General features: G+C 41.0%; 1 protein-coding gene and 1 long non-coding RNA gene across 3 annotated transcripts; one reads left to right on the top strand and one right to left on the bottom strand.

The window, feature by feature from the left end:
- Positions 1-56036: 56036 nt before the first annotated feature.
- Positions 56037-99531, bottom strand: tshz3b (teashirt zinc finger homeobox 3b). 2 transcript variants are annotated; one of them, XM_074666379.1, is made up of 3 exons: positions 98150-99531; positions 97250-97726; positions 56037-61315 (listed from the first exon to the last, which is right to left on the bottom strand). In XM_074666379.1, the coding sequence occupies exons 2-3, from the start codon at positions 97287-97289 to the stop codon at positions 57669-57671; spliced, it is 3687 nt and encodes a 1228-aa protein (XP_074522480.1). In that variant the 5' UTR covers positions 97290-97726; positions 98150-99531; the 3' UTR covers positions 56037-57668. The 2 variants fall into 2 exon arrangements, with proteins under 2 accessions (XP_074522480.1, XP_074522481.1); XM_074666380.1 differs by lacking the exon at positions 98150-99531 and having other exon boundaries at positions 97250-97829.
- Positions 98675-121550, top strand: LOC141787733 (uncharacterized). Its single transcript, XR_012598093.1, has 3 exons — positions 98675-98930; positions 99091-99177; positions 116963-121550. It is a non-coding gene; the product is annotated as an uncharacterized LOC141787733 (long non-coding RNA).
- Positions 121551-144179: the final 22629 nt, after the last annotated feature.

Genomic DNA, 144179 nt, shown 5'->3' with positions numbered 1-144179 from the left:
AGAGGGAGTGTAAGGACTGGGGAGTGCGGATGGAGGGGTAGGAGGTGGTGTCTGCGGTGGAGGGGGTTTACGTTTCCTTTCACTAGCTGCCAATCCATCAAGGCTCAGTCTAGCACTGTGGGGGCCGACAGGCAGCACAGAAAAGAACAAGGCCCGGCAACAGAGCCCCCTCTCCACGGCCATCAGTCATCCCCAGCAGGCTCTGAACTCTGTGTGACCTTTTCCAGAGCCTCCTCACCAACTTCCAGTCCTTAGCACCTAGTTAGCCTTAAAGACGCAGACACACGCCTGCAGCTTTCACTGCCAGCCGCCAGCCACCGGCATGGTTTTCTTTTTTAATAAGTTCCAATGAGGAGTTTTGTTAACCTTATTCCATAAAGCAGAGATTTAACTTGTATCACCACTTGTTTTTTTCTGTGTGTGTGTGTATCTGCGTGGGTGTTCAAGGGGGGTTACGTATCATCCCTACAGCAGTGCAGCCTCTCCCTGACAACCAGAGTGTCAGACAGCAATAAGGAAACACACAAAACGCTGAAATCGACAAGCTTTACACACTCACACAGACTTGTACTGCAGAGGGGCGGTGTGAATACTATTGACATCATTAGGCCGGACACATTTTTGTCACGCTTCCAGATTCAACGCGTCTGCATTTTGCTGAATGCCGACTCGGGCTCACTATTTCTTTTCCCTCCGCCCTGCCTCATTCTCTCTGTCTCTTTGTCCTGCTTACATGTTTAATACCAGAGACGCCCCAGCTCATCAGAGCTGTCCAGACAACACTTTGTACCGGTGTGGGAGGAAATAAAGACCCAAACAAAAAAGAGGAGAAAGACGACAGAGGGAGAGGGGATGTAAAAATAAATAGCGCCCCAGAGATCCTGTCTGTCCTGTAGCCAAGGATCAGAGGATTTTCCTCAAGCTAAACATTCAAGTATCTCTGAAGACAGCAGTAATCACAGGCTTATTTTACCTGTTTATTCAACATTTATCCTTCTCTTTCATTAACTGAGAAATACTCATCCACTCAGACTTCATGTGGAAGTCGCAGACTGGCCACATGTGGGTTTTTCCTTCTCACCTAGTGAGGCAGCACTTCGTGGAAACATGGGACCATGTGATCCTGAATTTTTCTTTTCTTTATATCGTCTTTTGTTCAGTCGTGATTTAATTCATATTTGTCTATTGTGTAAAGCAGTGATGTTTTCTTAGTGGGTGAAAGGAGTAAAGCTCACAGAGGATCTGTGACAGTCATTCGACTGCCATTCTTCCAATGATGTAGAGAGGACAAAATATTCTCCTTAGTTACAAGCACAGTTACTATCATCATATTTTACTTTAACAGAGGTAAAAGTCTGCAAAGTTCCAGTGAAAAACTTTCAGTTTGTGTTGATTGTGGTTCAACCCTTTGTACCAAGCAGGAAACACAGCATGACTCTCTTTGCTGAGCCAGTTGTGTACTTGTGTAAGGAGTATTTCTCCACTAAAAACTCTCATCCACTTCTCCATCAACACTCACTTATATCATTCTATAAATCTTTGCCATCAGTCAAGTCCATAAGGGCTTTGTAGTGTGCTGAAATCCACTTTGTGTTTTACTTGGTTTAGGAGTTTGAACTCTAAATTAAAGAGGGGGTATTGATGAAATAAATTTTGCTTATGTATGATTTTCTCATGTTGAAGGTATTTTTCACTGATAGTACTTAAACATGTTTTTTTCTCATACACATTACACCAACATAGTGTTTTATGTCACTTCATGTATTCATTGCATGCTACTCACATCTATCATAGGTTAGATTAGAATAGGTCCAACAGTAGTTTTTCTGCAGAAGTCTAAGAAATCTGTGTCCGTAAAGGCCTCTGGAATTCTTTGTGCCTTCAGTGGGGTACGGCCTTGAACCACCTGCAGCAGAGTCATAAGTGAGGCCTACTCTTACAGCAGTGACGTGTGCCTCTATAGCAGTGAGACCCACACTTAGAGATTTATTTCTCTTGACCAGGACTGCCCTTTGTGTGTGCATCTTACGTGTACTGGAAACAGACAAATGTAGGGGGAAGACATTTAATTACAAAATACAAAAAAAGATACAAAAAATCCCTATAAAACCTGTTGCACTCGCTGTAAATCTCCACTTTTTTAAATTATTTTTTTTAAATTTCTGCAGAAATAAATGCTCAAGCTCGTGGACTTACTTTGCTTTGCTTTTGATTCTTCATTTTTGCTTCAACGCTTGGCGCATTTTTTGAAGATTGGATTGAGTCTTTGATTTGACACTTAGTATATCCCTGAAGATTGAACTCAAACTTGGACAAATTTTTAAGTTTAGAAGTCAGATAAGGCGAAACTTCAGCTTTGAAGATCTGCTTTAATTTTAGCCACAAGACACAACAGTATGATATCTTTTTATTTTTTATTTTTTATTTTTGTTGGCCTTTTCTGTCCTTCAGGTGCCTCAATACTAGCTGTACGTGATTCACAGCTTTTCATTTTCTCTCACTGGTGTTTTAGAAATCCCCTTTTTCAGCCTCTGACTGAAACATTTCAGTTTAGCTGCTCTCACTTTAAGGCTCCCACTCCACAGACCCCCTTCACTCTAATTGGCCAGCCCTCTGGAGGGATGTCAGGGGCAGAGCTGTGGGCAGACCTTGGTGATTGAGGCCCACTCCTCCAACATGATTTTTGCATGATGACCTCACCATTTCAGCAAGTCCCATGAAGATTTCGTTCTAATTTTAAAGTGGACCATTTAAAGCAGTTTACAGACAGATTCAGGGATTTATACGACATATGATTATGTTGCTGTTTGTAAGTCAACATATTTGGAATGAACATCAAGCATATTACCTTATCACATGTTAAAAATATGGAGAGATAACTATATCTTTGAAGGAAGCTATTGCTTGAATTACTGTTCCTATTGTGTTTCTGTCACTGTGTTAAAGTTGTTTGGTCCACTTGTGGAGCAGTGTGATGCTTCTTTTACGTCATTAAATACACTGAACACAAAAGGCCTTTTCAGTTTCTGATTCTGCACATCATGCCGCGTTGCTGTCATCAGATGGTTTTGGCTTTCATATTGATCCAGTGACAGCGAAGAATATTGGTGTTCCCTGTAAGTGATTTCAGATTGTGTCAAGGCGATGCTCACACTTGAACAGAAACACACAGCACTATTCTTTCTTCCCTGCTTTGTCAGTTCACAGTGAGTGTGAGCTCCCATCTGGCCTCTATAAAACCTGTGTTACTACCCCTGATTCAGAAACCGTGGTGGGAAGATTTGGTCCCACAATAACGCCTCTGTGACACTCATATTGAAGGCGAGAAGTTACAGGGGCATAAATATTGCTCCTTGAATCGGTATGCTGAAGACGGCCAGACTTAGAGAGAGTTAAACAACAGTCAGCTTTCATCTGTACAGTCCTGAGCACAGAAAATGATGAGCACTGTTTTGTTTTTGATTGAAATAACAAAGGTAGCTTATCAGATTAAGCCAAAGCTTTGGCACAAAGCAACACGGTTTGAGAGTGAATGTGTGCATCAGAGGAAACAAGCCCGACATAAAACATCTTTTTGTGTTTATTCCAGCCTGGAGATGTTGCTCCAGCTCTAGGCTGATGGGAGAGATGAATAAGTCACTAATGTCTGCTCAAGCGACAGTAAAGAGGGATTTAGTGTTAGCCCCTGAAAGGCAGGAAGAAGCTGTGTGTCCATTAAACGCTTTATTACAGAGCCAGCAGCCCCATGCTAACTCACTTAGCCCTCTGCTCGGTAGCTTGCCTGCCTGTCACACTGCCTGCTACTCAGCTCACACCAGGCTGGAGGCAGCGGCCCTTTTACAACCTCTGGTTAGTCTGGACCCACTGATAGCTTGTCTATTTGTCAATCAAGGACACAGTCGTCTGCATCTGCAGCATACAGAGAAAGTCAGGGCACGACGGCAGATCAGGTTTATAATCATGGTTGTGTTGATCTTTTATTCATCAGATTTGTTTTAAAATACAACAGTACATATGGAGGAAGACATCATTCTTCTAGAGCTGGATGAACACTGAGAATTTCTGATAGACCGAATTCAAAAAGTGACAGTGGCCTTTGAGGACAAGAGGCTCCTGAGGGTATATTTAACATGATCTTTTATTTTTCCTTTTTTTTAATCATTAAAAATTGTGGAGCAAGCAGAGCAAGAAGCCGGCTGGCAGAAAATGTAACAAACACAACAGTCATTCCCCTTGTAGCACAGGGTTGTAGGTTTTTTTTTTTTTGAACTGATGCGATCAAAACCATGAATTAGCCGGCAAAGCAGGTCTGGCTTTGCCACTGCCAGCTGATCAGAGCAGAGCCGACTGTGGGCGAGGCTTTACCTTTCTCTGTCTGTCTTCACCAGCTCAGTTTACAATGCTAAAGATGTGTGGCTAACTTGTGCTAAAATATATTGACAGAGCCGACCCGTTCTGACCAGCAACTTTCAGTCATTAGCCAGTACAGGCCCAGACTAACCAGAGTTATTCAGCTGACATCTCCCACTGTGGTAAATTAAGTAATGACCTGTTCAATAGAAATTTGGCAGTCTCAGCGTCAGTCTTCAGTCCCAAATCCCTCTGCAGCTTTTCTCCTCCTATATCCCTCATAATTCTTTCTTGCTTCAGCCTTTTCTTTAAAACATTTTTGTTTTCTTTCCTGCCCTATGGAGGGTAACAGTAACAGCTTCCTGGTTCCGGTCTTCTCTGGCTCCATGACGCTCCAGTAGCTGAGCAGCTAGCTGATGGGGAAGGATGAGGCGGGACCATGGGCGGGACCATGGGTGGGACGGTGCGAGGAGACAGGGGATTGGATGGACTCATGCACAAACCTGAAATGAGGGGAACGGCTGTTCGGATTGGTCAATTATTATGCTGTTTTGCAGCTGGTGTACTGAATTGATTTTTTTTTTGTTTTGTTTTGTTTTTAATATTGCGTAGATCAGACGATCAGACCATAGTAGCCTCATAAACGGTGTTATTGATAATTCACAAGCTTCCAAATCATAGACCTTAGCTCAAATCCAAAGGTAGTCTTAATTTGTTCAAAGGGTCGTAAGCAGGAGGTGATAGAAAAAAGCAGAGGCAGAGAAAAGACAGGTGAGAGCCAACTGCTGCGAGTGGTGGTGGACACACTGGGAGTATAAAGGATCAGAAAAACAAGACACAGGTGAAACACATAAGGGAGGGATCAGGTGATCACACAGGAAGGAGACAAGTGTTAGCAAATTAAAACAAAAACAAGAAAACAAAATGACACAGTGAGGAGTAGACTGACAAACATAATACGCAAAAAAAAAAAAAAACCATACATGATCTTGTTTCCTCTTTAAATAATTTGAACTATTTGTTTTATCTCTATTATATTTTTTCTGTCATTAGAACTTAGACATACTAATCGCTTCATTGTTCAAATGGCTTTGCAAGTGGTTGGACTATTTCTTTGGTGAAGTTTTATTTCTTCATTTTGGTAACGGTGACTGTCTGACTCCCATTGTGTCTCCAGTCCCTCTGATAGCCATCCAAGGCCAGATTATTGGATCAGTGCTGCAGTATGATGCTGTTGGATCAGATAGATTAGCTGTAAATCATTTAAACTTACTACTATGTAGGCACCACATGGACAGTATAAAGGCTAAAAAAGGCCCAATCTCTCCTCTTTAGGAAACAGTAGAAGAAGCCTCAAACACAACTGTAAGATGTTTTAAAGCTTCTATCAGTCATTTTGAATTCCAATCATAAAACCTTAATTTACACTCTAACCGTGTCTTTGCAGAGGATCTGTTTGATGTGTCTGTCACTTTAACCCTTAGTCAGCTGCCGAGACCACGATTCAACTCCACTTCCTTTTTAGCGGACGACATTTTGAAAAGTGACAGATCTGTGTGCTAAGGGCCTGTTAGGGCCTTGATTCATATTACACTTGAAACAGGCCAGATAGGAGACTGGTAACAGATCGTCACACCCTGACACAATGTGAAGGACTGTCTCATTATGTGTCCCCACACTCCATTTAAAACCACAAGCTCCTGTTCGGTTCTTGTGTGCATGAGTGAGTGTGTTGTCTGTGTGTTTGCCCCTTTAAATTTGCATCTTGCATGTGTGCACATGTATCAGAGTGCCTGCATGAATGTGTATACCTGTGCACATGTGTGTGTGTGCACATGTGTGTGTGTGTGTGTGTGTGTGTGTGTGTGTGTGTGTGTGTGTGTGTGTGTGTGTGTGTGTGTGTGTGTGTGTACTAGAGGAGCTCCTGCAGAAGGAAGAATGAGTTGATGCCCCGTGTTTGGCTAATTAAGACAGCAGTCGACAGGGAGACAGAGCCGAGAGATGGCAGAGAGGTGCTAATTCATAATTGACATAATGGATGAAATCTGTCTCTGAGCTTTTGAAGACACACACACACACACACACACACACACACACACACACACACACACACACACTGGGTGATTCCAGTCTGATTAGTAGCCGCACACCTTTGTGTGAGTAATGAAAATACAGACATGAACCAGAATCCTTAATGAATAGCAAATCGGCTAAAACACAACAAACACACACATAGAAATCTAAACACCTACACACATACACTCACACAAACTAAAAGCACAGAGAGGAAGAATAAGTACACACATACACTGTCACATGTATGCCATCAGTTAAATTGAGCTGTTTGGACACTGGGGTGTTATTTAGTTAAATGCTAACATTTTTGTATAAGTTGAGTGGCAGCAGAGATGTGCAGAGGACGTCAGGACAGGGGCCCAAACTCACAAAAGGTTTTTCTTACAAATGAAATAGTTATACTTTGCACAGCATGGTTAAAGGACACTAAAATGACTGTATCTGAAACAGCAACGCAACTTGGGGCAGCTCACAAAGTAATACTATACAGTGAATTCAGAATGTAGCTAGGAGTTAAAATTTCAAAGCCTTGTCTGGAGTTAAGAGTAAAATAATCTCCATGTGTTTTTTTATTTCTCAGAATTTTACTCATTTTTTTTTTTCTCACATTAATACATATGAAATACACAATTTATTTTTTCCTCACAATTTTCTATCCAGTATAAGAACATGTGAACTAATACAAGTAAATGGATAAAGGAAATGTGCATTTTTAGATACAGAGAAATCAGCTGACAGCTCCGGCTGCTCTTTCATATGCGGTGTGTTTTGCAGATTGGTAGAAGAAGGGTGAAATGTTAGATACATTAAGTAAGGATTAAACAACGAGGAAGCGTGCATTAGACCGTTCTAAGGCACGACGCGGAGTGGGAACACCACGACGCGCAGCGGAGTGGTGTTACTCCGCGGAGTGGCACTACCCAAGTAGCTGCCTGTTGCAGCAGCTCTCTCGTCTTTGTCCGTTTCTTGTAATTTTTTCGTCTCTTTTTTGTCATCTTTGTATTTGGAGTGGATCATCACTTTGTATGGTTCATTGTTGGTCACGGACACCAAACTTTTTGTGGCTTCGGCGGTATTTTTTACTACTTTTCTCCTGTGTTTGTCTGGAGATCCTACATGTAACCATGGCTGCATTGTTTACATGCGAAATTAGCTGTTAGCAGCCTGTAGCATGTCAATGCTAACTAGTGTAGGGCTTGATGATTTCCCTCGAGCTGAGGAGGAGGTGGTGAGGACGACGTGCTGGTTCTCGGATGTGAGCTGGGAGGTGACGACGTGGACCTGTCCTTCCATCCATCGTTGTTGGGAACGTGGGATCTCGCTCCGGGGATGGATGAGCTAGCTGTGCTAACCCAGCGGCATCGTGCTGTTCACGGACGTGGCTGACGGAGCTGACATCGGACGCCGCGACACATCGGAGGAGCTTCGCCTGCTGTAAGCAGACAGGATCCAGGAGACAGAGACTGAACAGACTGCTGGGGAGGCTCAGTCCTGGACCCTGTGGAGGTGGAGACTGGCTGGACTGGAGAGTGGTGGACGAGTGGTGGACGGGATGTCGTCATCTAACTTCTTATGGACATTTTTGCACTTTCTATACCCTTTCTTACTTTTGTTTTCTTAAATGCTGCGGTGACTCCTGAATTTCCCCTCGGGGATAAATAAAGTATTTTCTATTCTATTCTATTCTATTCTATTCTATTCTATTCTATTCTATTCTATTCTATTCTATCAAATGCTCTGCGCACACATCACAGATTGATATTTCCTTGCTGCACCCATGGCGCAAGAGCCGGTAAAAAAAAAAAAAAAAGAAGTCTATGTGGGAGTGCTCAAAGCCACAGTTCACCAAGTGGCTTAGTTTTGCTTAGTCTAAAATTCTGAAGTCCACTTGCAGTACATGACGAAGCGATGGAAGTCTATAAAGACCTAACACCAACAGTTCTGCGCAATATTTGCAATTTCAACGAAATACATATTGGAAGTGACAGAGCAGCTTAGTGGTTTAAAGTCTGTCAAAGAACAGTGAGACTGAACAAATTGGTGAAGAAGGCTAGCTCAGTCCTGGGCTGCCCTCTAGACCTTTGGAGGTGTTGACACTTTGTTTGCTGCTGTCACTGTAAATTTCTCACTGTCAGATGAATAAAGGATTATCTTATTTTATCATATCATCTTATATCAATTTACCCTTCACACTGCTGTTGAATTATTACAATAACATTGTAAATTCAGTATACTGAGTATGGAATAAAATCAAAAATAAAGTTCATTGAACCAGCAGATGAGACTTCTGGCTCTCTTCTTATAACATGTTTTAAGCAGGTATACATTATATCTTACATTGCAGAGTTATTAGTTAAAATGGTAATGATATTAATTTTTGTATGGAAAATACAATGCTTAGAGTCTGTGGACCTCATCACACACATAACATAAAACCTACAAATATGAATCTGTCAGATTCCTGCTCACCCTGCTTTAATTCTAAAATGAATATACACCTGCTCATTTATTCTAGAGCCCGACCGATATGGGATTTTTGGGGCCGATGCCGATACCGATACTGGGGGCAAAAAAAAGCTGATATCCAATATATCGGCCGATATCCGATATATCGACCGATATCCGATATATCGGATGATATATGTAATAAATTCATTGATATACACAAGATATATACTGTATATGACCTCAAATTATTATTATACCAATATGATTCAAGACAGAGACAGAACACAAATTAAAACAAGGATCTTTAATTATAAAACTGTCAACAGAAGAACTGCAGTGTTAACCAATGATTAATAAGAACAAGCTGTAAGCACAATAATAAATAAAGAAGTCAAACTGTAAACACATTAAGTAGAAAAAAAAAAGTCAAACTGTAAACACACAATGAGCAACTTACACAATGCTAAAACGCTGTATTATAGTCCTACTATTACTAGTCTTACATTATCTAATGATAATGGTGGACATGTGAAATAAAAGTAGCATTTATCTTTTTACCGTTTATCTCTCAAAAAAGCAACTAACACGATGTTAAAACGCCGTTCTATAGTCTTACATTAGATAATGATGGACGGGGGGGGGGGGGGGGGGGGGGCTCTAGCAGTGTGCAGCCCAACACACAGACACACAGGAACAGAAGTGACGAATCTCCGCGGAGCAAAATTTTTTATAACATATTTTGGTCGATGTTGATTAATCGGTGACAGGCATAAACGGCCCGATTAATCGGTCGGGCCTTAATTTATTCCTTACATAAATTTTCCCTACATGGAAGCTCCAGGTGCAAACATCAGGATTTAAATCGTTGTCCATGTGACCTTTTGTCAGCCATGTTTGGATATGACTGCACTGAAAAAAAAAAAAATCTCATCTGTAGCATCAGGTTAAAACTGATGCTGAAATAACAAGTGTAACCACGGCCGATGGCTATCCTCCTTTTTTATTTGTATTTTTCCTGTGGTATTGATGGATCCTGTCCTTCAGTGCATATTGTGTGATTGTAAGCCATCACATACTGTCATTGCGGGCTGACGTGTCATACAGTGAATACAGAATCGGCTTGTCTGCAGTGTGCTGAGGCTGTCTTTGACAGTGTAGCGCTGTCTGTGTCACACTCTAACAGACAGCCAAATAACCCCTTGGCAGTGTAAACAAAGAGAGATTACACCCTGGTGAGTGGAGGGAGTCTGCCTGTGTGCTCCCAGCATCGAGGGAAGAAACTGACGATGGGTGGTTACAGCAGGAAGAAACAGACAGTGAGAGGAAGACGGGGAGGGGGTGAGGAGGTAAATCGACAAACACTTACTGAGATGCCATTTATAGGGCAAAATGGTTAAAAATATCCACTATAAACACCTTTTCTGGAGGGTGATGTTAACAGTAGATAGGGATTAAAAACAGGAACAAGGTTAATTCACAATGGAACAAACTAAAATAAAGGCAAAGAGAAGAAACCATTCTCAAAGCCAAGATTTTAAATGCTATAACTAATGATGTGACACACCTTAACGTGCTCAGCATGTAGCTAGTCTACATTACTCTGTTACCAGCTACCATACTGACCAGAGTATGACCCTGGTTATGAGAAAGCCCCCCTCCTTTTCAGACCAAATTTCAGACAAAGGCTCTGATAACCAAAATGTGCTTTTTTTAAATGAACATTTTTGTTGAAAATCTGAGAAAGCTTTTATTTTTCTCTTAGATGTACCAGCCCCCTTCACTTGCAGCCAGAGCAGGCAACTGCATGCAGATGAGTCGCTTACGTGCTTGTCTCTTTTTGGATAAATTTTGCCAGTCCCAAGCCAGGGCAAAGGAGTAGGGTTGATATTTTGATACTGACATAAAAACAGGACTACACAGAAGAAAGTCCAGTCATAGTTACTGACATATCTACAGTGGGGTATTTTTACACACTTACTGTCTTCTGCAGCACCCATGACAATTACATGCAAATGACTTGTTACACAAATTAGGTGATGATGTCTTTTAGTGACAGCCAATAGTAACTTTCCTTACAGAGAAGTTGGCAACACTGGTGTCAAGAGCTATTGACACTGAAAGACTAGTTTAATGTGATGTATGAAATTTCTGTTACATAAAAAAATGCTCATTTAGAGACTTGAGAGTGCAAAATTTAAAAAATGCTGAAAAGGATGGACTGAGTTTATAAACCCATATAGCATAAACTCCATGTAAAGATCTTTTATTGTAACTCCCCTGGTTCTCTGCAGAATGACTGTTTTATTGTAAATACCTTAATTGTGGTGTTAAGGGGAAAAATAAGTAAAATTACACAATAAAATACTTTAAACATGTTAACTTTTAAAGGGGACATATCATGCTGATCCCTGATTTAATACTTACATATAATAAAATAAATTTGAAAACCTTTCACCCCCTGAATTTTCAAAAAATGAGATATTGTATTTTTTCTGATATCCTAGAACCAGATTTGATGCCTCTGAAAATAGGTCATTGACATTTGTCCGCGAGATTCGACCTTCGTGACGACACGAGGATCCTTTCTTTTTATTGGAGTAATCTGATAAAGCGGCTCCTCCTCTGTGATGTCAGTTAGTCACACAACCGCCACCGAGGGATACACCCACCAAGAGCAGAGTATTAATACAGCTCCCTGCTAGCTCTGGCTAACTTGACTGAGTGCTGGATGCAGGGACTCTGCTCTGCTGAGCAGCTCGGCTTTACATGGTGAATTAGCAGTTAAAACACTGTAGTTTTAGCAGAAGTCATAATACTTGTGAGACTGTGATATTTGCATGCTTGTTCTGACACTGTGAACCTGGACCACAATAATGCTGCAGTAATAACATATTGACGAACTGACGGTAGAGGCGATCTTTAGACTACACTTTCAGCATGATGGATAAAACAGACAGAGAAAAGTGAAGGAGCAGGATGGAGCCCTGTTATAGAAATAGTTTATTGGTGAAGTCTGCCTATATTTTCACGTATAAACTCTACATGTTACAGTACCGCTTTGACTCACCACACTGAAGCGTCCTGAGATGATCTGTGTCCAGGTGGATTTTCTTCCTCCTGAGCTGCAGAACTGTCCGGGTCTGACTTGGGGTCCAATACAAAAGGACGTATCCTACCCTCTGCCATTTTATTAGTTCTATCAATGCCATACGGTGAAGTTTTGGCAAACAGCAAACTCGCTCGGTCTGCCCCATTCGATGTGGCGATTTTGTAAATACTGCCATGCTGCAAAAACCGCCCCCTGGCTCTACCCCCTCTGCCCCTCTGATAGAACTGACCAATCAGAGCACAAAGGGCTGTGACGTTGCGAGGTTACTGGAGGTCATTCTGGAAACGGAGCATTTCAACGAGATCTTCAGAATGGCCTAAAATTAGGATATTGAGAACGCTATTGTGGGGCAATGAAGGAACTAAATGACTTGTACTGAGGGCAGAAATGCTTTACAGGCATCCTAGTCTGGCATAGTGAAAAAGAGAAACAAGCATGATATGTCCCCTTTAATAAAAAAAAAAAAAAATCCACCAAAAAAAGTTGCTTTGAGTCCCATCAGTGGTGCTACTGTATATGGATTCTTAGCTCTTGAAAGGTGAATAAAGATATGTATGGTTCTCATTTAACTGAGCATTTCCATTAAAGGTAACAGGACCTATTCATGACTATTTATGCTGACTTCTCATTCAGTTCCCCATCTTCCTCCAGCTCTCTTCTCAGAACTTTGCAGCTGACAAACCTAAAATGTCACAAATGTAGACATTGTTGCTGTTTTCTCAAGCACATATAGATAAAGTGACTCTGTAGTGAACAGAAGTTCAGAGATACTGGATTGCAGGCCAGACTTTAGAGTTAAGATTACTCTTTTTTACTTAGCCTACTGGTTTGGAAACGTGTGTTTTTGCCTCAGCGTTACTGGGCAGAGGATTGATTTGATGTGACGTGTGTGGGCTGGCTGTCTCTTGTGTTGCTTTTGCTCTTCACTTTGAATTATGGCTGTAACTGGGTTATGACCAATCAGAATCAATCACATTGCTGGGTGATGGAAAGGAAGGAAGGTACTAAACATATATATTTGGTTAAGATTGACTATGATAAATGGAAGATGTGATTAATTTAGGAAAGAAAGTCTCTCAGAAGTTGCAGGTGTTGGTTATAGAGCAATGCAGTCAGACTGCTGTACCTTGGTTTGAGGCATTACAAGGCTGAGAGTTTGCATGGTCTGCAGAGTTTAGATACTCTGTCACCTCTATCTCTAATGTGTCTCTAACTTCACCCTTGGCTTTTTAAAAATCACCTCAACGGGTGTTGGTAGTTGGCTCAATATTTGTAAATTTAAATAACCAATCTAATACAAAAATCTTGTGTGTCATTCAGATGTTTCCCTCATTAATCCTGGTTATTTTCCATCATCGCCATTACCTGCCACTGAAAGACAAGGAGGAGGCTGAGTGTAGGCATCATCTCACTGCCTCTGTGTGTGGATGTTTGTGCTCTAACCTTGCTGTTTTTCTGGGCCAGCTGGGAAACATCAGTGTTTGTGTCGGTGGAGCATGATTGAGATAGTGTCATCCTGCCCAGCCTGCAGCTCTGAGTGCATTATCCTAGACATTTGGCGTTGCTATCTGAAAAGAAACACAGCCTTTATTTCAATTTCACTCCCTCACACTCTTTCTTGGACTGAGCAGTTTATCACTTGAGAGCATACTGTTTCAGCATACCTGACTCTGCCTTTTATTACCAGTCTCTAGATTATGGTTGCAAGTCTGGGTCATTAGCGCCCCTGGACACATTTTTATTAAAAAAAAGTCCAACATTGATAATTGTTGCCATCAGTCTGGTGCTCCTGTGTTGTTGATCTTTACAACTTTGTCAGCTGCTGAAGTGTTGGTTCTGAGCTGTGCTGGTAACAGTGCTGTTAAAAAATAAGAAATACTCAACTCTTTGGTGCTGAGGAGTTCATTTTTGTTGTTGCATTACTCGATTTTTGTTAGATATATGCAAAATACCAGGGTAAAATGTTAAGCAAAATGTGGGATAGAGCTCTACACACCACCACTTGGGCCCTTGCAGCTCATTAGGCTCTAAACTCTAAACACAACTGTTTGTTCTTCCACTTTCCTCAACAACCCCAAAGACATCCAGCCTCCTGTTGCACATAGCTGCTGGACCTGCCAAGAGTAGGAGTTAATAATATATAATCAGTTATTTAACATGCAACTCTTTTCTGGTCTACAAATGTACTCATCATATGCCTTGGGTTTAACAAAAAATATATATCAAGCTATGTTTACTTAATGTTCCTCTTCAAGTAGGACGTTTCTTATTTCATTAGTGAAATCCCCCCTGCCTTTAATCCTTACATGGTTCCTTCCGCTTAATACACCTTTGTATTAGCCAATCACAGGCTGCAGCCCTGTTTGACGCTTTCTGGTTTTGGAGGTAAAAACAGCACATGGCATCAAAGGACAGGCGACTAACAGAGTACTCCTTTAAAAGCAATGTTGCCACAGTTACTTTGAAAAAGTAATCTGATTACTGATTACTCATTTGAAAAGTAACTTAGTAACTAAACTGAATACTTGATTTTATAAGTAACCAAGTTAGATTACAAGTTACTTTATTAGTTACTTTTAGCAGCTGTCGACAAACACCTGCAGCTGCATAATTTGGCAAAATTGCATGATGCAATTAAAATGAATAACGATATGAGTCTACATGTTTTGTTTTAGAGTAACATGCAGACATTGGTAGTTATAAAACATGTACTTCACAATTAAAAACAAAAATATTTTTTGATTGAAAAAAATATTTTGAAGTACAGCTTAAGAAAGCTTTTACAGTACTGTTTTTGGTGCACTGCAGCGCTGTTCATTTAAATTTTATACGTAAAAAAAATTGTATAAGTCAAACAACTTCTTAAGCTTTTATGGCAGCAGTGCGCTGATCTCTCTCTGATAGATTCCTAAATGTTTTAGTCAAATATCTTCAGCTAACTGCCAGCACAGAGTGAACAATGAACTGTAATATTGTCATCTGTAGCTGACAAACTCAAAACAATGTCTGTGTTTCCAGCTAGAAATGCATTAGATTACTTGTTAGTAGCGCATTACCGGCATCACTGTTTAAAAGTAAGTAAATGGATCAGTGTTTCTTCACTTCATGGTATCCCCTTTGTTGTCTCTCTATGTTCTGCATTTGAGTTACGCGAACAGCTTTCACACACACTGTGCTAGCATGCTAAGCTAATTTTAACACATGCTTCTCTGTGGGATTTTTAACAATAGGTAGAAAGGAAAAACAAAAAAAACAAAAATGTTTATTTAAACTTTATTCTCTATTTGATTCTGACACAGAGTTTTGAAGCCTAGCGTCTACAGAGGCCATAATGACAAAAAAAAGCTTGACCCAATACAGAGAACCGAGCTCATTTAAGCTCACACTGCACTAGTGAGCAACAACTGCACTTCCTTGTTACCTGATCATATGACACAGCTGACCAATCAGTGGCAGAAACCTAGCTTAAAGTAAAAGCAATGAAAACACATTCAAAAGATGTTGGTTTCAGATGTGAGATGCAGTAGGAAAAACTTTTAAACCTCCTGATACACAAATACTTACTTATCCAACTTAAATAGTTCTCCCTGGAAATGCTGTGATCATACCAAATCTTTTAAAAAATTATGCAACTTGTAGCCCAGTGTGACTTTAACATGTTTTTCTTCATGACACTTTCTTTGAATGATGCAACTCATACTCTAGAGTGATGGAAAATAGATAAGTAAGGAGGAGGTCACACTGGCAAACTGCCGTGCTTAAGCACGCTTCACTTCTCTGCTTTGGCAAGCTTCAGAGAGGTGGGCTTCGGTACAGTTTACTTTATGCATGAGCACAACCACACTGACAGGGTGTGTGATCCGTGACGTATGATCAAGCACATTTCTCGACAAGTATTTTAACAAAGGGGGTGTTAGAGGGCCATAACGACTTACCATAAGCTAAAAAGTCCCGGAAGTTGTAGCATTGCTCTCTGTGTCTCATTGTGCTTCACTGTGATGTAGGCTGGCCATGTGCATGTGTGATACCTGCTAAAGTCTGGTTCATATTGGGGTAGTATGACCACTGGCCGTACTCTACAGAGGGGGAACGGCTGTGCAGGGGGGCAATCGAGCTAAAGCACGGCATGGTCAGACGCCCTAAGAAGTGTCATCAAATGGGCTCCAAAAAACCTGATTCTGGGGCAGTAAGATGGTGTGAGCTTGGCCTTCAAACAGCACTGGATAATCTCACTTTGTGCATTAAGTCCCTTTTCATCATTCAACAGACTGTGTTACAGTTGTCATTTATCATGTTTGCATATTCCATTGTTTTTGACAAGAGCTGTCAAGAAACATAGATAAGGAAACATTTGCAAATCAACATTCAGACCTTGCAAGTGCACTGGAAGATAAACACAAAGATAATGGTTAACAGACAGTTTACTTCCAAACCCACTTACAGTATGCTGTTTTCCCACATTTAAGCTCCCTCCTACCGTTCTGTTCCTATCACAGCCTATCTTTGTCTCCTACATCTCCCTCAGTCAGAGGCTATCTCTGTCAAGCCCCCCTCTCACCCCATCTACCACAGCTAATAGGCCTGTCAGAGCTGTGACATCGCTGGATCGGACCACGTGACAGCACTGGACGTCAGAGCTGTTGCCCATTAGCGAGCGTGACTTGTCTGTAATGTCAGCACCGTGACACGCCTGATTCACTCGCTTACACACTGACCATGATATCATATTAGCCCAGAGGTCAGGGAGGAGGGATCCTGATGAATACCAATAGGATAGGAGAGCTTGAGTGGCACATGGTTTTGTGTGAAATGCTGAGTTTTGAAATCACTGGTGAAGATTTTACCCCTCTGTAGGAAAGAGGGAGACAGCGAGGTCAGGAAATGAGAGGAGAGTCAGCAACAGGATGATTAATTAGTTAACAATTTATATTAATGTTCATTGAGAGACCTCCACTTAGAACGCAATTAATTCTAATTAAAGAGCGACTACAGTTATGTCAGCATGTAAAAAAACCTAACAATATAATCAGGCTAATTAAAGGGGGGTGGTCTGAAACCCTGCAGTTATCAGGAACCGATGATGCCTGAAAATCAAGTGAAGTTGATCCATGTGTTTGTGCACATAAACATAAAACAGCTTGTTTTACAAACAAGTCACAACATTATCTCAATCCATTACAAGTGCAGGTGATTACACTGTGTTGAGAGGAAAAAACGCAACACTCAGGAACTGGAATCAAGCTTTTTTTCCACTGAGATGACAGTGAGGGAAAACTTAACAGTGCTGAAGGTTCATATCAGTTCAAGACATTTTTTACATCCCTTCATTTCCTCATTTCTATCCCTGCCCCCTCCCCTCTTTTTTCAAGTTAGAAATCCCCCAAAGACAGCAGGAGATTGACGTTTGTTCAGCAGAGTTCACAGTGGAGGAGCTGGTGTGATGCACCGAGCCCGCCCAAAACTGTCAAGGCCCACAAACAGCTCGTCTCCTCGCCGATGCGGGCTGAGATATCACTGCGTGTGTCAGTGCAAATGGACCACGTCCTGTGTGTGTGTGTGTGTGTGCGAGTAGATGAGTGTGTATCTGTAAGTTTGTGTATGTGTATGTGCATGTGTGTATGATAAGGCCACTCACCTCCACATGACCTGATCTCTCTTTCTCCTGTCTTTCTCTCTTATCCTACAACCCGAGTTTTGTAATTCAATATTCCCTCTTCCTTTTCACCACACACTCCTGCTCCTCTGACACGCACACACACACACACTCGTATGCAAGGGAATGTTAACACTTCCAAACCTCTAAGATAAGACTCAATGTGCCAATCATCATTTTCTACTTTTACTCACTGTGACAACTCTCTGCACGTCAAACGCCACAATAGTTGCGTTGCTGTCGCCTTATGTCTGATGGTGTTCTGTGTCACACACCAGTTTTAGCCCGTCACACTCCATCTGTCTGTCAGCCTGTCACTCCTCCGTGGCCTCGCTGTCAATCACGCCTGTCAGTCAGCGTGTCCCCGAGCTGAGTTTTGCTCTCCCTGTCCGTCAAGTGCCAATTTAATTTGTTCATCAGTTTGCGAGTCCTTTCGCCGGTTTCCTCTCAGTATCATGGGACCGACTTGAAAACGACCATACGCTGACACTTACATAACAGCACGCCCGGCTCCTGACTGACATCCCATGATCCTTTTCAGCGGTGACACATCGCAGGCTACCTTGATCTCAATACTGGTTTGGGAAATAATGGAAGTGAGCAGGAGGGAAACTCAACTTCATTCTCTCTATCGCTCCCCCTCTTCTATTCTCTCCTTCTCACCCTCTTTTTTAATCTAACTTTGCGTGTCAAAACGTCAATTTTACACCAAGGGGATGTGACAAGCTGCAGGGCCCGGGGGGATGGCTCCAAATAGAGGGCCCTGGTGCAAATTGATTTTGATTTTCCTCCAAATCAGTCAAAGTGTTTGGCTTTAATGCGAGCTGATCAGAGAGCCACTTGGAGCACGACAGGACGAGGAGAGCGGGACAGTAACTGGAGAGATTAGCCCTGTCACTCTGGAGATCAGCGCCCGTCACTGCTGCTCACACACCACACAGACACGAAACCTTTCTGATTTGGTGCACACCCAGCAGCACAGATGATCAGGTCTCAAGCTGCACTTATGGTTTGAGCTTAACATTGTCATGAGGATGCTGATACTGGCATTTCAAGTTTGCACAACCACACTGCAACCCTCTTCACACACCTTCTCCTCGTATCACTGTATCTGTCAGCTGTGTTGTGCAAACAACAAGGTACAGCACAGTTTCAAAAACCCTGCTGGATCTTTTACATAACTCCACAGCAAACTGCCGAGCAGTCCTGTTCACAAACGCACCCTCAAACACATCTTCCTTTTCCTGTAGCTTGTGTGCATGGTTTAAGGAAGAATACGTGAGTCAAGAGGAGCTCTGAAAAATTGTCATGCATATCCAGGAAACACTTGTGAAGATAGTAGCTCATTGCACAAGTCAACATGACCACATTTACACTTTATTTTACTCTGAAAGCAGTTTTATAAAGTCTCTGCACAAGTAACTTAGGAAAGCGATATTCAGCTCCTGATCATTTCACCAAAACTAAACACAGATGAAACTTTACAGCATTATCCACACGAAAAAAAGACTTTAAAAAATTTTCACACAAAACACAACACAAAAACTTTGAAAACCCATTTTGCAGCTTCTGTCTGATATTTTGGTTTAAGCAGCTCTCTTTCAGGCTCCTTTCCCTCTGATTGGCCAGCCTTTTGGAGGCCTGTCAGAGGGGAAGGAGCTACGGGCTTACCTCGGTGTCTGAGGCCCCAAGACAGTCCAGCTGCAGACTTCCACTCTCAGCCAACTCTCTTGGAGGCTCCACTCCTCCACTGTCAGAAGAAAGTGACGTCAGTATATGAATTAAAAATTTAAAAATAAAAGTTACCTTTAAAGTTCAACGGGTAGACACATCCAATTTTTCTGCGTTATGATTACCCTGGTTAATCTGATTCCCCGATAAATACGTTAAGAAAGAAGTCTTCTTTAACACAACATGTATTAGTGAGCACCCTTATTGTTGTAATGATCTCATTTTATATTTCCTTATTCATTTCACATCCCAGCTATCTTAGCTTAGCAGATGAATAACATTTTCTCCCTAAAAAAAATGTTTTTTTGCTCTAAGTTTTACTTAAGAACTGAACACACAAAGAAATGTACCTTACTCTCTCACACCAGATTCCTATTCAATACATTCAACATGTTATACATCTCCTAATATAACGCAAAATGGAAAAAAAAAAAACACCACTGGCTTGATGCAAATGTATATTTTGCAACGTAATTGCATTTATAAGGTAGCGGTTAGCATATGATGATATAATTTCAGTTTTAAACCAGAATTTTAACTTTCATAACAGAAAGATATCACAGTTAGTCTCAAAACTCTAAATGTCAAAATACTAATAGACATTTTTTTTTTTTTTTTTATCCAACAGGAAAATGAAATTAAGCTTCATGCAGGCTATGGCTCAAATTATTGCTGTTACCTCTTCAAGACACTAGATGGTCAACACTATTCAATAGCATATAACAAAACAATAAAATCAACGTCAGGTGACGGGCAATTTTTTTTACTTATCTTTAATTATATACCGAGATATCCAGATCCATCGACCAATTTCAAGACAGAATTTTATTGTTAGCTCAATAAAATGCTATTTGGGTTTTTCTTTTTGTTGAACTTCAAATCCTTATGTCACTTCCCTCTTAGAGTGGAGTCTCTAAGAGAGTCATCTGAGAGTGGAGGTTTGCAGCTGGACCCCTCTGGTCTCAGGCTTGTTCCTCCAACATGTCATGAACCAGTTAGGAGATGCTTATGCAATGAAGTCATCATTTCAGCAAGTCTTGTGCAGATCTCGTGCTTTATTTTATTCTATTTTTTATTTTTTTAACAGACCGTTATGATGAGTACACAGACAGGGATTTCTACACCATGGAAATAAGTACCTGCTTGAAAAGCTGGAAACAGGTAGGTATTGTAGCATTACAATACTTAATTTTATATCCATTTTTTTAAATATGGGGCATCATAATACCCTCTCTTTAACCCTTTAACTTGAAAGGTGTATTGTCAAGCATTTGGTGGCATTTAGCAGCAGGGTATTTCCAGAAATGGATTAAAATATTCACAATAATGCCAATATTAGTGAATTTTACCCTTAATATAATCATTTTGACAAACTAGTGAATGCATATTTTCTTTTGAACATGTGGCCTCTACAATGTAACCATTGGAAGATGGTGAGATGTGACGCATCTTTAAAGATAAAATAGTACAAGGGACACAACTGAGCTGATGAACAAGTGGTCACATTGTAGCTGTTAGCATCCATGCCATTTTTAAGGTTGACTGAAAGTTCAGCTGTGTTACCTTTCCCACCGTAGTGCCATACAACAGCAGATTATACCCATGTTTGACACAGTGAGACTGTGACCGCTCTGTCACACTGTCAGTGTAAATGTCTCAGAAAAGATGGGATAAATTTGTGATGCTGCTGAGTCAGAGTTGGAAGTATTCACGGTAGTAAGGTAAATTTTAGGAACAGAACAGCATGTATGCTTGTGGGGTTGTTATTGTTGAGCAGCATGTGAGGCTTGAACTGCTTGGTCAATTGTACCATAATTCTGTGTGTATACATTCACAAAGACAATAGTGCACTGTTGTGGGGATGAGTGTAAAAATGTAGTGACAGCAAACCTTTGGCGCTGAGGCATAATCTCACTGGGAAAAAGAGCTCATGACTTATCCTTGTAAACCTTTAACAAATTGTCTTGTGGCCAAACAAACTTTAAATATACCTCCAAAAAACAATACATTCTGGTCCCAGTGAATAGAGGTGCTCTGAAGTCTTAGCCAGTGTCAATCTAAGTGTATTGACCACACTGACCAGGACCAGTGCAGAGCTCCCAGTGATGAAGTGCTTTGTAGGGTCAGAGTAATAGTTTTTACCACAGTACTGAGTGCTTCCTGATGAATAATACAATGGTGTTTCACAGCCTCTCCTCCACACTCCTAAACTTTATGCACACCAGGGATCAATTGCAACAGTGCACTCTTTCACAAATCTCTTTTACTGTGTCATAGGGTCTCTGACATTCTGAAAAACTGTAGTGATGCAACCTACATGCTGGGAACGACTGTTTCCTGGGCAGATCATCTTAACACGTGAACTATACTGGGGGAAAAAAAAAGAAAAATGGCCCATGGGAAACTTTATTTAGGGTTTTATCTCTTCAACTTTATGTGTAGATGAACTGAGGTTGTGAGAATAGACCTTGAAAGTCCAAGCTCACAGGGGTACTCCAGGCTCTCTAAAGAAGTGTTTTCATGGTGTTCTTTTTGTGATAAGTTGCATAATTGTGCGATTGGTCGATAGTGGTTGAAGTAGAGTTTGAGGGTATTGTGCATGTGCCTTCAGTACGTATGCTTTACAGTTATCTAACATTTGGTATCATTGCAAAAACTTAAATTTTACCATGTGTCCTTTTTTTAGTTTCTAGGTTAAGTATCATATTTTGAGAATGTTTACTCTAATTTGCTGCACTGGCAGCTGTTTTTAACCATTGAAGTGCTTTTTGAACAGGGCCTGTGCTCACCCAGTCATTAATGTAACATAATGGGCTGACCCATTTGGCCAAAGCCTTGGCTGCATGCAGGACTGCATAAAAATATTGGCCAATTAACTAATTATTCCATTTAAAAGCGAGGTAGCTGGAAAATGTAATACGTCCACGTATCCAACAAATCCAGATTGCACATGGGTACACCGCATAAAGCGTGATAAAAATATAATGTCTCCAAAAACTAAATTTGCTGTATATGTAAACATTTTCATACTTAACTGTCATTAAATGAAATGCTTTGATGGTGTGTTAACCTGGCTCATGCATACCTCCAATCAAGTGTTTTTGTTTGTTTATTTGCTTACACCTGGGGATGGGCACCTTTCACATTTGATACAATACCAGGTACCAGGAATCAATACTGGTACTCAATGGTACCAGTTTTTGGTACTGTTTTGTGTTTGTGTGGTAAAAAATATCAATTTGTTGAAAAATAAAATATATTAAAAAAAATCAATTTAACATATTTATTCTTCGATATATAACCTTACAGAGATGTGTTCATGTCCAGCATGGAAACTCGCCTACTCTTACACTCACTCACAGGCACAAGGATGCATTTAGGTAGTTAAACCTACCTGGTACCTATGTTTTACGCGAATTGGTACCCAGTGCTTTTGACAGAATACGGTCGGTACCTATAAAAGTACCTAATTCGGTACCCATTCTTTTTTACGCCCTTAGTACAAACAGTCCATTTTCGTTACTAATGACTGGGTGTGCATACAAGCCCAGAAGTGAAACTACTCTTACAGTGACTGGTTCCTTACAGCAGAAAGGTTCCTGTGGTCTGTTGTTTTCTGCAAATCCACAAAGGGGCCTGAAGTTGCATGAAGATTAGACAAATCAAGTCTGTGACATAAAAAAAAAAAAAGGAATTGCACTACACGGCAAGACCAGAAGAGAGCAGCAAGACAAGGAAGGCCATTCAGAAAAGATAACACCTGGAATCCTGGAAGGCAACTGACAGGCCAGAGTCGTCATGTGCAGCACTGCAGTTAGCCTGTTAGCATGAAGGATATTCAGTCTGTTCTGTCTTTAATTATGATTCATGTTCTGTGCTGCAGATGAATACGATCAAAGCCATTTCAAAACTCTCAAATTCCTTGACTCAAAGCAACCAAACAGCTTAACATAAACATTAAATGCATATGATGAAGACTTTCTGACATTTAAATAAAACTAAAGTGTTTTCCTGAGAGCTTCTTCTGTGTTTTAACAGCTGTTGTAAATTGGATATCCACTGACATGTTCAGCTGAAGGTCTCTAGTTTACAGGGTCACTCTTCAAACTGTAACATCAAGGACTCACAGTGACGCATTCCCACCATCAGGCTCACTAAAGACCATTGTTGAGGAGTTGTTAGACCTAGCCAATCACAGCTGGGTGCAGGTTGACCAAGCAGTCCACTTCACCAGGATAACCCCAGATCACAGTTCCTGCAGACAACATGTAAAAAGTACCTCAAAAGGTCCAGAGATCATTGGGGAAGTTCTTTCTATGTATCTGGGCCTGTCAAGCTAATGTGGCTTTAACTGGTCTTAATGAGAAACGATGTGTTAAACACATATTACACAATTGTTCTTGATGAGTTTTTGTCATGTAGTCTCTCGTATGTTGCAAAAAGTTTTAATCCTTCCAGGTGATTATAATGTGTTGCCCCACTTGTTGTAGCATGATATGAAACTGACTCCAGAGAGGAGTTACATTTTGTACACTTGTTTGTTACGTAAAGAGCCTCCTACCGAATGCTTCTACTTTGTGGAAAGCTCATGACTGGTCATGACTGGCACACCATCACCCTGTAGCTGAGGGAGTGTAGCATTGGGCTCGGGGACGGACGGAAGATGCCCCTGGCCTCAACACTCGGTACATCTCTGTGAGCCGGTGTCTGCTCATTTGCAAGAGTTTGATGGCCTTGAACTCTCTGAGTGGATGGAAAGTGACAGCATCAAAGCCTGAGCTGAGCCAGTCAAACTTCACAGCCCCTCCTGTCAGCTAGAAGATCCCACGGGGCGGGAGGGAGGGAGAGGGAGTGAGACAAAGGAGTAGTTTTCAGGGAAGCATCTCAGCTCAGTTCATCATCGTGGTGCATCAAACAGCTCCTTCCCATTACCACAGACCGTGCCAGCTTAGTGGTCTTCAAACACTAAGAGGTTAAAAGCTTCCTGCGTGACAGTAACACTGCTCTTTGAATATATGCATAAATACTCATGCATATAGAGTCACATATTTCTTACTCCCCACCTGATCTCACTTCCATGCCAGTTTAAGTCAGGTTATGTGTTTTATAGACTTTAAAAGGCCTCAGAGAGGATCTCAGGCCTGTTTCCCATGGGGTCAGCACTTTCCTGCAGCACCAGGGATGGGCTTTGAGGTGCCTTGTAATGTACAAGGAGACAGGACCTAATAGATTGATACACAGGTTTTGACATGCTATTTGAGCGTGCAGGCCCGCTGTAATTGGCCACGTCATCATGCATTAAATTAACGATATATAGAGGAGTGCCCTGAGACGAGTGTCTTGGCCCGATCCGTCAGACATCTGAGCAAAGTGCATGTGACAAGCCTCTCTGAGAGGAGCAAGAGAGGAGGAGGAGGGAGGTGCTGATTTAAAGTACCACTCTGATGGACATCTGAGCTTAAACTCTGTCTCTTTCTCTGCTCAATGGCTCACAGTCCAGCCACCAGGGACTCATTCACACCTGGAAAACAGGAACAATGCAGTTAACTAGCTCACTATACAGAAAACTTGAGATGCACTCTGCTGATAAACCTCTGCAGTGGCTGCTGAGTCAGACTCAAATGTCAGAACTTTTAAAAGTTCATTCAGCTTCACTGGTACCAGAAACTGACATTAAGTTAGCATGTTAGTATGTTCGTAAACATTTGAATCAAGCACAAAAGGACATTTGATAAAACTGACCAAAAAAACTACAATCAGTAATGCTTTTTGGGAAGAAAACGCAATAAATTCAACATCTAAGACAAAAAGTACAGATTTTGTAGTTCTTTGAGGCAAGCCCAAAAGTCAGTCAAACTTTTTAGACACCATGTTAAAAAATCCGAATCAAAACAAAATGTCTAAGTTTCATGTGTTATGCATAAAAGGTGAAAAGTGCACATATTCCTGAAATCAAAGGCACCTCCAAAAGTTAACAAAAACTCTTGTCCCTTTGCATTACAAGAACAAAATTCCTCGACTTCCAGCTTTGTATTGATGATTTTTTTTTTCACCTGTTTGTTTCTATTTATGGCAGTACTTCATATACCCTGGTTTGTTAAAGATAGGTTATTTTGCATTCCCACATTTTAAATATGGATTTCATGTTTTGCAGATTTTCTAACAGCTACATATTCACATGTTGAAGAACTTCCCTGAATCTGTCTGTAAATCTGATCAAAACACTAAAAACAGCATCTTCACTGGATCTTCACATTGGGACTTCCAAACTGATTCATGACAGCACTGATTGAAGGGTGGGCCTCGAGCACCAAGGTCTGCCCACAGCCATGCCCCTAACAGGCCTCTAGAGGGCTAGCCAATCAGAGAGAAGAGGGTTTGTGGAGCGGTGGGCCTTAAAGAGACAGTAGCTGATACAAAGTCTGCAGACAGATGCTTCTTAAACATATGGGAAAAATACTTCTGTAGGGTACCTGAAAAAGACATACACAGAGACAAAAAAAAAAAAAACAAGAACAAAAACAAACAAACAAACAAACAAACAAAAAACTAAATAAATAAATAACGAAAAAAACAATAGAATCTGTTTAAGGGGAGACACAAGTAGTTAATAGAATAGGAAAAAAATAAATGAAAGGAACAGCACAACCAGAGTATATGACATTTGTAAACAATATTTTGGTTAGTGTGACATTTTAACCACGTCATTGTTCATATGAGGAAAAAGTATTGTAAGTAGTTTATATATTTTGTTCTGTTATTTATTTACTTATTCTTTTTATTTTTTTTACTTTTCTTTGTAACACTTTGTAACACTTTGTAATGGTGAGTACACACTACAGGATAATCTGGCTGATTTTTGTACCCATCTTCCCCTTACGTTCAAAGCCAGCAAAGGCCCGGTTGTCTGATGACATCATGTGTCATTTTCCTGTGGTGTGTGGTGTGTTAGGAGTGATTTCTTCCTCTGATTCAGAGATTGTAGATAATGAACATGTAAAATATTAGCGACTAAAAATCCTGTAGTGCGTGGGGCGCTCCAAGAGGGGCCTAGCAGGTACAGCATGTGATGTCACGTACCGGAGCAAAGCCAATCAAGACACAAGCTGACTCAGCTGACTGACCGAAGAGGAAGTTAGAAATTTATGTGTAATACTTGAAACAACTTTATTCACCTCCAACTCTCATTGTTATTCATACAGCCCATATCCCCGCTGTCTCCACAACTTTTTCCATAAGCTCTTTTCTTTTGTGTGTCTGTGTTTTTTTTTTTTTTTTGAAATTCTCGAGTCTGAAAACAGACATCTTTGCTTTTTCCTGTACGTCCGTCATGTTTGTTTACACCGAAGTCACGTTTTACTACGTGAAATTTGGAATATTGAGCGTGAAGATGCTGAAGCTCTGCTGAAGAATCTGTTGGTGTGTGGTGTCCTTGTAGTGCACACGACACACCGTAAGATCAGGAGAGAGAAATCTTGTGCAATCTGTCTTTTGTTATTATCAAGTGTGTGCTCTCTAAATCTGTGAAGTTTCGGAGAATCCTGTAATGTGTACCAGCCTTAACACACTCATGCAGTGGTGCCAGACTGCCAACTTTTGCCTATTATAGCCATCCAGGCCAAAACTATTTGACCAGTGGTGCAGAATGATACTTTTGGATCAGCTTTTGATACTTTCAGATATCATTTTCTCTTCCTTGCTGAGCCTTGGCAACTATGTGGTTATGATTTTGGTGATTTATTGACCTTTGTGATTTGATGCACACGGCAGATTTCTTCTTGTATTTCAAATGTGTCTGGTGTGCATTCATTTGTAAACTGTACACAAATTACAACTCTTGGAATTTTTTGTTGATCCTCATGTGAAATGATGTGAGCTTACCTCTAAAGAGGGATTCACTCCTGTTGGATCGCTTGAAGTTAGCTTCGGATGCTATCGACAGCTTAAGTTTCAGTAGGTTCAGTGGGTTTGTACGACAATCACAGAAAGAATCTGAAGCTTCACAGCATGGAAGGCTTTTAATGATGTTCTCATCTGTCATACATGACCTGGACTCATAGAAGAGAAAAGAAAATACACATATTAGCCGTATGGCTGGAGTTGCTCAGCTATGTGCAAATGGCACCAAGATTCGTTTGCAAGGGTGAAAAAATGATTATTAAAGTCTCACCTGCAGCCCCTTCCCACATGGGGCCGAGTTGTACATGTGCATGTGCATACATGTACGTGCACATATGCCCACCCAGGATAAGTGCATGCGTGTGCGTGCGAGTGCTTGCATGTGTGTGTGTGAGCGTGATGGAAACACTGACTCCTCTAATCTTTAAATTACCTCTGAAAAAGAGAGCGCTGACCTTTACACAGAAGTTATATAAAGTTCAATTTAACAAGCCTCTCCTCCATGATTTATTAACCTGAAATCTGAAGTGGAGCCCATTTCTTTAATGCTGTGCCACTTGGTTTGTGAGAGAAATCATGGGCAGAGAGAGAGAAGTATCACCTGTGGAAACTTCCAGAAGTTGGCAACTATTCTGAAGTTTTGAGCGGTGTTAGTTACATGCTCGGGTTTGGTTTTGTCTCCGATATTCCCCTGCCGAACATTAACGCTTGTATATTAGCTTGAATGGCAGCTCAGAAGTGACTCAGGCATTGAAAAGCAATCATGAACAGTGAGTCATGCCTGTGTGCCGTATGTGTCAGTTCATTTCCCCCTCTTTGGTCTTCTTTGGCTGCCGGTGTCGTTTCATCCCCTCACCTCTTTACCCACTCCTCCACTGTTATAAAACCCTCCCATCCTCCCTCCTCCCTCCTCCTCTCACTGTACAGCCGGGGCTCGAAAGAACAGGTTTATTTTCTTAAGACGGGAAGAAAGGAGGGACAGTTTTTAGAGTCAGAGTGAGAGAGGCAGGCTGAAACGACGGAGGAAAACAACTAAGATGAGGGAGTGAATGACAGAGGAAAAAAAGAGAGGGAGTGATGGAGAAAAAAAAAGGGAGGATGGGAGGAGGGAGATCTCCACAGAGCAGCCATGCGGTGTTTGAAGCAGGAAGCTGGCTAGACAACAGAGGCAGCTTTATTCCACAGACACAATGAGCGAAAACGCCACAATGGGAGTCATGCCGAGAGCAGGCCTGCGCTACACCGAGCCGCACACACGGGATTAAAGCAAACACACACTTCAAGATCCACCCCGTGAAAGGAAAAAGGAGGGGATATATCTTACACACAGACACCAACAGAGAAAAATAGAACACAAAAAGCTATCTGGGGAGCTTCTTTTGATGAAGACGTTTTGTGAATAGTGTAATGTTTGCTCACCCTTTTATAATAGCTGTAGGTGCATTGTGTCCGTCGAGCCCCTTCTGCTATTTGGAGAGATGATCCCAGCATTAGGGTGAATGAAAGCAGGAAAACGATACAAGTGTGGGAGCAAACATCCCAAACGTCCAAATCTGTTTGTGAGTCTGCATGGATTTTTGTTTCTGTTCACTTTTTTGATCCCTGAGTACACCTGGGCTGTAAAGCCACTCTTCTGCTGTGTCTAAAGCTGTCGAGACACATTTGCATAGAAAAGCCTTTTGCATATCAAACAGCTGGGACGCAGAGCTCGCATCATCTCTCATTGATTTACAGGGAGATGCATGTTGTGCTGACACGCTGGAGTGCATGTCCCCTTTACCTCCATCTGCCCTTTGTGGGTGCATCTTTAACCATCACTGCTGGCTGAGGGAGCGCGTGCTGCGGTGCATGTGTGTGTCTACTTTGGTATAGTTAAACAACGCACTTGTGTGATAGGGAGGGTGTATGTGTGTGTATAAATGCACCGCACTACGTCCATCACTACCTCTAACACACACATACACACACACTCCCGGTCAGCCCTCTTCTTGACAGGGTGCACTGTGGCTGCTAATAAGGGTATTCGTCACGCCAGCAGCTCGCCATGACAGCGCTCTCCGACCGGCCGCCTCACAATTGTCCCTCAAATATGAACTTATCATTTAATTACACTTGGGGAGGGACTTGATTGCCTTGTCAAGATGCAGGTTAGTTAAGAGGAGAAAGATCTCGGCTGGCAACGACCTCGCCGTCCTGACAAGCGCTCAGCTCATCACAGGATCATCTCAGCTTTATGTTTGCCCCTCAATGAATCCTGTTTCCCTCTTATTTCATTCCCAGCACCATAGGCCCCACGTGACTTTCAAAGGCACCAAAACCTGGAAACCCAAACACAACAGATTTTACACTTCATAACTAAGGTCACATGTACACAATTAGTATTTTTTTTAGAATAGAAGAAACTAGCTTCAGCCCCAACAAAAAAATATAACCTTAGTCTCTATAAACGTTCTTGGTTTGAAATCATGTGTGACTATGGGGGTACATTTTTTCACATTTGGTTGATCCTATCATGAGATTACATAGCAGCCTTTCATGCTAGCACTCAGCATTATCATATTTCAGAAGTGATTATTGCCGGTCACACAGGCTAATGCTACGGGGCTATGATAAAGCAATACGATCACGTGCTGTGTTTCAAATATTATGTAAGTGCACTTATACATGAAATGCACTTTGTACACTCTGTCCTTACAAGAGCTAAGCACAAAATTTTACTGGCTAGTGTTTTCTCAAATCAAACACTGCTGCTTCGTACTTAATGGAAGTGACGATCACATTTCACAGTCATTCACAGGTGTGCTTCTGCTGTTCATTAAAGGTCCCACATTATGCTCCTTTTCTGCAGTTTAATATGGATCATTGATGTCTTCATGAAATGGTAGTAACATGTTTTGGTCCAAAAAGTCAATAAATCAAGCACAGCAGCATTGTTTCCAGGCTCTCATAGCCCCTCTGTTCAGAACGCTCTGATTTAGTGGGCGTGACCTTCATATGTAAATGAGCCACCGGTGATACCGCCCCGCTCTTCCGTGTCACTGAGAGCGGCGCCTCGAGCTCAGAGTGCACAATGTTTAGAAAAGAGCAAAGCTCGTTTACAGTAACATTACAGGCTAAAACAACAGGCTAACCGCAGCTAAAGTTAGCATCCTGAAGTCAACACAGACACAGGGGGGACACTGAGGAAAAGCTCTTACATCTGCTCCACAGCTGACAGCATTTAACTTAGTCTTGTCTTCTTGCGAGATGGGAAGCTTGTGCATGAAACTATGTGGCTGTTTACAGCCAAAAACAAAGCAGTGATGGCAGTGATGGCTGCTGGAGCAGCAGCTGGGAGGGGAGTGGGCAGAGAGGGGTTCGGGGTATCTGCTCTGGTGGATCAATCAGGTCAGACTTGCTTCTGATTGGTCAAACAAGGGAATCACTAACGTCGGCAAATCCCCAAAATACAAACAGCTCGATTTAGGTCAGCATTTTACATTTACAAGCACTACTAAATAAAGGTTTTGTCATTAAATATCACATTTTGTGGGCTGGGAGGAAAGCCAAAGACCCACAAATTTCACTAAAAGATTTAATAAAGTGATTTTTGAATAATACGGGACCTTTAATTTTAGCCATCAACCATGGTTCTGCCCCTTCCTCTGCATAGCCATTGTCAACCATTGAGAGTGAGAGGTGTCTATTGTTCCACACTCAACTTTTTGACTGCTTAAATCAAAGTGCTCTGCATTTTTCCATACTGTCTGTATGAACTCACTTATCCACTCAGAATAGTAAGTGTAAATGCAGAAGTATAAAGGAATTATTTGTTTTTCAACACCTTGGGTGCAGAAGCTCAACAGAGTATGATGGTTTGTCAACTGACGTGGGGGAGTTAACCACCAAAAAATGCATTTTGACAGATGGTTAGCGGCTCCCAGGTTTGTGAAACAGCAGTGTGTGGATAGAAGAGATCAGCAAGTGGACAGATATTGGGTGGACAGACCGTTTTAACTGAGAAATCTAGCATGTACCCAAAGAGGAATTTAAACACACAACTGTCACTCAATGCTCATGACTGCATTATCCATGGACACTTACCAGACTGTGACAGACCAGGATGTAAACGTGTCAATTAATTTAGAAACCCCCCCAAACCAAAAATAGACACAGACAACTGAGTCTGAGACCTGGTTCATAATAAAGGAACCAGAAAACTACGTCCAGAGAACAGCACCAAAACAGAACATTAATAGTAGTGTATTTCAGGGTTAATGGACAGGTTCATCATCTCATAATATTAAGTAATTTTACTTTGGTCATAAAATCTGTTTCTGTTTATCATAATTTATAGGTTCAATCATAATTTACTGTCTATATTTAGTTCATGTTTGGTCATAACCTCAGCCCCAAACCAACGTTTTCATTAACTAAACAGACAGTCTGTATTTTGAGTACCAGCAGTTAATATTGCCTGGTTAACCAAGGTTGGATAAAGAAGATACATTTCCTTAAACACCCGTAGACATTGCTGGTGTATCAGTGTAAAGTATGACCTTGTCTACCGGTGACTGGTTAATCACTGATACCGCTGAAAGTCACCAGTTAGCATGGTTGCTATCAACTCCGAAATACCGGTTATGCTGTCGGTCAAAACTTGACAGAAGTTGCCTCTATTGTGTAGTATTGTTTCTGACAACTGATTAGAGAACAACTGTACATTTTTATGCTAACTCGTCTGAATGAATGGAGCTAAATATATGGAGCTAAATATGCGGCTTCTGCGGTCAAGATGCGTGCGTATCTTTATGATGACGTAGACTGAAAATCCCATTATAGAATTCCAGACACAGCCATGGTCTTAGTTTTGAGAATGAATGGGGTTATCTTAGTGTTTGTTAGAAGTTTATACTAACAGCTATCTATAAAGTTTCGTTTATACAGAAAAACCTTTTGTAACTCACTATTCAGTGGCCAGCTAGAATGAATCATTGACTGATTTTGACAAGTGGCAACCTGTAGTCTCTACACAGAGGTGCTAAAAACTTCAGGTCTTGAAGAGCCAAAAAAAGAGGCAATTTTTACAGCAAAAATGGAAACTGTCACAGTCTGGTTCAAAAAATATTTTAGGTCTAATTGCTGCCAAGGTAAGGCCATGGCCGAGTTGACTGACAGGCAGGAGCACGGTCACCTCTTTACCTCATCTTAACTGAAAAAAGCTAAGTTAAGTTTAGCATTCTCAATATGGCGTCTACAGAGGATAGGCTTCAGAACTCTGTATCACAAACAAATGAGTGACATCAAAGAGACTATGCACAAACAGTCCATGATTCTGACACAAAGGATTCACTTACATCCAATGTAAATAGGTAATTTGCATATGTGAATAACACGTAAACCCGAGTTAATTCCAGTTCTTATCAGTTGCAAAAATAACCTGAATAAGGCCATTTGATTTTTCTTGATTCATATGAATAAAGCAAATTTTATCTGTTAATTATTTAATCTGTGTTTGGCTTCCCTGATTTCTGTGACAATACTTGTTATTTATTTATTCATTCAGTCAGTCATTTTTGGGAAAAGGAATAAAGAGGAGCTTGCTTTGACAAAAGTGAGTGAGGAAGTTGTGAAAACCTTTATCTGTCTCCTGAGTCTATTGGTTGAGCTAACAAGTTTGCCTTTCCCAAATTAGCATACTGACTTCACCTCACAGTGTGAACAGGCTCCTCCACCACGCAATTCACATATTTGAATAAATGGGGTAGTCTTACTTGTGAAGCAAGCAAATTTAAAACATCCATGAGTTTTGTACACGTGAATTACGTATTCACATTTGGTGTGAATGCCCATTAAATGTAGTTAAGGCTACACAATTAATCATATAAAACTTGATTACACATTTCGATCAAAGTGTGATCTCCACAGTCCTGTGAAATGATGGAAACAATAAAAAGAACAGTGTCAAGTTTTACTGTTTTAATGAGTCAAGCTGAAGAGACAAAGAGACTACAGAGAGAAAATTGGATGATATTTATCAAACCCAGGCCACTGCTGTAAAGACTTGACCACTACATGAGGCACACACACTCTACCAGCAAGCTACCTAGGTGCCCCCTTTCCGAAAAGCGATGGTTTTTCACTTGTCACCCTCTCAGAAGACTGTTCCCAACAGAGAAGTAGGCCTCGGGGCATGAGGCAGTTGAGAGTATTTTCCTCTCTGCAGTTTTACATCCCCATTTGTTTTCATTTATGAAAGCAGTTTTGTATGAATTCAGAGCTCTGCGGCTTGCTGGTGGGTAAGTGTCTGCTGTTTTGCATGTTGAAATCCCATTCCATCGCTTGCCCTAAATTAGTCCAGTGTCTGAGGTAATGAAATCACTCACGACATTAGGAAGTAACTTGGCATTGCTTTTTATTTCCTGTGCACTGCTTAACAGTTCTCCTGGGGGAAACCGGCTCCTTCCAATGAAAGTTCCACCCTGGCACAAGCTAAGCCTTCACAAATGAAGACATATGTCACTAAGAGAGGGAGAGAGTGGAACAAAAAGGCCTGGAGAACTTTTTAATCCGGCACATACCTCTGTTAACAAAAAGGCCTCATAAATTCAACCTTTCCAATGAGACACAAATGAAATTTGGAGCCTGAAGTTTGGGCCATTTCTCTCCTGGATGATTGGAATGAATATGGGGTAGTTAAAGTTTAATATCCTATTATGTGTGTCTGTTTAACTTGCCTGGTTGCCTGGACTGTCAGGGACCTCTCTCTGTCTCCTTTTATTCTTTGTCTTTTGCTCTCTGGGATTTTTCTGTGTTTTCCATTGCTTATGATCATTACTAATAGGTGGAATATGCTTTTTCATTCAACGTATTGTGCCTCCAGAGAGATACGTGTGACAATTGGGGGAGCTGAGCTAATGATGTGACACCGTAATGTAGTACAATAATATAACAAAGAGCGATTGATGACAGATATCTCACCTTCCGATGTACCTTTTGGGCAAGGACATGAGCTTCACTATGACAATGACAGACTGTAAATGGACAGACCTTAGGTTCACACAAAACTTAAAAGAAATAGACGGAATTCACCAATTCAACTCTTAAAAATCGACCTAGGATGGCTGCGCCACAGATTTAAGGACAGCACATGCACTTCAAAATTACCTGACTTGACAGAACACAAAAAGACTTCTGTCAGAGTTTAAGTAGACAGATTGCTTCCTTCCAATAAAAGTCACTCATCTATCCATTATTTTTGTTGTGTATCCTGATTTTGGGTCACGAGGAGGGTGGAGCCACAGAGAAGGACTGGTTGTGATGGAGTTGATGATTGGCAGGGTAAAGTGAATCTTTTTCCCACAATTCAACATGTGACTTTCACGTATGTAAGGCCTGCATCTATTAACAAAACTGTCACGCATGCTCCCCCAACAACCTCAGCTTTGGAGTGCTTTTCACAGCTGTATTCCTTTACTTTAGATTTAGCTCTCCCCTCAGGTTTGAGTTTGAAGACTGTTTTAAAATTCTCTGTATTTTTAAATGCACTTTTATTCATTGGCAATTTTACTAGTATGAAAAACAAACAAACAAACAAAAAAAAAAAACACAACACTACTGGTAGCTAACACATAAGCAGCAGCCCTAGGTCTAGATATTGTACTGCAAAAAACAAGTCAGGTAAAGTTTAACTCCGCCATTGTTAATGACAAACCTGGTCAAGCCCTGGTCCCTCTTTTTTTTCAGGTCTAGAAAAAACATACTCAAATCGAAAAGAGTGTACTTTTGCATCTACAAGGTTTGTTTGAATCGTTCTGGTTTCATAATAAAGCTAATGCTTGTGAAATTTGCTCAGAGGTGTCAGTGTTGGTATTCATGTCACTGGCTCAGAGTACTGACTCAAGTATTACTCAAATGAACAGAAAGTTTGACTGAAGCATGAATTGGTGATTGTAGCAGAGTTTCTCCTATGGAATCTGATGTGCAGTATAATTAGATTTATACGTGATAAGTGATTCGTTTTAGTGCTTTTGTTGCAGAAAAGCCTCAAAGTCCTCCAATTGGGATTAATATTGAAAGTCCAACCTTTTCCTGATTCTGATTGGTCAGTGTTTCCAAAGTTAACCACATTTAGACCAAGAGCACAGAGACAGAAAAAGCTGCTCGAATTGTTGGGCAGGTTTTTTGTTTTTTTTTTTACTTTACTTTTTTTGGCGCACAGGATACAGATGCTAAATTCTTAGCTTTTTTGGTTCCGATCAGAAAACATTATCCACAAGAGTGAAAATTAACGAAATGAAATAAAATTTCCCCTTCGTGATCAATAAAGGTATTCTATTCTTATTCTGGTTCTAATGCTAGTGGACACAGGCCTTTAAGAAATGTTCTTGTAAAATCTCATATTAAAAAGTCTATGTTTCAAATTAAGATCAGCATTAAGCGGCAACCTCTGGTCTAAGAATATGAGACAATGCAGAAGTGCTAAAATCTGCTGTTCCTTGAGTGTTCACTTGAGACTGGCTCCGGAAGTCACATACACACCAAGCAAAAAAAAACAAGCTGTTTTCAAAGCAGATATTAACTTATTTACAGCCTGGTTCAAAGAACGTCTCCTGTCTGAGTCGCTAATTTTACTATCCGCACACACTGTACAGGGGGTGAACTTTTTCCTAACACAGCCATTCAGAGGATATTAAGATCGCAAGCTCGCCCAATCAGAGGCACAGCTCAGGGTCACGTGGCGAACAGGTGCCCTATAACTGTACACTAAGTCCTTGCCACTACCAATATGGCCACTACAGCCGATGTGCTTCATTTACCATTTCAGAAATAGATGGAGGACATCAGCAAGACTACGTCCATGTTTTAAACAGTTTATGATCAGCATTCCTCGAGCTAACTGATTACCAACTCAATGCATGTCTGGACGGATTTCACAGTTTTTAGATTATGGTGGATGTAGCACAATGTTCACTTACATGCTTGAGCTAATTGTTACCAGTTATCTGGTTTCTCTCGTTCCTCAAAATGCTGGGAAGACCTACTAAAACCATTTCAGTCCTACAACCTTCTTATTGTAAAGAATCATCATCCTTTACTTCTAATGCACAATAATTAAAGATGAAGTAAATAATCTCTAACAATGGGACAGTAAGTCAGAGTTTTGTTGAGAAAGGTAACACCACTGTCCTCAGCTAAGTAGCCTCACTCTAATCTCCTTAAATCATTAATTCTTCATTTAGATCCTATTTTCCTCCAAAACTGGACAGGTTGCTGTTTCCTCACCATGACTGTGATAAACCTGGTAATGCGCTGAATGCAGCGTACACACATTCCACATCTGCATCACATTCTGATGTGACAAGCGTGCAGGAGTAATTGATTACATTAATAGCTAATTGCTGGCTCATAATTGGATCTGACTCAATTAAAAAACCTCTGGGTGATAGTAATGAAACAGGGCGCTGCGGCTGAGCGGGCGGTGTCGTGGCCACGCTCACTGGTGTGCCACAGGCAGAGGAGGAGGGAGGGAGCCGGGAGGGGGGAAAAGGGGGGAGTTCTTGATACACCTGCAATGCTAAATCATAAGCGGCTCACTAGATAGAGGCTGGCCTGGGAATGCTTTGTGCTGTTTTTGCAATTCCTCAATGCGAATTTATATCTTTTGCTTTGGGAAAGGTTGTAATATTTCACGGGGTGTGCAGCAGTGGGAGTGCACATGCAAGGATTTGGAGTGGGGGTGGGGGTAGGGATGTGGTTGCTGAAATACGGTATCAGCATATATTGTAATTTCATTTTGATAAGGCCATGCTTATAGCCTGGTATGGCTCATCTTGAGCAGAGTGAAGCGGGTGTTATTTTACATATTCCTCCCGCTCAGGGACACTGAGGTGCCATCATTAGCACTGCTACACTAAAAAGGAACAGGATCTGCGAATTAGGACAGGTGCTCAGTTAGCATCTGTAGCACAACACACTGGGACGCTGTGATAACACAAACCCCGCTTCAAGTCACTGACATCCAGATTTGACGTGAGCTGATACCTGTCTTCATACATGTGTTTAGTTTCTATGCAAAGAGGCAGACATTAATATTCCTGCAGGAGTTTGTATCTTGTGTCTTAATCTTCATAAGTGTTTGCGTCTGTGTACTTCTGCATCTTTGTAGCTTCCATCCTGCCTGAGTGTATGCTTGTGTGTGAATGTGTGACTGTGTGTGTGTGTGTGTGTGTGTTACGTTCCGTACCTCCGCTGCCTTGTCAGAATTTCCTTTCAAAGCCGTCTGATCGGGTCGGGCCTCGTCAGCCTGTCACCGGGGCCGGCGTTTCATTAGGGCTGCCGCTCTCCGTCCGTCCGCCCCGCCGAGCACAAGAGCTCAAACACATGCGCAAATTAAATCGACATCCAAACTCACTCCCATACACAAAGCAATTTAAATGATATTCATTAGAGCGATGACAAGTCCTGATGAGCCTTTCAGTACTGCAGAGAGGAAAGGAGAGAGAGACGGAGAGACAGAGTGAGGGGATGGAAGACTCTTTTTTTCCCCCCATCAGCTTTTTGCCAGCTCTGTTTCATGGGCATTCAGGCATGGCGCCCATCAAGGCACATCCACTTAAATAAAAGAAGAGATAAAAAACTGCAGATGCAAAGAGCTAAGTTGTTCAACTCAGATATGCTCACCTGTCCAGTCCACTTCACTCCTTCTGGGCCTCTCTTTTTAACGTGCACAGTTCTGTCTTTAAATTAAGTTATAAAACCTTTATGGTGTGTCTGTTTAACTGACTGACTCACCTGCACAGTGTGCTCACCTGGGTGCTATAGATTTAGTTGTGCCTGGAGGATAAATGTTGTGTCTGTATAGTGAATCTGAGTCCTGACCGCTTGATGTGTTTAGGACACAGTTTGAATTACTTTGATTGGGAAGCAAAAATTGAATTTCTAGATTCCCATTATCAAAAAGTGTGGGACTAAAATTCATTTTTAAATATGATGTTTTGATTGCATTAAGTTTAAAGGTTGGGGATTGTTTAATGTGTGCAGTTGTCACAAATGAATATGATGTAATGATTAAAATGCAAGATTAGTTCATTAACAAAGACGGATCCAAAGAGTTGGCCTGGGGCCCCCACAGAATATAAAAGGCCTTACATGGTACCATCCCAGAAATTGTAAAATGTAATTTTTATAATGTATTTTATATGTAATAATGTATTTTTATTTATTTATTTTTGTTAGAGGCAAGATGTCAGTAAAAAAAAAAAGAAATTAAATTGAATTCAATTGAAATGAATGAATGAATGAATAAATAAATAAATAAATAAATATATATATAAATAGATAAATAACTATACAAGTTTTTTTTGTTCTTCTTGTTTCTATCTTGCTCTTGACAAGCCTCCTCTTTTTAATTCAGTTTTTAAGAGTTAAACATTGCCACTCAGTAACAACAACAGTCAAAATAAATACTGGAAAATAGGAGGTTTTCTTCTTCTTTTTTTTTTTTTTTATACCTGTATCCTTCCAGATAAAGCAGTTACCATACCGGGAATGCTGAAGTCAACCTAGCTTTGTTTGAGTTGGGATGAGGTAAAGAGGAGGACTTTCAGCCTCACACAGCTGCCCACCCGCCAGTAAAATCAGCCATGCCCTACATAAGAGAAACTTGTAAGTTTAATAACTTTGAAAGTAATGAGTTGTGAAAAATTCACCCTCTGTGCAGCGTAAGCTGTTGGAGAAATGAACCAGTCAGACCATTTTGCTATTGTGTTCTCTGCCGTTTCTGCAGCCAGCCTCAAGTGGACACTTGAAGAACTGCAGTATTAGCACTTCTGCAAAGCCTTCATATTTTCAGACCTGAGGTTTCTTCTTGGTTTAACATCACAGAGACATGAACAAAATGAAGGAGTAATTTGATTGGGTGATAACTAAAGCCTATAGCCTCGATCTGAGTGCAAGTGTCAATGATGTACTACAACAACTGATAGGTCACCAATTAAATCTATTCAGAGCTCGGTGTAGGATGCATAACTTATGCCTTAGCGGTTAGGACTGTCTCAGCTGGTGCAACCCTAAAATGAAAGTAGTACATGAACTCTGTCCTAAATCAGAAGCTAATTTTAAGCTAGGTTTCATTGGAGACTACACACAGTTGCTAGAGCCCGGTGCTGCTTTATAATATATGTTGCATGGCTAAGTGTTTTGGACAAGAGACTTTAAAATACAGAGAATCCTGTATGCACGATCAATGAAATGATGCTTTAAGTCTTTCATGGAATTCGTTAACAGGGAGGGATAAAACAAAAAGCCAGCCTCATCCTTAAACATCTGCTCTTCGTTTCCTTTCCATCAAACACTTCTGATAATTATCATACATATAGTTACAGCTAGAGTGAGTCAACAATGTCAACTGATTCTGAGGCACAAAAACGTCACTACCCTTCTCTCTACCCCTCTATTATTTTCTCTGTCTTTTCAGGCACGAGGCAATTAATTCAGGCCTCTCCTCACAGCCCCTAATTAACCCCTTCAGGACTGAAATTATGCTTAACACTGGTGATTGAGGCCAAGCCTGAAATTACCCATCCTGCTCTGTCGTAATGACAAAATTCACATCCTCGGTTTGAAGTGTGCGTGTGTGTGTGTGTGTATGTGTGTGTGTGTGTGTGTGTGTGTGTGTGTGTGTGTGTGTGTGTGTGTGTGTGTGTGTGTGTTTATGCCCCCACACAGGCGCTTGTCTTTTTGTGTTTGCATCTGATACCTCTTGATTACCGCTATCCCTTTGTTAAAGCAACATGCATTCATTACCTCCTCTCTCTTATTAGCGTGTGCAGAGATGGCGCATTCTTTTTTGATGCGCACACACACACACACACACACACACACACACACGCTCTCTCTCACTTACACATGCATGCTCTGCAGGTAGCGGGCTATACATTTGTGGCACATGCAGTGTATATATCTGCAGCCATTGGAGGCCTGGAGGCTTCACCGAGGGCCAATCGCCTTTTGTTCCTGCTGAGGCCTGCCACACATACTCACCGACTCTGATGTTGTAATCAATTTGTGCCAGACGTGTTCTGGACATGTGTGTTAATTAACGTTCTTGTGGGAGGAAATAATTTAACCGCAATAATGAGCTTGAAGAGGAGCAGCGAGAGGGGTGTGATCTCTGATATCAGGAAAACAGAATCAGGAGAGTCCTAACCTTCCAGCCGTTTATGTTACTTCATTTGATCAGGAAGAGCTCAATAGATGAGGAAAAAAAATAACTACAGCAACCTTAAAGACGTTACATCAGTCAGTACTGGGTTTTCTTGGAACAGGATTCTGAGGGCGACCCCTAAGAGCACTGAGCCATGAAAGAGCTGATCCACATTGGGTGGAGCAGAAAACACAAAGACCTAATGTGAAGTAGAAATAGATGTTTGTTGTGCAGGGAGGCATCAGGATACATGGCCTTTTGTTAACAAGTCACTGAAGAGATGTAACTACTGCAGCACATCAAAGACAGAGCATTCCCTCAAATACACAGCATGTTAGGGTGAATCTTCAGTGACTTTGGACTGGTTGCAGATTGCAGGTCATGGTAGATAAGAAAATAAAACTTAACATGGGATGCAGAATCCTCTCTGAGTTTAGTCCTGAAAGATTTATCTTAGTGTTTGAAGCAGAACTCTTACAAGTGTCTTATTCAGGCCTGGACCACAGGTATATGGATATTTTTTTGACCAGATATCTTTGTCCTCGTTTAAAAAAAAAAAAAAAAAAAATCCGTCCACACCCCAGAAATATCTCTGTCCATATGAAGAGGCAAAGCTGAAAACGATCGCCTCTGAATCCTGCAATGCCATGCCTGGCTGATAAGTGGCAGGTTAGCAAAATGTGAAAACCATAGAAGAAGAACGTTATGAGCATGTGCAGTCAAAAACAGGAAGAAGAAGAAGCAGTCAACAGAGTAAGGAGATAAGGCTTGAACGATTTTGGAAAATAATCCAATTGCGATTTATTTGGACTAACATTGTGATTGCGATTAAGCATGCGGTTTATCTTCTGCATTACTAAACATAATCAATAAACCGTTCCCTAGTAAGACCAACACGACAAAAGATACTGTAACATATAAACAATTATTTCCTGTAGGCCAGATCTACATGTTAAGATGTAATAAGATGGATTGATACAAATAACATATCTTTATTTAACTATAACAATCAAAGCAGAATATTGATTGATTTAACTTCAAACCTTGTTGATGTGTAATATAATTCTCATTAGATAACTTGAAAATCAGAGTAGGAACAAAAGCACTGAAGAACAACAGGCCTGGCATGAACAAACCTCTCTGAATCACACACTAAATAAAGTGCAGAATGACCAAATCTCTGGCTCAGCCACTGAAATATGTCAACATGTGGAATGCACTTTTTAAATGCACTTTAAAATTTTCTTCTTTTTTTTAATTGCAGCCTTTGCGATATCAAAAGTGTGTTCTTTCACATTGCAATGTCAGTTTAAATTTGATTAATTGTTTAGCCCTAAAGGAGATGGCGAAAAAAAAAAAAAAAAGAGTGGGTTGTGTGAACGGACGATGAGGTGGACTTGTTACTTCATGAACATCAACAACAACATCATCATCATCAACAACATTTTATTAATTTCTAGAGCTGTAATAGGGGCAAAAGTGCAAAGAACACAGAAATCGCGCGAAAAATGTCGGCGATCATTCTATTACGTAAACACCAGCTCCATTTAACACCGCTACACGGATCCACTCTACCAGATAGTTTTTTAATATCTTCACTTTTTTTTATCTGTTTTAAAAAATCTATGTCTATGTGGGTGAAATCACCGTGCTCGTGCGGTTAAGAGGCCCAATTGGACAGAAAAATGTGAGTTGACAAATATATCCATATCCATGCGGTCCAGGCCTAAATCAGCCATTCTCAGAAATGAGGAACCAGATCCAAAATGGTTCTCAGTATCCAAGCGAGCAGAGTTCCTTTAATGAACATTAACAGACATTTAGTATGAGAGAAACCGTTTACTCAATATCCACAATTCTTACTCAGTGAAGCTTCTTCACACGTGGCTGTCGTTCAGTCATAGTTTCTGTTGTCTCTGAGTTCAAAGGTTAAAAGTTCAGTCCCCTGCTCCTGTAGTCTACTTGTTGACAATGTTTCAGGTCAGACATTAAACCTTCAAAATGCTCCCATGACATATCCAGCAGTGTGTGAACGCATGTGAACAAGTTAATAGTTAGCACTGATGCACTGATGGGCCTTAATGAGTGTTGTGTGAGTAAATGTGTGTGAATATGAAATGTAGTGTTAAAGCACTTTAAAATGTTTCAGCAATAGAAAAGTGCAGCCTCATCGAACCATTAATAATACGGCTCTGTGTTTATTGATCATCGAGGAAAAATGTTCTCATTAGCCTCAGCTTTTATTGTCAAAATCTTTCCCTGATCACTGATCCCTCTTCTTCTGTCTTTTAGTGAATTAACAAGTTCTACGTCCCCTGCTGGAAGTATATTTGAGATGTGCATAAAAACAATAAAACACCAAACTTTTCTTTTGCTTCTGCATTGAACATCAAATATAAGTTTGCAGAAGCTGCACAAACAAAACAAACCTCCACCCCTCCAGTGACTGAGCCTCACACCAAACACGCTCAAACCTGTTTTATGTTTTTCACCTCATGACTTCCCACTAATAGAGTGATCACAAAGTCAATCGATAGCCACTTGAACCTCTCCCCACCGAAATGAACGGCTGTAGAAGCATTCAGGTTATGCATACTCTCTTTAAATCTGGACATGTGGACTTTTTTGATGAGATATGCCTAAATTAGTGAATTAGATTTGGAAATGAAAAATAATCTGGTTTGAATTAATTCACTGACACAGCAGAAAACCACTGTGAGCCTAAAGCTGGGCTCTGTTATGTCTATTAAATGAAAACACAGCTCAGCTCTTTGAATGGGGTCACACATCTGACCTCATATTGCAGCTTCACCATTAGTGCTCCAGGCTCTGCTCAGCGAGGTCGACATCCTCAGGATAGTTACACACTCACACACACACAGGTACGTATGCATCTGAAAAGGAGTACACACACATATGTAAGACTGGGTCCAGGGTCAGATGTGGTCATTGATGTAATGTTATTGATGGTCACTCACATGGACACTAAGCACTTTCTCTTATCATCAGGATCAGCTTGTTTCACCTTTGACCCTGTGTGGTTCTTTTTCACATCAGGAGTTACAGATCCAAACGTTTGCTGCTGCGGCAGCACAGATAATGTCAACGTCAGTGAGTGAAATGAAACAACACAACAGTTTTTCTGCTTGCCTGTCACTTTTAAGCACCTTTTTCAGGAGAAGGTCTGCAGAATAGGTTAATCTGAAAGGGTAAAAGTGTCCAAAGACACACTGCTCATGTGTATGTTCAGAAAGTGATTATTTCAATCTCAGTTAAAACAGAAAGGATGCATACAACAGTTTTGTTGGTGAAGGTCTTATTTGGAAATTAAAAGCAACACAGAACTCACCACACTGAATGAAGATACTGCAGACATGGTAAACAACAAGATGGTTGTCAAGCTTAATCTGGTGCAGGTGTTAAACTTCTTTCTTGATTTTACAGCTCACTGTGCATTACGAGTTACTATTCTTTTCATTTTCTTTGAAAAAAAAAGCATATATTTATATATCTATATATCTATATATATCTATAAATATATATCTATATCTATATCTATCTATCTATATATATATATATATATATATATATATATATATATATATATATAGAGAGAGAGAGAGAGAGAGAGAGAGAGAGAGAGAGAGAGAGAGAGATAAAGACAGAGATAAAGACAGAGATAAAGAGAGAGAGAGATATTTGCATACTCATCACATTTGCATCACATTTTGTAATAGCAGCGAATGTAAACAACAGAGGGGAGATTTCGTGTTTTTCAGCTGGAAACTCAGTCACCGTTTTGAGTGTTTCGACTTAAATTAAAGTTACTTGTTCACTCTGTTCTGGCAGTTTGCTGTAGATCTTAAATAGAAAAAATTAGGAATCGATCAGAGAGAGATCAGCGCACTGCGGTCATAAATGCTGATACGTTTTTTCAACTTTTACCTGGCGAAAGGGGTGAGTCCTGTCTTTCACTGTAACTCCAACTATTCCAAAAGCTGAACCCTCCGCTTAGCATAAATCCATACAATAATGAGCAGAGCAAAATAATGTAGGCTACAATGAGGCATCCGGTGAGAAGCAGGGGTGTGCCCAGAGTTTTTAGACTGGGATGCCCAGAGCAGGGTACAGAGGATTATGTGAGCAGACTCTCTAATAATATTTAATTTTGCTTATTGTATTACAAATACAGGATCAACAGACTACAGCTTTAACAAAAATGAGACTGATAAAAAACAAGGTAGACTAAAACAGAGCATTAAAAAAAAAGAAAAAAGAAAAAACAATTGAAATCTAAAATTTACCTCAACACTGCTGTAGTGCACCAAAACAGTACTGTAAAAGTTTTCTTCAGTTGTATTTTGAAATTCAAAATGTATTAAAATAATATTTTTGTTTTTGATTGTAAAGTACACATTACACAACTAGCAATAATCTCTGCATGTTCCCTTAATACAAAGCATGCAGACACATGGTTACTATTCATTTTAATCACAATTGCACAGTTTCGCCAAATCATCCAGCCACAGGTGTTGTTGGCAGCTGCTAAAAGTAACTAATAAAGTCACTTGTAATCTAACTTAGTTACTTTTAAAAATGAGGAATCAGTAGAGTAACTTAATTACTTTTTAGAGGAGTAACCAGTAATCAGATTACTTTTTCAAGGTAACAGTGGCACCACTGATCTTCTAAGATGACTGTTCGCCCCACAAAGCAGGGTTTCAGAGACTACCTTGAGATTTTGAGAGTGGAATTTGGGATAGCCTGACCTTAACCCCATTGAACTCTCGAGTGCTGTGCTTGCCAGAATGACCAATACAACCATGCTGGTTGGACTTGCATCAAATGCTGGTTAAAGAATGAGATGACATCCCACGACAGCTGATGAGTAGGCCGGTGAGTGGCATAAGGGCATAAGAGGAGCCAGGCTGATGTGACTTTGTATAGTTCTTCCACACACTACTTTGTTAAACGAATAAATTGTTGAATTGGCATTATGTCATGTTTCTTTACACTCCAATCATCCAATCCGTCAAACAATGCAAAACAAGAGTCACACACAAGAGGTAGAATAAGTTGTTTGGTATTGGCAGAGAAGATTTGGCTAATGTTTCATGGGTGTAACCCACGTACTCAGCTCTGCTGCTCATCCACAAATGCAAGTTCCTTACAAATGTGGCTCCACAAACAGACTTTCCAAAAGTATATGATTCATTTTAAAAAAGCTTTGTCACAACAAACAAAAGCCCAGTCATAATTTTTGTTCCTCCTGAAAATCAACAGGCTGTCCTTTGACTCAAAATGCTTAAAACAGCCAACTTGAACTCCTTAGTTGACTGTGAGACAAACATAATTTCTCCAGTAGACGGTCTCACAGTCAACTTTTTAACCATGAGTACTATTTAATATGATAAAGAAAATGAGTGCTTTCTCACATGCTGCAATATTTAAAAGCAACCTTTTCTATTAATTGCACTCTTGGACGAGAGAGTGGCTGCATTACACCATTTGTCTTGTTGTCGATTCATTCATTATTTCACAGCCTCGCACACACAGGCTGAGAACACATTCAGCATACATCTTGTTGAGTGTTTGTGTGTCAGAGTGTGCGGCTGGGATTCTATTTGTGTCGGTGAAGTGGCTGAGCTGTGTTTGTAGCGTTTAGAGGAAATTACCCCACAGGCGTTACCTCGGCCACAGCAGATAGCGGGGTCGCCTCTCTAGGCTGCATGGCATATTGATTTCTTGTTGTGAGGAGTGCTGTTCAAGCCCCATTTAAGATTTCCATCCAGCCCTGAGTACAGCAGCCAGCTGTAAATTAAGGAAATTGCACATTCATCACATGCGTTATTTTAAGATACTTTAGGAATGTATGGGCCGGAGCAGATCTAGTGTTTCAGGTAACAAACAAACAACATGACTGACTGACTGACTGAGCATAGGAGAAGCACAGGGGTGATCATGATGAGTCAAACAGCATTTCTTTCTCAGTGTCCATCAATGCAGATTTGATGTTAAAATGCAACATTCAAACAGCCATTGTCTTTACTGTTATTCTCAATATCTTAAGCATCATGGTATGTTTCTTATTTCATGTCATAATTGGTCCATGCAGACTTTAAACCACAGATAGTTCATTAACCGTTAGAGCTTTGAACACATGAAAACATTTTACAGCAATGTGATCTCACTTGATTTAAACCTTAAGTGTCTTTTTCCCTCTTTCCCTCTTTTTCTTTTATATACCTAAAAGAAAATTCACAGCAGCACCAGGGCGTGAAGCCTTAAAGTTAACCCTTGTAAAGATTCTTTAAATATTTCATTAATAAAAGCAAGTAAATGTCATGATTCTACCTTCCAGCTGCTTCTGATCTACGACTTTGATGTTCCACTTCCCAGTCTCCTGGCACACTTCCCGTGGTCTTCTTAAGGAATCTAGCCCAGGAACCTGCACAGACTGAATTTACATATGCCAGTCCTGTGATCAGAGACATCAGTGGTTGTACAAATGAATAACTCTCTCCCAAAGCAAGACATTAGCAAATCAAGGCTCTGGTAATGTTACCAAGAAGAGTTGCTCTGGTGAACTAACGACAGAGAGACTTGGAGACAGATAATCAGAGAGCGATCTTTTGGTTTTCAGTGAACCTTTCTTTGATGTTTTACAGCTGAATGAGTTCAGTTGGGGTTGTTACTTTAGTGCCAATGCTGGTGCTGGTGCGTTCACTTCAGAGTAGTGGAAAGGTTAGGTTTTCGCTGCTGTTTGCAGCCTGTTTTGACAAACTTCAGTATTTCAGGATGCATGTGGGAGAAACCAGTGACCACTAAGTATTTCCACATGCTGCCCTTTTAATTATCAGCAGGGGAGCGATGTGAACTCGTTTCTACAATTTTTGCTCAGATCTGACAGAAGAAAACATTAGTGCCCATGAAGTCATATAAATAATCTGGGTCTTCTTTGTATTCTATGCAGAATTTTAGTGATATATTCAGTAAATAATAAACAGTATTTACTGTGGACAGTGTAAAATCAGAAATGCAATCAGGAATTGAACACAGGAGTTAAAGTTGGGGTATTTTTCTTCCCCATGTTTTAAATATGGATATAGAGTTAATAATGCTGGATGCTCCTATTTCTATGTGTTGGAGAAATCCCTGAATCTGTGTGTAAAATACTCAAAACAGCCTGATCTAAATCAAATAAATTTTAAGCAATAGAAATTGCACAAGCTCTTAATGAGACGTTTGTTGCAGCTTTTTCACTCTGTCTCGTGCTGCTTCTCATGTCGCGGCCACATCACACGCAAATTGGCGAATTTAAACACACGTAACATGGCTGGACTATTTTGACAAGCTGAAGGGGGGCTGCAGAGAACTTCCATCTTTTCCCTGGCTCTGCCACTGCCCCGCTCCTCCTCTCTTTCAGGTGTCCCTTAGACTCTTCCATCTTTTACGACAAAACTCCACTGAGAGTCGGACTCACTGATGACCCGTGCAGGCAAATCCAGCTGGAAACGAATAAGTACAGAGCTTACCTTCAAAACCTGTCTCCTCAGCAACTTTCAACCAAGTCTGCTCCTTTTTGGTAGAGTACACACATCGTATCACGTAACCCTGGATGATGACGCACCGCACAAATCAACTTCTTCCCCCATCTTTCGGCGGGGTTGGAGCAGGTGGCGGGAGTGTCACATGTCATCAAATCAATGACGTCGGGGGCTGCGCAGAACGTGTTCAATGCGCCGGCCGGGGAAAATCTGTGTCCAAACGCATCTTTGCATTGACTTTGTATGTAATCTCAACACCCGTCTTTGCAAATTCCGGTGTGGCCGTGGCATAATGCTGTCACCTCCCTGGAAACCTTGGAACAGCCCTAAAAAGAGCTAAAAGGACTTACTTACCCCTAAATTCCACTGCACAAGCCGCTCAGCGCAGTGCAGCAGTCTCGCTCCAATTGTCAAACCCCATTGGAAGCAGTGCACTGCAGCGCTCAATCAGGAGAGGGGAGGGCTGGTCCTCGGAAAGTCACAGGCTCTCGTGTGAATAACGATATCACATGATCACCATCCACTCCCATAACTTTTGATATGTCAGTCCACTCCTTGTCCTTTCTGCCTGTATCCTTATAAAAAGGATGTTTGGGATCATACAGAATGTTGAACTTCTCCACTTCCAAGATTAGCTTCTCTTCATCCATGGCATCGTGTTGCGTCTGAGACCCTTCGACCGACTGTTTACCTGATGCACATGCTTCCAGATGTGACGTGTTTATAACATATTGGGGAAATTTACGTTTGAGAGTTCGTACATTGTGTTTTATTTGGAATCTTCTGGGTACTTCACACAGTGAATTCCTGTCTAGTGCTTTCTTATCGAAAGTGAATTTACGAGGTTTGGAAGCAGCTGCGCAGAAAAAAGACCTGAAGCGTATTTCTTGCTCCTGGGCACGCGTCGGCGCTTCAGCAGCATGTGCAGTGGAATTTGCCTGATAGATTACAATGGAAGCTAAGTGCTCGGCAGTAAGTTTTGAGGGCGCTGCGCGGCGCATGCGGTGGAATTTAGGGGTTAGGATGCTAGCAGAATGCTGGGTTAACATTGTATATATCAACTGCTACCTGTGCATTCACTTGCCTAGAACAAAGGAATAATAGGAATTGACACAGAGGCTGTTCGCCTCCTTTGGACCCAGCCTCTCTCTTACATCAGGATGCTAAAACAAGACTACACCCACAACATTTAACCTGTCTTCCCCATGTGTATACAGACAGATCACGACGCAGTTCATCAATGACATCACCTGACAAAACAGGTAATAGCTATAAACAAACAAACACACAGAAAAAAAAAAAAAAAAAGATTAGCTCATCACTGACTTACTATGATATTTCCCTGTGTAAACTTTTACTGGCCCCTGGCCATTGAGCCCTGGGTTATATCAGACCCCGGTTTCATACCCACCTTGTTTGTTTGGACATTCCAGGTTAACACAGCCTTAAAACAACAGACTTCCATCACCATCTACAAAATTCAACTGGTCAAAAAGAAAAAAAAAATCAGATGACCATATCTAAGAAATAAAATTTTACTGTATAGTTTCACTCATTTGGGCATTTTTTTTTTTTTTTTTTAGGATTAATGCTCGTGAAGCTGCTGTAAACAAAGTTGAAGATGACTTCTCTAAAAAAACTAGTCTGTTGTACTTTAGCCAGATGAAGCTGACCAGTTTTATAGGCTATCCCGAGAGAAAATTAGCTCAAGAATCATCAATAAGGACCTAAATTATGTTGTGTTTAATAGAAAACTTACCAAATGTGAGGCTAAAGGCAGCATTGTGTGAGGGTGTTGAAGTAAAATAAAGATCAGCCGAGAGGAGAAATGGGAACAGAGAAAGAAATCAAGAGAAAGTGAGATGGACAGGGCGCTGTCCCTGCATGTCTTTGTGTAGGGATTGTGTTTGCTTGTACCCTGGCTTTATTTGTGTTATGTAGTGTGATCCCATTGTGTGGAGTAGATCCACAGAGCATGTATTCCCACCCTCCCACCAGCCCCCTGCTTTAGATAAAGCTATCTGGATCTGCAGCACACCTTTCTCCAGTGCTGTGAGCAGCTTACTGTTAGTGTGGAGGCTCTCTCAGTATGTTCCTGGAGGATTGTGACGGTTGCATTGTGCTGGCTACAATGAGGGTGTGGTGTGTTGGCACATAGCACCATCTCCAAAACCACTATTAAGATGTTAATGTTCAGTGGCAGAGCTGGCTGCAGGCAGTGCAGTCCTTTTACATTTCAGGGAGCCTCCCATTCAACATTTTAACTCAGTCCACAGGCGAGGCCTCCATGTTCAATATTCACCAATTACCAGACATTCAGGAGAGATATGTGGATATATCACACAAAAATAACTCTAAGTTTTTGACTTTTATATTTCAGAAAGCTGTCTTTTTTCTTCTAAATTCATTGTATGTGTTTGGGGAAAAAAAGTATCATTGCTGACTGCAAAAAATAAAAACGTTAAAAATCATACTGTGAAATTGTCTTTAGTTTTATAAACAAGACTATTGATATTCTTGTGATTATATCATACATATATTGTTTTTTGTGACCAGAGCATGTGAACGGAGTGGGAAAATTTTAAAAAAACGCAGAGCAGGGTTCTTTTTCTCAAGAATTGGAAGGCGCATTGGGGTGCTGTCCTGCTCAAGTTAATTTAGTTACCTCTCACATCACAAGTCTGAAGCATGCCAAAACCTGGCCAGAGTCAGAATCAGAACACGTTTTAGGAGCGAGCATAAAGTGGAGCGGGATGCGATCTTGGCTGAGTGCTAAGCAGTGTTAGGGGAGCGGCATGGTGGGCCTTTGAGCAGGGAGCAACAGAGCGTAAATTCTTGATTTTTTTTAAATGTTTTTTAAAAACTGGTCACGACACCTCTGAGGAATGGACCTCAAACACCACGGTCTGCTCAAAGCTTCAACTCCAACAGGCCTTTGGATGGCTGGCCAATCAGAGGGTAGGGGGTTTGTGAAAGAGGGAGTCTTAAAGAGACAGCAGGGAAAACAAAGTGTTTTGGATGGAGAAGTAAATCATGCTACAGGAGTACTAGAGAACTGTATAAAGCCCTGAAAAAAGTACTGTTAAGTATTTACTTCATGCATCATCTTTGGTTTTTACTGTCAAATATGTTTTTTGAGTCTCTCCTGAAAGTTCTTTTCAGTGTTTGGCTCGTCTTAGGTTTCTCACTGTAAACAACATCAAACTAACCTTCTTTCTGTGCAATGAAGGGACTGTGACTGAGGCTGTAATTTAGAGCCTTGCACTTTAGTAGTACTGAGAAATATGACGGCATATTAGAGCCACTTAAAGAAATTAAAAAAAAAAAAAAATGAAACTTCAAATGTTTTAGATAAAAACTAGAAATTTACGGGTTTGTAAAGTCACAAGTTTACAACTTATTGAACTCAAAAACTTACCAGCGTATAAAGTCGCAATTTTACGACTTTATAGACCGGTAAATTCTGATTTCTCAAAGATTTATATGTGGCTTTGAATGTGTAGGTTATTATGTGCTTCGAGGCAAGATGGATCGAATTGACAGCCTCATCTGGTTGTACTTTCGAGTTGGTCTCAGCAGTAAGGAGATATAGATGGTTACATCCCGGAGCTATACAGATTGGGTATGTGGTTCAACAGGTCATGAACGAAAGACTGAGTCATTGAACTTTCCTCCTCTGGAGCATTTCATAAAAGGAATGAAAAAAATAAAATAAACAGACAATCTCGCGCTTCTGCAGCAGAGACCAGAGCAATCGATTACAGTTTACAGTCCACTCAGACTTCTTAGTAGATCACAGATGAACAAATAGATCGTAGAAAGACACATGAAAACATCTGATATCACCCATATCTGTCACAAAACAACCTTCAATTTTACAACTGTTTTTTTTTTTTAGCTTAGCTTATTTCAGCTTATCACATCTGCATCTCTCAAGTGTGGCATCCCCTGTGCATCAACTAACATCCAGGACTTGTGACATCGTTAACTATTAAATTTACGACTTTACAATGTCATAAATTTGTGACTTCATTATCTCACCAATTTACTAGTTTATAAAGTCATAAATTTTCTACCTTATTAACTTGCAAATTTTTGAGTTTCTCAACTCAAAAATTTGTGAATTTAGAAACTCGAAAATTTTGAGTTTTTTTTCTTGAAAATTAATTAATTAATTTAATTTCTTTAGTTTCGTTAATACGCCGTGGAGAAATAACAAACTGCTATTGTTAACTGGGAAATTAGAACCAAGTTTTGAATAGAGACCAGTGATATGGATTCACAGAGGTTAGAGCTTTGTTTTATTTTTGATCAGTCACTAAGATCTTTGTAAATGTTGGATATTATCTGTGATGTGACTGTGCTGACTGAAATAGTCCATGGCTGGCCAAAGTCTCGAGTACGACACGTATTCCTGTTTTTCTTTCTTACGTCACTGACTGTAATGAGAGTTAGTGCATAGAAACAATACATAAGGATATGTAATAAGCCCATACAGGTAAAAATATTTACCTGTGTCCCAGCAGTGGTACCCTCCGTCTCCTGCATGCTAGTCTGAACCTTAATAAGCCCTCTCCTCTGCTCGCCGGATGTGAAGAAAGAAAGAGAGGGAGGTTTTCATACACTTCAATTTCACGCATATTTTCTTTGAGGCTAATGAGAGCCTTAAATACGGTGCCAGACTTCAGGCTGACATTTTCACACACTGTGGCACCTTGTCACTGCAGATGAAGTCCTTATACCTGACTGCTGAGAGGTGCATGTGGATGTGTGTGAGTGTGTGTATGTATGTGTGTGTGTGTGTGTGTGTGTGTGTGTGTGTGTGTGTGTGTGTGTGTGTGTGTGTGTGTGTGTGTGTGTGTGTGTGTGTGTGTGTGTGTGTGTGTGTGTGTGCATGTGTACAGTATGAGTGTTTGAAGAAAAGGAGAAAATTTGATACACTGGCCGGAGCTGTTGTAACTAAATGAGTTTTAACTGCATGGTGAATTAGTGGCAGAATAGAGCAACATACAGCACCTGGCCATTTCACTTGTGTGTGCACTGTATTGGTTAAAATAATGCACATACATGTTAAAAGGTTATTTTATGATCTAATTCATCTTCATTTACCTCTGTTTCTCATCCTCTCTATCTGTACTTCACTTCTTGATTCTTGTGTAGGTCCTCAGGCCAACAACAGTTCTGATTAATCTCATCTGTTTGGGAGCTTTAATTCTTTGTCCTGTTGGCTCTGTCTTTACCTCACTGCTGTGCAGCACACAGCACAAAACTGAAAGTGATGGAAATTCAAATTCAACCAGTTTGATGGAGATATTTTATGACAGGGATCATCTCTGATTAGCTGGTGGTTTTGAAGGGGTCTTGTTAAACCTGAAGGAGTTCTATGTCCTGTCTTTACCAACCTTACCATGCATTATCCCACTTATTACCTGTCTACCAACTTAAGAAACAAACAAATGTCAGTTGAAAACATTAGCTAGAAGATTATTTTGTTGATTTAAAATTATCGATTTTTACAAAATTCTTCTTGCAATCTCTGACACAGCAGTTTCTTTAATGTCTGTTGTGGTTGAGTTAACATTAAACTGTCCTCATTCAGCTCTCCTTCTCTGATCTCTGTGGTTGACACACCTTTAAAAAGGAATCAAGACAAATGTCACAACTTTGAACCCTGCTGCTATCATCACCACCACTCATGGATTCAGTTTTATTTGTAGTTACCAGCAGGGCTTGTCATTAACTCTTTTGCTCACCAGCCACTGTGGCTAGTGGTTTCCCAGAGTTACCAGCCACTCAGCATTTTCACTAGCCACAATTTTGTTTAATATAATTAAAGCCGACGATGACATGCTCAAGTTTACTTGAACTCGATCTAAAACCTTTTTAAATGTAAATGAACCCTGTTTACACTCAAATCAAGACTGCAAAAATCTTGGAAGCTACGGCTCTTTATCAGGTATTCCATTTTGAAATGGTTGTGTGTTAGGCTGTTCTTTTATATGAAAATATGCAGTCTATAGAGACAAAGTCATACAGGCAGTAGTTTATTATTGAATTTAGTGAGAGTTGTGCTTTAAGGTTAGCTGAAAAGATAAAAACTAAACTGAAAAAAAAAAAAGCTAGAAACACTGTCTGCTTAAATATTTATTTACAAAAGTAATTTTTCAGTAATAAAGTAAGCACCATACTTTTTGGACTATAAGTCACTCTGTAGTATGATCATAATTTTATTTTCGAAGTCATACGAGTCAGAAAATGTGTCATGAAGAGGAAAACAAGTCACACTGGACTTTACCTCGCATTTGTTTATATGTTTAAAGTATTTCCAATTGAACTTTTTACATCAACCTTTGATAAGCGTTTGTATATTACAAGGTTTAAATATTATTCCTACTGCTCCTTATATCTATGACCAGTTTTTCTTCTCTTCATGCGTGCCTCGATGCCCACGGCCCCCTCCTCTCCCCTGCTCTAGGTGAGTGTTGCCAGTGAGATCGGTGCAGTGTGAGCTTAAATGAGTTCCACTGGATGAATGTTCTCACTTTTAATAAGTTACGGGAGTTTTGACGCTAGCTTGGGACTCAGATCTTATTTGTTTTAAAGTTTTATATGACGTTTACAGGCGCTGAACACAGGGAGCTGTCAGGCTGTCCACGTCGGGGGCTAGAGAGCACCTGACGGCAGTTACATCAGCAAAAGACTTAGTGAATGGACCAATGAGCAAACACTGTGTGCAGGCAGTGCTCATGGGAGTTGTAGAGTCATAGTCTCATATTGCAATGGGTTGAGTATTTCCGATGCAGAAAACTACAATGAAAACAATTCAATCTGCCAAAGTGGCTAGTAGGAGTGACGGTGTTACCCGCCACAGCCGAAATCCACCTGTATTTGGCGGGTTGGCGGGTGTTAATGTCAAGCCCTGGCTACCAGTAACCTAAAGTTGCACTCACCTGCTCTGCTGCTGTCACTGGGGTCCCATTTAAAAATAACTATGTTGCTAGCATGATAATTATAACTGTTTGGGCTACAATGTTTACTGATATGATGCTAATTGAAGCTAATAGTTTTATCTCACCTTAGGGCTCTGGTGCCAATAAGCAGCACTGAAACTCTGAATTCTTTTCCATGGATCTGACTTGTGATCAGTTTGCCTGTGGTTTTGCTCATGTAACTTGCTGAATGCTTCAAAGGTCTCTACACATGGTGGGTGAAGATGAGATCGGACTCCATAGCTTGTCTTGATGTTGATAATCTAACATTAGCAGTCCTGTTTATGTTTTTGGAAAAAGGTCTTGAGAGTTTTTTTTTATATATATCGTTTTTTGTGTGACTGATGTTAATCAAAGACATTTATCTTTGTCAAGGGTTTGACCAATCAGAATCAAGCATCTTTAACACCTGAAAGATCAGTAAGAAGACTAGGGAATAAGAATAAATAAACAGCTGAGGGAACATGCATATTTTGACCTTTTGCCCTGCAGAGTTTTTGTGGACGTATGGACATGAGCTAATAACAGCTGTTCAGAAATAGATGAAGATCTTGTACCTCTGTGTGATTATACTGTCATATCCTGCATGGATAGAGGTATACAGCCCAGTTGCTCTCTGTGTGCTTGATGGCTACTCTGACCCATTGTCCACTTTGCAATGATACAACAAGAGTGTGTTGTTTTTTTAACTGTTCTGGTTTTAAAGTTGCACCGTCTTTCTTTACCTAAGCCACGACGACAACAGATAGGGCTACAAGATAAAGCCCAAAATTGATAGCGTCAGTTTGCATATGTGCCTCTGTGTGTGTGTGTGTGTGTGTGTGTGTGTGTGTGTGTGTGTGTGTGTGTGTGTGTGTGTGTGTGTGTGTGTGTTTGTCTCCCACACGGCCCCGGTTGCTGCCACTCACTGTAAACTAGTCTGCAGCTCGTCACAGACAGACGCTGACACACTCCCAGTCTAATGCGCTCATTAGGGACTGCACAGCACACACATAATTGATAGCCATGACACACGATGCACACAAATTATTGCAAAAAACAGTTTCCTTTTTTTAATGCTGCAGTAGAAAACAAGGTTATATGAAGTCATATAATGGGGGGATCATTGTCAAGATCAACAACAACAGAAAACGAGAGAAGGAAATGAAAAAGACAAACGGCACAGAATGCATTACAGTATCTGTGCTGTTTACATGCCGATATTTTACACATAAGGTTTCTTTTTTTGTATTTCACTACACTGGCAGCTGTCAGTTACTTCAGCAAATTAACTGCCAAAAATGTAGCAGAACTTGTCACTCAAGAGGTTAGTGTAACCATGGTTACTTTTCATATCCCAAGAAGATAAAGCTGCAGTGTGGAATCATGGCAGAATAATTAGGCAGAACAAAAATAAAAAAGTAGGACCAATTGAAAAAGGCATTCAACAATATGAAACAACCAAGAGTGCTTATAAATAACAGTTTACATGTGAAATATCTTCATAAAGTCACATCTTTTTGTACAACCTTCAGTAACTTTTAAGTGTTCATACAGTGGCACATGTAGAGTAGTGTCTGGTAAAAACAGTCTTTAACCCTATGAGCACGAGTTGGGGAGGAAAAGAATCACCTGTTGTCATCCTTTTGCTACTTATCTCTGTGTGGTGTCCTTTGATTAAATAACACATTTATAAAACTAGTGTGCAAAACAATTTATTTCATGTCTTCATATACTGTGCACCAGCAGATAGTCATAATCCTTTTAAATTAAAAATATAGAAATGATGCATAATTTAGACAGGAATTAGTTATTACATTTTATGTACATATTTTACACAGACCTGAATTAATATAGGTCCCTGATCGACCAAAGTAAAGAGTTTTTTTTTTTCTTTTCTACTTCAAAGCTTCAGTGCTTGTGTCAAATATTGCAAGCATCTCTCAGACAAACATTGAGACCAGAATGAAAACCTTGCAGTGAAAAGAGAATCTGTCTTTTTTAAAAATGCTTTTTAACATCTAGAATTAGACTTAATATACGCCCGTCTAATTCTCCCAACAGCTTCAAGAGTTCACATTCTCCAATCTTAAGCCCGTAGTGTTTGGATCGTAGGTGAAGAAGTGCTTTTCCGTACTCAGAGGGTTAAATTGAAACGCTGACTCCAGCACAAAAACAGAAAAGATAGAGACAAGGGGATAAAATAAAATAACAAAAAAATGGAAAGTGCACCAGATTTAGTTATAAAATGTTCAACCAAACGGATTCATTTATGCATGCTTCTTTTCACACCCCAGTGATGCCAAAATATAAAGGACCTTAATTCCATTTACACACATTTCAAAATACACACCACTTCATATTATAATCTCATTTTTTAAACCTTCATATACTTTATCTTTTTCATGACAACAGTCCCCATTGGCACACTTTGACGGAAGTCTCTACCATGTCAAAGGTGATCGCTTAAATCAAGTGTCTTGGGCAGGAGTGAGTCTATCTCACATAGAAACAAAAGATAAACAACTACAACACAAAATTTAAAACCATGTGCCAAAACTCAAAGCAGTAGTTGTATGGCATCTTTGTGCAGTCCTATCACATTAATAATCCTTTCTTTCTTTTTTTTTTTAAAGAAATGCAAAAAGAGAGCAAGAAAGTGAGCCGTTACAAAAGAGTGCAGCATTGTCCCTTGCCGGTGCTACTGTTTCTCCAGCTCACTCACATACATGAGGTGGTCCTCGGGGGATTTCCCATGAGTTTTGCTCAGGTGAAGTTTGACTGCGTGCTTGCTCGCAAAAGTCCGGTTACAGAGCTTGCACTGATATATGGCCCCACTGTCATCGTCATTGTCAGGGGAAGGTGACGGGGAGTCATTAGAGGACAAAGAGGTGATTAAGGATGAGGGCAGGGAGATGGGTAAGGAGGAAGGTAGGGATGTGGGCAAAGACGAGGGCAAAGGGTGGCTGGATGGGTGAAGATGTGAGAGCAGTTTTTCAGATAGTCCTTTGGTGTGGCGTTGTTGGTGATGCTGTGAAATCTGGCTGAGCAGCTGCTCCCCGGAGAGCTTGGCCAGATCTCGCAGTCGGAAACCCAAGTGGGATTCCAAGTGGCTGACATAGGTGGATGGTGAACGGATCTGCGAGGCGCAGTCACTGCAGAAGAACACTGGGTGACCTGAATCCAAGTTTTTCAAGAACTTGGTGCCACCGGTTCTCCTCAGCTGGTACTTGACATTAGCCAACCAATGTGATATCGTAGTCATTGAGAGGCCAGTGAAACGGGAGATATGCATTCTCTCCTGTGGGCTCAGATCTGACATCACGTACTTGCCATCACTTGTTTGTCTTAGACTGGAAGCAAACTGGGCCTGTAGGATGAGGAGATGTTGAGGGTTCCAGTTGGACTGACGTCCTTTACGCTTCTGGGCCGGTGAAACATCTTCTGTCTCTTCTTGTGTCACTCCTTCGATGTCAGAGCGCTCAGAGAGGCTGGTCGGTGTGGAGGATTTGGAGACAGCCTGACTCTCAGTCAGGTTCCTCAACATGTCAGAGATATCTGACAGTGCATTTTCCCGTAAAGGAGATGTAGACATAAAGGAAGCTACTGCTGCTGAGGCTTTGGTCATCGTCATGGTGGCAGAGGGAGAAATTGAGGAGGGGGTGGAGGTGGTAGAAGACAGAGCTGTTGAACCCAAAGAGCCGGTGCTGCTGTTTTTTTCAGCATGTTTGCCTTTGGTGAGATCCATGGGTTGGTCGTTGCTTGGATGTTGCTGGTAGAAGTAGCGATCTAAGTGGTCATTACTGGGCTTTTTGGTCTGTGCTGGTGGGGTAGAAGCAGCCACTGCTGCTTTTTCTGCCAGGCTATTGCTCATCTTGAACAGCATGCTCATGGGGTCAAGGGAGGGCAGGGCAGGCTTCGCAGCCTTCCCCAGGTGTACGTTCATTACTGACTGCAGTGCACTGAGAGGGTTGACAAATGGCTGTTCTGGGGGTGGATGGTCTGTGATGATAGCTGTGCTTCCACACAGGGAAGCAGGTAAGGGGGAAGCCACAGCATTAGACTCTACGCCATTTTCCATGGACTCTTTTATGGAAATGTCCCCGTTTGAATCTTTGTGATTGGCTCCACTGCCATCGTCACTTTTTTCCACTCTACTTGAACTCTCAGGAGTTTTACTTCTTGTTTTATTTTCTTTGGGGGACTCTCCTCGCGTGGACTCCCCTGCCTCGCTGTTGCAGGGTGAGGGAGTGGTACGTCTCAGAGGAGATCCTCTCACAGCACTGCTTGGTTCTCTCATTTTCTCCTCAACCTTAGCCACTTTTTCTGTCACTTTTTTCACTAACTCCTCCATCGCATGGAAATTGTTTTTGGGCAGTGGGGAGGTGTGGCAGCTGGATGGGGAGATCAGGGGCTGGCTCTTACTGGTGGGTGAAAGGATTTCACCACCAGGGAAGATATATTTAAGAGGAGAGTTCTTCCCAGAGTTGCCTAGAGAGAGTTTCATTATATTTGGGAGCTGATAGGCTGCATGGATACTGGGATAACCACCCCAGCTCGGGGCGCCATTCTGGGCTTTGTTGATGGCTGAAGTCACTGTGTTCTCCAAAGACTTTAGGATGTCAAAACCACCTTTTGGACTTTCTTCAAGATCCTCTTCAGTCAGATAAGAGTACTTTGAGGAAATATCAAACTTCTCCTCTGCCTCCTCATCACATCCTGCCCTCTTCTCCTTGTTTAGATTATTCCCGTTGTTGACGATAGGCTCTTTAGTACATTCCTCTTCCTTCTCCTCCTTTTTAATCTCTACAACCATAGCATCAGGGGAGACACTGGTTGGAGGGGGGACAGGGGCAGGTGGAGGGGAAAAGGTTGTGGCAGCCAGGGGTACAGACTGGACCTTTTCTTCAGCTGGTGTAATGGATACTGGGGCAGGGGTGGGTGACTCCATAATCGGCTTGCCTTTCTTAATAGCAGAGTTGGTGACTTTAATAAAATGTCCTGTCACCATCATGTGAGCCGTGAGCTCCTGCAATGTGTCGTGAGAGCTGCCACACTCCATGCATTTGAGGATCTGAGACTTCCTGGATTCAAACTGCCAGGCATAACTGGCACCGTTCTGGTGTCCATAGCGGTTGTTGGGTGTGATGTAGGGGTTGGTGACCTTCTGAAGCATTTCATTGGTGTCACTCAGGGAGGTGGGCTTAGGTGTGGCCCCTCCATTGGAGTCAGGTGAGCTAGGAATGTCTATGTCAATAGGGGCTCTCTTTCGAGCAGAAGAGATAATCTTAGCTGCCACTGGTGTAACGGGCTCTTTCAGAGGCACTTTCTGGTAGTGTTTTGTCTTGATCATGTGAACACTCAGGTCTTGAAGGGATTCAAAGGAGTGCCCACAGTACATGCACTTCAGAACTTTTTGTGCATCCTCTTTCCCCTCCATCTCTAGCAAGGAACGCTTTCTAGGTTTTGACCACCGTTTGGTACCTTCGCTGTCTGTCTCGTGGTTATCATCACGATAGTGCCCTGTCTCATTCATGTGCACCGTGAGCTCAACCAGAGTATCATAGGCTGCACTGCAGTCCTTACAGCGGAATTTGCTGGCACCCGTGAATATAGAGCCGTACAGCTTGGAGCTCTGCCGGTAAAGTTGGACGGTACTAAAGAGGTTTGGTTCTGTAGATGCTGTGGATACAGCTACTGTGGGGTGCTGAACCAGGCCAAGTCTGTGTTGATGGTTCTGTGAGGCCTGGAGGGTTTTGGCCATTGCTGTCTGGTGCCAGTCATAGCCACCGCTTCCACAGCTACTGCTACTGCTGCTGCTACTGCTGCTGCTGTGACTACGAGGCGGTTTTTCAGCAGGGGGCTGGCTCAGGTTCAGATTCAGTGTGGACCAATAGGAGTTGGTCAGGAAAGAGGTGTAAATGGCCTTCATCTTCTCCAGGCTGTCAGCCACAGACCCTGTTGTTGTAGATATGGCCTCATCTCCACTGCCTGGAGCAGCAGCGTTGCCAGCAACCATCATAGCAGAGGAGGAAGACAAGGAGAGGACACTGGAGGGGTCTTTAGCAAGGAGGACATCATCATCATTTTTAAGAGAGGAGCTCTCAAAGTCTGACATTCTGTCACTGGATTCACTCAGGTGAGACTCACTGTCCAGCTCCTGTCCAGAAAAGTCTGCAGCATTTGGGGAGTCGTGGAAGCCAGTGGATCCTGGCCTGTCCTTGAGGATAAAGTCCTTGTCCTGACAGAGGAACTTGGTAACAGGTTCCTCTCCTTCCTGTCCCGAGTCTTCTCCATCCAGGTCCTCATCCAACAGGGCTGCTTCCTTCTCATCTTCAGGGACATATGCTGTTCAGGCAGAGAAGAGAAAGACAAAGAGAGATAGAGAGAGATTTGTTAGAACCACACTGGCAGTATATCTGATGATGGAGATTCTCAACTCTGTATTCCTGTTACTTCACCTAGCAGGAAGCTGATAGAAACACACGATACTGACATTCACACTGTCTCTCCAGGAAACAGACCAACCATCCAATGACATGCAAAGACAAAGTATTTCCAATCATAAACTGTTGCAGTAATTCTGTTCCAACTCCCCCCTTTTACACTGACATTGTTTTCAAATTGGAATTAAGTCAACCCCCTCCCTATCTCTCCCCACCCCCAGGTCTTTGTTCTGTTCTGCAGAAAATCAGAGACAGTCAGAGGGAGAGATGGAGAATGGAGAGAAATATGGAGGGAGGGAGAGGGGAAAAATGTCTCTTCAAACAGAACTTGCCACCTTATTCTTCTCAAGGGGCAACAGCTTGAAATTAAAACTAAATTTGAAATTAATGAAGCACATTCTGGCGGTGGCATTCGTTTCTGAAGTAATAAATTACTTGTATCAACCTCGGAGACAGCGGTTCCTGTCTGTCAATTAATATGTCTTACGCTTCTTCTGCAGACTCTAATGCATTCCCTAACAGACACACTCGCCATTTAAATTAAGCATGCATTTTCACTCATTACACTGCTCAGCCCTCGCCTCCTCGTAAATAAAAATGAATGTATGTTCGTTTGCCTGCAACAAATCTCCCCCCGCAAAACCCATTTGCTTCAATTACCAAAGATTAGAAAAAAGTTTAGAGTTATTATTTACAGTTTAGCTTCGGGAGTGGGCTTGAGGCTTTCAATTTATATTCTAATCCCTCTAGTTTAAGTATAATACAATGGAAATCATACAGAGAAAATATGTATCCTGACAAATCACAGTTATGCCTCTTCGTACATCTATGAATGTTTTCTTTAGTTAATAAGTCTATCAAAAAGATAAAACAACATCAAGATGAGAAACGCTGCGTGCTCAGACTTTGTGATTAAAGCTGAGTTTCCAACAGTTCATGCTCACGGAGGTATATGCAAACACAAACTCCTATCACAGCAGCTACTGGCAAAGAGGATGAGTGTGTCTGTGAACGTCAGCGGCCTTGTGCCGAGCATTCCTTTCTGTGACAGGCCATCATTCATCCAAGCTGGTATGTAAACACGGCGTTAGCTGGTCAGCCGGATGGGTGTGGCACGGAAGCACATATTTCATCACAACGTAGTACTTAACATGAAAGATGTTACAAATGTCAAAACAACATTAGGTCTGTAAAGACTATGCTTTAAGATTATCAAATACAAAAGGACTAAGTATATGCAAAGTAAAGATGAATTCAAATTACAAGCTTCACTTTTTGAGGCCTTTTTGTCATTGGCCCCAAACACACTGCAAACAATATACCAGCACAAAAATCATGGGGTCAGCTTGGCCTAGTAGTTAAGACAGGTGCCCATATAACAGGCTGTCATTCTCCCACACTCTCCTTCAGCTTCCTGCTTCCATCATATTCTCACCAAACAAAGGTGTAAAAAGACCAAATATACAACTTGAAAACAGAAAGTAAAGTATTCTTTAAATTAACAGCATTTTACCCAGAATTCAGTTCAACCCAAAGTGGTTTTTGTCATGTGAACAGGAAGGAAACATGGTCCCCTGCACAATAAAATACTTCGCTTTCCCTAATGAGTACCATACAATAAAAGCTAAAAATAGATTCCTGCATAAAAGAAATACATATTAAGAAAAGTTGGACTGTGAAATAAAGGTAGAATGATAAAATATGCACAAGTAAGCATCTATTTTTCTAGGAAATGCATGCTGGATATACATGAGGGTCGACTAGTTAAGTGGCTAGTATTGCACTTTGCAGAACTCTAGTTTGATCAATAGATATCTCTCGGTAAGACCATATGTGACTAGCAGAGGGGTTTGCACAAATCGCAGTGACTTTAAGTAGAGTGAGTCAATCTGTTCCTCCCAACAATCAGTGCTATCTTACGCTGTTTTTCAAATACTTTTGGGGTCTGCAGGGTGGCAGTAAAGAGTATCAATAAAAGCTACACATCTTCACAGCAACTGCACATTGCTGAATGCAGGAACACAAAAAACAGACCCCCCCACCGAAAGAAAAAAAAAACCCCTAAATATTATATATTCATGCAACTTTTTGTAAATGCTAACAGTTTAGGAAATACAGGCTTAATGCAGAAGATAAATAGGGTTTCATTAGCAACACCTCTGTAACTATGTAGACCCATAATAAAACAAACCAGCTCCAATCTCTGACCAAAAACTACAAATCATGTGATGCTTTGTGTGTGTTTGTTTGTGTGTGCGTATGTGTGTGTGTGTGTGTGTGTGTGTGTGTGTGTGTGTGTGTGTGTGTGTGTGTGTGTGTGTGTTATTTCTGCATCTCCACTAACACACAGGAGTCTCTGTCATTGTCAGGCTACTGCTTCGCCATCGGCAATGATACGACACCACCGTGGGACAAACATATGCACAGAGACACAGATATCCCAGAGCCCATTACAAATCACACGCACAAACTGGCACACACTCACACACATACTCACACACACACACACACACACACAGGAGTTGTACTGTAACTGCTGTAGCCTAACAGCTCTTTGCCTTCAGGCGATCTCAGGAGCTTCTCCCTGGAACATGAAGTCTGCTCCAACATTTAGGTTAACAAAAAGGATCCCTTTGAAAGACTTCAAACATAATATCTTACATTTGATGCGGATGCCGCTACAGACTGCAGGCTCACCTGACCCCTATCCACAGACTTATTGTTGTTTCTCTCATAATCCAGTGGACTATTTGAACCTTGGTGATCTCTCAGCTGCTGGTTTAGAATTTACGGATATCAAACAGGCTCACAGAAACATACCTGCAGTCCCTCCCTCTCAGAGCTTCCCCTCCTGTCTCTGTCTTTCTCCCCCCACTCTCTCTGAGACACATCCACCCGCCCGCACATATGTGCAGCCGAGCAAACCCACATGTACATGCCATCTGTTCTGAATCAGCCAAAACGACAGCTGTTTAAGAGAACAATGCTCTGGCTGAGGAAACAGCCGAACACAGCAGCCCGGCACTCTCATCAAGGCCAAACATCAATGTGAAATCTCCTTTTAAACACAACATACACACTGCACTTCAAATTAGCTGCCTTTGTGTGATAAGAACACAGTGTGTGCTTGTGCGTGTGTGTGTATGTGCCCATCTGTGTCCCTGCAAGTGTGTGATATGTATACAGACACATACGGAGTGTGTGTGCTGGGTGAAACCTTGGTGTGGAGGACACAAATACATACATGGAGCATAAAGTGAACGGTGTAATTCTGGGTTTGTTTGTGGCAGAGGATCTTGAGACATTCAGACATTAAGTGGGTGCAATGTTGCAATCAAATATTGAGTGGACGGTGCTTTGGACTTACCCGACTACACACACTCACTCACACACACACACACACACACACACAAACAACACACACACACACACACACACACACACACACACACACACACACACACACACACACACACACACACACACACACATACAAAAATACTTAAATAAATATCAAATCTATATGAAAAACAACAACAAAACTGTCTCTATACAAAAATTCAGTGTTTCATATTTTTTTTTTATCTTTATTATTTTTAGAAACTTTAATTTTATTGTAATTATTTTTAAGAAATTGTATTTACTTATTATGTATCTATTTATTTCAATACCTTATAGATACATTTATGTTGTTCTTATTTTTTAAGTACTTAGCATGATGATACTTTTAGTTCTCTTATCTTATTCATCTTTAACCCCTATTCCTACTGTTTAATCAATATATAAAATGAAAAGTAATTTTGTACTTGTAACATTGCTATTTAAATGCTTTCTCTTCAATTAAGTGTTTTACTGTTCAACCTTTTTTTCACCTTTGCATTGGGGTGCTCTTGTTATATATATATATATATATATATATATATATATATATATATATATATATATATATATATATATATATATATATATATATATTTTTTTTTTTTTAAATATTGTGTTTTCAAATCACTGTAAAACACTCTAAATTGTATTAAAGGTGTTTTATCAATTGAATATGATTGATTGATTGATTTACCATGGCCATTTGAAGCAACTTGGAGTTAAGTGTCCTACCAAACTTGCTGTAACTTTAACTGATAGTTAGAACATTTTTTTAAAACTCTCTAACTCATTTTATTTATTTACATTTTGCTTGTTTTTTGCTTGCTCAGTCAGGTCTATGACTCCTGCAAAACAACGTGTTCAGCACTGTGGTTCCTGACTGCTCAGTCACACTAACTATATCAGATGTAGCTTCCACACACTGTTTGTATTGTTATCCAATTAAATACAATGTGAATAAAGAAATGATATGAAGATAATATAAATGTAATAGCACAATAGTCCAACTGCTGTCAGGTATTGAAAACACTTACGAATCATCACGCTGCTTTTTCATCTTGAAAACCAAGGACTGCTTCCCTATATCACTTTTGTCATTTTGATCCTTTCTCACACTCCCCGATAACTCTCTGCCAGGGTCAACTTCACTCAGAAATACTGCCGAAGGTTTCCAGAGAGAAACTTTTCATTGTCCCACTGTCCTTTCAAATCCTGACAAAGCACAGTTTCATTTTTATGTGATAGGAAAAAGGTCGCTTTACATTCTGTTCTTTATTGTACCTATTGTTGTTGCTACACAATCAAGAGCAGAAGTTAAAAGAGAAGGCAGACACAGAGATAGACAAGAGGAGACTGGGGGACTAAAAGGAGGAGGAGGAGGAGGTGGGAGTAGAGCTTGGAAGGAAGTCAGGACTGGGCCCACACACACACACACAAATGCACAAACATGAACACGCAGAGATGAACCCCAAGGCCCCTGGCTGAGGTCCAAGCACCGAGGGTGACAACACAATGACCCAGGATACTGGGGTAAATACAGAGGAACACATTCATGCTCAGGAACACACAGCACCACTGGGGTAAAGTAAGCCTGGGCCAAACACAACAGGTAGACAGGTGCTCTTTTAATTAGAAGCAAGAGACAGACAGAGTTCCAGATGAATTGTCAGCAGGGTGGAAGAGAAGGTTTGATCTCATTTTCAGAGGAGAGTGGGCTGGGGGAGATTGCTGATTTTGAAACTGAGGAGAGCAAACACCACAGTTGTTCTGGGAGAGGAAGTGATTCATGACATCTGTAAAAAACTACAAATCCCTGCTTTTACAGTAAATAATCCTGACCGTAGAATAACAGTGAAAGGAACATTCTGACTTATCAGAAATACTTTGATTATGAAGCTGTGCTTTGGAGCCGCAGTACGTGTGTGTCCTCGTGTGTGTGTGTGTGTGTGTTGGTGAGGAAATGCTTCTGCACTCTGCAGATGTTATGATGTTAGGAAACAGTTTATCATGCTTATATAACCACTTAACAGCCCTATCAGACACACAGGCACGTCAGCGCTGTCTGTTTACACTTCTGCTTGGACCGTGCAGTTTCATTGGTGGAATGTGTGTGAGTGTGTGTGACATGAGGAGACACACTGTTCACATCAGACTCAAGCAAGGAAACATTTTAAGACAGAGCTTGAGACATGTTTGTTTGCTAAGATGGAAGCAATCCTCGTCTGAATTTGCTTTAACGCACCTTTAGTGTGTTTGTGTGTGTAGTTGTTTTTCACATAGAAGTGTGTTACTTTAAATCCACCCCTGCACCATTTCTCACTTGATGAGATCCTATAATCTCCAGCCTCCCCTCCCTCCGTCTCTTCCATCCCTCCCCAATCAGCAGTGCAACCCACGTTAATGAAGTTAATTGAATCTGAGATCGATAATGCTTAATTATTGTGATTTGACGTACACGGTCAGATTTGTAGGGTGTGTGTGCGTGTGTGTGCAGCGAGGGTGGTTAAAGGGGCATGGCTGTCTGCAGTGAGTGCCTTGGGACTGGCGAGGCGTGCCATCGATCCCGGGAGGTGTTCGATCGACCAGACGCCTGACGAATGGAGCTGTTCCTTCAACCAGCCAACATGACTTCCCAGCCTTCGAACATATTTACAGTATCACTGAAATATGATGCACTAACCACGTCTCCGTGTTGCTGGAAACATCAGAGTACAAACTGAGAAATGAGTCGCCAACAAATCACCACAGCAGTCCTACAGAAACCCTGAGTATGTCTGTGGTTATCAGAAGTTACAGTTCACTTACTCGACACTATCGATTTTATGTTTTGCCTTTAAACATTTCTGAAACATGTGTCTGTGCATCAAGTCAATACATTACCTAAACACATGAAATCCAGCATACTTATCAGCTCAGTCTGTCATGCAACATGGTTTAGAATTAAAGTAGCATGAGACGCTAACTTAGCCAATCCTGTAACATCCACAGAATACCCATCACGCACTAATACCATACCATCAAAAACTACTGCTCCTAAACTTTAGTCTGTTTTTGAAAACTTAGCATCCCCTTCAGTTCCTGCATTCAGTGGTTCACACCATCAGACAGAGACCTGAGCGCAGACTGTGATTCATGATAATTTTTCACCTCAACTCTGATTCTCACTGAAACTCTTTGTAACATTTTGTTCAGCCTTGATCCTTCAAACTTCAATTATATCTGTGAATGATATGAGGGATGGATGTCTCAAACTCAAATTCAGTTCAATACCATTTGTGGCTCAGTGGTGCAGTCGGACTGAAGTCATGTGCTGAAGTGTCCTTCAGCAAGGAACCTAACCCTAAAATGCTCCCTCTGTTGTTTTGTGGTGTATGAACGTGTATGAATGAGATCACACAGCCTCTGCCCTGTGTGTGTGACTCTGTCCCATAGTGTAAGGAGCTTTGAGAAAGACTTGAAAAAGTGATATCTAAATACAACTCTTACTATTTTCTTATCAATATGTACTTGCTAGAAATCACACAGTTCTGTAATTATTTGTGAACATATTCTTTTTTGGTAACATGTATTGAAGAATAATTTAATAAAATAGAAAAAAAAAAAGTTTTTCTGTCTTTTTTCAAAAATGCTGAAAACTGCTGCTGACAAATTTTTCTTGCTTATTAATTTGTAGATAATATCAGCCAAGGGATGGACATGCAGTCAAGCCCCTGATGATTTACATCTCATATCACCAGATGGTATGCATCTCTTTCTCTTTGAGACATTTCAAAGGTTACAGTTATGATTTTCTTTGAAAAAGCTGAGTTTGAATGGAATATGTTAACCTTTTTTAACTTTAATTCTCTACTTTTTCTCTTTTCCACATATACCCCTTTGCCCATTAAGTCAGAATAACATATGTTTTTCCTCTTTTCATGAAATGATTTTGATTTGCAAAGGTTTACTGAGATTTAATTCCACTGTGATATGTAAAATGTAAAATATTGATCAATAAAATCGTAAGATATACATCGGATTTAGAAAAAAAAAAATCACATTGTGACAATCATTTTGTAAGAACAGGTATAACGTATATTTATCCAATGTTAATATTATTTGTTAGGGATGGGTACCTTTCACATTTTAAATGATACAGTACTGATACCTGTGGCAATCAGTATCAGTACTCAATTACCTGTTTTTAGTACTTTTGTGTGTTTATGGGGTAATAAATATTTATTTGTTTAAAAATAAACCATAAAGTTTTTCAATTTAACATTCTACAATATATAAACTTGCAGTGATGTGTTAATGTCTAGTACAGAAAATCGCCAACTTGTCCACTCTTTCACAGTCACAAGGATGAGTTTAGGTACTGAAACATAATACCGTTTGATTTTACATGAATCTGTACTCAGTACTACAGATGGAATTTGGTCAGTACCTATGAAAGTACCTAGTTTGGTACCCATCCCTATTATTATTTATACTATTCCATGAACCTTGCATTTTATTCTTCTTTATTATCATAGAATGATGATTTTCAGGCACGCAACCAGGGATGGGTACCGAATTAGATACTTTTATATGTACCAGACATAATTCTGTTAAAAGTACTGGGTAGCCTACCGATTCACATAGAACCAAAAGGTCCCATGTTTAGGTACCTAAATACATCATTGTGACCGTGAGGGAGTCGAACAGTTGGTGATTTTCCATGCTGAGCATGTATACAGCATTGCAAGGTTATATATTGAAGAACAAATATGTTAAATTGAAGTTATAAAATTCTATTCTTTAAAAAATTGATTTTTTTTTTTTTTACCACATAAACACAAAAAAGTACCGAAAATTGGTACTGATGAGTACCGATTGTCAGGTACCAGGCACTGGTACCGTATCCTTTTAAATGTGAAAGGTACCCATCCCTACACATAACTACACAATTTTCAATACATTTAGTTTTTAGAGGGGAAAGCAGACAAACTTTTGTGATGACTAGAAGGGAAGGTGTTCAAACTCAAAATGCTTGATACTTACAGATGTGAACGACTCCCTGGAAACAGAAACACTGTGAGCTTAGTTTAGATTCACCAAACCTGTGCCATTAAAAATAATGTCAAGAATGAAACTCAAGTTACTTAACCCGTGTGTTTAACTGTGTATCATATTTCATCATGGCAGTGAGATACTTTTTTTGTTTGCTGTTTTCCCTTTTAAATGTTCTCTCTACACATTTTCTTTGGCCTGTATCTGTTTGTACTGTATATGAATTATTTTCATGTGGAACCAGCTCCATGCTGATAAGGAATAATGAACAGCTAGATAGTCTAAAATATGCAAAATGCCTCTCAAAAAAGCTGCGATAATATTTGCATATGCAGCACATAGTGGCGGTTGTTACTGAGAGAGGAAGGGTGAGAGGGAGGAAGGGTGAGAGAGGGGAGATTAGATTTGGAGTGGCAACAGTTAGTGTGTCTGTCTGCAGACTGAAACACTGCGATTATTCACAAACACCAGGGCTGTTGTAGCGCGCTTGTATACGTCAGTAAATGTTTTTGTTTGTTAGAGTGTGTGTGTGTGTGTGTGTGTGTGTGTGTGTGTGTGTGTGTGTGTGTGTGTGTGTGTGTGTGTGTGTGTGTGTGTGTGTGTGTGTATGAGCAGTGTTAGCCGGGCTAATCATCTCCCCATGCCACTCAGCTGGGGAGCTGCTGACAGTGTATTTACATGCTGCTGTTACACTGCCAATACAAGGAAGGGTGTACGCCTGGGCTGGAGAACTACTGACACACTCACTGATGTATGTGTGAGTGTGTGTGTGTGAGAAAGAGAGAGAAAGAGAGAGAGTGTGTGACTGTGTTGTAAGTTTAGTGTAGTCCTGAAGCAACAAAATTGTGTTATTCATAAAAATAGAAATAAAACTGTGTGCCAACTAATTATCAAGTCAGTATTTCCAGCGATGTCTGACTCTTGGCATCCTAAACACACATGAGAGAGGTGAATATTTTACACCCTCACGCACATGGACACACACACACACACACACACACACACACACACACACACACACACACACACACACACACACACACACACACACACATAAACACACACTTGTCACTGGTGCATGTGAACCCACTGACTGTAAAGCTGCTGGTTAATTATGGAGGATCTGTAAAGAAACCAGAAAAGAAGAAGTATAAAAAACAAAGATAACTTTGTCTCACCTGACAGATGGAGGAAAGGATGAAGGGATAACTGTTGATTGCTACAACTGAGTCAATACAGAAATTAAATTGGAACACATATTTTTTCCTATATGCGAAAAATCAAACTTTTGAAAGGTCAAATAAAAAGTAAGTGTTTATGCAGAGCGTTACTTATATTTCAAACAACTGTGAAATCACATCACAAGAAATGTGTCCATGCACCACAGGCCTGAAATGAAGCCCCTCCTTGAAATTACCAGTGTGGGGTTTTATATCAGCCAATCATGGCCCAAGAATAATCCAACGTATTACTTCTGTCACTGAAATGAAACATTATTTTTAAGTTTGTGCTCATTTTTATTTTTTCAACTGCACAAACCAAACCAAAGTCTTTCTAGTAACGTCTCACTAAACTACATTTAGAGTGCTTAGGCTACTTGTATCTAAAGCTCTCATTCTGCCAAAACTTAACAACTCTTAAAGCTGATGTTTTAAATGAATGGTTTTATCATGATGTTAAGGTGTGAAATATTTAGGGCTGAAAATCTTTTTTGCAGGTCAAAATAGTCTGATCATAAAAAACAATCCTGATAAAATCCAGATACTGATCCTGCCTTAAAAACATCCTGACATTTTTCCACATGTCGCCCCCTAGAGGAGAATATTTTCCTTGGTCAGAAGCTGAGTTTGCTGATGATTTTGTGGTTTGAATTGCTGCAGAAAGCTGACCACTGATCATCTGGGATGAAGAGACACCTGAGGGACAGGTGAGCTTTTGATTACATCAGTCTGTAGCGATGGCACAAGGAGGTTTGAGCACACGCAGAGACTGTTTTTACGCGGGATGGGTACCTTTTCCCACTTGAAATGATACGGTACCGATGCCCGGTACCTGGCAATCGGTACCGGTACTCAACTGTACCAATTTTTGGTACTTTTTTGTGTTTATGTAAAAATTAACAATTTGTTTAGTCATAAAATATACTTTTTTTTTTCAACTTAACATATTTATTCATCAATATGTAATCTTGCAATGCTGTGTTCATGTCCACCATAGAAAATCATCTACTCTTCCACTCCCTCACAGTCACAAGGATGTGTTTAGGTGCTGAAACATGGTACCTTTTGATTTTACATGATTCGGTACCCAGTACTTTTGACAGAATTCGGTCGGTACCTGTAAAAGCACCTAGTTTGGTACCCATTCCTAGTTTTTACAGAGTTCACTTAAAGAAACTGTCAATAACAAGAGAATTCATATATTACTTTCACAGTCCATGAATATGTCAGTAAGAGATGCTGGTTATTGGTCATTTTCACAAAATCAAATGTTTTCCTCTTTGCACACATACAGAGTGTTGTCTCTCCCTGCCTGCCACCGCTGGTTCACAGCGATATATTATACACATTATGCCACATTTAAAAAACAGGCCTACAGCTTGCAAAAGTTTGATTTATACAACGATATGATGTTTGTGTGTGTGTATCAGGACAGCATGATGTAAAGAGTTAGCCAGCAGGGCCACAGAGGATCCATCACTTCCTCTTTGAACTTCCTCTGTTCTGACCTCCCACTCATCTGCTCCTAATCTTTCTTATTTTTCTTTGCTTCAGCATCACGATTATTTTCTCGTTTGGTCTCACCTTCTCCAGACAGGCACAGAGACACACACACACACAGGCTTGCTCTCTCTGATTAGCTCCATAGCTGTTGCTTTAATTCCTCAGTATTTGTCATAATTTCTCATCGGTCACAAAGAGGAAAGAAGCAACCTTGCAAGGCGCTCAGGGTGACGGTCTGCAGCAGCCACAAAGACACACAAAGTAATGTTTGTTATAGTGACTCAAAATGATAAGATTTAAGACAATCATAAGAACCGCAGCTGTGTGCCGGTGCAGTAATTCTAGTGCTTTTGCAATTTCAGCAGGATTGGTTAAAGTAGAGAGTAGAGATATCTGTGTTTTCTACCTCCTCGTGCTCACATGCACTCTGTCAGAAATCACACCGTCTCTGCAGTGCAGTGTGGTTAGTCGCTGGGTATCTATTACCTGCCAGTCCGCTCTGATCTCTTTGGACAGCTCTGATCAAAAGATGTCATCCGACCTACTCCATAGGGCTCGCTGGGGAAGTTAGAAAGGGGGAACGTTTGTGTATGTATGTGTGTGTGTGTCTGTGTGCATGTGTTTCTGGGTGAATCACACAGAGGTCTGGGTGTAAATAAAATGACAGGATCACTTTAAGGTCCTGTCAAGTAGGCAGGAGGCGATTATGATAACGCCCGCTCTGTTCCAACGCAAACGGACACACTTAAATTCACCGGCCGGAGCGTAATATACATGATATAGCTCTTTCTCTGTCTCTTCCTGCCTGCCTCTCTGCCTTCTTTGCTTCTTTTTCTCTCTGTCTCTTATGCAGTAATTCCTTTTTTTTTTTCCTTTTGCCTTTTCGGTTATCACTGTTACAGGCCTGAGGTGCATCTGCTGTAAGCTGATTGAAAGCAAATGCCTCTCAAAGACAGATCCCAGCCTTTGAATGTAAATAAAGCACGTGTCAAATATGTGTGTCAAATCGTCATCCACACACACCTACATGCCAGACGCACATCTGCGGCATCCTGCACCCAAAGTGAGGAGAATTCTCCAAAACGATACTGTAATACAAACAGGAAACAGATGTAAAAGCGGTGCTGGTGAAGCTCTGTCTTAGCAATAAAAGGTGTAAAATGTGAGGGGTTTTAGAGCAAAGAAAAACGGCTGGCAATAAAGCTGGAAAACAGCACTGCTCCGAGGCAATTTAGACTGCAAAACACAAACCATTAAGTTTGTGCATTATCTTTTAATTTAATCTTGAATGATTTATAATCCATCACGCAAGGCTTCAACCATATCCAATTATTCTCTGCTGCTTGATTGACAACAAAGGTGATTTATTAAGCTAATAAAAACTGATGTGCTCTCCACTTGCTCTGAAAATAACCAGCCGGACCGAGGGCTTAAAGACACACAAACACACCTACACAAGCCTCCGTCCTAAGAGGTACAGGATCAATACCCTGTGCATGCATGTTTATTTTTGAAGTGTGTATTTATGTGTGCCAGGTTAATGTGTGTGTGTGTGTGGGAACCCTATGAATAATCACTTAAGTATCTCTTTACTTAAAAGAGAAATCAGTCTCCATCTGTCGCCGCTGCTCGCTTGTTGTGCTAGAAACGTCGGAAATCAAAATGTCAGGCGTAGTGACGAACGGTGGTTTTTCCCGATGCAAGGCCGACTGATTATATTAGGCTTTAATTCCTCCATCCACAGCATATATGTCATCTTAGTCTCCACTTTATCGGCTAATGTTACGCTCAATCACTTGATATTAATGGAAAAACAGAGAGCCAGGGGGCTCTGTAATGGTAGTCAGTGTGTGTGTGTGTGTGTGTGTGTGTGTGTGTGTCTGTGTGCGTGTGTGTTGGTCTTTGTTGATGAGCAGCAGGGTGGGGTTGGTTGGAGAGGAGGGGGTTAACGGCCCCAAGTTCACATGCATATCCCTGCAGGAGCATGCCATTAAGAAATATTAGCATGTTTACAGCACCAAGCCATGTATGTGGCTCATTTAATGAGGCTTAGAGTCACAGTCACACATTTAACGTGCACACACACACACACACACACACACACACACACACACACACACATACACACACAGGCAGGCACACAAACACACAGTGCATGACCTGTTTTAGCTGCTTTCAGTTTTTTATTTTTTTTTTATTTTTTTTTTTTTTTACAAGAGTTCTGGTATCGCTGTCATGTACTCTGACATGTTTAAAAATGTGGACTCCATGAAGCTGGGTCTGAGGCGACTGTCCGTGTTACAGCTGTAATCCTATACTGATGAGGAACAAATGTTCTCACGAGGAGAGGAGGAAGAATCCTTTTCTTTGACTGTAAGGAGGATTCTTAAGGGTTAAGATGAGGTTATGTGTGTTTTAATATGCAATTGTGTTACATTCTCACGGGAAGCATTAAAAGGATCTGAACAGTCAGGAGAGAATAATGAATTAACCGGCCAATAGGAATGAACAGACCAAACAAAACAAAAGAAAAACAAACAAAAAAAAATCATAAAAATGGAAATATTACCTTTCTACACTTTGCTGAATATGTTGCTTTAAAAAAAAAAAAAAAAAAGATTACTTAAGTTGTACAAACTAAATCTATTGCTTATCAAAGTAAAGGAAAAACACTTTATACACAAGGCATGTAATACAACAGTTTAATTTGTTAAATTGATTTTTTATCAGTATTCTTAGATGCTCAATGTCTCCCATCAATGCTACCATTTTTAAGAACTTCAAATATTTTATTTTCCCTTTTATTTAACTAGTTTAAATGACTAGAAAAGAAAATGATGTTTAGTGATTTGAAAAAAAACCTGAAATTCTACAAAAATTGTCCTTATCACTTATCATTCAGTAGTATCTGTTGTTGATTTGATTTGAGCATTTTTTTTCTCTCATTAGTACCCCACAATTACTTTTTTCTAATGTGTCACATGTTAACATTTGTGCTTTTGATTCATGGAGCAGTTTCCAATCGTGTATTTTGCTTTGGCAAGAAATGCTGTCGTGCGTCATCCCGATGAATAGGGGATGATTCACAAAGAGAAGAAGAGCTGAATGAAACAAATGAAACAAATAAGTCATAATCAAGTCCCCCCACCATGACACGCGGAAAACACACATCTGCTGATCGACCAACACTACCAAATTTTTAAAAAAGGGTCTACACTGTCCTATGACAGCATTTTGATCCAATCCACTAAATAAAAAAGATCCCTCTTTTTGAACAACATACCAGAGGTGAGATCACGGACGGTGAGCAGCTTTAATGCATTTCTCTATTTAAACAGAAAATATTTATGTTTGTCTTATTTTTGTGTCGTATTGTATCCTCATTACATTAATGCCTCTCAGACCCATGGTACTTCATTTTTTAAGACTTTGACCTATTAACCTCAATTAGAGACACTACATTACATCCATTTTAGTGAAAACAAAATACTGTACTTATGTACAGCAACATGAATTACTATCAACTAAAAGCTAACTAATGAGACTAATAACCATGTTACCATTGACCACAGTACAAAGACCGAGTTTAGTGATTCTACTATTAGGTCTTACTTCCAAATAGCAAGGAGAAATAAAACATGCACACCAGACTAAAGCTCAGGTCTCTAACAGTAGAGGTTGGAGAAAAAAAAACATAAGTATTAGGACTTTTCTTTCTTTCTTTTTTTTTTTTTTTTTAACAATTTTTAAGTCAAGATTTTTCTTTCCCAACTTTGAAATTTTCAATTTTAGCCTGTTTTTATAATCTGGGTTGGAAAAAAGTTACAGTTTTTCTCAAGCAGAGGATGAAATAAATTTCTCTGACTATCTAGAAATGTCAGTTCAGATGCCATGAATAAATCAAACAAACTGACAAACTTTTTGGAAAATATGGCTCCTCATTAGGGATGGGTATCTTTCACATTTAAAGTGATAAAGTACCAATTCCTGGTACCTGGCAATTGGTATCGGTACTCAACGGTACCAATTTTTGGTACTTTTTTTGTGTTCATGTGGTAAAAAAATATAAATTTGTTTAATAACAAAATTTCTTTCTTTTTTTTTTCAATTTAACATATCTATTTTTCAATATATATAATTTTACAATGCTGTGTTAATGTCAAGCATGGGAAAATACCCACTTTTTTCCACAGTCACAAGGATGCATTTAGGTACCTAAACATGGTACCTTTCAGTTTTACGTGAATTGGTACCTGGCACTTTTGACAGAATTCGGTTGGTACCTATAAGAGTACCTGACTCGGTACCCATACTCCTCATATAGTCTGTAGACATCACAAATATCATTCAACTTGTTCACATTGGTCTGGTGATAAAAAAGCAAACTAAAAAAAAAAAAGAATGCAACAATAGGAAATATCAAAGAATTGCAATTCAAACCAATCAGCACTCCAAAAATTACCAAAGAATCAAATCAGAGAAAAGCATATCACCTAGCCCTGTCTAACAGTACATTATAGTATCATTTTCAGTTCATTACAAGTATTACACAGGATTTTATCATTCTGTGTAGCATTAGCATGTAGCCCAATGTTATCATATTATATTGCATGTCACGTAATATCACGTTGTATCTCGTCACACTAGTGCTTACATTTTTTAAAGATAAGAATATGTTTGCAATGTAATCCTGTGTTATCTTTCTAAATGCATCACATAACTTACAAAAAAGATGCACAGATGGTAACCGCCACTTTGTGCGTTTCACCCCTCAGTGTCAGTGAACCCCTCAGTAAGTTATAACATCTCCAATGGCGGCGTGCACAGTTTGATTGCTGGGCCATGCAGGTGATTTTCCGTGTGGAGTGAGCATGTTCATCTCAGCTCTGTGATTGGCTGGTTATACCCCACCTTGTGCCCACTAACAGTCGGGATAGACTCCAGCTCCCCGTGACCACAGGAGATAAAAGCTGGATGGATCTTAATCTGCAGAATCATGCCATGGATATCTTACCCACAAACGTACACACACCAACATGATACTGGCTGTGGCTTTGGAGATGTATAACCGATTTGTGACAGCTGTGTGCAGGACATCATGTGACACGTATACACACTCTCTCTCTCACACACACACACTCCTCCAATGTAAAACAGACCGTTGGCTGTGTCTGGCATGCCTTGACACAGGCCACGATTGATTAGAGAGATTTACAACGAGTTTCAAACACACACACACACACACACACACACACACACACACACACACACACACGCACGCACACACATGGACACTTGTGAGCAAGGTGTGTGTGCCTGTGTGTGTCTGTGTGCACATGTGCGGATGTTTGTGTGTGCTGCTCTGCATTTATATCAGGTTTGTGGAATCCATAAACACAGAGTCTTGTCGGGACTATGTCAAACTTTGTTTCCTCTCAGACGGACAGTGACACTCTTTTCTGCCTCCAACTTCACCATCACACAAACAGTCGCTGTGACTCTGACACATCCAACCAAAGCTGCTTAAAGATCTGTTTGTGAAACAGAGATCACATCCAGGTTTTTTGAGGAGGACACTGAACTCTTTGTGTGTTTTTAATCACTGACGCTAAACTCATGTGGCAGGCTCAAAGCTCTTTTATCAAAAATCTGCTTCGTCACATGGCGTTAAGTAAAAATACCTCGAGTATGAGAGTACGGGAGAGTACGGGGGTGTTTTCAGACTTGACCACCGAACTAAATTTGTAGCCTATCACCCTGGGCAGTGGAAACACAACAATTGGGAGCATTTATCAAAGTATGCGCTGATTAATCTGACCCGACAGCGTTTGAGAAAATGTGCCTGACAGAGACACATTTGGTCTTTGGATGAGTTCAGACTGAATGGATGTGGTGTTCCAGATGTTGATGAAAGAGAGGTTTTATTCAAGAGCTGAGTTTGATTACAGATTGATAAAGGAAGAATTTTTAGACCTAGCTTTATTTTCTGTTTTGCTAAAGATATTTATACATTTAAGGTCTAACTTTGATACACACTTTCAATGCTGCTGTATTGTTTTAACAGGGTCACAGTGTTTTTAACATTAACTCAGTGTAGAATAACAGATATCTCACTGTGCAATCATTCCAGAGTGACACAACGTCAGCGTCTCCTCGTGGAGCTCATGGATCCATGATGGCTCATATCTGAAATTCTTGGCTGGGATATGTAATGCTTTTTTTGGCTTCACTGATGACAAAACAGCCAACATGACACAAGGGAGTTATTTAACACACACTGTTGATGTTTTATAAGAAGTCGGGAATGCTCAACAATTTGTAAAATCATTCCTGTTTAAAAAAAAAAAAAAGAAAACACAATACTTCATTCAGTTTGACACCATTTTCAGAGTTTAAAGGATGAAAAAAAGTTGCATAAAGTGAAAGTTTTGTATATAAAACTTTTAAATGTGACTGTAAATTGTTTACACTCATACAGAAGCAGTGAAGCTGCAGCTGTACAGGGAGAAGTTAAACACCCACGCTTATACTGGTCAATGAATCAATAGCTACATGTTAACCAATCAAGTGTCTATTGACTTGGTTATAAGTGCTAATGAAAGGCACACACACACACACACACACACAAAGACACACTCTTAACTGCTTTCCCCAGCTGTGTATCGTGTGTGATTCTGTGGACGAGCGCACTTTTAAATAGTTTTTCATTTGCTTCAATCAAAACAGAGACTTGTATCTCTGTGTCGCTGGCTCCTGTGATGTTTACCAGACAGAGTGTGTGTGAGTGTGTGAAAGAAGAGAGTTCAGTGAGACTGGTTATAACCTGGGGCAATGCTGCGGGCTAAATCATTCCTGGAAGAGTGGCAGAAAAGGTAGAAAGCAAAATGTTAAATGCTGACTGATGCTCCGTCTGCTGCTGCCGTCTCTGTTTCTATACTCTGAGGCTCTGTATCTCTGTTTCAACGGTGGTGTTTTCTTTCTCTATCTTTTTATTCATCCCTTCAAAAAATGCTTTTAAAAAAATCATCTTTTTTAAAACCGATCAAACAAACTATGCCTGATCCCGGATAAACCACTATGTATGTCAATAGTTGTAAAGAAACAGAAGCTGTAAGCATAAAATCATGAGAAAAAAATGAAAGTCTTATTCATATCTGAGGAAGTTCAGTTTTTTGTTGTTGATCTTTCGTCAAAATAACAGATTTTCACTCAGTGTCCATTAAATTGGTAAGGGTCACTGCTCAGACGTTGACCATGAACCATGAGGCAGTGTTTTGAGCGGAGAGAGCTGCAAACTGCTGCTGACCTGAAGCACCTGGCTATATGAGAGTTCCCCATCTTCTGTAGTGGATGTCTTTGAGAGAAATCCTGACTTTGGTAACTGTTTTACACCATCCAGGTAAAAATGTGAGTGTGTAAAGGGCGTTTCTGCAGGTGAAAAATCTTTCTGAGGTTAGCATGACATGACTTTGGCAGCAAAGGATGTTTTGGAAGGCCCATGCGTGTCTAATTGTGTTTTTCCGCTATGGTGTAATATGTATGCCTACAGAGTATGTGTATACGTGCGGTGAGTAAACCTCCAACACTAACAGGAGCGTCAGTTTAACTGTAGACCTCAGCAGAGTTGCTGGAAAAAAGTGTGAGATATTACCAACTGAGGAGCTACTGTAGTTATTTTCCTTCCAACCAAAACGCACACACCTACAGGTGGTGATGGTGTGATACACACACATATGGTTCTTGTAAACACAGACAAAAATAGAGCTCCGTTAAATAGATTAGTTCTATGGATCAGCCCTTTATCAGTGATATCTCATCTAACTTTCTGAGTCGGTGTGGAAACTGTAACCTGATATCAGAATCTCCTACAAAGTCCTCAAAAATGAAAGCTGAAGAGGTATGACGGGCCCACTGCTAAACTGATGTTCCAATTATGAGTGAAGTGAGACAGTAAGGGTCTGTATAAAGTGATATTTGCTACAGTTAAATTTGCAGATAAAAATAAACATGGAGAAAAAAATAAAAACCACCATCAAAGTTAAATAAATAAATAAATAAATATTATATAGAATGTCAAAAAAAAAAAAAAAAAGCTGAATGAAAAAAAAAAAAAATAAATAAGTGAATAAGTGACTGAACAGGTGGGTCTCACTCTGTGCAGTATGCCTATGGCAGCACCAGTACAATCTGAGGTGACAGATAAATCCACACCAGTGTGAAGCGCTCTTTCATTCTCTGAGCCAGACCTTTGGAAAAAAAAAAAAAATCCTTTCTCTCCTTTTTTCCAGCCCATCTCCCTCTAATTAAATGGAGCAGTGCCACTGACTAACAGGAGGGCCTGTTTTATCAGCACTCACTGCTTACACTCCTCCATGTTCCTCTGAGTGCCTGAGAGAGGCGGGGAGGGGGGGTCCGAAGCTTCCGTGAAGTCTGCGCTTATCTGATTTGTTTAAAGGTAACATATCATAGAGTTTTTTAATCATTGTATCATGTCTGAACAACAGGTTCTCACCATGTTTCAGTCTAAATATTCCATGAATCAAGAACCAGCTCTGAACGGTTGGTTTGGTCTGTGTGTGTGTCTCTTTAAATCTAAATGAGCTCTTAGAACTTAAAAAGAGAGCTCAGCCCCTCTCCTCCGCATGATGTGCTGTCATGAACACAATGTCATGATTACTGTAGGGGACCTCGATGTAAACCAAAACGTTGTAAATAACATCCAACTACATGTTTGACATGAGATTTCCTCATCCTATTCATCAGGATAATCTCTGACAGGGTTTTATGAAGAGGAGCTTTGAAGGTGAGGGTGGAGAAACTAGGCGAGGGGGCAGGTGTTATAATTACTCAACTTGTGATGTCACAAGTTGGGCAGATTCTGAACAGAGCGACAGGCTGAGCGTTATCAGACAGAGGTGGATTACAAACAAAGGAGTAGGTTGGTGTTGGTAGCAAAAATACGGAAAGAAACATGTTTTGATACGTCTCCTCTAAAGGACAAAAGGATTATAAGAAACTGGCTCAGTTTGATACAGCCAGGAAGCAGCGACACAGACTAAGTCCTCTTTTTGTCACCTTTTCTGTTTCCTCCTCCTCCTCCTTCCCTCTCTCTCTCTCCGGGCAAACCCAGGACCAAGTACCAACAGGGGTCATATCTTTTTAATTATCTTTCCCACCTTTGATTAATTATTCGCCGTGACAACGCGCGTTCATAACGCTTTTCACCTGCCGCCGCTGACTGACGGCCCCTCTGTTGAACTCAAAAGCAAACAGCTGCTGCCATGATCGCCTAGCAACCGGCCGGTGATGGATGAGTACGAGAGATGGATGGCCACAATAAATCACCACGTCTGCCTTGGCGCTATAGAAACCTGGGAAGAGTGGGAGAGATAGAGGAGAGAGGAGGAGGGGAGCAGGGAGCAAAACCCCCAAATGTAACAGCTCTTATTTAAAATGCATGTGGAAGGAGTTTAAAATGAGACATCATTAGTTTGTTTCCTTCCAACAATCTTCCCTCTCCATGTTGGATGATATACCCATTTTCCCAGAACATCTCTGCACAGCCCAGTCACAGAGTGTTACAGTCAAACTAAACATGTGTTGTGTTCCACAAATACACTCAGGCTGGAAAAGCCATGTTACAATCTGCACTACAACTCTTGTCATGGGATCTCCTACATGCACATGGATTTGTGTGCAGCGAGGCCTTCATGTTTCTTCATACAGCGTAATTCATCTGCCACTCTTAGCATGATCGCTACATGACTGCCTCTTGTGCACCAGCAGACAAACAGTAATAAAACCAATTAGAAAAATCCTCATTGTGATCCACGCATTGGCAATTCTCAAGTAGGAGCCACCATATGTGCTTGTTTCTGCGTCAGACAGCAAAAGCCTTCTTGTATTGAGCGTTTTGTGTTCAAGCACCCAACATGCTGAGGTGCCCATGGGCAAGACATCAAACCTCTTCTGCCATAGATGTTATTAGGGCATGGTTTATATTAATGGACATATAGTTGCCTCTTCTATCAGAGGAGGATAAATGTGGTGGTAATTGGTAAGCTCAAAAGCACAATGGCAAAAAGCTATAAAGAGGATTTTTAAGTACAGTCCATCGGTCCATTATTTACAAACTGGGCAAATTGAAATCTATGTGTTACTTCTGTTTTTTTTTTTTTTTTTTTTTTTTTTAATGCCTTTCAAAATTTAGAAAAAAGTACTTACAAGTGCATATTGCTAGATTTAGTTGAAAACCATACAAACAGAATTTTTAAAATCTGTTTTCAACATTTCTTTCTTGCCACGAAATCCCCCAAGGAGACAAAGTCAGGATAACTACAGTATCAGTGTTGGTAGATTGGTGGTAGAAACACACCAATGTACGGACACAGCTCGTCTGATTTTCTACAGATCAGCTAAATTAAGTATCTTAGGTCTTTTGTTTGTTTATTTTTGTCTGTTTTTTGGATATTAGTGTATTCTCTTGGCAGCACGTCTATTTTGGGAGTTTCAGGCTAAAAGGTTGGGAAACCCCTCATCTATAAAGCCACCAAACACTGATACACTTCAGAAGCTGGGAGGGGAAAAAAAAAATCAGGACAGCCTATTCCAAATTTTTCCAAAGTTGTTTCTTCTCCACGTCTCTCACAGCATGAACTTTTCTCCACCAGACAGTTCAGCCGCAGTCACATTACTCACATGGCTCACACTGACTTTATGTGGAAATGGCTGGCAGGGAGAAGTGTAGGTAGAGTTCAGCCATTCATGTTCACATATACAGCTGCAAAACTTCAGGAAGTCATGCAGGGTGTTTTGAAAGGTTAATTCTGTACGTCCAGAAAATTAAGACGCATGAGAAACTCAAGAACTGCTTCAGTGGAAAAAGAAGGAAATAATACCGGCATGAAGATCTCTGTGATAATTCACCAGAAATGTAGCAGCCACAAGTTAGCTCTTTATTGAAAGTTTAATGTGTTGAACAACAATGAAAGCAGTAGTGTGATGAAACTAGTGGCTAAAGTTTTTGGCTAACACACACACACCTTAACTCAAACACACTATTCGAAGTTGAACAGCAGAGGCTCTTCATGGATCCTAAAAAACTCGATGCCCCCTCCAAAATCTGGAGACACTGATGTGTAAAACTGATGTAGTTTTTCTTAGAGAAAATATGTAAAGAGTAGGGATAGGCCGATTATCAGGGCCGATATTTGGCATTTTGAGGCATATCGGCATCTGCCTTTTTTTAAATCCGACGGCCGATAAGAAACAAATTTGAAACTGCATTGTTGCGGCTCTGATGCAGCCGCTCCGCCGTCTGCAGTCACTACTTAGTCCTCAGCACTGTCCCACCCACAGTACCATCTGATTGGTTACAAGCAGAGCCATGGCTCCGGAAACAGCCAATCAGCAGTGCAGTTATTTCAGTTATTGCAGCTACATTGAAACTTTGGAAAACTTTAATTACTGTAGAAAACTTTAGCTTTTTATTTTTTCAAGTTTTAATTTAACTTGATAAAACATGCTGCTGAGCCTGGGAGCTGTTTAAGAAACTTATGCTTAAAGGTATTTGAATGAAGTTAAGTGTTGGAGTTTGTATTGTTCAAAATTTTGACTCCAAGATTTGCACTTTGACTGCAAATTAATATCAGCTTCAAATATCAGTTATCGGCCTCATTGACTACAAATTATCATATTGGCCCAGAAAAATCCATATCAGTCTATCTCTAGTAAAGAGGCGTCACTATGGGCAGTTAAAGTTTTAAAATAATGTGTTGTTCACAAATAAAAGCAAGGTGTGTATAATCATCTGTCATCAGCTCTAACCTTTGACCTTTCAGCACACATCACCTTTGTTTTATATACCGCTTAATGTGTTCACTCCTTCTCCCCACTTTACTGCTTTTCTTCTTTCCCTGCCTTTGCTGAGACCCCGACTGTCCCCTTTTCCCCCCGCCTCCTTCACCTGCCGTGTCCTCACACACACACATTACACACACACACACACACTAACCCACTCGCAGCTGTAGCTCAGGTTACAGCTCTGTAGCGATCCAGTCTAAATAATACAGCAGTGATGAATGGCAGGGCCAGATTCATATCCATCAACAGGCTATTTTTTTTAAGGAGCATCCATCTTCTATAAGGCCTCCCTTTGAATCAGAGAGAAGTGAAGGGAGGGAGAGGGAGAGACTGTACTGCCCCAACCCATGGGAGATACTTGGTTGTGAGTTTGTGTGTGTGTGTGTGTGTTAGATAAGACATCGTGACTGATACACGCCTGCAAGCAACCCCCGAGACACATGAGCACGGGAGAGAGACATACACAGATTGTTATTGACACACAAACATGAGTGCATGCCTGCACATGCCTGCACATGCATCAAGGAGATTAATGGCGGTATGATTTACAATCTATACTTATTTATGATGTGAAATGTGAGTAATTGTGTGTAAAATACTATTTAAAGCTGCTTTATCAATATCAAATGCAGACGCAGTTTTTTACCGATTACCCAGAGGGGATGTGGAAAGAAGTCGGGCCAAAACATTAGTGAAACTAGTCCAATGATTTCTTCCTCCACTCTTCCAACTTCTCACACACTCACTCACTCATTCAGCACCAGTAATCCCCCTCTCTGTGTCTGCATCTCCTTCTCTCCTCCTCACTCTTCATCCCTCAGTCTCTCCCTCTTTCCCTGGAGAAGTGGACCTCAGAGGCAGCGGAGGAAGGAATGCCCTACACACCAAAGCACACATGTGCTTGTATACACACACATTCACATGCACTGCTATGTGCTGCCACACACACACATGTGAGGCCCTGGCAAGGCCCTGTTTGATAAATGACACACGTCTTTGTGTCAGGAGAGAAGGGTGGGTCTGTGATGTATGGCGCGGACGATGAGAGGGGGGAAATCGACTGTTTGGCAGTGAGACGGCGCTCGTCTGCTCGCTGCTCTCCTCCTCTGGTTTCTGTGAGAGCTCGTAACAAACACACATGTATATGTGTGAACTTGCAAACACACCACATCATGCGGTGTGATATAGAAGCTCATGCATTCAGGAAACCAACACCAGATATGCTGTTAGCATGGGTGTGTGAGGGGCAACAAAAAAGGTCGCCCCGCTTTTCCTTTTCAATTTCCTCTTTCTTTTCTTTCTTCATGTGCCACTTTCCGTCTTTCTTTAAGCTCTTTGCCGTCTCTGGCTGAGTTACAGAGAGGGAGAGTTCATCAAGGAAAAGGGGAAGAAAAGACGAGAGGAGCGAGGAGCAGGCGAGCAGTGGAAGGGGGGGTGCAACAATATCAATCACAGCCCCGTTTGGCAACAGAGATACTAGTATTTCAAATAAAACAGCCAAACCAGACAAATAGCCTTAACATGGGGCTGTAACCTGAGCGCCCCCCAGCACCTCCCTGAAACTTCTCATAAAGTGGAGAAACAGAGAGCGAAGGCTTCTGCTTTGTTTTTTTTTCTTCCTCTTCTTCGTCGACTATCTCTCTCCTGCCTCCTTTCTCTTTTTGTCGCGAGCAGGCGAGGTGGCTGACATCTGCAGAGTGCATTTAAAGAGAAAAAAATGTGTCAGAGAAGTGTGATGCACCCCTTTGCACACACACTCAACCACACACACACACACACACACACACACACACACACACACACATGCACACAGGCGGCCCCCCTTGCTCGGTTTCATTAGCTCACTGGCAGGGTGGCACTTCTCAAGCTCATTACTGAGGAAGGATTTATGGCGCGGCAGCCAGTGGCGGAGAAAAGGCATCTGTCAATAATTGCAGGGAGCAGCAACTCCCATCTCCACCAGCTTTGAAATCTCATTAGGTATGCAGTTATCAGGCATAAAGATCAAAAACATTACTCAGCTCCGACAGAAACCGACCAAGAAACATTAATTAGCAACAGGCCCTCACAGTATAAAATAAAACAGCCTTCCTCCTCACTCCTCTCATCTCTCTCTTCCTCTTTTTTCTCCCCCTCCCTTAGCATGGCTCCTTCTCTCTTCCTCTCTCACCTGCCTACTTGGTCTAAACCATCTCACACACACACACACTCAAAAAACAAACTCACACAGGCAGAGGTGAGTTTGCTGGTGGTTTACTTTAACATTTCCTACCACGCCCTTGTACAAACAGACCCTATCAAACCATACATTTCCACGTCCCACACACACTCTCACACACACACACACACACACACACATGTATGAGCTGAGTTGTTGTGCCATAGCGGGTGAGGATAATTCGCCACATCTGAAACTGTTTAACACACAGCAAGAAGGAGGTCCAAAGGTATGTTGGATTGTCTTGTGGCAGCGAATGAGCAGTGACCGCTCAGCCATGTGTGAATATGTGAACGTGTGTGTGTGTGTGTGTGTGTGTGTGTGTGTCAGAGTGTGTGTGAGGAGAGAAGAGGAAGGCACTGTCAGCTTGAGAAGGATGTCAGCTCGGGCTGGCCCTGATTACCCGGGCCTCAGACAGGTCCTCACTGGCTCCCCTGCCTTTCATCACAGCCACCATCACACACACACATATACACGCAACCATACACACACACACACACACACGACTGATGGCTGCCAGTCGCAGCTCAGTTTAGCCAAAGCCTGCGTGGGAAAGGGAAACGAGGGGCTCTGATTGTAGGAGCATGCACTCAAACACACACACACACACACACACACCCGGTGCAGACATAAAGGCAACCCCCACTGAGGGTAAGAAGAAACCCAGACCTGGAGCTGAGCCCAGATGACACTCAAAAGATACACACACATACACACCTTGTCTTGACACAGTATCATCGTCCTGCTAAGCTTGCAGCTCCTTGGACTCCATGATCCTCTCAAACACACTCACACACACGTATACATTACCCTGCGTCTCCTGAGCATGACAGGAAGTGTAACAGGCTGTACATGCTATAAAAATAAAGCTAACCATAAACAGAAGCCACTTGTCATGTTGGAAGGAGTACTGACAACTTGGCTGACTATTAAAAGTTTGTTGCCTTTAGAAGACGGTAAGCCTCTGTCGTTCATCATTTACAGCCCGTTTTTGAAGACGCGTGTGCTGCTTTTGTGGCCGCAACACAGACCCAACCAGAAATGTATTTTGAAGTAACACAGCGTGATAAAAGCCCAGTCTTAGAATTTTTAATACACATGTTTCTGTTTGGTGTCAGCACAGGAAGTGTGCACATGTTTGCGTGTTCCCTCACTCCATTTCCTGTTTGAGTGCTTTTTCCAGGATGCTCTTTGAGTCAGACCTCATGGTAAGCGGCTGATGAAGTACAACAAACTGCAGTGCACTGAGTGTCTGCTTGAGGCTTGCTGGAAAACCAGACGCCTTATTGGATTTCATGTTAAAATGTTCATTTTTACGCAGATTCGGCCAACCTGTGTAGTCATGCACCCCTTAAATCTAGGAAGCTTAAGTTCAAATCCACCACAGAGATCCTTTTGCAGCATCTCACTCCGCTCTCTGTCGGTTTCCTGCTCTAGCCTCTCAAAATAAAAGCATAAAACCCAGAATATAAAACTCAAAAAAAAAAAAAAAAAAAAACACAATTCTTTGGTGACAACTTGTCCATTAAAATTATAGTGTGGTTTAAAGTTGTGCATGATTTGGGGTGTGTTATGGTTCATTTGCCAGGCGGCAAAGCCACAATCCCGTCCCTGTGGTGGTTTGAAATAAGACAGACAACAGTTGCTGTCACCACTTCCAATATGGCAACCGCTGTGGCTGCACAATATCAAAAAACAAACAAACAAAAAGGTTCTGCAACATTTTTCCTTTCAGCTATAAATATATAGCAATGTGAGAAAAAGGATGTATACCAAAAAGTTGCAGAAAAGCTCATGTCTGTTTCCCTGCCCTCCTTCACCCCACTGGGTCCAGCTCTCTGACTGTGTGACCGAGATACACACATGGAGGGGACACAGACAAGATTCAGATGACATGCTTATAAATCATCAATCATTTACAGCAGTCGTCTTTACTGAAATAAGAACTCTCCATCTTCCTCTGGATGCTATTTTCACATTATACTGTAAGCACTCTACAGGTATGGACACTTAAACACTATGCGATCACTTTAGTGCTCTGTATTTGTGCCAACGATAATACAGAGCACTGGGATGAGCAGGACAACACTGTAAGAAAACAATTCCTGCTTCATGGATGAAGCTTTTACAAGATGTCTGTGACGGCAGCAGTATTACATACATGTTCCCATTCTACATTAATGTAACAGAAACAAGAAACCAGGGATGTGGCACACTCGGGTCACATGACTGACCTCTGAGTCATGCACACATCAGAATCAGGATGGTCAAAAAACATAGCTTCATTACAATGGGTGACGTCACTGAGGCCAAATCCATGTTTCATAAAGTGTGTGGTGAAATTTTGCCCAATGATCTTTGCTCTGCAACTAATATATTCAGACTCTAAAACGTTAAGAAACTTTCATACCGTGTTAAAACAGCTGTTCAAATATTTGAATTACAGCATTTCATCAGGTCCTGCATGTTTTGTTTGCCTAACACACACAGACACACACACACACACATGCTGACATTTGTACACTGAAAAATTGTTTGGCTCATCTGTACAAGGTTTGTCTACACTTATTTTATATATCTATATATATATATATATCTATATATATATATATATATATATATATATATATATATATATATATATATATATATATATATATATATATATATATATATATATATATATATATAACCATTTTTAAAATTATGTCACCAAAAAACTTTTAAAAATATTTCAATCTCCATTTTTTAAGTCTTTTTGCTAATTATTAAGCTGACAGAATGCTTCCTAACTTATTTTAAAGGCACAAAAAAAGAAGGATATCCTCCTGACTACCAGTAGTTCAAATTTGTCCTCTGTGGGGGAAATTTGTACACCTAAATATCTTCCACTTACTTCACACTACTGAATAAACTCCTCATGCTACCTACAGAGGACATTTAGGGCTTTTCAATGATACCAAATGTGAAGGGGTGGGGCTTTGGTACCTTTCTCTTTTTCATTAAGTAAAATGGCGTCCATCAGTGGAAGTGCAATTTATGGGAAGAGGAAAAGTAAGTGCATAAAACTTTTTAATATGCAAATTTTCGCTTGAAATTTTGGTGGCATATTTTATATGTGACTCTTAACAACACATTTGAACATTTTCTGAATAATTTTTACTGTATTTTAGCATTGTAATATACTATTAATATACATAATATCTGAAATATAAAAAACTTCTTTTCAAAAAAACAAAAAAAATGTGTTCAGTATTCTAATAACCTCACAAAGATTAGGGAATCTTAAAATCTTTGTGATTGGACAATATTTTTTTTCCTGGTAGTCAGGAGGATATGAGGAGTGCAGCCTACTAATATAACACCGCTTTTGGTGGATATTTTTGCAAGATTACATAGATATGAAAAAATAAAATCCAGTGAGGGAACATGAAAGATGTTGTTCCTGTTTCGGACTAATTTAATTTGCGTTTTTTGGGTCTGGATTTGTTCATTTTTAAACACATTTAAGGCTGCATCCCATCTTTCTGTGAAGTATGCCAACAGATAATTCATCTTACTCTGCTTCCTGTATCCTTCTGCCCTTTGTTGTGCATCCTCTCTTCAACTCTTTGCACCCATGCACTCTCCCACAAGCACACCACATTGCTCACTTCTCACAAAAACATTCTTTGGGGAGGAAAAAGGAGAACAGGGAGGAGGCAGAGAGAGGAGAGGAGAGGGAGGAAGAGAAGAATTGGGGGGGTGAAAAAAATGAGGAAAGGATGCAGCCTTGTGAGCCAATTTAAGAAATAACTGCTGATGCATCAGCTATTGACTGTTTGAGCGCTCGTGATAACGCTCAAGGCGAAACTGGGAGCAAAATGACAGCATCAACTGCCTGCAATAAAGTGCAGAGCGCCAGACCAAGGGAGCTCTAATTGACAGCTGTCAACCTAATGGGAGCCATGACGGAAGATTCTTGGAGAGGGAGGGAAAGAAACACTGTTTATAAACCATCAGCCACTTATCCTCAAGGAAGGGAAGGAGGGAGGAGGGGAGGAGGAGGCTCCACTCCCCTCCCTCCCTGTCTCTTCCTCCCTCTTCCTCTGTCTCCCTCTATGATTGTCGTTTGTCTACTCGCTTGCTTTTTCATTCGCTCCCACTCTCTCTTTTCCAGTGCACATAATCTTTTTTACAATCTCATTACCTTTCTGTCTTTCCCTATGATAGAATATTTAACTATGCAACAGTTCTCCCACTTTATATCTGCTCTCTGTCTGCGTCTCTGGGTTCATTGTGGCAGAGCGTGGTGGGGCAGGAGCACCGAGAAAAGCAGAAGAGGGCCATAACTAATCACAATGTCAGTTAGCTGCCTGGGAAAGACTCACTCCACACAAAGTAATGTAGGGAGCAGGACTGAGACTGGCACGCACAGACTGAGACTCAAAGTCCTTTCAGCTCAGCCTGCATGTACAGGCTGAGAGTATGTGGTGAGTTTTAGTTAGAGACAGGCTTAGGGAGGCAGATTTGTAATTTTGTGAATAGGAGGGATCTTTTATACTGAGCTGAAAGAAGCTAGCCGCTACTTTAACTGATGTAGTTAGCAAGCTGGTTAAACTGGATGTTACAACTGTTTGCTTTTAGCCAATAACAAAAGCTTAAGATTAAGACTTTCTTTTAATCTAATGAGACCTTTAGTAAGGTGTGATCTTATTTCCTTTCATGTTTTTTTTTTGCATTTTCTTCATATTAACTGATGAAACCTGTTGTGTGAAAATCCCACATCATTGCAGAATTGTCTGTTTTTGCTTTTTCCAGCAGAATAAATGTATCCTGCGACCTCTTGTGGTGGACTTTCCCTTGAGATTGGGCAGCATTACCACAAAATAAAAGAATAACAGCCAAAAAATAATACTTTTCCAAGTCACATACGCAAATATTTATGTATTAAAGAAAAAAAAAAGTCTGAGGAAAATTTTCCAACCATACAGGCCTTTACACCATGATTTTGTGGTGTGTTTTAAAAAGGTGACCCATCTCTATCCTTGAGCATCAGACAAAGACAGTAATAATGAACTGCTTTTATGTGTTTACTGCATCCTAACAGAAAGTGACCCTGGGTTTGAAGTGATGCAATGCAATAAATAAAAGTAATAAAGACGGCTAACTGTCTCCCATGTGAGTACTTTAAAAGTAAGACGTAGCAGACAATATCCATCTTCCATAAAAGGAGTTCTTTGGATAAATGTTTAATCAACAAACAGAAAGGACAACGGAAGACTCTTTATTAAGAAGCTGAAAACTCAGTGTTCATGTTCAGGAAACTTTAAGATAACTCATCCATACTCACTCAAAGAACATCTGGGAATGATGAAGCATTTACTCAGTGCTTCGCAATTAATCTGACTCAGTTTTGGTTTGAAGCGCAGCATATTAAAAAAAAAAAAAAACTATAAACGCGGGACATTTCAGGTGAATAGACTGCAGATGAAAATGTCCGCTTTGAGTGCTGATGCTTAAATAAAATAAATCCACTTCATTAGAAATTCCAGCGGACAACTTTGACTTCTGGGATGAGTAATTTCTCAGTTTTATCTTTCAGTGAGGACTTGAATAAATTCTTCTGGAAAGTCTAACAGGCAAAGATGGAGAATAAGGGAGGCTTTAGTGGGAAGAAAATATTAAAAATTAAAAAATAAGGATTTTATTTTATTTTATTTTTAGCGACTGTGGCTAATAATGTGTGGAGCAAAAGGCTGCGAGAAGGTTCTGTTTGTGAAACTATTAACAGAATCATCAAGACTCTTTTTAAACAAGGTTAATTAACCTCATTATATTGACATGTTTCATTAGATGCTATTGTCGTAGACTGAGCCGCACCATAGGCCACAATACAGCACAGAGTGTGTCTTAATGTTTTAGTTTTTACAAGATCAACATCGTCTGTAGAGATCATCCTCACATAAAATGTACAATAAAAGAGGAAAACGTCCCGTTCTTTCATGCATGTAAATCCTTGTTTAAAACGTGTTTTTGTTTTATGGTTAAGTGTGTGTGTACGTGTGTGTACGTGTGTACCAGCACCTTCCTGTGTGTGTGTGTGTGTGTGTGTGTGTGTGTGTGTGTGTGTGTGTGTGAGTGACTGAGTATATCTAAGTGGGCCACTGCATCTCGACTTAGATCCACCGCGAGTGCAACGTTAACACACATCAAGCATGATTAATCTCTCGCTCTCATCTACAATCAATCACACACACACACTCACAGGCGGAGGCAGAGAAATCACAGAAATCAGCTGCTTTTCCTCCTCGGCTGCCATCTATCTCCTGTCGGACAGAACCAGATCTGTCTTGATGTTAATATTTACATAAATCATGCTTAGCCTCTTTGGACACCATGCTGATGATAGGTGTTTCCACTCTGGGAAAGTGTCATTGAGTAGCTAATAATGACCAGTGTCAACGTCATCAATCTGTGGCGGGCTCAAAGGAGGAAGGCACACACACACATGCATGCACACACGCATGCACACAATGCTGTGTTAACCCCATGCAGCTTGTCTTTACAGCTGAACATCCTCCGTTTTTACATGCATAACTCTGAAACAATAGATGTTCAGCCGCCGTGTAAAATCTGTGGTCGGACAAAGAAAAATATGTAGAAAGAATAATACACAGCATGTTTGATGTTTCAGCTTCCTCCTTCTTAACAATGATCCGTTTGGTCGAGACTCGCTTTGAAGCCCCCGGACAAAAGCCTGCCGCTCGCCTGAGCTTTGTCTTTTCCTGAAGTCAGGAGTGCTGCGAAAATAAATAGCCATGCTGAGAAAACAGTGCACGCGCGCACGTATACAGATGTGTGTGATCAAGACACAGATTTTTCTAGCAACGTAGAAAACGCACGCTAGAAAATTTGCCTCAACTGAAGTTTGCTCACGAAACAACAAACGCCATTCCTACTCGAAGTGAGCCACCACTGGCCAGGCTTGCCAACCGAAGATGGGGAAGCCAAAGGGATGGGTGGGTGCAATGGAGGGAGGTGGGGGTGGGAGGGTTGGGAGGGGGGGGCATATGAGGACAGTGTAAGATCAAGTTGATTACATCCAACTATGCTGCAGACCTAATTGGCGAGCGTGACAGTGTGCGGAGCTTGTCATCTCCAATCATTAGGCCTGTCAGAGATCCATCAGATGCTCGGCTAATTAGGAGAACGCTAATGAAGCTGGCAAAACAACTCCTCTTTTTAGACAGCTGAGTGCGCTCCATCGCTAGGCTTCAAGTGAGAGTGTGTGTGTGTGTGTGTGTGGAAGAGGTCTGTAAGAAAGATGGCGGAGGAAGAGTGCAGGGCTCAGGGATACCGTGGCCTTATGTTGAGTATGAGGGAAAGGTTACTTCTTCATGCTTGTGCAGAACCCCACAGCAGAGCAGAGAGGACTTAATTGGATCTACACATGTTCTGTTTCAGTAATAAGTAATGAAAAACACACGACAGGTTCTAAATCAGCAGATCCAAATGAACCTTTCCATAAACACTCTGACCTTTAACCAGATTTACAGCTTTATGTCATCTCAACGAATCTGATGGTTGAATGAATCACTGGAGCGCTGTGTGTTCGAGCTGTTGCCTGTAACCACATCAGGGGGGAAGTATTTTCAGGGTGCAGAGTTGGGAGACTAAATCAGATACATACAAGAGAAGAAGAGGAGATGTGATGTGGAAATAAAACAAAAAATCAAGACTGGGGGTATTTTGCTCCCCCCAAAGTTCCCAATCAAGGCCTATCATTTGCCATCCTCCCATAACTCTTGCCATCACTACAGCGCAATCAATTTGTCATCAGTCTTTGTGTGCCATGCAGTTCTTCTCAGCGTTATAAGTTGCAGCTGTGAACAAGGGAGGGAGGGAGACGGAGAGAGGAGGGGTTGAAAAAAATCGGAAGCTGCCAATAGTCTAAAATGAAACTCCTCCTTTGCCTGCCTCGTGTTTGTTCTCGTTTCTCATCAAAGGAATAAATGCCTCATTTTCTCTCCCAGCACTCTCACTCGCTCATTCCAGCTGAATAAAAAGGCTTTCAGTCATCCCGCTATGCATCCATCCATCCATCCATCTGTCTGTCCATCCATCCATCCATCCCTCCATCCATCCACACGCCCAGTCTTTCCCCCTCCCATTGTGTCCATTAAGGCTAAAACATTTTGATCAAGTAAGGCCCAGGGCTGAGAACACATGAGACTCTCCCTCTCTGTGTGCCAGCCTCTGATTGACCATTAGGGCCATTGATGAATGTGGCTGTCAGAGGGCAGACAATTAAATCAAATATGAAACAAAGTCTCTCTGACGGCTCCTTCTGATGGAGCAAACCAGTCTTCCGCCTCACGATTAGGCTAATAGTTACATTTTTCATACCACTGTGTGTGTGCAGAGGGAAAAAAAAGTATGCATGCTGGTTTATATGAAGTGTAAAGTCAATGCAGCATGCGGCATGTGCATGCACCACTGCACACATGTAATTACGTGTGTGAGAATGTATGTGTGTGTGTGTAAGTGGGTGTGTTGGTGGGCTGAGGACTTTTTGCATCTTTTAGAGTTTGAAAAGTTGCAATCCAGGGTGCGTTGTTGCCAAATAGTTTTCATTAGGATTTAAATAGTTACATGTGATGACGACAATTTTAAATTGTGGAGATATTTTCCCCACTGTTAGTGTTTTTCAGCTGCATCTTCCATGAGATTCATACAGGATATGATTTTTTTTATAAACCTGGAAATAAAGGTGCAGCGGGAACACCAAAACTCTCAGTCCCATTTCGTAGGAACATAAAATAAAAGCTGATTTTTTGACCACATCACATCTGAAGTGAAGGCAGGAAAAGAAGGAAAACCAGAGCAACAAAGATGCTGTTAAATGATGGTGTTAATGGCTCTAAGTTAGTGAGGCCAGACGTGACTTGAGCAGGCCCTCAGTGCTACAAGAAAGAGCGAGAGACAGGCGGGGGTAGGAGAAGGAAGGGGAGGGGGGAGGGGTGATTTATTGACACTTATCGGGAATGAACAGATCAAAGGCTCGGCCAGATGACAGGTGATCAATCAGGCATCAAATCAAAGATGGCGATTGTCCATTAAAGCTCTCTTCCAGTATACACTCCCTCCCCGGGCTGTGAAATAATCTTTAGGCTAGAAGAGAAAAGTCTTTCCCAGAAACTGAAGAAGAAGAGGAGAAAGAAAACGGATGGAGGACGCACACAAAACAAAGCGAGTCATTTCATGCTTAAGTCCAAAATACATGAACGAGTGAGAAGTGAGAAGAAATGAAAGGGATATTTTTCAGGAGGTTAAAACATGTTTCATGACACAAAGAGGTCACCAAAAGCCAATAAGCTTCCACTTAATTCATGTAGGGAGTACACTAACAGCACGGAGGTGTCGCTGAATCCCAAGCAGACAAATAAAACACACTCTCGCCAAAGTATCGAAAAATGTTGAAACACAAGAAAGGGAAAAAATACCCTGATGAAGTGTGAGGTTCCTGTGATTCATCAGTGTTTCTGGGTTAATCTGACTGTGTAAACGGAAATCAGCGACCAGCAGAGGCCTCTGTGACAAAAGCTGACCCCAGGGCTCCCCCCAAAAACCTCCACATTATAGATCCTTAATTCCACCGTCAATATCCACCAGCAGAGAGGGAAGGAGGAAGGAGGCGCAGTGTGAACGGCTGGACAGAGGTAGAAGAACGACTTATGGAAGATCAAGTTCTCTGACGCCAACAAGAGGTTCATAAAAGAAGGTATTATTTTTACATCGACACACTCTCACGGGGAGTCCTTTAAGGCATGCACGCACTGGTGCACAGCAGCTGACCTCTGACCTTTTTATGAGGTGAAGGGGCTGATCGTTTCTACTAAGTAGTTACACCTGTAATTACCCAAACAATTCTTCAAACTATTCTTCAAGTAAAACTGAAAATAGTTGTTGGTTGTTCTGATTAATTTGCGCAGAGTTTCTTTGATACATTTTTATCGTCAAGGAATAAAAGCCAGAGGATAAAAACAATCCAAAACCAAAATATAAAAACCCATTTAAAGACTTGGGGCAGCTTCGTTAATGTATGAACCCCAAAGTGGTTACATTTGCAGCAAGACACAATAAACAAAAACAGAAAATGCTGCATTTACACAAATGGTGTAACTGCAAACTTTTTACATTATTCACAAAAAGCCACTCAACATAAATCAGGATGACTAATCTGCTCACCAACTCATCGTTTCAGTTCTGCTGATGCTTACAAAAATAAATGAGTGACATATTTCAGTCAAAGAAAAACAAGTTCTGTTAAAACTCTCCAATGATGTGTTTGAACAGAACATGTATGTTTGCTCCATCTCTGCTTTTGACAGACATTAGTCTTAAGGATGTTTAGATGAGATAGGAAAAGTTGTGTTGGGACTTTAGGGCTGTGATACACGTTTGCTCTCAGTACAAAAGCTGTTGTAGTCACATGAGTGTTTCAATGAGGGTGAGAGAAATATCAATGAAAAGTGAGTGAATGAAGGAGGTGTGGAGAAGGGGGCACACATGGAGGCATGAGGAAGAAACAGGAAGATAGAGAGAGGTGAATTCCATGTAAACCAAAGCCAGTTCGTACCTGCGGCGCGCCGAGGCGCTTGCTGCTTCCTCCGCGGCATGTCGGCTGCGGGGGCCCGGCAGGGAGTTCTTCTCTGGCCCCGGTGATCCGAGGTTGCCTGGGGGATCCTCGGAGCTTTGATACACAGTTTTCCCCCCTGGGTGCGCTCTTAGGGCTCCCACATAGGTCGGGGTGGGTGGGTGTAAGGAGGGGAGGGTGAGCAGTTTTCGTACACAAAAATGATTCAAAGGAGAAGGAGCCAGTGGATGCGAGGAGGGTAAAAATAAAAAATAAATAAAAAAGAGGGGGAATAAACCCCCGAGCTGCTGCTCGTTCTCTGTCGCTCGCTGTCTCGCCCGCTCCGGTTGCTTGGATGGACGCGGTGGGAGCTGGAACAGAGGGGGCTCCGCGGTACGAAAACACAGAAAGGAGGTTGAAAAGCGCCTTGTGTCTCCGTGTGATCCTCTTTACTCGGCGTCGGAGGCTGCAACAGGCAAGCTTGAAGGGATAAAACCAAATGATCGCGTCAGTCAAAAGTCCGCAAACAAGGCGACAACACATCAAGAGCTGACACAACTGAAGCCCTGCGCCTCCTCTACGGCTCAACCTCTCCGCCGCTGATAGGCGTCACGTAGCTCCCTGTCTCTCTCCCCCTTCTCTCTCTCTCCCTCTGTCTCCCCCTCTCTGCCTCTCTTACCCCTCTCACTCTCCTTCTGTCATTCACTGCCTCTTTCTGGAGCCGTTTATTCCAAACGAGCGGGCTAATCAGGAGCTCTGGTTACGGTTTGAAATTTGCGTAATGTCAGTCATGTTGCGGATGGCTTATGCAGTCACATGGTAGCCTCACAAAAACACACATATACCGTATCGTTTACAAGCACGCGCAGTTTGACTGTCATCTGAACGGAAATGAATACTTACTTTACGGGGTGATCCTCCGCCGCGCGATCCATGAGGTTTGGCTTCTTCCTCCCGCTAATCACGCACGATTCAAAGCCAAGAGGTGAAGCAGCTGAAATGTGCCTGAAACCATCTCATAAAAATCCAATCGCCCCTTGGCAAGTCCTGTTAGTGGCGGGCAAAAAAACAAAAACAAAACACATGCAGCTTTCTCAGTTTGTTATTCTTGGGACCGACAGCGAAGGAGGAAAGAGAAGGAGGAGGAGGAAGAGGAGAAGGAGGTGACGACCAGGACTGGTCGCCCACACGCTGCCCTGCCTGCCTGGCACGGCCACGAGATTTGTCCGAGAGCGCTTTGAAAAATCCGTTGAGGGCAAGTCACACATTCAGTATGTGTGCGTGTGTGCGCACGTGCGTGTCGCCGTTCCTGCGCGTGTGTCTGTGTGTGTGCGTGAATCGATGAGATACGTGCTTGATTGGGTCTCCCTTGTTGTAATAATGTACAGCAGGAGGAGGAGGAGGAGGAGGAGGAGGAGGGACGGGCTCAGGCTGCTCCCATGCATGCAGGCTGGCTGGGGCGCACGGATCAGCCGAGCTCGAGCGCCTTCTGCCAAACACTTTGTTGGCCGCTGATGGTACTTTTCTCCCCTCTACGTGGCCTGATAGGAACTATTTAAATCAGCCACGCAGCGAATCACACAATGCGCTCAGATCTCCTTACTGCGCTTCAAGCGACAGGAGAGACGCAAAGCGTTGTCCTTCTATCGGCGCTCTATGGAATAAAGTATTCGTCTTTTTGCAGGTAAGTTCGAAATCCTCCTTAGCTGAGGTGATGGATATTCTCACTTTCTGTCAAGGACGATGCTCCTTTTTCTCGCAGTGCCTCCGCTCAGAGTGGTAAATAAAAGTTTTTGGTTTCAGCTGAGTTGGTGAAAGACATAAAATTATTCTCTAATTTTTAGGCAATCCTCAGGTTGGGACGCACCTCTTCACCGCGGCGAAAACAAAGGATAAGACTCTGGATGGAAGATCGAGGGAGAGCAATAAGGGTGAGTTGCCAAAAGGCTGTCTTTCTCTCTCCTCCCGACTCCCTTTGCGCCAGATGTGGTGCTGCTGCGCCCCGTCTATCACGCTCGTCAATAAGCAGAGAAACTGCTTTCTCCTCTGGATCCGCCTAGGGAATCAGATCTCCTCAAACGTCCTCCCCGTGTCGCTCCTCGGGTAAACCAGGGAGTCTGTCCGTTCTTCCGCCTTTCACCGGGCTCGGAGGTAGAATCGATGATTTGTGACCCTCCGCCGATCGAGGATGTTTTCCTCCTAATCTCACCGCGACTGTGTGCGCCGCTCCTCCACTGCATGCCGTTAGATCCGCCCAAGCATCTGTCCGTCTTTCCATTGGCGCATCCATCAGTGTCACACACACACACTCATCCACACACACAGCTGCCGCGCGCACATTCCTTGTGATACTACAATACCCCCTCCCACCCGCAGCGTACACTCAAACATAACTCTCATTCACACGCGCAAACACACGCATCGCGCGCGCTCACGGGCGATGGAGAGCTCTCCTCCTGGTCTGATTGACACAGTCCACTCTCTGAAACGCCCGTCAGGGAGCGCGCTGCGCTACTGACTGGCAATCTCACCCCTAAGAGAGGAGTTGGAGTTATTTCTGCCTCTTAGGGCGGCGTATTTCTCAATCTTCTTTACAAATATATTTTTTTAAAAGATTATTTATATAAAAGAACTCATGTCGCAGAATTTTTGAAGAACAAATACCCTCACCTCATCACCAGAAAGCATCTGAATTACTTCAGGCTCTGCTGTGAATTCGGTGTTTTGCGCTCGGATTAAAATCTTTAGTGGTTTTGGAGTGAATTGTGAGTCTTAACAAATCAGATGCTTTTAGTGAAGTTTCTTTGTAAGGTTTAATCAAACATCCGTGTTGTGGGCAGCATTTAATCTTTTTTTTTTTTTTTTTTTTAACATTTTTTGAATCATTATCTTTACAAAGTTTTTAAATGACTCTCAACTAGATCTACAAAGTAGAAAAGAAAAGTGAGTTTAAAATGTTAAAGATTTGAAATAACTCAAATTTTAAAACCTTAAAGTTATCGTTTAGGGGTTTTTTTTTGCTACGGAAGAAAGAAATTTAAATCTAGCACAGCTTTCGACGTGTCTTTTCCGAGGTCTGTGTGTGTAGTGAAGAGAGACGCATTGTCATTTTTGGTGCATGCTGAAAATGAAAGTCTTTAGTCATGTTGGGCATATTATGCGGATTTATAAGTACAGAAAGAAAAGTCATTACGCATAACTCACTGGACTCAGTCTCGGTGAATAAGGAAGGAAGAGGGGGAGAGGGTTTAATTTACACAGACGCCTAAAAGTAACATAAACAAAACGAAGTCTTTCCTCGCTCTCAGTGCGTTCACTCCCAACACAGAAAGCAGAAAGAACGTGGACTGTTACGCACCTGGATGTGCAGGATACGTGTCTTGAAGATACCGCAGTCTGCTCCTCTAGAACTCGATGAAGTTTGTCGTGTGCCAGATGTGTTAGGAAGGAAGGAGTGATGTTGAACTTCAACTTTAGATAGATGCTTTAAAATTAACAGCAGAGGATGCAGACTTTGAGTATTTTTCATTATGTCCAAATCACAAAGTGTCAAACTGAAGTCTTATCCAAAGACTAAATGTTTTTTTCCTCTGTCCCTGGCGAAATCTCTTTGCTTTATTTAAATGACTTACACTCTCCATCTTCATCGCACGTAACACACTTTATTTCTGTGCATTTCTTAAACCTTGTTTTTCAATTTGCATTTGTGGATATTTCCCTGTATCGTTTCCCAACTTTGTTTTCCTTTATTTTGTCTCAATCAGTTCATACTTGTGCACAGGAACATAAGAGAATGAAGTGAGGGCTTGCAGCGTGTGTATGCGCAAGTGTGTGTTTAAGTGTGTGTGTGTTTGGGAGGGAATGAGAGGGGCTTGGAGGGGGAGACAGAAAGAGAAAGAAAGAGGAGGAGATGATAGGGCAGAGATCGTTCATCTGTCTTGCACGTTCACATAAAAATTAAAAAAACACGCTTATCCTATAGGATCGATCGTTTTAAAACTTTAAAAGGAGGGAAACTGTGACATATTAAAAAAAAAAAAAAAAAAAAAAAAAAAAAAAAAAAAAAAAAAAAAAACTTCTACGATTTGAGTTAGAGCAGATAGAGAGTGTGTGATTTTTTATAAAAACTAACCAAAGTGCATCAAACACTTTGAATTAGAGTTTGTAGATCGGGAAAGTTGCAGAATCATCCATAAACTATTTTTGAACTCTCAGATTTTTAGGGGGAGAAAAAAAAACATTTCTTGTGTCTGACCAAAACTTATTTTTTTGCGCGTGACGCACAAGTCTTTTTCCTGTTTTCCATTTCCCACTTGTTTTGGAAAATGCTCGTGATACCATTTTAATATAAGAAGAACCGTCTAATTAGTTCCCTGCTCGTGTCATGCAATGAAACTTGAGCTTTTCAAAAATACATAACTTATTAAATTCAGATGTTGTCAATTCTTGCTATCGGGCCTGTGGGATAGATATCACAGAATAAGCTGTGTTCATGTTCCCACTGATATTAAACTTTGCTCCCTCGCAAGTGTGACACACAAGTTTTACTGATGAACTGATTCATTTCTCCCCTCTTGTGCATCTCACAGCGAGGAAAATGAATCTGCGGCGACATATTAAAGTTCGCTAGAATTACAGGCAGCGGACTCCGTATAGAGGCAGACTCTCATAGAAATATTATGACAGCATCGTGGGTGACTCATATCTGAGTGTTTGAGCCAAAGACTCTATTTAAAGACGCGGGGAAACGGGTGTGCCGGTGATAAAGTTAACCATAAACAATTCTAACGCTGATTCCAACAATACAGGAGGGCTTCAGACCGGCGCGCGCACACTTACACTACAGGTATCAACCGTGTGTGTGTGTGTGTGTGTGTGTGCGCGTGCATCTTGGTGGGGGGCTGTGCATGTTCTGTTTTGCGAATTAAAGGTCAGTAATTTATGCTTGTGTGTGTGTGTGTGTGTGTGTGTGTGTGTGTGTGTGTGTGTGTGTGTGTGTGTGTGTGTGTGTGTGTGTGTGTGTGTGTGTGTGTGTGTGTGTGTGTTGTAAAGAGTAAATGGGTGCAATAAAGGAGAAGAAGTTGAACCTCTTCCTCCTGCCGTTGCCGCCTTTACGCACAAGTCGGAGCTGAAAAGTCTTTCCACGGTCGCGTGGCATGGTACGGTTTTGGTGCATACGCTGGAGTGAGTGTGTCCAAGTTAGAGCAGTGGCTTTATCATTTTGTTTTTGGGCCAGGGAAAAGACAAATATGAAGTAGAAACTAACAGAAGACACTAAGGGACATGATCCAGGCGTGACGCGCGTGGTCAGAGAATGGTTTTCAGGTGAAAAGACGACCCACACACATTTTTGGTATTGCCATGTGAAAAAAAAAAAAAACATTCACAGTTTTCTATTGTCATCTTGTTTCTGCAACTTATAAAATGCCTGTGCTATTTTTGATTTTTTTTTTTTTTTTTTTTTTTTTTTTTGTCACAGTCCAGATTAGGTTTAGGAGACTTTCCGCCCCCTCCTCAACTTTCGCGCACTCTTTGATTTAGTGGAAACACGTGGAGTTTGGAGCACATCTTCTTTGTTTTGTTTGTAATTTCCAATACTTTCGAAAGTTTGACGATTACCTCTCCCTTACCCCGTGTTCCACCTCTTCTTCCTCTCCTCCGATGCTCTCGCTGGCATGGAGAGGTGGCGTGGCGCACCGGCTTCACGGCACACTGGTTTCTAGTGGACTGGATAAAGAGCCAGGGGGGAGGGACAGTCCGGGGAGCAGCAGGGGTAGATGATAAAAAAAAGAAAGAAATATAATAAGCTGTATGTCTCCTTTAGCCTAAACTAAGGCGCATCCTCACAGCACGGCTGAACACTACAGGAGGAAAAGTGGGACAATGACTGATAAACATATGCATGCTAATAATGTAGTAAACCAAGTGTGTGTGTATGAACAAAAGAGGGGTTACATGTTTTTGTAGAATAGGCTTCATTCATATAAAAAGAAACATCAGTTTTGACATTTTTTTACACATCAGAAAACTTTAAAAAGTCATGTTTTCTATGACTTCAGCCAGGAAAGTAGCACTTGACACTTCCTGCACAAAGAAATACGAAAATAATGACCGTGTTAAGGTGGGCTCACAGGCCTTCTTCAAAGACCCCTTCAGATGTCTCATTTTTTTCCCCACCTCACAGAAATCTGGTTTTTGTCACTCTGTTTTGGATTTTCTTCCTCCCAGCCTCAGGCCTTGCCCGTGGCCGTCAGCCAAACCCTCCTGCTTTCCCCACCTCACTTTGAGACAGACTGTTTCATTATGTGGTGTTAAGGTTTCATCAATATCTGAACGACCTCAAAAAGTTGCCTTTGCTGACACGGAGTCGCTGGTGTGGGTGTTCACTGAAAGAGAAACAAGCGCATATTTGCATGGAGAGAGGAAAGGAAAAGGAGGCCAGGGTTAGACTCTCCTCAAATAACCTGAAAACTCACAAACTCCCACCAAAAAGCAGACAAGGCATTGACAAGAGGAGCTGAAAAAGATGGAGTGGATGCTCCCTCTCTGTGTCTCTCCCTCCCTCTCACCCCCTCTCCCCTGTGTCCTCCCCCTCCTGCCTCCTTGGGTGTGCTGCGGAGCTAGCAGGGTTGAGAGGGCAAGTGCTGACCAGCCCTCTTTCTTTCTCTGTCTGCTGTTACTAGGTCACCACACACACACACACACACACACACACACACACACACACACACACACACACACACACACACACACACACACACACACACACACACACACACACACACACCTCTCCTTGCGGTCAGTGTTGCCACCAGGGAGAGGGGTAATTTAAGCCCTGCTTGATGTAGCCTATTCATCACTGTCCCGTGGACCGCGCTTCAAAATTAAAGTCTGATCTACAAAGTTGGAGTGAAATGAGATAAAAAATTGGCAGAGGTCACCGAGGGCCGGCCGGTCAAAACACAAAGCTGTGACTCAGCTGGGCTGGTATGAGGTGCTGCTTTTTATTATGTTGCTCCAGAGTTTGTGTGTGTGACTCTGTTTGAGAGTTGATGTTTTGGGGGAAATTTAAATGTGTGGGATGATCTGTAATGAAGTCTGGTGGATCAGTGCCAGCGTGTGGGACAGGCCTGTTACACTGAACGATGCTCCATCAGGATAGATTTATGTGTATGTTATTGCAGCACTGAACATAGAGATGTAATTACAATAAGTAGCTTATATGAGGATATTAAACAGAACCTCTGACAGTGCTGACGATAAATTGCATCAAGTCACTCAAACTGTCTTTGATTCACACAAATAAATCGAGGAAAATAAAGAGTTTGTCGTCATCACCAGTCTTACTTTTCTTCACTCAAGTCCGGTGAAACAAAAACACAGAATTGAACTTTGAAACAGAACACAAATACTTTAAATACCTTTTGTATTTTTCAATTAAATTGCTTCTTTAATCGATCCTGTCTCTGCAGTCATATCTGTTAAAATGATAATCATTTTAAAATCAATCTCTTCCTGTCTTTGTCTATTTTTTGACTAACCAAATCTCTTTCCACACTGAAAATAATAACAGTCCATCCTAACAAGAACTGAGCCTTCACATAAATGTGAAGTTATGATTTTGTCTTTTTTCTTTGATGGTTCCCAAAGTGGGAGTTAAGACCCCCTGGTGGGTCACAAAACACTGATTTGGGGGCCACAAAATGCCTTCAGAAGTCAAAACTATTCATACTTACATATTTTAAGCATTATTGTAAAAGTATAAACAAAAATATGTTTAGTTTTATCAAAAAAAAAACAACAACACAGTTTAAACACAAAAAATGTGATTTGTTTTCCACATGTCTTTGTTGCTACTTGACCCCTGAGTTGACTGAACCAGGAAAAAAAACAGTATCAGTGGAGGCAGATTAACACAGCAACATGTGCACATAGGTAGGCTCTACAGATCAGCCAAATTAAACACTGTAGGCCTGTTTGTTTTTGTCAAACAAAGGATTAGTGACTTTTTTTGTTTTGATCTAAGAGCGATAAAAGAGCAGCTTGAGAAACTATTATCACACAGAGCATCTACAAATAAATTTCCTTCAACATTTTAACAGCCGTGGGGTTTCGAGGTTGTATTTTATTTTTCCAAGCACAGTTATATATATTTTTATTTAACAGGCAGATTTTGAAATAGTGTTCTCAAGCAGTTTTTATCAGATCAAACTGAACTTATATCTAGTGTAGGGCTTTGTGCTGTGTGGCTAAAGCAGAGACAGATAGAAAAGTGATAACAAAAACAAAAACTTCCCTGGTATTTGCCAAACAAACAACTTGAGCTGAATAATTTCTTTAGAAAATGTAAAAGCCGGCATTGCGGGACCACGCTCTATAAACCACTCCCTCTGAGTCCTCTGGAAACAGCGTGACACATTAAAAGCAACAACTCTAAAACCATCAGTTTCTCTGCTAAAACACATCATGAGCTGAAAGCGCTGAGCTGATTAAACACTGTTCAGTTTGATCTATTTTTACTGATCCAGGGTTTGGTGAGCTCACACTGAACACATAGTTATGTTTTGTAAAGATGCAGAATGAGAGCACATTTAGATCCCTTTATCGTCAACATTGGGTGAAGAGACTCAAAGAGGAAGGAGGGGTTTGTTTTTTTTTCATTGTTGTGATGACATACACATCCATGATGGCAGAAATATCCAAAGTGTTTTATATTTCTTTATAAACTGATGTTACCTGATGGCAGAAACCATAATAACACCAAAAGAATTACTAGAGGCAGATCTTTAAATCAATATAAGGGGTTAACCCATTACTCACGATGAGATTAAGGTTTGTGCTTTACAATCTTTTTGTTTTTTTAAATTGCTTGCTACTTTTACACCATAGATGAGGCACTAGGATGTCCTCCTGCTGTCTCTATGATGAAAAATAACAACATCACTTTCAGTTTCAACACTTTTATCTTTATTTCATATGAAAAAAAAAAGAGAAAAAAATCCTAGATTGCCAAATGGACAAGTAAGCAGTAACACGCACACAGAATGAGTGTTTTGAGGTTTAAGCCACCACCTATGAGCTAAGCATACAGGTGCAGCTAATCAGACAACCACATCACAAAAGCAGTCAGAGCCGTGTTTGGAAATCTTGAAGTTTCCACGGATCTGTGGGTGAAACTAAACCAAGGGAACCAGAGACAATAAAAAACAAAAAAAAAAAAACAACTGAAGTGAAACTTCTGGAAAGTACAAAATGCTACTGCATCAACCAGGAATCCCTGGACACCATGAATTATCTAAACTGACACTGATCTGACTTTTGTTGCATGCACTCCTGCATTTTGCTAAATATGTGAGAGCGTCATCTAATGAAGTGCAAGTGCAAGTGCGCTCAAAAACATCACTAGAAGTCCTGCACCGTGTGAGCTGTTCTATCTGAATGCAAGTGTTTCTTGACTTTTGACAAGGTATTTAAAAAAAAGAAAGAAAGAAAGAAAGAAAGAAAGAAAACACCCTTTGTATTTAACCAAATAAGGAAAAAATCATGGTTGCAGACCAAACTGGTGAAGCAGTATTTATGTGAATCACCAAGCCGAGATTATAACATACTTCTATTAAATCCAGTTTTCCCAAATTCAGACACTGAAAATAGTTTTTCATGGTTCATATGAACCCAAAACTTTTTATAATAGAATTTCAAACCTGCAAAAATAAACTATAATTTACCTGATTAAGTCTTAAATTTTTGCCTCTGAATGAATAAAAATTGTAATCATTTCATTTCTCTATTTTACGCACATGATTTTCAAATACAAGAAGAGCAGACAGCTCCGATAACATTTTAATGTGCTTACAAGCCAAAGAACAAACATTTTGATTGTATTTTATATTCACAAGAAGTCATAAAGCATAATGTAAATCTCACAGCCTCAGATATTTTTAGAAGGACTTGGTGTTTCTGAGGAAATGTTTGTGTCTAGTGTCTGATGCAAGTCTGATGAGTTACACTGTTTATCAGCATACAGTGTGACGGCACACTGCTGCGTGAGTCACTGCTTCCTCCTTACTGTGTACATGTGTGTGTTTTCTGCCGTGTGTGTGTGTGTGTGTGTGTGTGGAAACCACGCTGACAGCTGCAGCTCATTACAGGCACTATTACTGATGGGGACTGCTGGGGGAAATTCCTTCTTCCACTGAGCAAACCGCCCTGTTTACCCCCCCTCCCAACACGTACACACACAAACACACACACACACTCACAGGTCACACATATTCATAAACCAGAGAATAAACATGTGAAGCTCAAATAAAAATGTAAATCCAAATATTTACTGAACATATTCTCCTTGCTGAGGAAGTGAGGAAACAAGGAAGCAGAGAAGGTGGCACATGTGATCTTAGACTGAAGGTTTCCCCTTACATGTATAAAAAGTATACTCTTTCACATGAAGCGTATGAGGTGTATGTATAAACACACACACACACACACACACACACACACACACACACACACACACACACACACACACACACACACACACACACACACACATAAAGCCACAGGGCAAGCAAACTTGGACGGATATGAGATCACTGCAGCTCTAAGCCGGGCTATATTGGCAAACAGCAGTGTCTCTCTTTTTCTTTGGTATACACACATGCAAACACACACACACACACACACACACACACACACACACACACACACACACACACACACACACACACACACACACACACACACACTTACAGAGTATACAGTGTCCAGTGACGTTAATGAGAGGGCTGAGAGCCAGACACACATGTGTTAGAGTCATTAGGGAAGACTTCATAGCTACACTTCAGGCCACTCCACTCCATTACTGTACTTCATTGGTTACAAATAGTGGTTTCTCAAAGTCAGGTTCATGGACCACCAGGACTCTTTCAGGGGCCTCAGGGTTTTTCTCTTTAACCCTTTAATCCCTGCATACCTGTCTTTTAAATCTGAATGCGTAAAGAGTGCCCAAGGACAAATTTGAACCTTCAAGCCAAGATAGTAGATCAGGCAACAACCTTTTTTCCTCTATTCATTTTTTTTTTGTATTTATTTTTTTTAGCATGAGCAATTACAATAGTTTTAAAATTTAAAAATGCATGCCTAAACTCAGAATATGTTGCTGTGTTGACTCAGTGTCATACATAGACTTATATAGAGTGGACAGCGTGGCTCTGCCATTTACCATTGTACAGTTTTGATGCCAAAATACCCCTGTTGCTGGTACAACTATTGAAGCAGTTGTGCAGCCAAAGTCTGTGCAGTAGAGACTGTGAGGGATTCTAGGAGAATCTAAGTGTAGCTGGGTGACAAAAATATTTATTTATTTTTTTTCTTTCAAGAGTCTAATCACTTCTTGACTCTACCTCCCAACATATTTTACAATCCCTGATAAAAAATACATGAGAATGTCAGCTGTTAATCATCATTAAACATGACGTACAACCCTCTTTTTAACCTCATATAACTAATGAAACAAAACTTTTCAGAAAAAAGAGGACTTAGATATAAGACAGCCAAATTATATCTTCAAATCATCACAACAATTGGACGTGAGAAACATTTCTACGAGATGTATTAATTTTTAAAAATTTGACCACAGCCCTTCTGGAATGACTGGAGAGACAGATTTTTTGACCTGTACTGCAGCCAGCCACCAGGGGGGGCAGTTTTTGTGGCAACCTCATTTTGAGCCAAGCAAGATCATGTCCATTTTTTTTTTTTTTTTTTTTTTTTTTTTACAGTCTATGGTGTTATAGCCTTTTTTAAAAGACCCACCTTTTTACTTTATCTAAAGTTGAACAAAGCTTCAAACTGTAGATCGGAAACAAAAAGGTGATGTCACTGAGACCACATGAGTGTTTTATACAGTCTATGGTAGAAGGTTTCCTCATTGCAGAGTGTGAACTTAAAGGCACACTCAGAAACAAAACCACTTCAGACGTAAATATTCTGTGAAAAGAAAGCTAGTTGTGTGAAAAACTGAAAATACAGTGATTCACACACATTGAACAGAACATGATCTGGAAGACTTAACTCACAACATCACAAAAACTGTTTTCAAATTCAATTCTTCCACATTTTATGTGAATTCATGTATTTATGTATTTATGTATTTATTTATTTTGGGGCTGACATAGATTCATGGTTTTGAATGCTGGAGTCAACAATGCCTGTTTCCTAAATGATTCAGACCTGAGTATCAGTCTGCTGTACAATCCCACTCTGCTTTAAAAACAACTACTGAACAAGGAGAAAATTTAATTTTTATCAAAAGAAAGAAAAAATGTACAAAACGATTATTCAAACTGCAACTGTGTGAGATTTCAACCCTTCAAATAAAGAAGATTCCTTCAGCTAAGATTTAATATTAGCATGTTCTCCCGTCATCAACAGAGAAAGGAGAGATATAGAGAGATGGTCCACTCCATGCTATGATGTATCTGTAACATTAATCAGCCTCTTACACTGGAGTGGGCTGCTTTTATTAATTATGTTCAACATGAGGGCAGTAAGGCCTCTACCAACTGTCTGTCCCTCCTCCTTCAAACACACAAATCACTTCTTGGAAGAAGCAGAAGAGAGACGCTGACATGGCCTCTTTCATAACAGATAATATATAGAGAAACTGGGATGATGCAAACATGTCCGCAGTAAAGAAAGGAAGAGGTGAAAATCAAATAGTGTCTGAAAGGGTGCTGATGGAGTATCAACAGCTCCTACAAAACATGCTTCAGGCACATTTAACAAAAAGGTAGACTGGTACTGTCTTCAGATGGATTTGTGTATTAATAAGGATGGTGTTAAGATGTATCTTTCTGACAAAGAGACAGACTGTAAACTCATGTAAATAGTCAATGGGTCTAGCTGTCCGTGTGGCGCCTTGCCATCCCAGACTTTTCTCAGATATATTTGCTCAGAGAGCTGATAATCACCTGAAAGAGAGCAAGAGTTGAGCCTGTTCTAACTTCTGCATTGACCCTCCGCTGCAGTGGCAGACGTACTTTTGAATACTACATACTTCTGCGTCAATATGTCCACTTTGCAGTAATTCTCCAATGTAGAAGGAGCAGCACGGCAGGTTAGCAAGCACTGCCTATATGACCCTAAAATCCTGGACTTTTAGTGTGTTTGTGTTTTTGGATGTGCTCAGGGCACACAGAACACCAAAGATAGCCTATCATCAGCAATGTTACATGATAGGAACATAAATCTGCTTCATCGATTCAAAATAAAATTGATACTGGCTGGCCAGTAAAACACGTGTCTTGAGCCTGTGTTCAAAGTTAAAAAGACAGACTCCCACTTGAGGCTGTACATTCTGTTTTATGTTTCTATAGTAACAAATAGCAATTTTTACCAGCTCAAGAAAGATACAGTTTGGTGGTTAATTAATTTATAGTGCTCACACACATTCATATACTTAAAATTTTTTTTATACTGCCATTACAAGTGTTGTGCATCCTTCGTGCGATCTGATGAAAGGCCTCTCCAGATGAAGCTCCCCGGCTGAATTTCAACCCTTGCCTGCTCCTGCACACTGCATGTGCCTGCACTCTGTAATGTCCAATATAAGCATCATACCAACCTCAAAACCAAGGTTACATATTTTTTTTTTATCAAAAAGCATTATCACATCAATATTGACTTGTGTACACCTTTACTTTGCCAGGCTAATGCAGCATGTTAGCTACACTGTGTTGTTTCGTCCCCACTGACATGTAGAGCACTGGATGAATTGTGTAACACAGATAGCTGCTTTCTGTCAGTCAGAGAGGAAAGAGGAAAATTAAAAAGCTCACATTTCAAAATGTAATGTGCCACACTTTTGAGGTTAGGTCAGTCTTCTTAAAACATCCATTTATGTCATCTCAAAAAGCCATATACAGAGCTAAAATGTGTTTCTTTAAGGAGAAGAGGACAGTATTAGCTCATCCATCTGGCTGCCATTAGCAGATTCATCATCATACAGTATTTTATGAAACTGCTGGCTATATAAAACCATAGCATCAGGTTACAGAGACACTCAGGAGTCAGATGCAGTATATTTCAGGACGTATAGCAAGTGCGGGGGAGCCACTCCACACTGAGAGCTTCTCTGGATACAAATCATAGGCGATACTCTTGTCACGTCAGCCCATGCTGAGTCCAAAGCCACTCCAGCTGCACCCGGTGTTTATCTTACTGTGACATTCTCCCTGCTGTTACTATGAAGCCTCCCTCCTCCACCTCAGTAATACACTGTATGAGATACCTGCTAAATGAAAGAGAGACAGATTCATGCATCAAATGTTGGCACAAAGTGCTGAGGAGCAAAAAGTGAAGAAAGGAGAAGATGTTTTGACTTTTTCAATATGATGATGGGGCTCTCACTCTTAAACAGGATCGTTTGATTCTGCTCCAATTTGTTTAACTGCTTCTGTAAAACACACACTGAATGTGCCTCTATGGGGTCAGTGCTTTTCCTCTGAAAGACATGAGTGTCAGTCATTATGAAAGGTACAATTCAGGTAGGATTTCCTCCTGAAAACATAGTTCATGGGAACCAATAGACAAACCTCTCATAAACGTTTCTGCACAGGTTCCAATACCAGCAAGAGATGACACGAGGAGGAAGATAACAGATTTGATGAATCAAAACTGGACTGGATACAGACCTTATCGATATCAAACACAGGACAAACTTAAGAAGCTCCTAGAAAAAGTGGTAATGCATTAAGCACTCCATTCAGTTTTCACCAGGGACTTTAGACCCATGTCCTCTCCTATAGGCATTAGCCAAGACACCCATCCATTATTATATTATTATTATTATTATGAGAAGACCATCCCAGCTGTCACTGGGTGTAGGCCAGGGTACACACTGAACAGGTTACAAGACTATGACAGAGCTAACATGAGACAAACAACCATTCACATACACACACACACACACACACACACACACACACACACACACACACACACACACACACACACACACACACACACACACACACACACACACACACACTTGAGAAAAATTTAACCAATCAAACTAATGAGTATGTTTTTGGACTGGAAGAGGAAGCTGGAGTACCTGGGGAACATGATAACTTCCAGCAGAAAGGCACCTTCTTGCTTTGAAACAACCCACTTTTGACAATACCATAACAACATTAGGGTAAATGTTTTGCAGACGATTCTATTTTTCTTTTTTTTATCCTACAAGACAGTGGTGAGAAAATTACCCCCATCCACTTTAAAAATAGTAAAGAAAACAAAATATGTGAAGGAAAAAACAACAGAAAGCGACACAGTGCAAAACTGAAATCTGAGGAAGTTATTACGTCTTTTTTTAAATAAAAATCTTATTAAGTAAATATGAGCCACATTAACCTGACAAGTCCTGAAAAGAGGCATAATTCAAAGTTATCAAAAGAAAAAAAGTGACACCTGAATTCCTTACAAAAACTGAGAAAAAAAATTGGCAGAGGAATTGGGGAATTAAAAATGGACTTCTCAGGTTTTTTTTTATTTATTTATTTATTTTTTAAAATAAGAATGTTTTTATATAAATCTCTGAATCTGTTCACTGACTGACATTATTGTTCTAAAAATAGCAACATCTTGTAGAGACTTCATGTAATGATGAGCCATGACTTAAGGATCTCCTAAGTGGTTCATGGAACACTGGACGGGTGGGCCTCAAACATCAAGGTCTACCCAATGCTCTGTCCCTGTCAGGCCTCCAGGGGGCTGGCCAACCAGAGGAAAGGGGGTCTGTGGAGCAGAGAACCTAAAAGGACCAGTGTGAGAAAAAAGGGATTTTTTAATAAATCATGTAAAGCTACTACAGAGGGACCAGAGGGACAGAATAAAGACACCCCTTCTTTAAGTTTAGGGGGAAAAAAAACAAAAAACATTTTTTATGTTTGAGGAAAAGGTTAAATAATCTAATTATTTGATTTTTGAACAAACCAGTTCAAAAACATCCTAACTTTTCCTTTAAACATCACATCTAGCAGTTAAAGACTGTTATAAAATAAAGAAATAAAAATATGTATATATTTTCGTCACCTGGGTCCACTCAGATTCTTCTAGAGTCCCCTGTAGCCTCTACTGCACAGACTCTGTACAATGGCGGTGCCTCTGACAGGGTTATTTTGGCTTCAAAAACGGTACAATAGTAAATGGCAGAGCCATGCTGTCCACTCAATGTACAGTCTATGCTAGCAGCCAACCTTTGCTACATTTGTCTCCTGAGTCACTATCCTTTCTGTAGACCTTCAGTCATCAAGTTTAAAGGAAGCTACATTTTGTTAAACTAAGCCCAGACAATGGCCGGGACAATCCCATAAGAACAATTTCTCCTGTCATCCAAAAATTCATACTGATTGGTTTTATGAAATAGACACCTGGGCTAAAGTACCCTCAGTAAAAACAAACACTAAACATCAGTCAGTTGAATACATTTCAGGGATCCATGTGTGTATGTGTGAGCATGTTTCCTCAGCTATCCATACACACTCCGGCTCTAACACACTGACCTCCGGTTGAACTGACATCCATATGCTTGTCCATTCCTTTACATGAGGAGCTGATAGCATAGTGTGTTAAATGTGGGCACCCTGGGGCGCAGAGGCCACAGCTTCTCCCTTACAAACAGGCGGTCAGGTGCCCCTGGGCCGTGCAGGGATGCTAGCTGACTTGACATCCATGTCGGAGCCCCGTCTGCTCCACGCCTGTCTGAACGGACGCGTCTCTGCCGACAATCTGCCTTACCTCGGGGGAGGCCAGTGAAGAGGTCAATATGCTGAAATGATTCCTCTCCTGCAGAGAGCGAGGAGTCCTGGCTTCAGGATATTTAGTGACACCAAGGATTGTTTACTGGCGTGATTTTCTCGATGTGTCCCCTGCTCCTCAAACGCTGAGATGTGGATTTTCATCGAGGCAACTGATGACTGATGGTCTGGGAAATGGGAAGCAGCGTCCTCGACAGCAAACAGATGCTGACCAGCACATCACCATGAACAGGCCTCCGAGGTTTGGGACTCTGCCTCTTCTGTATCTTTCATGAAGGGTCTGGGAATGTGTGTGTGTGTGTGTCTGTGCGTGTGTGTGTGTGTGTCTGTGCCTGTGTAGTCCACAGGAGTTTGTGAAGGCTTTCTCTCTGAAGTGTCAGCCTCCTAGAGACAGGATCAAGTGCTAAGCTGGGGACTCAGGAGCTCAGTGCCTGATGTGTGTATGTATGCCCGGGTGTGTCTCTGCATGTGTTTCTGTTTCCAGCTGCCCACACTTGTGATTTCAGGGTGTGAGGATGTGATATATCCTTTTATCTGTTACCATGGATGAGCGAAAGTCTGACCAGAGTCTGCCCCATAAGGCTAAATCCACATGCTCAAAGGATGGATCAGTGTGTATATGTGTGTGCCTGTGTGTGTGTGTGTGTGTGTGTGCGTGCCTGTGTGTGTGTGTGTTTATGCGAAGGTGCATTGGAGAGCAGGGCCTCCTCCTGGGGGTAGCAGAGAGGTGAAAGGTCAAACATACATGTGTGGGTTCAGTGAGCAGCGTGGCAAGCAGAACAGAAAGGCTGCACATAGAATCACACTGGTCAGTTATTATTGGTTTGTGTGTGTGCGTGTGTGTGTGTGCGTGTGTGCCTGTGTGTGTGTGTGTGTGTGTGTGTGTGTGTTTATACATACACCTCATACGCTTCATGTGAAAGAGTATACTTTTTATAATGTAACGTTTGGAATTTGTCTAGACCAAACCCCACAGGTCAGGACCAGACAACATCAAGTTTTTACACAGTCACGTTTCTAGTCAGAAAGCCAGGTTACAATAAATGATGTGATTTAATAAATAACTTTATGTAGTCTATGATATATATTTATCAACTCTTGAAATCTTTGGATCATTTCATAACTATTCAATGAGATACATACTGGTCACTCTGTAAAACCAAAGCAATGCTTCCATAGAGGGGGTGTTAAGCATTCCAAAATGCCTTTTAATGATTTGTGCCTTTTAAACATGGATACAAAGTAACAATGCTGAATGTTAAGACTAAACAGGTGCAGATTTTCAAACCTCTATATATGCCTTTGTTGAAGAAATCCCAAGCCAGTCTGTGACCTGATGAGAATGATTTGTTCTAGAAAATTGTTGTGGGGGTCTTCACAAAATTTGCTGAAATGATATCTTTTACCTAAGTGGTTCATGACATGTTGGAGGGGCGAGCCTCAGAGACAAAACATTCAGCTCATCGCTCTGCCCACGCCAGGCCTCCGGAAAGCTGGCCAATTAGAGGGAAGGGGGTTCGTGGAGCGGGGAGCCTTAAAGAGACAGCAGCTGAAACCAAGTGTTTCAGACTGAGGCTGAAATTGTGAGAAGAATGTTATTTTTTTTTCTTTCTTTCTTTTCTTTTTTTTTTTTTTGCTGTAAATCCTCAAAAGCCTAAAACAGAACAATACAATTCCTTCTTTAACAACCTCTTCAATATTTCTTCTGATTTACAATATTTTACTGAGATTAAAACAAAGGGTTAAGTGCAAAAAATAATGTTAATGTGCAGATTCGGTCTGACCAAGCGGCAACTTTCGGTCTAAGAAAACAAGACAATGAGGGAGTGCTAAAATCTGCTGTTTCTCCAGTGTCCACTTAAGGCTGGTCCCAGAAGTACCGGAAGTCACATACAGACCAAGCCCCCCCCAAAAAACATTTTCAAAGCAGAAATTAACCTATTCAAAGCCTGGTTCAAGAAACGCTTCCTGTCTGGGTCGCTAATTTTACACACTGTACTGGGGGTGATTTTTTTTCTAATTCAGCCATTAAGAGGAAATTAAGATCCCAAGCATGCCCAATCAGAGGCACAGCTCAGGGTCACGTGACCATCAGGCACCCTATAGCTGTACATGAAGCTCTTGCCACTACCAATATGGCAGCCAATTCATTTTCTGTTTCAGAAACAGACAGGCGATGTCAGGGAGACTACGTCCATGTTTTATACAGTTTTTTTAGTTATTTTAAAGCTCAAAAAATGTCTTAAACTTAGGCATGAACCACAACTTAAGAAGACACAGTTGTGGTCATAAATGTGTGTGATGTTCTAGTAAAAGCTGCTTATTGGTCCTTTACTTGAGTTTTTGCCACTCTAATGAATTGATGATACAGATCATCAGTTCTTAAATTTGTGAATGTTAGTATATATATTAGTATAATAGTATATAATATTGTTCATTTAAAAGATACTGTATGAAAGAGTTGATGATTAATATGTCCCAATGTGTAAAAATCCCTCCATCAAAGGATTGATTTAGTATTAATAAAACTGTGCGAGCGCAGGCTGCCGACCTCTGCAGCGGCGACAGAAGCATGACTTTTATTTACACTTGGGACTTGGTGTGATCCTCTGAGTAGGACATTTGGATGTACACTGGCTGTGATTTACAGCTCCCTGCGTATTACGCCATGGTTTGTGTAGTTGTAGCACGAGGTTGTGCATGTCAAGAGGCGGGCTGAGCTACCTGACAACGCAGGGAGAGGCGCGTTAAAAGGCAAACCGTGTTTGTCGAGGGGTTTTCACAGCTACGATCTAAACTACAACAGGAGCTGGTGTTAAGGCGAGGACCAGAGGACGACACAGATTGTGCTCACAATCTCATCTTTCATTTTCACTTCTTCTGCTGTGTTTTTCAGGATGGCGCTGAGATTTGCAGGATCTTTCATTGTGACCTGGCGCTTTTGACCGATACTGGAACCGACACACTATCTGGGTATGAAAGACACACACTCACACACTCACATCTTAACGTACAAAAATAACATGAAGAGTGAACGCGTCACTTTATAAGTAGAAGTTTCTCTCATCTCTCCTCCCTCATTTCCCCATCTGTCCATGTCACCCCTCACTACTCTACTTCCACTTCACCCTTTGGTTCTCACACTCACACATACGTTAAACACACACACACTTGCGCGCACACACGTCACTTTCCACATCAGCCATCAGTTTGTCCTACAGACACTTAAATGTACATCTTCACATTCACGCACAGACCATGTCCTTTACATCACACGTCAGATCCCCCCAGATTCTCTCTCTGTTACACACACACACACACACACACACACACACACACACATGTACAGCACATCACACATCAGTTAGATCTCTTATGCCCGGGTGTGTGGGGGTGATGGAAGCAGGAGGAGTTGACAGGGGAGAAGAGGAAGTACACAGGAAGTACATTAGTTATCACTCCCATGTCTTCTCCACCTTTTCACTTCTTATCACCAGCCGATGTCTCAGCGCCTGGCCGAGCAGCTTCTCCCTCTCATCCCACCCCTCTCCCTTTTCTCCCTCTGTCTCTTCCCTTCTCTCACACACGCCTCTAAAAATGACTTCCATGCTCCACTTTAGTGTCGGGCCCTGGGATCTAGATGACACTTGGCAAGCCGCAAAAGCCGCGAGACAACTGGATGAAATATTTAAATGAAAAACGGCAGGGGTGGAAGAGGTAAAGAGAGGAAGGGGAAGAACAGAGGAGAGACAGGAACACGGGACAGAGGACGAGGAGAAGGAGAAAGTGGCGATATTAAGAGGGGCAGAGGAAAGTGAAGGATTTCTTACATTGGCACAGAAAGAGGTTTTATGACAAGAAGAGCAGATGAATTGGCTTTTACCTGTGAAGTGCCCTGCAGAGAGATAAACCCTCACTTTGTCCTGAAATCATCATCATCATCAGGCCTGTGTGTGTCCGAGCACTCTCAGCTCTCTGTGGGCTCAAAGCTCAGGGAAGGATAATGACTCCAAAACATGACATCTGATAAAATGTCACCATGAATCTAAGGTGACCAGATGTGAAATAAAAGCTTCAATCTGACTTTTATCATTTTATCAAACTACATATGATTGAATGTTTGATGCTTTTATTCTGACCTCCAACCCTTGAGAGCCCAGACACCATGCCAAAAAGATATGAGGATTCAAAAGTCAAGACCGACCCCCCAAAAATACCTCATTTTTTTTTTTTTTTAACAGACAGAAATTTAGTTATATTTTGTACAGAGTTTCTAATTAATGAAAAACAAATAAAATGTATTCAATCACTCTTTGGCTACATCCAGCAGGCCTTTGAATCACTATACGCCCCCCTCTACAATCACAAAATTATCTGGTGACTGAAGCATTGTGTTTTAACTTTCCAAGCCTAAGTCTGGAATCTTAAAAAGACATAGAAGGAAAGAAAGACATGGGAAAGTAATGACATTATTGAACTAAAAACTTCAGGAGAGGTTGTTCTGATTGGTGGAAATAAAGATTTAATGGATTTTACTACAGCAGCAAACAAAGCACCTAAACTTATGGTTAACAAAAGGATAGAAAAGCATAAAAATCAGACGTATAAAGCTTTCACAGAAACTGCACAGGTTAAGGCGTTCAGCACAGAAATTTCTGTTCTGTTTTTCCAGCTGATGATCCATCAGTGCATTATGTACTATGTATGGCCAGTATAGGGGGATTAACAGTCTACAGTATCATAAAGATGGGCACACATTTTGAGTGCAGAAGCAGCGTTCAGCTCCATTCATCCAGCCAGTGAGCATTCTCTAAACACTAAATTTGAACTGTGAGCAGCATAAAAATGTCTGGAGCAACCAGTGTTTTTGGAGTCAAAGTGACCATGCTAACTGGTGACTCTCATCTGAACATATCAGTGATTAACACCAGCGACCACTGTGGCTGTCTTATTAAATGTGTCTTCTTTATCCAACATCAAGTAACCAGGTTTGATCGCAAACAAGTAATATTAACTGCTGGTATTATAAACCCATTTTTTTGTTTGCTTATTTAATGAAAAAGTTGGTTTTGGGCCAAGGTAGTGACCAATCATTGACTTTATGTTGAGTAAATATTAGTAAACGTAAATTATGATAAACAGAAACAGATTTTATGATTAAAGTAAAATTATGGTGTATTACTAAACTATTAATCTGCCTTATTTGTAACCCTAAAATATACAACCATGGATATTCTGGATATGTTTGGTGTAGTCCTCTGGGCGTAATTTTCTGGTTCTTTTTTTATGAACCGGGTCTCAGTCTCCACAGTCTGTGTGCTTTTTTTGGTTTGGTTGAGTTATTGACATATGTTTACATCACAGACTGGTAAGAGTCTACAGATAATACTGTCATGAGCACAGTGTCACAGGTGTATGTTTAAATTCCCCTCTGGGTACACGCTGGATTACTCCACTAAAAATGCCTGTCCACTTGCTGATCTCACTCACTGCTTTTTCACAAAGCTAAGAGTCGTTTACCATCTGTCAAAGTGATAATGTTAAGTTAAAGTTCAGGGGGGTTTTCGTGGCTAACCTCACATCGTACAAATAATTCATCTACATTAATAAATACATCTTCATTATCATCTGTTACATCAATTTGGCAATAATAGCATTCTTTTTGAAGTGAATAAGTCCATGAATATTTTTAAAATATATATTTTTCTATAGTATATTAATCTTGTATATTTCAGTGAAACTGAGTTTTCTGTTGAGAAAGGTCTTATTCCTTCAACCCCTGAATTAGACTTTAAGTTTAATAGTGAGTTAAATACTTTATCATGTCTACATGTTCTCTTTTCAGGGGTTAGTGCAGGTCGTGACTAAAGAGACAATGTCCACGGACTCCACTAAGAACTGGACAAAAAAATAAAACCTGTTTAGATTTCATATTAAAAGGGCTCAGGAGATGGGGAGCACGGATGTCTGAAAAACACGAGACTCGGTTCAAACAGGGTTTAGATTATTCTGCATAAATGTCTTACTTTGGACAGATCACACCGTATAGTCTATGGTGAAATAACCTAATGTCTCGCCCTCAAAGCTTATGGCTGAACATTGGTTAAATAAAATGCTGTGGTAGTAATGATCCATATCTCTGACATGTTACATCAAACCAACTGATGCTAGGTTAACTTAACCAACTACTTCTAACTTGTTCATTCGACAAGGAAAAGTCCTTGAACCATTACCTCATAGAATATACAAAGCAGATACAATCAAATCTCCCACTCTTCTCTCTGGTTAGGATCTTAGATTAAAAAAGAAGTTACAGAAGTTGGGTTTAAGATGCATCAAACATTAAAAATTTACAACATAATCACATTTACGCTAAAATGGACTTGAATCTATACCCAGTACCCATAAATGAACTAGCTGAGAAACAATAAACAGATTTTTTCAGATCCACTAACTTAAAACTGCACAGACTGTTTAAAGACTTACTAAACGGTTGGTTTTTAGTGTTAATTGAAAGTGTCCTTGAGAGAAGAATGTGTTATGTCAGAGTCTACGGAAGTCCATTTTTTAGGTGTCATGGATGTCTGCGTAGAATATTGTGGTTATGAAGACTGAGTAAATGGTACCAGGAGGAAACCATTCACTGAGACTTCACAATGTTCTCTTGATTTCCTGCTTTTAATTTGAGCTGGTCTTATTATTGAATTAACAAACCATTCTTTTAAAAGAACAGCAACAACAACAAAAAAACACCTCAAACTCTTGATATTTAGGAATCTGAGACAGATATGACTAGGACGTTAAAGTGATCTGTAATGTGGTCCTAACACAGTTTGTGTCTGAAAACTAAAACTAGGACCTGAGAATTAGAAAACAACAGAAACATCAGCAGAAATACCTCAGTTTAACTTTTTTTTAAAGAGTGTACTTTAGATGTTTATACCTAAACAAAAGAACATCTCATTTCATAATAAATACCCTGAGCTGGGAACACAATGTTCCAACTTTTCCATGGACAATAAAGTTAAAACATTCTGTACTAATCCGGTACTTTTAAGATCCTTTATTTGACACAGACAAAATACTTCACACGCCTGTAGGAGGCCTTTTTTTGCTGTCTTTTAACCAACAACAGAAACTTGTGTATGCCACCACTGCTTCCACACAAGCTCTGAATCCAGACTTCACGACTCCAGACATCCCAAAACCAGGAGCACAGGTAGAACATTTCAATTCTGGTTGAGTTTATATTTCATTAAAGAAAGAGAGACAAAGAATAAAGCTGAGTGTACTTTATGTACCCTGTGATTTTCTTGTAAAGTGTAAGAAATTTCTGCATTTTTTGTGTCATTTTATTTGGAGTGTGTGTGTGCAGATCTGTATGCTGGTTGTTTTAATACACACTGATGGGACATGACTGTGTGTGTATTTGAGGATGTTTATTATAAGTCTGGTGTGCACTAGATTTCAACATTCAGCGAAAGAAAGAAAAAAAGAGAAAATGTGTATTTTGTTTTCTTGTTGTGTTTGTAGAATTGTTAAAAAAAATCTTCAATAAAAATGGAGGATGAATTTCTCAATTGTGTTTTTTGGTATTTTACAGGAAGCTATGTTTTTCTTCTTTTTCTGTGCAAAACTTTAATGAAGTTGTTTGTGTTGCTATTAAAGCAACATGAATCTCATCTAAGAAAAATGTAATTAATGCAAAATTGTTTGGGAAGAACAAAAAAATAAAACAAACACAAAGCACATGCATCACAGCGAGCTCTGAGCAGCTGCAGCTCATATCGAGCAGAGCTCAGGGGGTATGAGCAGGCACACTGCAGAATGTACGAGTGTTTCACATTCATACAAAGAGTTTTTGGTTACTGAAGCATAAATAGAGGGAGAAAAAAGGTAATGTTACTCATTACTCTCCATAACAGGTTCTGCATGCAGCAATGAAAATGCTAACGTATTGCCATCCAGTAGTTGAGAGTAAAGTATTACTTCAAATAAACATTCTGTTTCCCCATGCCTGGCTCTGTGAGTAAATGGAACAGAGGAGGAACAGAGGGCTGCTCTGATTGGGTGCAGATGTGAGCCACGGTCTGGGTTTGGTTAAAATCCGCCTGCCAGGAATATTCGCTACAATTCAATAAATAGAGCTGTTAGGAGCGAGGCATTTCCTTGTCACCATGTCAAGGCTTCAGAGCGGATGTTTCGTGTCGGGTGTTTTCACTCTGCCTGTAGTGTGTCGAATGCTCAGACTTGTACACTCTGCAAGATAGAAAACACTGTTACTCAAGAATGTTGCTTTTGAAAAGCTTCGATTAAAGGGTGAGTTTGAACTTGAATTTCACGTGGATTTAAAGACATGGAGTTCAACTTATCCTGGGTTTAGAATCATGATAGATGGAAGCTAAGGTTTTAAAACATACACCAATAAAAACTCTAAGACTTGTCAATCATGTGGGATGCAAATTTATCCCTTTGGGGCCCTTATCAGTGAGTCAGTGATGAATCTGAATTTGTTGCCTGGATTTCACCAATAATGACTGCAATGTAGAGTCAACAGAATAAACGTTTAGCGAGAACTTTGTAATTTTACTCACAGCAAAATAAACTTGGGCACAAAGGGGGCATTAAAGTTTTGATGATATGTACAATGGAAAATGTGTAGCAAGAGGTTTTCTCTGGATTTGCTCTTTGTTTATTTTATTTGATGAGAATCATTTGTATACATCCTATCGCTTTCTGCAGATTTTGGTTTTATCACAAAAAAAAAAGAAGTTTGACATAAAGTGAAAATAATTATTATTTGTTACTGGAGATTTATGTATGTACCAATGGGAATCAACCAACTCTGATATGTTAATAATAATTAACTAATAATTCAGTAAAAATTCATTTTATTTGTTTATTCAAACAGGTTAAAAAGAAAACAAAATAAAATAGAGATAAATAAGATGTACAATGTCTTTCATTCATTCATTCGTTCATTTTCTGAACTGCTTATGAACTGCTTATCATGTTCAGGGTCCTGGGTGATTGGAGCCTATCCCAGCTGTCATTGGGCGAGAGGTGGGGTACACCCTGTACTGGTCGCCAGCCAATCAGAGGGCTGACACATAGACTGACTGACACACTCGCACCTACGGACAATTTAGAGTGTTTAATTAACCTGGTGAGCATGTTTTTGGACTGTGGGAGGAACAGTCCCCAGAGTACCAAGAGGGAACCCACACATGCACGGGGAGAACATGCAAAACCCACACCGAAAGACCCGCTGGCCAAGCTGGGAATCAAATCGGTGACCTTCTTGCAGAGAGGCTGCAGCACTTACTGTTGCACCACAGTGCAGCCTGTACAAGTGACAACTCTAATAACATAGATCATTATACCTTGTTTGAAGGGTGTAGGATGAAGTCAGCAAACTTTTCTAGTCCCCCCCCCACACACACACACTTTGGTTTTTGCATATTTAGGGCTCTAATTTTGTAGACCAGGCTCAAGCGCAGGCGCACCTGCCCTGCGCCGCGCAAACAGGGTGTGACCAGCGCACTTTGCAAATTTCCTGCAGTGCCAAGAGAGGCGCAGTCAAGGCGAAGTCAAGGCGCAGAGGAGCGCAGAGGAGTGCAGAGCTGCGCGTCCACGCCTCCCTTCGCTCAAATGGCATAGAGGGAGGAGAAAAACCTTGAGTGGGTTTAACACAGCCGAGCGCTGTTCTCACCAATCAAATGAGCGCCTCTCCTCGCCTTTAAATGCCCTGCAGCCGAGGCGCAGCATCTGACTGAACCACAACACCGCGGAAAATGTGCCGGAAAGAGCTGGCAGCAGAGACAGTCAGAGCCGCTGTCCCTTCAGCAGAAGAGTGGACAGCAGGGTGCATCAGAGGACACAAAGCGCTTCACCGTGTGGGCCAGCTCCCGGGACAGATTTAATCTGTTCCTTTGTCATTAATAGGAGAACAAAATGAAGAGGCAGTTACACAGCTGGCTTATCCATTCAGAACACTTTTGATCCACCTGCACTCCTGGTTTGTCATCGCCAAATAGCAGAACCTTTGGTGATATATTGTATACTCTCCCAGTGTCTCCACCTCATCCTCCTTACAATAATGTACTCCATCTTTTTAGATCACGTTAAAAATAAAGACTACAACAAAGAAATATGGGAAATCACAGGTAAATCCTGAGTGACACAGATTTATTTTGTCTCTTTTTTTCTTCGTCTTTTCTCTTCCTCTTTTCTTTGAATTAAATGAAATGAGAGAACCAGATATATACTCAGTATCAGATGTTAAGGCTGTTTATTGTTTAATTGTAAGATGTGCATCAAACTTCCAGCTGCCGTCAGGTTAACTTTCCATTATGACAAACAGCTTTAATCTGACATCAGATGTGACGGGGAAATTGATATAGATATAAATGTATATGCTGGTTCAGACAGTTACATTAAATAGTGATTGCTGTGATTGTTTATTGCATTAAAATGTGCCTGACACTCTGGAAACCTGCCTCTGAGGCTTTATTGACATGTGCCCCTGTCACCAAATTACAGCTGTGGAGGGTGCACTCAGCTTTTTTTCTGCGCTGTTTTTAGCACAAAATTGTCATTGCACCAACATGAATCTGCCGACACCTCCTCCTGGTGCGCCGTCAACTCCCCATGGTGTGCCGTCACACTCATCTCTGCGTAGACGGTTTACCAATTTGTCAAATTGGCGGCGCACGACAGTGCGCAGCAAGAAATTAACACTGCGCGAGGTGCGCCAGGCTTGCGCCCCCTGAGCTGGGCCACGAAATTAGAGCCCTTATAGTCTAATCTGTCAGAATGTGTAGGAAAAAATTCTTCTGCTTTCTGACAATCACATAGACCTGTGTTATATATTTTCACTCAGCATTCTTTGCGCTCCTCTCCTCTAAACCCCAGTCCTTTATCCGTACTTCTCTATTTGCTGCTTTTCACACTACCTGTATGGGAACAACAGAGGACATCTCAGTCCTCAGATCTTTATTTATTACAGTCAACTGAGTGAGGCACTTCATACTGACTGAGTTAAGGTATCTGAAACACCTTGATAAACTCAAGGAGCGATCTCTTCAGACATCTAAGGGTAATTTTGCGTTTATTTCACAAGACCAAAATAGTGTTGGTGCAAAGAAAAGGAAATGCTACTCTTCATGAGAAATCAAGGGTGAACAAGTTTAAGAGGGGTATTACTTTCCAATCAGCTCGCACTCATCCCTCGTCTTCTCCTCCATTGTTCTTGCACAGCTCTCTTTCACCTATGCACCTCCTCCTCCTCCTCCTCCTCTTTCTCTCTCCTCCCTGGTGGTGCCCATCTGCGGGGCGATCAAATCATCGTATGGAGAAATCCTGGTGATCCAAGAGGGCCAGGCAGAAAGGTCACGGAGAGAGTCCGTAAAATGGATGAAGCCTAATGATTAGCTCAACCTTTACCTAATCAATAATCATTTATCCAACAATATCACCGGCAGCCATAGCCCCATTTGCCATTAACCTCGGCGGTGAGGAGAGAGGCAGTATTGTTTCCTCTGGCAGCTTTACGGCACTTAGATGAGTGGTAGGGGCCGGATGGAAGCTTAAGGTTGGATCTGGATGGCTCAGATCCTATTAAGGGACTGAAGGCATTTTAGTGTAGCCGTGTCATATAATTACCCTTTTGAATGATTGACTGTGACACCAGCTGTTAAAACGGTAGAACAGGATGGCCTTTTTATTAAAGGATATAGTAATAAAAGGATGATGTTATTCATAGGTGTGCAGCTGGAGTTTGGTTAAAAACACTGAATTTAAAGGAGTGATTCACTCACTGTCAAAAAAGACAAAATGTTTTATGTTTTCTGATTTTTTACTGCGTCCACAAAAACACAAGAAATCGATGCCAAATTCCTCTTTTTGTGCTTTTTTAAGAAGAAATTACAACAAAAAACATGTGACCGACACTGCAACACTCAAAGCATCTCCTCAAACACACACACACTCACACACACATGCAGCAGGGCTTGTCTCCTCTGTGTCTCCATGATGCCATCTTCATCATAACCTCTCCCTCTTTATTGCCTTTAATGACTCCCTCTCTCCTTTCATTAATTCTTTATCGATTCCTCCTGACGTTGCTTGAATTACTTTCCAATTACAGCAAATAAAAGAAAAGGAAAATCCATTACAAATACATGCCCATGTGTGCATGTGTGTGTGTGTTTGGCTTTCTTTTTACCTGCGACAACATGCAGTGGATACCAACACATTGTAACATTTTTGTGTATTTACCAATTTATTTAAGCCACTGGTGTGATTCAGTTTAGATTTGCAACCCTTTTTTTTTTTTTTTTTCTAGATAAACACTTTTGCAAACACACACATACACGCACACACACGCGCAGAGCTGAGGCAGGTTGCGAATGTGACGGCAGAGAAAGAGTAGTAAAAGGTCACAGGAAGCTAATGGCTGCAGCTATCTTACATGGAATAAGTTCAGACACTTTGGACAGGTCTGTGTGTGTCACAGAGGAGAAGAGGCCAGACGTGAGCGGGAAAACAACTCACAAACAACACCGCTACACTATTCACAAGGGCAAACAACCACGCATAGATGTACATTACACATAAACAGAAGCTTTTAATATGCTGTTTGGAGAGTGTGAATGATGCTACCAATACCAGATAAACTCAGTAGCAGAATTAGCCTCAGAGGTCCGTGAGCTGGCTCCACTTTATACCCACAGGTCATTAATTACAACAATTATTCACCTTCATATCGCAGACACATATCGACTCCTGTTTTACGCCTCGGCCTGGGTCGTCTGATGCACCCAAAAGGGCAATGGGAAAATAAAGTGAGTAAATTAAGAATGTGCATGTTTTTGTGAGTGCACTGAGGATGGGAATAGATTTGTAGCTGCTTGGGAATCTGGAATTTTTTATTATGTTTTGTACAATCTGCAAACCTCTCTGTTGTCCAATTAGATGATATTATTCTGAGGTGGTGTCGGATAAAGTGATGGTTAATGATGTAAAACATGATACAGATAGACTCGAGACTAATGCGTATCAAGGTTTTTATCTATTTATTTATTTTGCAATTGCTCTCATTAGACTCAAATGAGCAGTGAGACCAAACTTAAGTCTCTCTGTAACTTTAGTTTGTTACAGAAAATGCAAAGAAAGTCATTGTTCAATCTCAAGTACCAACAGAAACCACCACAAAATAATGTACATACTGTAACTATTGAGAAGAATATATTCCTTTAATGCTGTTAAACAGGAGCTCTAATGTCTTACGATATTTTCAATGGTCACTGAATAGTAGGAATGTCACAAATGTTTGCATAATGATACCTTTTTTGATCACCAGATGACTCTGGGGTGGCTGTAGTCCTTCCTCTGTGACTCAAGGTTAGCAGTTTGAATCCCAGCCCCAATAGTCAAAGTGTACAAAAAAGCTGAGGCTTTATAGTGAATTAGGAAATTTTTGAGTGACACCCAACTCCCAACTTTTTGGGGGATCTGAGATGCAACTTCTGCTCCATTTAAGAGAATCATCTCAAAAACAGAGCAGATACTCACTGGAAGAAGAAATGCAGCCAACCCATTGGAGCTCAGGCGTCTAATTTTTCTGAATGCGGACCTGAAGACACTGCTTGGATACTGAGTTTGGTTCTGTTCTGAGGGTTAGTGTACAGTGTTTTGTTAATTTGTTTTCTGTGCACCAACAGTTTGGTTTAAATATTGAAAACAAGAATGCCTGTCTTTGTAACAGAACAAATGCACAAAATGAGGGAAGTACGAAGCTTCTCATCAAAAAACTTAATGCAAAAGCATTTATCAATACATACACAAATCATTCATATGAGCTAGGCTAGGCTAAAATATAAGGCTACTGAACAAGGAGCGGAAAGAGCTAACTCTTCTTTGGAAGCCATGCCAGAAGAGCTTGCTCTCCAAAAAGAGTAAAACTTCCCATCACAAATATCTGCATGCACTGCTTTTGTTCCTTTTCTGGTTGTGAAAGGACATGTTCTTTCAAGTAAATGATGTTTTATGAAATCAAAAGGCAGGGGGTCAATATATCCGTGCTTCAAAAAAAGTCTCAGCGATAGGAATGGGGAGCTTTTTATGGGCACATGCTCAGCCATGGGGTCTTTTTTTGTAAAGGTTGGTTTGAGTGGTCAGAAGATAAGACAATGTGATGTTTGTATCCTCTATTTATCACTTTTTGTGGTAAATAAACTGCAATTATATAGCATTTACTCTAGTCTTTCATTCCTCAATTCTTTTTTACAATTGGTCACATTCACCCATTCATACCAAATTCATGCGCCGATGGCAGAACCCATCAGTAATAACCATCCTATTCACACACACTGTTGGCACAGATCCTGGGGGAAGTTTGGAGTTTAAAGTCTTGACCAAGGACACTTTAACATGTGAGCAATGGGATCTGGACCCAAACCCCTGACTGAGCCACAGTCGCCACCCAACAATCTTTATCAGCAGGTGAAGTTTTTACAGTGAAGTTTCTGCTTGGTCCCCCATTTTTACTTCATTTGATTTTTTTATTAACCCATGTTAAACCCGCAATCAGTGAGAATAACTGGGGCACCTCTCTCCTTACTTCTTGTGTGCATCTTGAGAACTGTCTCCAGAATAGAATGGTTCCTAGAAAGTGATTCTGGACACCCTGGGAGTCAAAAAGAAGGTTTTATCTGACATAAAACCGTGATCTGTTTTCTTCACATTACATTTCATAGAAAAGACCCACTAGGTGACTAAACTAGGATGATGACAGTACCATTGACGTCAGATAAATCCAGGACACAAAGCACATAGCGCATAAATAATTTCTGCCACTCAGCTTCATGAAGAATCTCTGGACTTTTTGTTTGTTTCCTGGTGTATTCCAGTGGCAGAGGGTCACTGGTTTCCAGCTATTTTGCTGGGCTGAAAAGTTTGGACACCCCTGGATTCAGGGTGCATCAAAGTTAACGTAATATGACTACTAATATAACTTCTTACTCCCCCTGGGGGAATGGCAATTCACTGACCACTTGTCACCACTAATCATTTCATTGTTCGTTCCCAGAGTCATGACTTAGGGATCTGGTAGAAATACCTTTAGCATCTTTTCAAAATAAAAGCACCTTTATTTTGAGAACTTGAACTAAGTATGCAATTACAAAAGCATTAAATATATCAGAGATCAGTTTGCTTTCTAAGACTTGGACTATGACTGAGCTTTTTACATAGTGAAAAAAAAAAAAAAATATATATATATATATATATATATATATATATATATATATATATATATATATATATATATATATATATATATATATATATATACCAATGTGATACTAATGCAAGTTCAGTGTTTTGCTGCATCCCTACAAAATGCTGAGTTAGAAAAGGCCTTAATGTTAATATCAAAGTTATCTGTAAAAAAAAAAAAAAAAAAAAACACAAAAACACAAAAAAACAGAGTCTGCAACAAACACTCTCAGGAAAATAGAACAAAAAACTAAGAGGGCAAACTTTGGACTATAAAGTAAACCCCACAGCAGCTGGTAAAACGCATTGCCCAGAAAGAACTCTAACCATAGGTGGTCATTATGAGACACAGTGAGACACCTACTGTACGACTTTTTTCAAGAGTATGGATCTCAAAGTTGAAAACCGATCCGGCTTTACCAATCCTGTTCTGAACGTCTCCACAGTAAACTTTTCCCAGAAATGTTTTTTTTTTTTTTTTTTTACACTATATTCACAAGAAAGACCCGTCAGGCTACTGGCTGTTGTTTAAATCCCAAGCAGTGTCAGTGTAGCGCCCCTCCCAGAGAGGTGTTGTGTTGTTCTGTTGTGTGTTAACCATGTTTTCTATGTCTGTGTCTTTGCACAGAACAACATGTTCCAACCCCTGAAGCCAAAGTGTCTGCGTCCATATATTTACAGTACATCCACCAGTGTGCAGGCCTTCCTTTGCAGTGCATGTGTGAGACCTCTCCCTGAGTGTGTGTTTGCATGTGTGTGTGTGTCCTGACCTCTCCTGCCCTCTCTCCTCCAGCCCTCCTTTGAGAGTGTGTGTGATATACGGAGCTCTAATTGTCAGGTCTGGCCTCCACATTCCTCGCCTCGGCCAGCCTACCAACACTGTGTCACTTTAACAACCGCGAATTATCACTGCGATGGAGATCTCGGCTTCACGGTGGCTCTATGAGAATATAGATACATTTCCTTCAATAAATCCCTTTCATTCACACACACTCACACTCACACACACTCACACTCACACAACTTACTACCTGTCCCCTCCTCCCTCACATCCACCGCTCTTTGACTGACATTTTTACCACAACATTATTGCGTCTGGCTCACGACGAGAGAGTCATCGCTGCAGCGAATGAAGCTAAAGTATCCAACTAAAAGGGGGATGAGATGAATCTGGCCCCTCGGTGTCATTTGACCAGGGTTATTGATTCTCTCAGAGCTGAGCGGGATCACAGTGGCTTTCCCATAAAGTTGGCGGCCACGATGACAGCAGACAGGAGAATGGGACAGGCTGTAAAGTGGTACGGAAACACACATACATGCCTGCTCACCAGGGAAAGTTTCTGCTATCAACATCTGTTCCTACTTAATCCCTGCTCTCGCTTCAAGCTGCTTCATTTTGCACAAAGCATCCAATCCTCTTTTTAAAGCGTATCCAAATAGGATGTGTTTGCATGCACTGCTTTTATTCCTTTCCTGGCTGTGAAATGACATTTTTTCTTTTGAGACAATAACGTTTGAATGAAATCAAAAGGCAGGAAGTCATTTTTTCCTCCCTGCAAAAGAAGTCTTAAACTTAAGAAGCAGAATATGACGAATGATATCCTGAACAACGCTTCAAAATGATGTACAAATGGTTAACAAAGTCATTATCAAACAGAACCATTAGATCTTGGTCTGCCATGTGGTTCATTTTTATATCAGTCGACACAAAAAATAATTCCAACCACCCAATCGGATGCAGCTTAAGTACTTCAGCATGGCTCCGCAGAGCGAGGCAGTCTTCCTCTCCAGCGGACGGGATGCCACGTAAGTGTTTCAGTCTGTCTTTAAAGAAGTGCAGGCCAGCTCCGCTACAGGCTGAGCCAGGACCAGGGGTTCGGCGTAATGAAAGGCAGATTGAAAAAGGCTCCTGATTGATTTCCTACATCTTGATTTGATATCCTGAATTAATTATTTGAACTTGAATAATATATAAAGGAAAAATAAATGCAGAACACTCAGGGGAAACAAGGAGAGGGTTTCAGTGCCGCTGCTGCTGCTGCCGTCACTGTGGCTGCTGCACAGATACTGTATCTCTCGGTCAATCTCATCCCCTGTTGCTCTGGAGGGAAGTGTGTGGTGTGCGTACATGTTTGTGAGTGTGTTGCAGCTGTTCTACATTAATGTATAGTTTTGCCCGAATGTCTGTGTGCATGTGTGTGGTACTGGAAAAGTTCTCGATACTCTTCAAGTTATTTTTAAGTGTGTTTTTATGTTATGTGAGTCTGGAACTGGACTGAGAGAATAAGGGAAGATGTCCCCCATTTGTGAGGTTTTTACTACCAGATAAATGTAACAGTACTTTCAACAATAATTACCACTCTCCTCTTCTTCTTTGCTTTGCAGCCGATGCATTTACGGCTTCATACAGAAAACATGCATAATGTATAGTAAGCATAGACTGTATAAAACATGGATGAAGCATCCGTGACGTCACCCGTCTGTTCCTGAAACCATGAAATGAAACCAATCTCCAGACGCAGTCACATCCGCTATGACGCCAGCTGTGAGATTTTCTTCAAGCAGCAACAGGGTGCCTAGTGGTCATGTGACCTGAGCTGTGCCTCTGATAGGAAAATCAAACAATCCTTATAACTTCTAAACCGCAGAGATAAAAAAAAAATCACCGTACAGTGTGTGCTGAAATGAAATCAGCATTTTTGATTCAAGCTGTTTTTTGAACCAGACTGTAAATATTCTTTTTAATGCCATAAAAGTCTGTTTTTATGGCTGGGTGTGTACATGACTTACAGTCTTTATGCAGCCAGCCTTAAGTGGGTTCTCGATGAACAGCAACTTTGAGCACTTCTGCATCAGGCTTCATTTTTACCGACTGGATGTTGCCCCTTGATCGTAAGACAATACGTGCTACTGTAGAAACATGGCGGCACAAGATCTTTGCCCAGGGGTCGGCAACCTGCAACTCTGGAGCCTCATGCAGCTCTTTGACTCCTTAGCAGTGGTTCCATGTAGCTTTAAGAAAATATTAATAACAATAATATATATATTTTAAATAAAGTATTGATGATTAATGCGGTGACCCTAAATAAGATCATGATTTGACATTTGTTGAACTGAATATGCATCACATCATGCAATAAAGCCTGCCACCACTCTAGTTCACCTCCTACAACATCAACAGCCCACCAACTTTCATTCCACCTGTGGCTAACCTCAATTTTTACACCCCAGGTAAGATAACTAAATGTACAAAAAGACAAATCTGGAAGAAAATGGATACTTTAATTAAGTGTGGATGGATTCATTTAACAGCCAACATGCCAGCTTAATATACATGCTTGATAAGTGGCTTGACATTAGCAAACAACAAAAAATGATAAGTTGGGCCACAAGTATTCCTCAGTTTCAGAATTCCAAATAACTTGTTCAAAAGTTGATTCAATATATTTTAACTATGTAAAGAAAATTTAAGCACCTTATCATCATTATTATGAAGGTAAAGCAGATTTTGTAGCTCCATCATGACTTAAATCCAGGTGAGATGAAGCAAAGGTGACAGTAAGGGTTACAGACCCCTGCCTTAGCCTCTGAGGAGGGGGAACCCCTCTTATGTAGATGTGAAAGGCTTATTCTAATTTCAATATTTACATAAATACATATACAAATATACATGCACACACATACACTGCCTTACTAATTTAATGGACCATCATTTAGTGTAAGGTGTTCACCACCGCTGCAACAGTATAGAGCGGACTATGAAAACACATTTTTATGTGTCTGTAATGTTCAGTTCACCAGTTTGTGCACGTTCTTCAATCAAAATTATACACCAAATGTTAAAAATAGAATATATTGTTGTTATTCATGATTTCTCAAATGAAAAGTTATATACAATCCAATTTTCAGCACTTAATTCTTTGCACTGTACCTTTAAGATTTCATGGGATTTTAAGGACTTATGGTGAAGCTTCATTAGAAACCAAACAACCTGTGGGGAAATGTGGACAGGGGAAACATTTTGAGACACTCAGTAAAAGTTGTGTGCTAAATGTGTGGATTTCATCATTACCATTTTTGATACTGAATCAAATTAAGTGCCAAAATGTTTTAAATCATCACCAACATTGAACCAACAGGTTATAAGTCTTTTCACTGACTTAATAAATCATGACTTGCTACAAAATTAGGTGCTCACTTACCCTTACATGAGTCCATCATTTATAAAGTATAAACAAAACAACCAAACTAGGTTAACACATTACAGACAGTTATATTAATCTGCACCGAAACTTTCCTAACTGTGTTAGTACATGATATACAAAGGGCTATTTATGTATGGAAATGTTTTACATATGAGGAGCTAAAGTTAACTAATGCTTGATTAAAAGTTTAAAAAGTCCTTAGTTATAAAGTGTGACCCACTTTTTGTTAGCTTTCAGTCCTAAATCAGAGAAATCAAGTCTTGAAATTTGTCCTGAAGTATAAGTGAAAGATAATTGTTTTAATACATGAATCACACTGACTGAACTTTAACCTCAAACATCATTGTTTTTATTGATAAAACAGGAAGTCTAAAGTATCTTCAGCTTATAGCTCATTTCCAGGTACAGGTAGCAGCAGTCCAGCTCATTCTGTTGTGGCATCAGAGGAAACATTAAACACTCCTCCTGCTCATCTTCTCCTCCCAGCCCATAGAAGAAGGATGAAGGGAAGGTGAAGGATGCTAAAGGGAGGAGGGAGGCTATCAGCCAGGTTCAATTGGACGACTATACTCAGCCTACTCTCACTGCCTCCTATTTTGTTCTCCCTCTTTGGCTGCTGACATCCAGATTATCATAAAAGAAGACGACTGCCATGCAGGCTGCTGATTTGCAGGGAGCTTGGACCAATCAATCTCAAAAGTAAGATTAACAGTAAAGGTTGCATACTCTTCTCTGCCTCGAACCCACCTCTTGTGTACTATCTATTGTCTCGATTTCCCTCCTCCCTTCCTCCTCTTTTCTTTATATTTTAATCTAAGGGGGGATTGGAAGGTGGGGGGCTTTAAATTTCATAGCTTCCAGAAAGCTGGCAAGTATTCATTGTTGTTCTACTTTTCCTTTCAACCTCTCAGCTGGAGGCCTCGGCTTTTGACATCTTTGTATATGATGCACTGATCTTAAATTGCCACTGACGCCTTTAGATGAGCTGCACCGTGATCTCGGAATACAAAAACACCCCTGACAGATTTTTCTTATTGACACACGCTGCTGCACAGATCAGCCCGTGCACCAGCAGCCCAAGGCCTCACTCATCCCGTCACATTAAAAGCACAGACGCTGAATGTACCCACAACTAAAGCAGCCGTAATTACTCCCAGGGTATTTTGGGGATAATTGTTATAACTTATGATAAACACTGTTTTTTTTTTCCTTCAACACAACCTGTTTTATAGCGAGGATCAGCTATGTCATAAAGAACGAGGCACAGCTCTTAATCATCGGGACAAATACACCATTAACTTTTGAATTCATTTCCTGAATCTGCATCAGCTATGGTAAACTCTTCCTCATTACAGAAGCAGATGCTTTCAAAGCCAGACTGGATGGGATCAAAGGCCAGCGAGGGAAAGAGCGACTGGCTCCCTCGCCCGCCGCTTTAGCTCATTTTCATTATCATCCACTGACTAAAACATCTATCGCATTATGCATTAACAGTTTAAAAGCTCCTCTTTCCTTCGGCCTCTTGAGCACCTTTTCTGTATTAGAGGATGTCATCATGACTGCAGCCTCACGTCAAGTCGATCAAATCATCTGCACTTATGATGACAGCTGTGGGAGTGTGTTTGATGTTATTAAAAAGCACACAGAGGTAGAAAGAGAGAGCAAGAGAGTGTGTGCGTGTGTGGCTCTGCACACTTTTTCTACAGTAGCACATGGAGTTAAGCTATGCAGGAGCGTGCAATGTATGGGAGTGTGTTTGTGTGCTGTGCAAAGGCCGGAAAGCCACAGAGGTTGATGGTAATGTATTTTTCTCCAAACAAGAAAGATTGCTGAATCCCTGCCTCCTGGAGCAGGGGGGCCTGAGGGGGGAGTCAGGGGGAGTGCGTAGTGATGCTGAGGATTCAGGTATATGGATGGCCTAAGGAGGTTTCCATCATTCATAAAGTGCGGCCGCCGTACGCGCCCTGACGCCGAATTGATCTTGCAAAAGAAGCAGGGTGGCAGAGCGACCACTTCATTAGTCTCCCTGAGCTACAAATCACCCGCTAGTGCTGCGGCACTCAGAGGGACCGCTGTTACCTCCTCTACATTACTACAGCCTCAACTGTGTAAAGTGACCAGCCATTCATGCAGCCATTATGAGTGAGTTATGTTGCAATGCAAAAATATTCTTTATACATCCAGTATTACTGTGGGTCACAGTCAACACACCTAGGATAAATGTGCGCTCTTTAAGTGCAGCATAATCCATACGTAAGAAGCTGTGCAGCTGGAGGCTCATTCTGCCTCTGCTATCTGTTTATGAAACTCAGATCACGCCTTTGAAACAAAGTATTCATATGTAAAGTATTTATTTTTTGCATGTTTTGTATTCTCCTGTACATCTATCAGAAAGAGTTAAGGCCAGATTTCAGCAAACTGCAGGAGTTTTTTTCCACCATATTTATAGATTTTGGAGTTATTTCTGCATCACTTGACGTTTCAAAGGGGCTGTGAGGACTATCTGCACCTACTGTTGTGAGGATGTGACTCTTTCTAAGACGTGCTACTTTTGAGGTAAACAAAGAGCAGATATTTTTTCTAATACAACTTTTCTTGGTTCAAGATGACTTTTTCCAGGATTTTTATCGAAGTTATGTAGAGTTATTATTTGAAATGTGACCACAACAAACTTCGTAAACTCAGTTTGTGTCATAGTTTAGTAGCCAGTTATATTTAGAGCTACTCACAGTTTGGTGCTCTGAGACGTGTCCGTAACATGTAACATTAGTAAATTCTGGTTAGCTAATGTACCCTCACTCTTCATTTTATTGATAGACTCCCAAGTTTGAACAGACCACTGCAGAATAACTGCTGACTGTGGGTTGGAATCAACATCATTACAAACAGCTTAACCTGTGTTTTAGTCTTAAGCCTTTAGTCGCTGCTCGATCACTCTCCTGTTTAGCTGTCTTCTGCTCTTCTGTCCTTTTTATTTTTGATAGTTCAGCTCCAGTGTTTGTGATCACTACAAAATTAATCCAAGAAATCCTTAAAGCAGAGAAAAACACAGATATCTCGCTGTTAAACTTTGTTGACTGGCATGGTGTTGTCAGAGGGACTTCTACAGGGATCTTAAGTTTTGAATGCAGTCTACAATAAATACTACATAATAATTAAATTAAACTGCAAATTTTCATCATCAACAACATTTTGCCTTAAAAAGTTTAATTATTTATTTATGTATTTATTTATTTATTTATTTATTTATTTATTTATTTATTTATTTATTTTGGGGGGGGGGGGGGGGGGGGTAAAATTTCAAAAGCTTTCTCATTTATAAATGTATTGATACTAAATCACCTTGTTTATAGAAAGGTCATAAAAAACCACTGAGGCAATAATCAGGGGCCAGTTCCTATAAATGTACTTTTTTTTCAACTTGGAATTTCAGTAGCTTTGTTTTTTTTTTTTTTTTTTTTTTTTTTTTTTTTTAATTTATGGACAAGCAATCATCTCTGATGTGTCCTGGACATCCTCTTACAACTTTCACAGGAAAAAGGCGAATGTTAAATATGAAACTGTCTTCATCCTGGTATAAGCAATAGTTAAAGCAGGATATCTCAGGTTGAATCTAGTATTTCAGTGAGTGACTAAAAACAACAGCTTGGAGATGGAGTTTTCTGTGTGCGTCTTTACTCTCACTAGCACACAGGACGCGCGCCCAAAGACGCAGAGGGTTTTGGGAGGTATTTAGGTCAGGTATTCACACGTACATAGGCTGCACTGCAAAGTGACATTACTGTCAGACTACAACGGTAACAGCCACACTCTAAATAGAAGATATTGAGCCTATAGTCCATAGAGCTGATAGTGGCGGCATTAGATGTACTAATGTGCGGGACCACCAGACGTCAGTCATCTCTATGATGCGTCATAGCTCGCCAGAAATTTCAGAGTTTCCCTAATGTTTATATCCTAGGAAAAGGGAGATCGTAATGATTGTTTTCGAGTCCAAGTCAAGTCTGAAGTCTCTCTGTGTACATTTTTTCAGCGTGAGAAATACAATGTGTGGCAGGAGTGCGTGACAAAAGATGCAAAAGAGTGACTGTCACCCTCAATGCGTGACACTTGAGAGCCCTGCTTCTACATGCCAGAGATCAATGTTTGACCTGACAGAGAAGCTAATAAATCACATTTTGAAATCACCTACTTCGCCACTAATTATCTCCTTTCAAAGTGTGGATTATAGTCAGGCATATATCTAGAAGCAACACTTTTTCAAGATCACTCAGAAAGTCCTCGAAGGGACTTTAATGATGAAAACAGGAAAACATAAACCAAGTGAGGAGGCATTCAGTTTTAGCCAAATTTCTTATTAAATTGCTGAATCTCAATGATTTGTATTCAAACTAAATAAAACCAACCCATCTCAATGTACAAAGTTGTTTTATCTTTTCAAAAAGGTTGGAACACTTTTCTTTTGGCATGTTTGAATGTGCCCAACGCCCAGAGTGCTGTTGCTGACCATGTCCATCCCTTTATGAGCACAGTGTGCCCATCTACTTCCATCAGGGAAAAACTGCATGTCACCATGCAGCATCTCAACATCTCAGACTGTTTTTTCTTGTACATGACAATGAGTTCCCTGTACACCAATGGCCTCCACTGTCACCAGATCTCAGTCCAGTGGAGCCCCTTTGGGATGTGGTGGAACAGGGGACTCTAATCATGGCTGTTAAGTCGAGAAACCTGCAGCAACTGCGTGATGATATCATGTAAACATGGAGCAACATATCTGAGGAATTTCTCCAGCACCTTATTGGGTCTATGCCACCAAGAATTAAGACAGCTTTGTAGGCAAAAGGGTCCAACCTGGTGCTAGCAAGGTGTACCTGCTCAAGTGACCAAGAAGTGGACATTAAGCCACATAATATTCTACATAGCTACATCTTTTCCTCTCTTCATATCCTGTTGGACAGTGGGTTCTGATCTCACCCGCAGGCCCCCAAAACTTGATAAACTTGGAATCTATCACAAAATTTGAAAACAGATTTTTGACTTTTAAATGTCTGTTCAACATCACAGTGATTTCTGAGCACTGCACTGCAGTAGGCCTGCAACCACTCTGAATTACAGAACACACATGACATAATTAGTCCAATATTCTCTCTATACTGTCAGCCCCAGAGTAATGATGCCAAGCAGTCAGGGGGAAGATGGAGCACTCACTAAGGACTGGCTTTGTGATCTCTAAGGAGGCAGCTCCACATAGGCAGGGCAGAGCGAAACAAAGTGCGAAGGCCTTCCATGTACACAAATCTTGTCAATGGTAATTGATTGCTGCTGGTCACCCGCACAGGACCCGGGACGAAATCAAGTGGCTTCTCCATAAAACAATGTCAAATATTGATGATATTTCTCTTCCCTGCCTCTAGAATGAATAGCCTCATCCTCCCTGTAGTTTTGATGAATGTTTGTTATTGCCTTCCCCTCTTGTTGTCTTTCTGTTGTCATTTTCACCAGCTGCGTGCGAGGATGAGGCAGTGGTGCTTTCTGCAATTTTCACCACTCCACAGCAAACAAAGCCAGCACTGATGTCACACAGCTCCTAAACCAAGCTGACATATGACCTCAATTTAAATAAAACCATTTCTTCTCTGATAAGAAAATGTGGGTGATTCAAGGGTGCAACCTTATTTTGAAGAAGTTGCTGCCATGTCCTCGGTCTTTGTGTCTTTTAAAGGTTGATATCCCTTTTTCATGACAGTCCTCTCCCTCAGAAAGAGACACAAAAGACATGGTGCCATGCCACAACACACAGCTCTGCCAACACAAAGGGAAAATAGTTGAGACATTTGACTTGGAAATACACAAAGTGAATTCAATAACTCTTTGCCTTTTTTCTCTTTTTCATCTGTCAACATCTCTCCCTTCTTTTCTGAAAAACAAACTATTCTCCCCTCTCTTATTGTCTGTTTAAACTTGCATGGCCCCCCCACAGCCTTCCACACTCTATTCCCTCAACTGTCAGAACGAGTGGTCTAAAAGCTCGTCTGGTCCACTGTTTCACATCAGAAACGGTTTGTGTGTTTGTCAGTTCTGGGTCTCTGGGAGAATGAAACGAGGGAGATGGAGATAGAGAGAAAGAGGGGGGAAAACAACATATGGAGTTTATGATGAATGTCGGAGAGAACAGTACATGTTTTCCGTGATGATGGGGGGGTGGGGGATTTTGGAAGACCCAGTGAGTATGACACGCACACAGACCAGTAGACACACACATTCTGACAGAGCCTGTCTGACTTGTGCAGCTTAACAAATGCATCAGAAGGATAGGCATCAATTATTCAGTCCCCTTCGTTTGGAAACTGTGTATTTGTGCACATGTGCATGCACTGGGTGGGTAGGGGGTCAACAGCTAGGGGTGGTTACGGGGGGGTCAAACAAGTCCCTTAAGGTTAGGCCCATTTGGAAAGGGAGGCCGGACTAAACGATGGTATGAGCGCAGACCTGGTCCGTGGGGGATTTAGACTCCAGCGTAGGAGCAATTTGCACCAGATACTGTGGGGGGCCCAAAGCATTGTTACTTTGACAAACACAAAACAAAACAGTGGATGAACAGAGCCCCATCAATGGTGCACACTCCATAACTCTCAAAACACATTTTCAATAACCAACACACTGAACCAAGACTTCCAAAAACTCTGAACCAAAAAAAATTAAACGAACCTTTAATCCACCCATCTTCACCACTTGTCTCTTTCACAGTCACAGGGGGTTAGAGTCTGCTCCAGGTGGGGTACACCCACCCAGGTTGCCCGTTGATCCCAGGGTGAATACATACAGAGAACCATTCACATTCACTTACCAACAACATGATGAGCATTTTTTTTTGGACTGTAGGAAGCTGGAGCACCTAGAAGGAACCCACGCAGAACATGCAAACTCAACACCTGGCTCCTGACCATACAATGAAACAAACCAGGAACCTCTACTCTGTGAGGCAGCAGCTCAAACCACTGCATCATAGTGCAGCCCTGAACTAAAATCCTGATTAAAAACACAGCCCAACCAGCAGCTTCTTGTCCAGTTCTACAGGGATGCATCCAGACCATTTTGACTGGAGTGGCTCTGCTGACTTTTGAGGGAGTGGTGTACATTTGCACACAAACATACACTCCACACATATACTACCCAGAAAAAACAAACAAAAAAAAAACATTTGTATCACTCAGGTTTTACAATGGCTGAAACCTTTCAAGATTACAAGTTATTGCATTCAAAAAGCAATGCCACTTGTTTTAGGGGTCCCACATGGGGAGGAAAGCTAAGGCAAGGCCCAATGGGATGGGGTAAAATTTCTGGTGGTGTCCCTGCTTAGTGGTAACTTTTGAGAATCTTATAAGTTATAGAGTTCCAGGACCCTGAAAAAATGGATGTCCTACATCACGCTGTTGAAAAGCCAAAAAAAGAATATGTGCCCCTAGTGATTGTCATCCCATTACAATACAGCCTCAACAATTGATTTGTATAACACCAGCACTTCTAAAGAGCCACATAGCCACTAGCCTATGGTTTTTCAAGGAAAGCCAGGACCACCCTGAGCCATCCATATGAACCAAGTGATTTTTTTTTTTTTTTTTTTTAATTGTATTTAACCTTTTTTAACCAGGAAAACCTCATTGAGATTAAAAATCTTTTTCACAAGAGATGCAGCACAATCAGCAGTTTTATACAAACATATGTTGTCATCAAGCACAACAAGAATTCAATACAATAAGAAAGATAAGTTACAATTCAGACAGATTATTTTGCATGGATTGTCCACAGGAGAAAGATAAAGTGCATCAGTCAAACATCTGCAGTCAGATGTGTTCGCCTCCAAGTTGCTCAACATTGTCTTAAAAGTATCTAGTGACACCAGATCTTTTAGTTTCAGGTCTTTTTGTAATTCATTCCAAGCATGTGGAGCTGCAAACCTGAATGCCTTTTTCCCAGCTCAGCTCTTACTTTTGGAACAAACAATAAGAAAAGATTCTGGGACCGAAGATGTTAAGATGCTGTGCTCTTCTGACTGATGCATGGAAGCAGACCAAGAATAAATTTGAAAATAAGAATACATCAGTGATTAAGTCTGTGTGCAGACAAAGAAGACCATCCAACACAAGCATACAGCAAACAATGATGAGAAAAAGATTTAAAACCAGTGATGAACCTCAGAGCTCCATGATACACAGTAAACAGAGAATGTAAGCTATTAGAGGAGGCATGCATGTACAAAACATCACCATAGTCCAACACGGACATAAATGTAGCAGAAACCAATGTTTTTTCTGGATTCAAAGGAGAGACAAGACTTAATTCTAAAGAGATACCTAACTTCAGTTTTACCTTTTTTACAAGCTGCTGAATATGGGCAGAGAAAGAGAGAATCATCGATTATGACACCAAGATACTTGTAGGGAGAGACAAGTTCAATCTGAGAACCCTGAGCAGTGATCACTGAAGGCAGGCTAGAAAGTATGGATTTAGAATTGGAGAACAGCATAACTTTTGTTTTGTCTGCATTTAAAACCAGTTTTAAATCATAAAAATTTTGCTGCATGGTGTTAAAAGCAAGTTGTAATTTTGCAAGTTCTTGGACTGGTGATGAAGCAGAAGTGTACATGGCTGTCATCAGCATAAAAATGAATTTTGCATTTGAAATATCCCAGTTTATATTATTTATGTAGGGAATGAACAGAAGTGGACCGAGGACTAAACTTTGTTGCGCACCTTCAGTAATGTTAAGTGAACTGGAGGTGAGGCCCTCCACCCGTACAGACTGAGTTCTATCTGTCAGGTAATTTTTAAACCAGCCAACACCATGGTATGCAACAGTCATGAAGCCGATACACGCAATACACAAGAACTTGACCCTTTGAGTTTGTTTCACCAGATAGGGAGATGACGCATCATAATAAACAGCGTGCTTACTGAAGGTATTAAACATCATGAGGACAATCTAATGATTTATTTGTCAAGTCGTGTGAATTCATAGCACTGTACATGTAAAAAAAAAAAAAAGAATCAACATGTTTCTCTTCTAACTTGCTCACTGCTTGACTCACACAGCCATATACACACATTAACACACAAACACAGAAGTACTACCCTGAGACACATGTTGCTAGGACACAGGCACCAACTGTCGTGTTTGTGAGGTGTTTTGCATGTGAGTCTATAAGTATATGCATCTGTTTGTGTGTGTGTGTGTGTGTGTGTGTGTGTGTGTGTGTGTGTGTGTGTGTGTGTGTGTGTGTGTTAGAGTGATAACCCGCCACGGAGACTCAAAAGAGGAAGCTAATGGACTCCAACCGCGGAGCGCTTGTCACACAAACATTTCTGCTGTCACAGCAGTTTATCACACATAACACAACGAGACACCCCCCTCACACACACACACACACACACACACACACACACACACAGATGCACACAGTGTCCCAAAGCAGCCATTTGTCCCAGCTTGCAGAGTGGATGGGAGGGGAGCAGGGCAGAGAACAAAGGAGAAGAGACAGTCGGAGAGAACAGTTGTGTTTTCACTGTTGTTTGGGTAAATTTGATGTGACAAAGTGAAAAAGAGGGCTTCTTGGCACCACACTGCTCCTGACTGAACACATGCCCAACCGTGTGAGGATATGGCGGTGCTTATGGACTGCCTGACAGACATTCATCAGTTTTAGCCTTTTATCATATACCATAACCCGATCAGTGTGTTTTATATTTCTATAGCTTTATGAGAAATAGCATCCATAATTAATGTCCAGTTTTAGAGTGAGAAGTGCCTCTGTGTCTGCGCTTTCAGGGCTCCATCCATCCTTAATCTGTTTACTGTTCAGGTCACTGGAAGACAGGAGCCTATCCTTGCTGTCACTGGGCGCAAGTCAGGGTTCTCCCTGGACAAGTTGCCAGTCTATCACAGGGACAAAAAGTTATTAACACACAAATTCACACCTACAGGCAATTTAAGCTGTTTTTATCAAACAGTTAAGTTTTTCTCAGCATAGATCCCTGAATAACCGAGACGAGCCATCCCACTTTTTGGGACCCTTTCGTAGGGATGCCAGACTAAACTGATCAGATCCCAAAGGGTGGAGCTACAACACTGCAGACCATTGATTGGTTGAAAGAATCATCACTTACTGTGCGACAGCAGCGGTATTTCTCCTCGCTTTGTAACAACGAGCCACATGCCAATCACAAAGAATGATTTGCTGGATGTCTTTGATCGTTGCTCTTTGTGTTTTTCTTCTGTGGTGGATCTGTTAGCAGGGTACACTGTGTCGCGCTGCTATGGTGTCACTCTGTTATTTAATGGCATCTGGCTTACACGCCGCCTACCATGAAGAGGCATGGCCTGGCTGTGGGAATGCAAACAGGACTAGGCTTAACCGAGCCAACCTGTACCAAACTGTACTGATCTAAATTGGATTGCTTGGTAGAAACGGGACTTTAGAGTGAAGAGTCAACCTGGTCAGCATGTCATTGAAATGCAAACTCCACTCAGAGAGACTAGCCCAGCTGAGGAATCAAACCTGGAACCTTCTTTTCAGCCTTAACCACTGTAACACCATGCAGCCCAAACAAAAACCAGCCATAGCATAG

Source organism: Halichoeres trimaculatus, unplaced genomic scaffold, assembly GCF_033239565.1.
Source record: "Halichoeres trimaculatus isolate MK-OKI-2021-1 unplaced genomic scaffold, fHalTri1.1 fHalTri1_scaffold_3, whole genome shotgun sequence".
Lineage (NCBI taxonomy): Eukaryota > Metazoa > Chordata > Actinopteri > Labriformes > Labridae > Halichoeres > Halichoeres trimaculatus.
This window is presented reverse-complemented; position numbering and strand designations above follow the sequence as displayed.

Excerpts from the sequence above, each read along its gene's own strand:
- tshz3b (XM_074666379.1), bottom strand. The coding sequence starts at position 97,289 with ATGCCGCGGAGGAAGCAGCAAGCGCCTCGGCGCGCCGCAG. Across the intron at positions 61,316-97,249 it reads AGCGCCTCGGCGCGCCGCAG|CATATGTCCCTGAAGATGAG; the intron begins GTACGAACTGGC and ends CTGCCTGAACAG.